Source organism: Rhinolophus sinicus, chromosome 6, assembly GCF_057876585.1.
Source record: "Rhinolophus sinicus isolate RSI-liver-muscle chromosome 6, RSI-T2T, whole genome shotgun sequence".
Lineage (NCBI taxonomy): Eukaryota > Metazoa > Chordata > Mammalia > Chiroptera > Rhinolophidae > Rhinolophus > Rhinolophus sinicus.
The window spans coordinates 48,044,369-48,158,641 of NC_142506.1; the positions used below are offsets into that span (position 1 = coordinate 48,044,369).

Here is a 114,273-nt window from a genome sequence, read left to right on the forward strand (position 1 = left end):
CTTTATATAGAAAACTCTAAAGACTCCACCAAAAAAATATTGGAAACAATAAACAAATTTAGTTGCAGGTTGTAAAATCAATGTACAAAAAATCCTATATATTAACAATGAAATTTCAGAAAAAGTAATGAAAAATACAATTCCTTTTCCAATTGCGACTAAAATAATAAAATATCTAGGAATAAACTTAACAAAGGATGTGAAGGACCTATATGTGACGAGCCAGCCGCCACAAGTCGATCAGTACCTGAATGGGGGAGTGGGAATGAATAAAAGACACTCATACAAATGCTAATGCGGCCGGTCTTCAGTGATGCTGAAGCCCCGAGTTTATTATTCTTCACTAATTTATACAGTTTGAGTACGTGCAACTTATCAAAGAAAGTATGTATTACCTTAGCAACTGTAACTTTTTTTTTCTTTTACATAGAGGATACAAAATAACTAAAACTCCCAAAAGCAATTATCCTTATCAATTGCCGTGAATAGCCATCAGTCTTCTGTGTCCGGGAACTGGCCGCTCCCACCACATTCCTAGCAGCCTGCAAGCACTCTCCAGGTGCAGGCAGAGATAATGCCTTAGGGGGTAGAAACAGGCTCAGAGTTTCCTGTAACCATGGCTCCCCACACCTATATACTGAAAACTACAAGACATTATTTAAAAAAATGGAAAAAGATACAAAAAAAAAAAAATATTCTGTGTCCATGGGTTAGAAGAATCAAAGTAGTTAAAATGGCCATATTACCCAAAGTAATATATAGATTTAATGCAATCCTCATAAAAATCCCAATGGCATTTTTTTTTTTTTAAAGAAGTAGAACAAAAAAATCATCAGATTTGTATGGAATGACAAAATTCCCCGAATAGCCAAAGCAATCCTAAGAACAAAGAACAAGGCTGGAGGTATCCCACTCCCTGACTTCAACTTATACTACAAAGTGACAATAACAAAACAGCATGGCATGACAGAAAAACAGACACAGACCAGTGGAATAGAATTGAAAACCCAGAAATAAACCCACATATATGGGCAGATAATTTTCAACAAAGGAGCCAAAAACATGTAATGGAGAAAAGAAACCCTTTTAAATAAATGATGCTGGAAAAATTGGAAAGCCACATGCAAAAGAGTAAAACTAGACTGCTAGCTTCACCATATACTAAAAGTAAAATGGATCAAAGACCTAAACATAAGACCTGAAATAATCAACTGCATAGAAGAAAGCAGGTACTAAACTTATGGACCTTGGGTTCAAAGAGGATTTTATGAATTTGACTTCAACGGCAAGGGAAGTAAAAGCTGAAATAATTGAATAGAAGTATAATAAAATAAAAAGCTGCACATCAAAAGATACCATCAACAAAACAAAGAGGCAACCAACCAAATGGGAGAAGATATTTGCAAATAACACCTCCATTAAGGGGCTAATATCCGAAATATATAAAGAATTTGTACAACTCAACAACAAAGAAACAAACAATCCAATTAAAAAATGAGCAGAGGACCTGAACAGACACTTCTCCCAAGAAGACATACAATCGGCCAAGAGCTAGATAAGAGTATATAAAAAAATGCTCCACATCAGTAATTATCAGAGAAATGCAAATAAAAACCACAATGAGATAACACTTCACAAGTTAGAATGGCTATCATCAACAAGACAAATAATAACAAGTGTTGGAGAGGCTGTGGAGAAAAAGGAACCCTCATACACTGTTGATGGGAATGTAAACTGTATAGCCACTATGGAAAACAGTACAGAGGTTCCTCAAAAAATTAAGAATAGAATTTCCATGACTCAGCAATCCCTCTTCTGCATATATACCCCCAAAATATGAAAACATTTATCTGTAAAGATATATGTACCCCTATGTTCATTTCAGCTTTATTTGCGGTGGCCAAGACATGGAAACAACCAAAGTGTCCTTCAATAGACAATTGGATAAAGAAGATGTGGTATACATGAAGGAACACTGCTCGGCCATAAGAAAAGATGAAATACTGCCATTTGTGACAACATGGATGGATCTTGAGATTATCACTATGGTTGTTGATCTGGGTGACTCTGTGGGTATAAATCTTGAAATTATGGAAAAATTTGAGAAGAGGAGATAGTGGCAGAGTCAGAGATTTCCTGGGGAAAGCCAGTAGTCACCCTAACAGACCCCAGAGGTAGCAATACCTCGTTCCAGAACTTGCCCTCAGTTAATACCCTCAGGACCCTAACAGGATACAAAACAGCCGACATAACCAATCCCATAGAATAATGTTTAAAGCTGGAATGACAATTTACTACTGGTGTACAATGAAAGTGTTACTGGAACTCTGATGTTTTTCCTTGAGACTGCCGGCATGTGTTCACTGGCCCAAAGAAATGCACAAGCAGGAGTTTGCAGTGTAGAAAGAAAGAAAAAAACAAAACAGTGACTAGTGAATTAATATTGAATTGGCCAATTCAGAGTCAGGAAACTTATGCCTCTAAAATCCCTACCCCCTAATGGCGTGTAGTTTACAGATTACATAGGGCAACACCACAAGACACCGTGGGTTAGGGGCTTGGGGTCATGCTGTGAGCTGATTGGTTGGAGGTGAGGTATGTGTAGTAAATCATTTCTTCATGTCTTGAGGAAAGCTCTGAGGTTTTTTCCAGAGTCCTGTCTAGTCCCATGGGAAAGTAGCAGGGTGTTATTGCACCCCAGGGCTCGGGGCCTGAAACATAACTTAGGTCAAGATGTTATCTTTAGCTTGCCAGAGGTCTGGACCATGTGAGCATTAGGCCCAGGGTACTGTCTGCTGCTGCCTTGCGGGTGGCGGGGGGGCGGTGAGGTGTTGCTGGTTATCCAGGGGAAAGGCTAGGTCTCTAAGGGGCATAGAGAGAGAGGGATTTCTAGAGCTAGGATTTAAAACTAAGTTTAATAAAAGTCATAAGGACCCTTGGTTTCAATAGTTGGATATTTAGGTTCACTAACCAGGGCTTCTTTGTGTGAAGACAAACCCACTGGGATAGAAGCCCCAAACAACTAAGGGGTCGGTATGAAGCCTTGCCTCTATATACAATGGGTTTGTGTAGGATGAGCTTAATAAGAGTGAGGCTGAGGGTGAGGGTGAAGGTAAGGATGGAGGAGTAGGCTAGTAGATTATCAACAAAACCACAGTATTTTATCTTCTACAGAGCTAGAAAAAGGAGGCTTTGTCTTGGTGTTCCCACTCCATCTACATTTGTATTAGTTTCCTAGTGCAACTGTAACAAAGTACCACAAAATAGGTGGCCTAAAACAACAAAAATGTATTGTCTCACAGTTCTAGAAACTAGAAGTTCAAAACCAAGATGGGCAGCCCTCCCTCTGAAACCTACTGGGGAGAATCCTTCCATGTCTCTTCTAACTCTGATGTTTGCTGGCCATCCTAGGCATTCCTTGGTTTGTAGGTGCATCACACCAATCTCTGCCTTCACTGTCACATAGCTGCTTTCTTCTTGTGTGTCTCTCTACTTTTTTTGATAAGGACACCAGTCATATTGGACTAAGGTTCACTCTACTCCACTATCACTTCATCTTAACTAACTGCATCTGCAACAACCTGATTTCCAAGTAAGTTTACATTTTGAAGTACTGGGGTTAGGATTTCAACGTATCTTTTGAGGGGACACAATTCAATCCTTGGAACTTTAAGTTGTGTGAGTTGTGTACTAGGAATTCACTGCTCCTTTAGACATTATATAGTCTTTTAATCTTGTTAATCTGTTTATGACTAAGAAAATACTGGATTTGGTCAGTTTTAGCCAAAAAAGTAAACTTGTGATGACTTGCTCAAAAGAGAGATTGATACACAATTCCTGAAATTCCTGTTAGGATAGGGGATCGTAAATGGCCTAGGTGCCTGCAAGATTATTTTTCAAGAGACAAATCAACAAACTTTGTCACATAGGTGATAATTTAAAAACTAGCACTTAAAATCTAAGATCTTTAATTATTCATGGTCATCCCATTTCTCCCACACTGTTCTTGTTTCATTTTCTCCATTCCCCCCCACCCCCCAAGTATGACAATCTTTGGTAAGAATGCTATACACTTTATTATTACTTTGTAGATTAAAATATTGAGGTACAATAACATACACTAAAATGAGAACGGCATGCAAATGTATGCAATTTTTTTCTAGGTGCATTTGCTTTTCCTCCCATCTACTGTATTCAGCCTTACACAGCTGTCTTTTATTTTCAAAATCTCACAACTGCTGAGAAAAATCTACCCAGGGACTTTTCTCCCAGCTGGAAAGGCCTTACCTGGCACACACTTTTACTTTAAGACCCACCTTATTCTCTGAAGCTTCCCCCACTCCCCTGAATCTTGCAGCTCTCTTGACACACTGCATGTGCATTTATTTTTTTTTTAACCAGCTCAATTGTGAGTCTTAACGAGATCGTGAGTTCCTCTAAGACAGAGGTGGGTGTGACATAGCTTGCCTATCTTTGCATCCCAAAGCCTGACACACAGTGGGCGCTCAATAAAAGTTTACTGTCAGTAAGCGAGCATTAACATGCACATGTGTTCTTCAGTTTCCCAAGCGCATTCAAGGATCTCATTTAATCCCTACTGGAGCCTTATAACGTAGTAATTATTACCACCCCATCACTTCCTGTTTATGGAGAGTGAAGACTAAGAGGGTAAACATCTCGCCCAGTGCCAGGCAATAACGGAACTTGATTAGAGCCTGGTCGTCCGACTCACGTGCCGGCTCTGGACGTCACAACTGTGCTGGTCAGCGCCCATTGCCACCACGGTTCACACCGCCAGCTGCTACGCGGCCGCACATCCGAATTCGGGGCGGAGACACCTGAGCGGGGACCAGCCCCCTCCCCAGCGCGTCTCCCAGAGAGCCCCGGGGCGAGCCTAAGGCGATTGGTTGAGACCGACAGCCAATAGGGCCGCGACGAGCTCGCGCAGACCAATTGCAGGCCGGGGTGGGACTCCGCGCGGAGGCTCGGAGGAGGCAGAAGCTGGCGGCGTGCTCAGGTGTCGGAGCGCCGGCCAGAGAGGCCCTGGCTCGGGCGCGCGCAACGTCGTCCCGCTCTTCGGGTCCTCTCTGCTGCTCCGGGCCCCCGGGGCTCCGTGGCCCGTCTGGCGCTGGCCTGCCCCGCTCTCGGCCGTCCCCTGTGGAGATTTCCCCTCCGCGCCCCGCTCCTGAGGAGGAGGAGCCTCGGCTACGTGTCGCCCGCTCTGCGGGAGCGCACGCCCTCTGGTAACGCTCGGCGCTGGCCTCGGGTGTGGTGCTTGTCTTCCCGCGACACGCCGGGCCGGGTTCCCGCGGGCGGACGGGCGGCCCCTGTGGACTAGCGGAGCAGCTGAGCGGCCACGTGTCTCCCTGCTTCCTTCCCCGCCTGCACCCCCCTCTTCCTACCTGCATTCCCTCCCTCCCCACTGCACCTCTCCCCTCATACACCCCTTCCTTCCCAGGCACACCAGCCGTCAAATCCGCAACGCACCCCCTCTTTTCGTGCGCCAAAACCCTCAATGTCTGAGTAACAACTTTGAGGTTTGATGGAGCCTGTTTCAGCGGGGCTCTAAGAAAGTTTTGACTGACTTAACGTTCTCATTCCATAGTTAATTGAGCACCTACTGTGCCCAAAGAGAGTTCGGGTGCAGAGAGTGTTTATTTTCCGTTTCAGGGTTAGGGCAGTCATTCTGCTAACTCCAGGGTGTGTAGAATCACTGGGGTAAAACAGATTAGCAGATACCCAGTAGGTCGGGATGGGGAGTAGAAATCTCAAGTGATTCTGATTTTGGTGGCTCTGCGATCAACATTGAGAAAAAAACTAGTTTAGTACAAGAATTGAGTATAATTTCAGCTTTACAATGAGCTGTGGATCTCTACGTTCATCCTGGTTACAATCTGTGCAGAAATGACACCCATAAAAAAGTGAGATATGGGGTAGTTCATGTAGAAACAAGAAAATCACTAATAAGGACAGAACAATCGCTGCTGTGACAGGATGTTCCGCTCCAGGAGGAGGGTGAATGTTCAGTTCCTAATAACTCAGAAGGAGATTAAACAGGTGACCCAGTGACCCTATGGATTCTAGGGTTCTCATAAATGGAACTGGTACAATTGTTCTGGAAACTAGTGGTACTGTGAGTGGAAGATGACTTATCACTGTTGCTATCAAATAAGACCTATCCCTCTCATACAGTTATTTGAATATCTCTTAGGACTTCAGGCCGTCCCCTCCCGGTTTAATTTTAAAAAGGAAATATGTAATTTCCCTTTCATAGGAATGTATCAGCAGCAGGATGGCTCAGCTGAATGGGGGAACTGCAAAACCATAGATTCCTGTATTCACTGTGAAAGATGTAAGGGGGCGTCTGCTCTGTTTAGAACCTGACTAATTAGGAGTAAAATGTGCACAGAGTTCTGTATCTAATGAACTGAATACAGAGGAATAGGGTGTTTTGGTTGTTGTTGTTCTTCATGGAAGAGAAACATTTCAAAAAGAATGCTCATCCTGCAGGGGAAAGAATTGTTGAGGTGACTTACTCTTAGGAGGAGGTTCTGGAGGGGACATGGTGATTAGAAGCCAGTGAAAGATAAACGCCGACTGGAAAAGTTTGGGGAATGCCTGAGGCTAAGAACAGTGAATTTAATTTAATTTAAACTGGCAAATCTGGGAGGAAGATCTTTCAGTTTCTCTAAAAGGGAAATCTTACATTATCCCCTAAAAGGTAAATAAGCATGTGGATCATTTAGAAGCAATGGCTTTTTAAGGAACTTAGTTGCAGAGGAATTCTGTATTCAGTCCATGTAATTCTCATTCATGTTTGTTTTATGTATTTTCTATTCACAATTATCTTACTTTCATAGGCAGCCTGTTTCAGGTATTTCTGTGTATTTGTATGTTTCTTTGTACTCTAATCTGTATATATGTGTATTTTTAATTTATGTTAATAGTCTCATGGTAGTTAACCGTTGCTGACTTTTTCAGTCAATATTCCAGCCTTACAGTACGGCAAATACCATGGTCTGTCTGGTTACCACCACGTAGTATTCCACATGACCATCCACCACATTTTACTTTGCCATGTCCCAAGCTTGTCTCCAACTTGTCATTCCTTCAAACATGCTCACGTGTTCTCTGTGGGTCTGTATGAGACTGGGAAGTATACCTAGGAGTGAGATTGCTAGGTTTCCCGCATACTCAATTTTGCTAAGTCCTGCTGGGCTGCTCTCCACAGTGGCTCTGTCTACGCGTATATTCTAACAAGCATACTTGAGGGTTTGGGTTTTCTTTGGCATTATCCAATCTTCTAACTATTACCTATCTGTTGTATGTAAATTGGCGTTGTCTTGTTTTAATTCACATCGCTCTGATAGCTCATGAGTTTGAGCCTCTCTTCCTATACTTGTTGGTTGTTTTCCCCTCCCTTTACTTGCCTATTTTTATGTTTTACCCATTTTCCTGTTTGATTTCTTATTGATTTGTAGGAGTTCCTTGTACATTATACATGTTAGTCCCTTTTAGCTTTAGACATTGCAAAATCTTCCTCTAGTCCATAATTTGTTTATTATTTTTGTCTGTGGTGAGTTTCATTTGACAGAAATTCTTAGTTTTTATGTAATCAAATTCACCTTTTTTTATTTTAACATTATACTTTGGGCCTTTTGAGTCTTAAGAAGTCTTTCCCTAGTCTAAGTAATGAAGATACTCTATATTTTACTTTTTCTTATTTTATGATATGGGTTTGTCATATGTTGTAATATTTGGTGGGCCAAGTAACCTCTTTCTGCTTTTTCAAAGTTAATTTAGCTCTTTATGGACTGTAAGTCTTCCACATAAATTATAAAGTTTGTCAAATTTCTTGTAAAAATCAGGTATTTAGAGTTTTAAAAAACCTTTGATATCTTGCATATACGATGACTCTTAACAAGATCTTAGAAATTATATATATGGAGGGCAGGGTGTTTTATGGTAAAACATCGTCCCATTTTATTATCAGAGTTCCTATAACAAAGGCAGAGCTGATATTTCCCTGTTTTGCATAAACACAAAGTCTTGTCCAAAACCCCATAACTACATACGGGAGCTGGGACTAAACCAAGATTTCTTGATTTTTCTCAACCTGTCATCATTAGCAGTGGTGAGTGAAACCCTATGTATAGGCTATTAGTTCTGACAATGGGTGGGGGAGATTCTCTGAGTTAACAATTTAAATAGAATTTGGAATGAATGATGTTTTCAGTTATCCATATTAAATCTCCCTACTAAGGGAGCATGTGCACAGCATTGAGAGAGAGAGAGAGAGAGAGAGAGAGAGAGAGAGAGAGAGAGAGAGAGAGAGAGAGGCAGCCTGAAGACTTGCTTCCGCAGCCTGTCCTGGCTTGTGTCACTTGGTCATTGCTGCTTGTTTTCCTCATCTCTGAAGCAGGAGTAACTGCATCCTGCTTTCACCTCTGTGGTGCATCACCAGTGATTTTGTGCTGTGTGCAATCTTTTATTATATTAGGCATTGTTTCAGCTTAATGAAAACATTTTTGGGCAGCGTTTTTCTAATGTTGTGGAGCTATGAGCTCGTCTTTTATGAGCTCTCTTTACTCCCTGTTGTGAACCATTATAAATTACTCTAACCTCCCTCTCCACACATCTTTTTCCCCTGTCATTTTTTAAAGTCAGATTTTTCACTTTCTTGAAAACAGGCATGACGAAAACCCTGCCGGATAAGATTGAAGCCATTCTGCGGGAGAGAATCATGGTGCTGGATGGAGGCATGGGGACCATGATCCAGCGGTATAAGCTGAGTGAAGAGGACTTCCGAGGTCAAGAATTTAAAGGTCACGCCAGGCCACTGAAAGGCAACAATGACATTCTAAGCATAACTCAACCCAATGTCGTTTACCAAATCCATAAGGTAAAATGTCCCCAGATGCTTATATTTTCAGTCTGTCGTTCTGCACGCTGTTTCATGTACTGAGGGCAGGACTCTGTTGCATCTAGCTCTGGAGGGTACCGAAGAAAGAGGTTATTTGTTCAGAAAGCAGGTGTTGGACACTAAATAAAAGTCACGTACTGTGTTGAGCATTCAGAGGAAGGAGATGAGCAAGATAGGTTTTCTGCCTTTGAGGTGTTTAAACTCCAGTGAAAATCCACAAAATCCTGGACAAATTAGGGTTTTTACATACACTATGTTACTAAAGTCACCACGACAGCCTGGATGAAATAAAATGAAAGGAAGTTATTATTCATTTTATGGATTTGGAAACTGAGGATCACAGAGATTAAATAGCTTGCCTGATGGGACAGAGGTTTACTGACCTGAAATCCCATGGTCTTTCTTTCTGTTTTCCTGTCTCCAATAAAAATGGCTAGCCAACATAAAGAGATCAGAAGCAAGTAATTGGGTATTGCTAGACTTTTAGAACTTAAAAATAAACAGAACTAAATTGTTTTATAGGTGATGTTAGGAATTTCATAGAATTATGACTAGAAGAGATAATAAGATGATTTGATCTATTTTCCTGGTCTGGATTCAGTTAGGACAAAGCTTATTTACCAGTTAAGTAAGAAAGTTTTATATTCTAGAGGAGGGCATTGTTACAGGTGTTTCAGAGTCTTCTTAAGGAAAAACAATTACCTAAACAAATCACTGAGAGATTAAGTGATTCCTTGAGTGTGGAAGTGATCATTACTGAGTGGTCAAGACTTTGTTCTAGAAAAGATGCAGGATGGTTTTCATTTGAAGAAAAACTAAGAATGTTTTTCCTTTGGTTATAATGGGAATTGTAGGTACTGGAAAATTTGAAATTGGTCTTTGAAGAGGTTTGGTTCTGCAGAATGAGCGGTACCTCGGTTTTTCTGCTAGGCTTGAGAATATGTAGTTAAATCTCATAAAATCCCAGTGTGTTGAGATTGGGAATGTCATCATGGGGATGAATTGCTTGGGGATAGTTACAAAAATCAGTTCTTATAATGCAGTTGGTGAGTCACATGACTACCATATGGCTTTGTCATTTTCATGTGGTATAAGTTCCCGAGGGCAGGAATTTCTGTATGTTTTTCACTCCTGATCGCTACTGCCTAGAACAGTATTTCACACACAGTTAGTACTCAGTAAGTATTTGCTGAAGGAATGAATCCTCGTCCTGTGTATTAGGTGAACATCTAGACAGAACTAGGTTCCCATGAAACAAAAATGACGAAATACAGTAAGGCATGCCTGGCTATCAGAATTTAAGGAACTTGATTCAATTCATAACTGTGTGTGGCCTTGGTCTAAATTCAAATGCTGTGTTTGTTTACAGCACGTGTCTTTTTATAAAATCCTTGCATGTTTTGCATCTAGCCTCTAGTGCAGTGCCATATACTTAGTAACTGGTCAGTAGGTGTTTGGTGGTGATGATGATGAAAAAGACATATTTATTGCTGGGGGACAGGGGTTCTGAAACTGAGCACTCCAGTACTGTCTCGTTGCAGGATTACTTGCTGGCTGGGGCGGACATCATTGAAACAAACACTTTTAGCAGCACTTACATTGCCCAAGCTGACTATGGCCTGGAATACTTGGTAAGAATTCCATTTTCCTCACATCGAAGACGTTTGGGAGCATTTGTCACATCGATAGTTGCAAGTGAAGAGACCACCTGAAGCTAATGCCTGGTTTTCTGTTGCTGGTGCTCAGACAGGGAAATCAGACTGGTTTGAATCTCTTCTGCTTACGACTATAGCAGCCCATTCATTTTCCGTCTGGCTTCTTTTATCAGCAAGTAATAATCAAATAAAAATGACGCGTATTATGCAGTGACTGTTGTTGAAGGCATAATGATTGGCTATGTGCACAGTTTTGTGAGGCCTTTTTAAGTACTGGGTAGCAGATTTGATTTCCCTTTTTTTTAAAATTGTGGCAAAATACATATAACACAAAATTTACCATTTTAACCATTTTTAGGTTTAGTGACATTAAGCATATTCACATTGTTATGCTAACATTACTACCATCTGTGAGGTGGTATTTATCCCCAGAACTCATTGTGTCTTGTGAAACTGAAACTCTGTCCCCATTAAACAGTAATTCCCCATTCCCCTCTCCGCACAGACCCTGGCACCCACCATGCCACTTTCTGTCTCTCTGAATTTGACTATTCTAGAACCTCATATAAGTGTAATCATACAGTGTGTGCCCTTTTGTGACTCGCTTATTTCACTTAACATCCTCAAGGTTTATTTCTGTTGTAGCGTTTATCAGAATTTCCTTATTTTAAAGGCTGAATACTATTCCATTGTATAGATAGACCACATTTTATCCATTCCTCCATCAATGGACACTTGGGTTGCTTGTATCCTTTGGCTATTGTGAACAGTGCTGCTGAGAACATGGGTGTACAGATATCTATCTGTTCGAGTGCCTGCTTTCATTTTCTTTGAGTATGTACCCAGAAGTGGAAATTGCTAGATCATATGGTAATTCCATGTTTAATTTTTTGAGAAACGACTGTTTTCCATGGTGGCTGCACCATTTTATATTCCCTCGAACAGTACAAGGGTTCCAATTTTTCCACATTTTTGCCAATACTCTTCTGTTTTTTGTTGTTGTTGTTGTTGTTTTTTTGATAGTAGCCATCGAATGGGTTTGGGGTGGCAGATTTGGTTTATTTTTAATCAACATGATGCTTCTGTTTTCACATTTTATAAAATGTTAACGATGGATGATGGGAACACATGATAGATGTATTCCTATCTACCGTGGTCCCCATTTCTGTGTGGAATTTTTGTAGCTACTTGCCTCTGCTTTCATGTACGTAGTCCCGAGCGCTCCGACACTGATTTCTCTCCTGATCTCCTGATATTGGGGCTTTATGAGAGCATGTGCCTTTTGGCTCATCAAAGGAAAATGAATTTGTGTTGTAGGGTAGGAGGTGGCAAACTTTTTCTCTAAAGTCCCACATTGTAAATATTTTAGGCTTTCTTGGCTACTATATACAGTCTTGCAATCACTCAGCTCTGTCGTTGTAGCGCAAAAGCAGTCATAGGAACTGTGTAAACAAGGGGCTTGACTGTGTTCCAATAAAAATTTATTTACGAAATAGGCAGCAGGCTAGATTTGCCCTGGGAGCCAGACTTCCATAATCCCTATTTTAGGATATTCTTGTTTCTTAATTATTAGCTATGAGGGTCCGAGGCACAGAGGGTCTCAGAATTAGACGGAATCTTGATCACAAGCTCCTCATCCGGCCTGTGGAAGGGCTTTAGGAGGCCTTCGAATCTCTTTAAATTTTAGGCAGTACCTTGTGTATTTGTGCATACTTGTTTTTGTTTCCTAGTGAGAGCGTTCATTGACCTTTACCAAATTTCAAGAGGTTAATAATCTGCAAAAGTTCGGAACCGTCGATTACAGCCATTGTTTGGTGAAGGAAGTCAGGGACTGCCCAGGCTGGCAGTGACGAGATGGCCCGAGAACCCAGGCCTCCTGTCTCTGAAGCTGTGCTTTTCCCATTACTGTACTTTTTTCTCATTCTCAGAATATTTAATGCATCAGTTTATGTTCTGACATGCCAATGTTCAGAGATTTTTTTTGTCACCTAGCTCATGGTTTTGGGGAAGAACCTAAAAGCAGTTCCGACTTGCGTTTCCTCTGGCCTTCAAGGCTGGGGCAGCCGATAGGCCTTCTTGGCCATGATTTCATTCAGACCTCAAACCACTCTGCATTTCCTTTTGGAATAAAACTAGGCTTTATAACATCATGACTTCCTTATTTAATATGTAGAGGAAAAGAAAGACAAGCTAATGTTTGCAGTTGTTATGTGTTAGGCTTACCGGATGAACAAGTGCTCTGCGGAAGTGGCCAGGAAAGCAGCCGAGGAGATAACTCTCCAGACAGGTAAGGGATGTGTTTCTCCCTTTCTTACAGAGATGCTTCCTTTGACATTTCCAGCAGTAATATGCTGTCCACTTTGTCCTTTCATGACAGTTGGCCTACTAGCACCCTTGCAGACACTGTGTTATGCTTGTTTGTAGGTTGCGTCTCTGTAATTTCAGTCAAGCATTTGGTGTCTCTGAATTGACTGTCCCCATGGGCCTTGGGCCCAGGTTTATTCTGAGTTTACTCTGCTGGGGGTTATATCCTAACTTTGTAGCTAAGACCATGGCTTCCTTGTATATTTACAGCTAAAATCATTTTCTCCCTTTGGAAACATACCATTGGGTTATTAAGGCAACAGCTGACTGTCTTGGCCATTTTGGTTATCATTAAGATGTTTGATCTTACCCCTTTAAAGCTACCCTCATCCCTGTGGCAGACTTACCTTGGGAAGGAGATACTGTCTTTGGGGCATTCTCCACCTTATACCACTAATGTCCTTGAAGGCTGTGTGTAGTCCACAGAGTGTGACATTAGATTTAGCTTTACAGGAACTTGAAAAGTGCTCCCCAAAATACCTAACCTCCTGGCTGGCAGCCATGGAACAGCTGGGTACCAGCTTTGAGGGAGGGAAAGGAATAGAAGCATACATATGGAGCACCTTAAGATTTGGAAATGTGAATTTATTGCCAACAGAAAAGATGTGAAGAAGATTGTTAGGAAGTCAGGCACAGCATACTAATGAAGACAGCACTTTATTAGGAACTCTGTTTCTGAGAGATAATGTTTAAATCCATAGGAATGTGTACACTATTATCCCAACAGAGTTGCAGGTCAGAGAATGTTCAACCAGCTAAAGCAGGGGAAGATAAGGACTTTTTTCTTATTTCTACATTATTGTTCAGCTTTGGAGAAGATACGGAATATTTTGGCCTGTAACCTGTTCACAGGCTTGGTAATCAACTAGTTGGTGGTCTTCTCCAGTTAAATTGTAGTATGTAACCAGGTTACTGAATGGTTGAAATCACCAGAGGTAATGAGCAGTGTAGACTGGGCTCCTGTTAGCATCTGTAAATGAGCAACCTCTCAGGCTCCAAGGCTCTTGCCTGAAGGAAACGTTATTAAAGAATTATTAAAATAATTATTGAAGTAAGATTTGATCTGCTTCGTACTTTCATTTCAGGCTTTATAATGATTAATCCTGATTTAATATTTCCCCCCAGTAAAGGGCCTGCGATATAATACTGGAGGGCATTTCAAGTTGAGTGCTAGTGTGGGGTGCTTTTGCAGAACCTATGTTAACTTCAGGCACTTCAAGAATGAGGAGAGAGAGAATTTGTCCAGTCATAGCTGTGGTGATAGAAAAGGATTACTTAGTGAAAGGCTTTGAAACCAGCTCTGTGGGAATTCAGTTTTTTGGATTGGCTTGGTGATAATTTGTGCACATCCCCTATATTTCATAATTTTCCAGTGGGATCTGGGACAACCCCCATAGTCAAACATGTATTTGCAGTAAAATCTGTGAACCGTCCCAATAAGTGGCATGAAGACTGTAAATAGCCTCTTGTTAGTTTAGGAGAGGTTGAGTTTTGTTGTCATATGAATTAAGGAAAAAATTAGGGCTTTGTGCTTTTTGCATTTCAGAGCTTTGGACAAAGGATTATACACAATATCGTAGGGAAATCTTATACCTTATTTATTCACAATAAAAACATCCAGAGATGTCACACTTGTTTTTATTTCTCAAAGGAATTAAGAGGTTTGTGGCAGGAGCCCTGGGTCCAACTAATAAGACACTCTCTGTGTCCCCGTCTGTGGAAAGACCAGATTACAGGAATATCAGTGAGTATCACATATAATCATTGATCTTGGGCAAATCATTCTGTGTTTTAGTAATCTCTAAATCAAATGGGACCGATACCAGGATCTACCTCAGGGTTATTGTGACTTAATCCACATAAAGGGCTTATAGAAGTCCCTGGAATATAGCAGACTTCTAAATAAAAAGTTAGCTGTTGTTATTGTTCATATATTTTTTTGAGCTTGCTTTCAAACATACATAGTGTTGTGTTAGTGCTTCTTTTTCAGCTGTGGAAATAAAACCAATCAAAATAAAGCTTTAAACCGAGAAGTTGAGAAATTATGAATTCCAGGCCTTGGTCTATTATAGAGTAACCAACTAGACCCCTATTTTATTTATTAGAAAGCAGTCCAAACTATATAAGCATACTATCATTAAAAACATTGTAAACTAGCATATGTAGCAATACTTGCATTGAGATTTTATGAAAAATCTAGAAAGCTAGGTCAATTTCTTAAACATCAGACTATAAAAATCCAACAGGATTGAACTGTCAGAGCTGAATAGTAATGCTACCATGTATGGTGGTGAATTTCGTGTAGCTGACAAGTTCAGGCAAGTGTGGTTTGTGGGTTTGGGTCACAGAACTTTCCACGCAGTAATTCCACACTTCATCACCAGGGTTGCTCGTTCTGTTGCCTTTGGTCTAGACATGGCAATGAGGAGCTAATGCTTCCTTTCTCTCCTTTATAAGATGACGCATACTTACGCAGCAAACACAAATGTGCTGTTCAGGCTTCTCTGCAGAATGTCAGAGCATTTTTTCTCTCCTGGTTGGGAAGTAAAATGGGGAGAGAGATGATCTCTCAGGTGGAAACAGACAATTCAAGACGTTTCTAACAACAATTTTTCCTAGGAGTGTTTGAACACTTTTGTGTGAGACTGAAATTGCCCTCAGGCAGGTTTCCTCTCTGACAGAGTTGGTGTCAGAGGGCAGGAGCCAAATCCACAGGAGTGCAGCCTTTTAGCACAGAGAGGGAGAGGATGTGACTCGTTATGGATCCAAATAGTATGACATATTTCTGCAGTTACTTCTCACACTCATCCCTTAGTGGATTGATTAAAACTGTCCCTAAAAAGAATGATCTGTTTTAAAGATCTTGAAGGTAAGGTGCAGGGCTCAGGACATCCTACAGCTTTCCGCTCGCTCTCATTCTCAGCTCACACATGGGACGTGCAGGCTACATGCGGGTGTTCAGGAGCAACTGTGTTTGCTTTACTGGTTTCACATCTGTCATTGCCGTGTTTCTGTATTTGGTTTCTTACAAAAGGTTGTGTTGTCCTCGAAATGATGCATTAGAAACCAGCGACAGTCAGTGCTCAGGTGTGAGGCCTGAACTCAGCATGTCTTGGTGGTTCAGAGGGTACTAATGACGGCCTCGGTGTGGTTCATTTTTTGCAGCATTTGATGAGCTCGTTGAAGCATACAGAGAGCAGGCCACAGGGCTTCTGGACGGTGGGGTTGATATCTTACTCGTTGAAACTATTTTTGATACCGCCAATGCCAAGGTGAGTTAAGGGAGGAAAATGGGACAGGGCTGGGGTGGGGGTGGGGGTGGCTGTGATGACTCCCCTATAACAGTGAGGCGACAATGGCCATTAGCAAAGTTAAATGAAATTCCTCTATTCCATTTTATTCTTGACTATCTTTAATTGAGGCCAGTAGAATGAGAAACACTTCAAAGGTTATCTTTTTAACTTTACAAAAAAAAATTTTTTTTAATTATGACAGTATATTTTTTCACGTATAGCTACTATATGTGCATACATGCCTAGGTAATAAATACAAACACATGGTTCTAAATTCAAAAGTGACAAGTAGTATCTTTCCAACTCCTGTTCCCCGAGCCAACTACTATTACCGTGTGGGGGTCCTGATAGGAATTCTGTGCAGATAGCAGCATGTGTGTGCGTGCATTTGTATTTCTTACATATGTATTTCTTACATATGTACTCATATGTACATGAGTGTATGGAGTGAAAAGTAAATATCCTTGCGCATGTGTTGTTGCACAGTGTGGCTAGAGGTTAAATTTCTACAAGTGAAATTGCCTGGCCAAAGGGTTTGTGCATTGTTAATATTGATCTTTAGTGTCAAATGACCCTCCTTGGAGATGTACTCATTTAAACCCCAGTCAACAAGCAGTACTGGTTTTATTTACCACATTCTCTTGAACACCATCTATTGTTAAACCTTTTGATCTTTTCCAATCCGATAGGTGAAAAATGCTACCTCTCTGTAGTTTTCATTTATATTTGTCTGACTATAAATGAAATCGAATATCTTTTTTTCAGTTTTACAACCATTGACATTTCCTGTTCTGTGATTTGTGTCATGTGCCTTTTTTCTATTGGAGTTTTGGTCTTTTTAATTTAGTCTTTTCCTAAGGAAATTGGGCCTTTGTCAATGATGAGTAGCAGATATTGTCTGCAGTTTGATGTTTGACTTTTGACTTTATATTTGGTGGTGATGGTCTTATAGTTGTGCTGTTTTTTGTTTGTTATGTTTTTGTTTTTCACTGTTGCAAGAAAATTATAATTTTGTATGGTTTGATTTATGGATTCTGTTTTTGTTTTGTTTTTTTTCTGGCAGGGAGGGAATTATATTTGCAAGTACACTTCCCATTCCAAGATAAGGAGAAAAATGGGTCTCTTTTTACCCTAGTACAGTTTCATCAAACCTTTAATTGTTTAATGTTGTGGAAATAAGACCACAGATTCAGAATTTTTGAAACTTTTTTTTTTTTCAACTGAAATACATGAAGAATGAGGGGAGTGACTACCAGTCAGCAGCTGGATGACTATCCCGCCTTATTTTTAACATACCTAGAAATTGTTTTGTGCATCTCCAGTAAACAAATAATAATTTGAAAAGCAACTCAGGTATGCATTTTGAAATAAGAACAGTAGCAAACATAATAAGGAATTTATCTGAAATGAGACCCAGATAGACATTTGAGGAGTCACAGTATTGTTTAGATTAGAAATAAGGGTGAGGGTATAACAACAGGGGCTTAGGCATTAAGGGTATATTTTGTTAGTTCAGTTTTTAGGTTGTAGAATGTGTGACATAACATTCTTTTGATTATAAAGGGACTGTTTTCCCTCGCTATGCATCTGGAATTCATTTTGTAGTGAGAATAGGATAGAAATCTCCCTGTTTTTTTTTCCCTAAGGTTACCCAGCTTTCCTAACACCATCTATTGAGCGTTCTGTTATTTTCCAATGATGGGAATCATGTGGAATGTCACCCATACATCCTAAATTCAGGAGTGCATCTGGGTCTGATCTGTTCCCGGAACCTGTCTGCTGATGTCACAGCACCGTCCTGTTAGTTACCATAGATGGCATTACAATTACAGTATGTCTGAGTACCTGGTAGACTTTTCATTTAACTCTCCCCCCACCCCACCCCTTTTGTCAAGAACTTTCCTGGCCATCCTTTACATTTTATTTTCTGTAAGATCTTTTGGATCAATTTGTGTAGTTCTAAAAAGAGAAATTCTGATATTTTTTCCATGGAAAGAAAACCCATCACAATGATGGTACACATTCTGATTTCAGAAAATAAATTATGAAAATATGCACATCTTAGAATCAAGGAACATAATGATAAAAAGAAAGAGAAGATGTGTTGCCTAGAATTTAACAAAACATGGACAGTACAAAGTAACATGAGCTCACGCTCTTATTTGCAATGACACACATTCTGTTGATTATACATCTATCATGACATGAGGGTGTGGAAGGCAGAGACATTCTTATTTATCTATTTTTAATTTTGATTGAGAGAAGGAAGAAAGAGTAGCTCTTCAGCTCCTTCTCAGAGGAAATATTAGTTCACAGGTGGACTTTCAGCATTTGTTTTGTTTTAGTGTGTTCACTGTGATACTTGTGACAGGACTGCTGGGTTGTGCATTGTAGGAGAACATGTTTCTTCTCCCTAGAGAACACGATGTGTATCTTCCCCGAAGAGGTCTTAGAAGGTCGAGCATTCTCATCAGCTGTTTAGACTGACCTTGGCCACAGTCTCTCAGAAATAAAGATGTTCTTTTATTTCTCTGACAGGCAGCCTTGTTTGCACTCCAAAACCTTTTTGAAGAGAAATATGCTCCCCGGCCTATCTTTGTAAGTTCTAAAATGTTTATTTTTGTTTTCTACTAACATTGTCATTTTGGCGGTAGGGTGTTTGTTTTCCCTGCATAGTAGAACTATTGATAGTAACTTTTGGAAACCACCGACTTTCACTTCTCTGTTCACCACCCTCCTACCAACCCCTCTACACCAGAAACAGTCTTGCCTCTGGGAATGTGAAGAAAATTAATCTATAAGTGGTCGGTGGAAGGCACAGTGGCCAGAGGGAAGCCAGAGGCATAGGGACTCACTCTCCTTAGGGCCCAGGGCCGGCGGCCTTGCATGACGACTGAGTACCTGGCCCTGAAGACGCCAGACTCCCAGCTTATTAACTCAATAGGCCCCTGCAGAGTCCCACTGTACAAAGAGCTGCTTTGAGTTTGAGTTCCACAGTACTCTTCCCAGTAAAAGAACATTTTGTTTTGTCTTGGGGACTAAACTCTTAATTCGAGTCTACATTGTTGACTGAGTTTACTTTGCTAATTCAGATTTCAGGGACGATTGTCGATAAAAGTGGGCGGACGCTTTCTGGACAGACAGCAGAGGCGTTTGTCATCAGTGTGTCTCACGCAGACCCACTCTGGTGAGTGACCATCCTGTCCTTGACCTCATCCCTTTTGGGGATCTTCTCTGATGACCACTCAATGTAACCTGGAAGGAGGCTGCTTCTGCTTATTTCCACTGCCCCACCTGCATGGGATTGGCTTTCCTGGAAGTACATTCAGACTGTTCCCTAAAGGCGGCGGAAGGCCGCTGCCTGAGGGGGTCAATTTGGGGAACTGGGAGGGAGAGCTGTCATGCCTCTGGGGACAGCCACGTGGTTGCTTTGTTATCTGTAAATATCACCCTTATAGCTTAAGACTGTGTTTGTTGGTTTGGTAACAATGCTTTAAAACTATTACCAGCACTTAACATTTGCAGAGTTTTTTCACTCCTTATTTATGGAGCAACCAGAAGCAGTCTAGCTTGGAATAAGACGGGAATTCTACAGCTCAGATATTTATCTTGTCAATTAACGTGGCTTTTCTATTTTAAAATATCTCTATTTTTTTCTTATCAAAATGGTTGAAATCACTTACTGTGAGTGAAATAGAAGCTCCAAGGGCATGTACTATGTTTCTCCTCTGCCTTCTCCATAAATGTGCTACTTACTCCCTCTGCCTGGAAGCTGTGCCTGCCCCCACCCCCTTATACAGCTGCACTCTGCTGGCTCCTTGTTAGCCTTCAGGACTCATCTCCAGCATCCTCTTCAGGGAACCTGGCCTCGCTCACCATCCCAGGTTGATGCTTCTCTCAGAGCACTCTGTTTACTATTATTGTAGCCTTTGCCATAAAAATAATAGTAATAGACATTTACGGAGTGTTTGCTGTCTGCCAGGCTCGGTTCTAAGTGCTTTATGAGAGTTATTTCTTTTAATTCTGGCAACAACACCTTGGGGTAGGGTAGGTACTGCTGTTCATGCCTTCATTTCAGTGAGAAGGGAACAGAGACTCAGAGGTTGTAACTTGCCTGAGATAAGTAAATAGTGGATTGAGAGACAGGGCATGCTCTTACCACATTTCATCAGCTGTTCCTTTTTTTTTCATATTTTAATGTTTCTAATTTCAGGGCAGGTGTTACAGTTGATTTAATGAGGTAGTGTGATTTCCAAAAAGCTGCTGTAATATAGAATAATGGTTACACTAGTGATTGGGCCTGATAATTAAGAAAATAACTGTATTGAACTGGGTTGTGATTGGCTCCTTAATAGCTTTTGGGCTTTTTAGAGCAATCTTAGTCGTCTGCATTTCTCTAGTGCTTAATAGAGTCCTTGGTACATAGTAGGGATGCAATAAATGTTTAACAAAAACTAAAGGTAGGAAATTGTAGGGATATCTGAAAAACTTTATCTAATTTATTAAAAAACATTTTTTGTCTTCCCTTAAACATTTTGAACATTCCGCCTTTCATTTTCTTTCTCTCTTCCCCACCACATTGCATTTAGGAATCCTAGTAAAAGAAAAAAAGTAAAACAGAAAATAGAAAAGATGTCATAGTTAATTCCTGATTTCCTGAAGGCCTAACCCCCTCCTCCCCCCAAGCCCCTGAGACTGGTTTTAGAGGCTTTCAGGCCCTCCACCCTTACTTCCATTCGAGCAGCTCTGCTTTGAACGGCTTTATTTGAGTCCCCAGTAAGTTTTATCTGCAGAACAGAGAGCCGCTTGGTGTTATAGATAAAGAAGCCAGCTTAATTTCTCAGAGACAAATTCTAAGTCCTAGGTCACCTTGCAAGTGAGTTATGCAGCAAGTACTAAGCCTTGGTTGTTCCTTCTCCCTCCAACGTTTTCCTTTTTCTTCCTCGTAAGTATTGCTTTCAAGTCACGCTTGTTAGCAGTGGTGGTTTGCAGGCGTTTCTGTCTCACATGAACCAAACTGTGAAATTATTTAAGGTGTCACATCCATAGGCAGAGTCCTTTAGCCATAAGATCATGTGACATGGGCGGGGATGTAGTATTCAGTGCTGTGGGGGCCTGGAGTGGATGGCTTTGACTGTAACTGCATGAGGGGCTTTGAATCGGGAGATTTAGTACCTGCCTGGTTTTAGAGATATTCCTTTCTTTATAATAGCTTTTCATATGTGTAAATATTTTGAATAAAAGAGGATGCTTCTAATGTTTCTTTTGTTTTTCCAGCATTGGATTAAATTGTGCTCTGGGTGCAGCTGAAATGAGACCTTTTATTGAAATAATTGGAAAATGTACAACAGCCTATGTCCTCTGTTATCCCAATGCAGGTGTGTGTTTCAAGGGAACCACACATGAGAAACTCTAAATACCTGAGACATGGGTGGACACGGTACCAGATCTTGATTAAAGAGTTTGTTTTGTAGATCTTGGTATACAGTTAACACTCAGTAGGAATTTTCTGAATGGAGAGAATTTGGGTCTAGACCACTGTTTCCCTCTAGACTTGAAGGAACATTTTTGCTCAGCCTGAAAGCATCAGAATTGCATAGAAAAGAATGGCATCTTTTCTATTTGCACAAAACTCGGAGGAAAGAAGCCTCTTCAAATAACTGCCCAGAGCCTTGCTTTTGGTGACAGTGCTTGCCATGGGGACGTGGCCGAAGGGACAAGTGTGGAAAGTGTGATGAGAGGGCTCCCTCTTCTCCGCGCCACTGTGTCCACAGAAGAGGAGATGTAGAACCTTGTGTCTTGTTACCTTTTTCCTTTCTAAAAGTTAGGATTTCTAGTTTACTATGTATAGAAGTGACCGAGAGATCTGTAGACACTTCTCAAACTATCTAATTAAACACTGGTATCCATTCTGGGTTAACCAGGTTTCCCGGTGAATGCTTTTGAGCACTGCTTAGCTACTTAGGGCTAAAAATCATTTTCCAGCATTCTTTCTCCTCATATACATTTTAATGCACAATAAATTTTATTTCCCACCAGGAGCATGATAACTAGAAAGGGATAAGAAATAAAACAGGAAATTGGGTAATTAGATGCTAAAGTCTTACTTGGGAAAATATTTTTGAAAGGAGAGTGGTTGTGTTTTGTTTTTAATTGCATACCAAGTGCTCATTAGTTTGAAGGGTGCAGCGCTCCCCCTACCCCATACCACCCCAAGCAACTAGGTAATGAATGAATTTCGCTTATGGGAAGGGGATGGGTTGGGGATTTGGTCCCCTATAGTTTTCTTTCAAATGGAAAAGAAATGGTGGATATTTATATTCCTCTGTGATTTTTTTTTAATGTGGTGTCTCTCTATTTACTACGTTTTTGCAAGTATTTAATTATAGCATTTAATTATAAATATAAAATTCTCTAACTTTTTAACCTAAAGCCTTTACAAATACCATGTCTGTTTGTTAAAGTAGATTCCAATAATGGTTGAAATATACTTTCTTAGGTCTTCCCAATACCTTCGGTGACTACGATGAAACTCCACACATGATGGCCACGCATTTAAAGGTCAAGAATCCTCTTTCACTTGGTTCTTAACAGATAGAAAAATTAAATTTTAGATTGAGAATATTTAGAAACAAAATTTTTTTCCTAAATAAATTCCAGTGTATATATACCAAATAAAAGCTTAGCTACCCTGATTTAAGATGGTGGAGGCAGAGGGAGGAGATAGGCTGTCAGCATCCTCCTCCCCAGTTGGTATTGGTGGCTGTTGGAAAATTCCCAGTGAGGTCCAACCCAAACTAATTGAAACTTGGCTCTCCTGCAGCCCTTCCAAGTGGTGTCCCCCTGCCCCAAACTCCTTGTTTCTCATTGTCACCGCCCCCATTCTCCTTTGGTATGCACCTCTCATCTTGGAACCCCAGGTCACAAGCCCATACAGCCCACTACCCCTCCTTATGACTAACCCCTGGGTCTCTTTTCCTCATTCCTTGAATTTGTATTTTCTGGCTTGCTGACATCCTCTCCTAAACTATTTCTGACTTAATTCTTATGATTATAATTCCTTACATAGATACTATTTTCAGTGTTCAGACTTCTCAGTTCTTTGACTTCTTCTCAGCTATCTTGTCCTTCAAACTAGCCTATGGTTAAACTCTGGACCCACGCTGTCCAGTATGTAGCCACTACCACGTGGGTTATTGGAGCAATTGAAATGTGGCTGTTGTGACTGAGGAATTGAATGTTTAATTCTTTAGAATTTTAAATTAAACTTTAAAACTTTAGGTATTCTTTGAAAATGTATTATCCAGCTCATATTCTGGAGCTCAGCATATGGGCAAAAATCTTTATTACGCTCAGTTAAGCAAAGAAATATTTCATCGCATTTTAAATGGTATAAAGGATTTCATAGTATCTGAACTGTTCTCTGCTTTTAACCATATACCTAGGGCATTAAAAGCTTTGTATTTAGAGTTAAGTGTGTTTAGCTCTCTTTCTAATGTAGAATTAGTTATTCAGGAAATGTAGGTCTCTCTTCTGAATCAGTAGTGGTGAGTTTAGAATTCAGATGATCTCCGTGAAACTTCTTTTCCTACATGCAGGACTTCGCTGTGAATGGCTTGGTCAACATCGTTGGAGGATGCTGTGGTACGACGCCAGATCATATCAGGTAAGAGCCACTGCTAAGTATTTTACTTAGGTTATGGGATGAATTGTGCCCCCGCCACCCCCACAAATTCATATGTTGAAGTCCTAACCCCCAGTTCCTCCAAATGTGGCTGCATTTGGAGATAAGGTCTTGAAAGAGGTAATTAAGGTCAAATGAAGTCACGTGAGTGGACCCTAATCCAGTCTGACCAGTGCCCTTATATGACTAGTATCCTAAGAAGAGTAGATTAGGACACAGACACATACTGAGGGAGGGACCATGTTGAAGACGCAGGGAGACGACAAGCCAGAGAGAGGCCTCCGAGGAAACCAGCCCTGTTGACACCTCGATCGCAGACTCGTAGCCTCCTTTGAGAAATACGTTTCTGCTGTTTAAATGACTGTACTCAGTCTGTGGTATTGATTATGGCAGCGCTACCAAACTGAGAAACTGAATGTTTATATTATGAAACATTCCTGAAATAAGATGAATCCCCATGTGCCTATCACAGTTTTCATAATTTTCAACATTTGCTATTCCTATTTTACCTAGTCCTCAACTTTTTTCCCCTTAGACTACTGTAAAGCAAATCCCAGATATGATAACATTCTGCCCTAACACACATTTCTTATGGGCAGATACCTGCCTCCCTTAGATTCTCTCCTGAAGGAAAAGACACTAAGGCCACAAGCACCTGAGGCTGGGAGAAGTGTCTCTACCTTTCTGGTTGTCCAGTGAGGGCGTGAGGAAGGGAGCCCAGTGAAGTGCTGTGCGGTCCTTGCACTTGTGTGGCTCCTGAGAGGATGGCACTTCAGTGAAACGGAACAGTTTAGGATGGTTTGTGTTTGTTTTTTCCCCTGCAGTGACTGATGGTCATATTTTGAGCCATTCATCTCACTGTTCTGAGTCTGTTTTCATGTGTATAATATGTTTTGTTTATTGAATTACCTAATATTTCAGTGCTTTTGTTGATTTCTGTGATAGACTCTATTAAGAGTCTTTCTAATTTTTTAACATCTTTAAAATAATCTCTGAAAGCTATCAATAGGTGAAGGTAGGTTGTCTTTGGATCTTTGTTTTTAAGGTTATCTCTTTAAAAAGAGTTGTTTTAAAAAATATGTGTGTATTTATATACATGTAGATATATGTGTCTCTGTCTATCAGTCTAGTGCATGTGTACGTGCATGCGTGTAATGTAGCACACACACCTGTTTGCTGCTTTTACTTTGACATCTGCATACTGATTTGGGGGGCAGTAGAGTGAGCTGTTCATACAGGTCTTGATAAATTTAGTGGAGTAGCCAGATTTTTCCAGGTTGATCAAAGACATAATGCATTCAAACTGATTAGGTTAAAACAAGTATTAATAATTGAAACACTTTTAGGAGTTATTTTGGAGTTTTAGTGATATATTCCTATGTACCCTCCCTACTATGTGCGTGCTATGCTTGGAAAAAACAAACCTGAAGGATTTAATATCCTGGCGTCTCCTCTCCTGTTTGCTACTCCTTCTCAGCGATGAAGGCCTGTTTCTTTTGAACTACTCAGTAAGCAGCAAGGACATAGTTCACGTGTGGACTTGCTGGAGTAAAGGACCTCTGTGGGTTTGGGAAAGGGACGACGAGATGTACAGTTTGCATTCATGCAAATCATCGCTATCTCTAGGTTCACATCTCAGTACAGAAACTGGTAGACTCAGTGATCAGCAGACTGGGCAGGTACGGAAAGCAGTTCAGGGATTCATTTCTGCACAGCTGAGAGAACTAAAAGGCATAATTGTTGCTGCACGTTTGGAACAAGGCATATAATTACGCATAATTATGATAAATAGGCTTAATTTCATTGCTGGAAATTAGTTTAATTTTATTTTATTCTGAATTAATGGGTATAGTGTTTTCTCTTTTAACTCAGGGAAATTGCTGAAGCTGTGAAAAACTGTAAGCCTCGGGTTCCACCTGCCACTGTGTTTGACGGGCATTTGCTACTATCTGGTAAGTCTGCAAGATGTGGCTTGTGTGATTTCAGAAACCGTTTGCAGATTAATTTAGTATGTTTATCCGAAGTGGTGGTGATGTTTGTGCCAAGCACTTGTTTATTACGTCAAAGAAGAGTATATGTTTTTCTCATTGAGAAGCCCTGTATTTTTCTAGGGGTGACGTTAACTTCTGGGAAACATGAGAAGGGAGGTGATTTGCTCAGGGGCCCTTGGTTAGAATTAGAAGTCACATGTTCCCGTCTCTGCTGTGCACTGTTCTGGAAGCATTCTCTTGGCCACAGCCTAACAATTCTCTTTATCAGGTTTGCTACTAGGCTCAATGTTTTATAATGACAGCAGCCTCTTTCTAGAAAATTTTAATTGTTTCTAAAATATTATTGTCATGATCTAACATTTGTCACGTGTTCAGCACTTTACAGAGTTGTGTTAATTTTTCTGTTGTCCTCAGGCAGTTCTGTGAGGTACAGCAACCTCCCTGAGAAAGAATGAGTTTTGATGTTCAAATAGGAACACTGGTAAAATAGTTCATCGTGCCAACTGTTAGAAAATAACTTTAAATTTGAAACTTTAAATTTTATATTTTCCCCACAATACTTTAATGACATTCCTGACAGTATCTTTAAACCAAAAAAATGTATAAACAGATTGTTAGAGAACCTGCAAATCGCACACATGGGGAATTATGTACTCTAATAATTGAGAATTTAACTTTTCTTTAAATTGAGATATTTTTGTTCCTTATGTTCTCCTAAGAGAAGTGAAATGAAATACGAGTGCCAGCAATAGTAATATAGACTTTTCTCATTCACAACATCCTGCATAGAATTAAGCAGTGAGGGAGTGTGAGGCTGGGCTAGCTACACACCTCATCAGGCCGCCCTGTTTTCTTCTTATGTTCCAAAGACAGGATGAGGTTAGAGGAAGAGGAGTTTATGATTTGTGACTGTGGGGGCGGAGCCCCAGAAAGCAGTTTCCAGGCTCGCGGCCTCACATAGACAGGTGCTGGCGCAGGTAGTAAATGGCCAACTGTGATTGCATGGCCATCAGCTGTGGCTAGTTGGCCGTCAGCTGTAACCAGTGAGCCATTGGCCACTAATATAACTGCTGTGGCTACGCTAGCAGAGAAGAGGGAAAAGAGAGAGGAAAGAATGGGGGCTAGCAAGAAGATGGTGGCTGGGCTGGCAAGTGTGGATGGCGGTTTGCGGACAGTGTGGATCCAGCCTCCATTGAGAGTATAGTGCCGCCAGAGAGAATATAGTGGTATGACTCCCCTATCTATGGCTCCTTGTGTGTTCCTTTTTGGCCTCACCATATCCTGCGTTCTTGTATGGGGAGCGGGAGCAGAGACCCCGCATGACAAATGGCGCAGCGAGCAGGGTCTCCTGCATGACAGTGACACATCCCTTACCCCCAAAAGTGGCTTTGTCAGATGGAGTTTTGGTAGGATAGTGTGTTTCATTCTTAGATCTGAAAGCTATTAATTGACTTCAACCATGATTGACAATTAAAATCGTCAACCTTTGCCAAAATTGAAACAAGAAGAGAATCATTAGAAATGATTTTTTAAAAAAATTTATATGTAAGAATGAAAATCTTTTTTTCTGATTTGAATTTCTTCTATCTCTAAATTGCTTTAAAAATCATCTTCAATCAGATTTTTAAAAATGACATCAAATACACTTTTTAAAATTGCTCTTTTATAAATTGCATCCTTGTGAAAAATGTAGCTTTTAAATCAGCTACTTTGTGTTCTCAATAGATCAGAAGTGCTTTGTGGGAAATGCTGTTAGGACTGTGATGCAGGATCTCATTTAAATGCCTGTATCTGAGATTGCCTGCCTTGCAAGCCTCAGGGTCTGACTAGGGATCAGGGATTCCCTGAGGTTCGCATGGAGGGGTGAGGCTGTGAGGGTCATTACCAGTGGGAAGGGAAATCGCAAGCCCAGACTGGGAAGAGATGGTCGGTCATCCTGACCAGTGAACAGATACCCGTCTGTATTCCCTGTTTTCCTCTCCCCCATATCTGTCTCTTCTTCAATCAGTGCTTTGGCAAAGGACTTAAAAGCTATTTTCTTTTATTAACAACAGCAGCAATGATTGCTGGTGCTAATTTTATGTTTATCAATGTATTTAGTCTCATTTTTATAATAACATTGTGATGCAGATACTTTTACTGTCTGAATTTTATAAACTCAGAGGCTGAGAGATAATCACCTGGCTTGCTCACTAAGACAGTTGGGAATGGCTTGCACCTGAGGCTGGCTGACCCCAGAGCCTGCCTGTTACCCATTGGCAGGACTCCCTCTCCTGATACGTGAAATACAACGAGTAGAACAAAATGGTTAAAGGCCTTTTCTATAGTGATGCTTTACACCAAATGTTGTTTTTACCTCAGTGTAACGTATCCACATTTATTATCTGATTTTGCCCCTCCATTGGCCTGGAACGGGGCGGATGTTATTGCCCCTTGGCACATAAGGGAAGACGTGCAGAAAGCCCAAGTGGCTTGCCCAGAGTCAGCTCATGAATGCGGACCTGCCATAGTGACCCGTGTCCCAGGGCTTGGCCTGGCCCCTTCCTGACTCCGTTCGGCCTTGCTGGTTATGGGTTCTTGGACTTTGGATCAAAGAGACGTGGTAAAGCTGGTGGGATTAGCAAGCTTGTTCCATTTGGCTTCAGCTGACGTCTGCGTAGACAGCTGTGGAACAGTCCTTTTGATTGTGACGTCATGGCTTTTGACCTAGACTCTTGGTTAAATAGGGATATGCTGATAATTTTTCCTTGTTTCTCAGAGCTGGTATGATTCAGCTCTTTAGAGAGAAAACCCTGCAATATTTCTCCTTTTGAGAGTTCTGGTTGTAAATGTAGCTGCAACATAATAGTTTAAATATCCCTAGGAGAGAAGGCGGTAGTCCTGTCCCCACATCGGATCTGCTGTCCCTTCAGATGGGCTGTGGCACAAACTTCTTTTCTTTCTCATGGAAACATTTGCATTCCTTCTGTCTCATGTCACCATAAGCATTTTCAGAAATTTTCAAACTGCTTCTCTTTTTAAGGTCTGGAGCCCTTCAGGATTGGACCATACACCAATTTTGTTAACATTGGAGAACGCTGTAACGTAGCGGGATCCCGGAAGTTTGCGAAACTCATTATGGCAGGAAGCTATGAGGTGAGCATCTCAATACGACCCTTGAGGCATCTGCCATGTTTTTGGCTAGACAGCATGGAAATGAAACAGCTCCTTGGATAGCCTTTGATTGTGTTATCTAAGGTGCTGGGAGGTGTGAGAAGAACTATAATGCGTGTTTGTAGCAGGCTGGGCTGGTGGGAGGATGAGGCTTTGAAAAATCGAAACTGCTGTTGTCAATATTTGTCAAAAAGCACTGCATTTGGAGTATGAAGTGGGATGAGATAGGAGGTCCTAGCTATTTCTATTACTTGTGAAATAAGTTTAAAAACTTGAGAACGCTCTTCATTTTGGCTTCTCAACCCTTCTAGGGAAAGGCAAAGCCAAGAAAATTTATCTTCCGTTCCTCACATCAAAGTAATGTTTATCAATGTAATGTGGCCACATCAGAGTAGAGGTGCTTATTCTGTTAGCTGTAGCCTGAACACGCAACACAAAAGAAAGAGGAGGCCCTGCCTTGGGAAGGGTCACGTGACAGGTCAGCCATAGTATTTTTAAGTTTGGTCACTCTATGAATAGGGAAAATTTAATCCAAATAGAACCTACCCTAAACATCTGTCCAGATGCAAATATGAAATTAAAAATGGAGGGATTTGGTTTGGGCTTCAGTGATGATTTATTTTATCATCAAACTTCTCTGAGTTAAAGGTTTTGCAATCTTTAGGAAATAGATCTTCCAGAAACCACTATCAAAGCGGGCTTTGTTTCAATCACCAAGAGCCCATTTATCATCCTGAAGGGACCTGTTGAGTACTTCTCCATGGCCTCCCTCAGAGGCACCCTCTGCAGCACATCGGCAGGGCCCGGTGCCCCAGTGCCTGACGGTTCTTGTCCATCCTCTTCCCGTCATTCCTGCTACTGCTCACTGCCACCACGTGTTTTTGTCATGTGCTCCCCAGTTCAGAAGCTTCCACAGGGGACCTGGTCTGCATTGATGATAAAACCAGACTCCTTAGACCATCATTTAGTCCTCTCCACTTAGGCCCCAAACTGCCTTCCCTTCCTGACCTGTCCTCTGAACATTCCTGGAGGCTTGTTCTTGTGGGTTCCTTTCTGAAATCCTAATGGCCCTTCATAGTTGCATAGTGTTCTTCATTTGGCAGTGTTTCTACTTAGGTTTGGATTCTTATGTCCATTCTGTGGTGTCCCTTTCAGCTCTCAAATTTGATAGATTTGGTACTATCAAAGAGAGCAGAGGGCATTTTAGGAAGAAGCAAACGGCTGGGAGTAACATTTATCATTTAATACGGTCTTTCTCTGCAGTCACTGTGCTAAGTGCTTTGCGTCTTGACTCCTTTAATCTTCACAGACTAAGAGTTCGGTACTGTTATTACCCCATTTTACAGATGTGTGGTGGAGGCCGTTGTTTTACAGTCATGATAGACCCCAAGTCTACCACGCTCAACCCTTAATCACTCTACTATCTGTTTAGAGGACACGGGACATGATGGTAGAAGCAGGAAGGGGTCGGTGGGAGGGAGGCCTCATTTGAGTCTAGTTTCCCATGAACAGTGATGCCTCAAGGATCAGAGAGCGCTGACCTGAAAGCAGTTTCCTGCCCTTTTGTTCAGCGTGAGCATCTTTAACCAAATCACTTCATCTTTCCAATTTGGCACGGTGGGGCCTACAAGCTATTATTCTGTGACTCTCAGAAGTGGAAAGGTCAGGTGTTGACATTTCTCTTTTCCAAGTCATTTGACCTCTGGTCTCACTCACCAGGTTGCTTGCAGTCTCTCTCCAGTCCATCATCCAGGGCCCAGCTGAAGACGCTCCCTCAGGGAGCTTTCTCCATTTCAGTCCACAGAGCCCTTGCCCTTGCTGGCGTCCAGGAGGTCTTGGCATGTGACACACACTGTGTGACGGCACCAGTAGCTTTTTAGGTGTATGCCTGTGTCATTTGTCCTCGACTAAATGTGAGGCCTTCAAGAACAGGGATTGTCACACTTCACTTTATTCTTTACTGTATTTAAAACACTGTTGATCTCGAAACATTTTTGATTTGCTGGGTTTTACTGTGATCCTTTTGCTCTGTGTAACCTTGGGTCATTATGAAGGGTCTTTCCTTGTGGCATATGCTAAAGAGCCTCATGCCTGTTCTGTCACAGTGATTGCTAAACATTTCTACCTGGTTTTCTTGGGGTAAGAAAACATTATCACACTATGAAGTGCACAATCAAGACTTAAACAAAATAAGGTCCGGTGTATCAATCAGTTAGAGAGCATTATTGAACATGTATATTTTTCTGAGCATTGTTCAGAGGAGAGTGGGAGACACAGACCTTTCTAGATTTCCAAACACTTAAAATCTGCTTCGAGGAATAAGCTAGTACTTATGAAATCGTGAGGAAATGGCAATATAGGAAATTATGTGATAATGATTATAATTGTTACAGAGGTTTAGAAGCAGCAGACTGTTGGGGAATAAGCAGTGTTCCCCAAAGTACGTGCTCTGGAACACTGATCCTACAAGACAGTCCTTAAGTGGTCATAGTGGGACATGCTGCGTATTGTATTCTGTTTGTGGAGATTTACAGTGTATAATAGTGTCTTAAAGGATCTGAAAAACCTGCTGACATTTATCTAACTCATATTTCATGTAACTCCTATCAACAGGCTGCAATGAATGCTTTGCATGTTTTGGCAAACACTGAAGAGTTATATACATTTTGGATGGTTTCTCCAAGGACTTTTCTTGGAGATGAGACTTGAGCTGAGTCTTACACAATATAGACAGGAAGGGGATTGTATTCCCAGCAGAGGGGACAACATGATGTGTGACACAGAGGTGGAGACAGACATGGCTGGGTGCAGGGGACCAGAGGGAGAGGAATGGGAAGAACAGTTAGGTAAGAAGATGGGGCCAGGTCACAGAAGGCCTGAACACCAGGCTGAGAAGTAGATTCTTTATGGCAGAGAAACAGAGCCTCAGTGGATTCTGAGTAGTGAAATGATGTGGGAGAGATGTTACTAAGGTTAATCTGTGGTGTCGATGGGTGGAGAACAGGCCCAGAGTTGGGGAGGCCGGCCAGTGAGTCTAATATGATTTGGCAAGCACTGCTGGGACGGCGAGGGAGGGCTTGGTCAGCCTTCTTCGAGTCACCTCATTCTCATGCTGCTTCCTCTCACATTCTTCCCTCAGGAAGCACTGAGTGTGGCCAAAGTACAGGTGGAAATGGGAGCCCAGGTGTTGGATATCAACATGGATGACGGCATGCTAGATGGCCCAAGTGCAATGATCAGATTTTGCAACTTCATTGGTGCCGAGCCTGACATTGCCAAGGTTGTACAAAGTTTTTATTCATCAAGGGATTTTGCATGTCTTGCTCTGTCACTCATTTAACATTGTCATTTGTCCCACTCACCTGTCATCTCCTACACTGGTTTTCTGTTTTCTGACATGGAAAGCCCAGTAGTTTCTGATTGTCAGTTTTCTCACTTAATGTTAGCTTTACGATAAAAACCAGAGTTCAAAGAGAAATATGAGTTCAGCTTGGCTGTTTCCAAGGCTTCTGGAATTGGTCACAAGAATTGTTTATTTCCTCTGATGTCTGGATAGACTAAGAACCCACTTTTTGTGTCTCTGAAGGATATACTTAACACTTCCTACAAAATCATTAGTTCCATTCCTACAGTAGATAAGGGAACTCAGTAAATTCTTCCATATCACAGGAAGAAGAGACCTTTATAGGCTTATCAGAGTAAGACAAAATCACAAAACAAGATTAAATCAAGGTATTATGTCAGCTTTTACATTTATTCTTTAAAAGATGAAAGTTAATTTTTGTGTCAGTCTTTTAAAAAATTTAGTTGATTTCTGAAATTTAACCATCTCACTTCATTTCTCTACCATTGAATTTGTGATAAGGAGTGATTTTTGAAGTTTTTTTTTAAAAAGAAACTTCTTAGTGCTTTAAGAGAATAGGGCTGTCAGTTTTTTATTAGGTTTCAGCAAATGCTTAAGCTCGAAGTCTTGCAGTAAGCAGTGAATTACATTAACCAGTCCTTCCTTTGTGTCTTAAAACTCTTATTAAAAAGTTCTCATCACTCCTCTGGGAAGTAAACATTTTGAGAATTTAAGGGGCAGAGAAGCTAAATGACTTGTTCAAAATTAGAGTCAGATGGGGAGCAGTTGTTTTTCAGCTGAGCAGTGGGAAGAGGGCTATGTTGGGAGTCAGAAGACTTGCTTTATAATCCCAGGCAAGTCAAGTAGCTATTGACCTGTTAACATAAGAACATCCAATCCTGTAGAGAATTTTGATAAGATTTTGAGCCAAACCTACGAAATGCTGGAAAGCAAGATCTCAGATCCTCCGGAAAATGACAGTTTTGCCGTTTCTTTTATGCATTTGGAATTAAGGAAGATTAGCTGAAGGTGGGAGAAAGCAAGGCGGGGACTGGGTTACACGATAGTTAATAAGATAATGTTCTCCCTTGAGTGGTTATTTCAAAGGTGTGCTAATCCGGTTGCACAGAAACAAAGGACAGGGTTTGCTTCAGGCGAAGATAAACATTTGACTGAACTAGTTAACATGCCTGGGGCCAGACTGTCCACCTTGACCTGCCCTGTGAGGAACTTACGATCAGGTCACCCTGTGAGTCTGCTTTCCATCGACTCGTTTCCTTTCTCATCTCTGAAATGGGAATAATCACGCCTGCTTTGTGAATTATAAAGATAAAAATAACCTTGTTAACTGTGAAGGATATGTAATTTAAGACATTATTAATTAATGCTCTGATGGCTACAAGAAGTTTTCTTTCTTAATCTCTCCTGGTTTTGACCTACTACTAAAATTTATTTGAGACCAAATTTTGAACAACTGGAGTAGACCATAAAAGTGTTTGACCAGCACGTTTTCAACAGCAAGGTTGGGACACCAAAGTGTCAGTAGGTGCTTTAAAACATTGACTTGGTGTTGTCATTGTGTTTGACCTTTTTCCTAGCATACCTGTCATTACTAGTATGGCAGGACAGAGCTACATCCGGGGATTCCTGGTTCCGTATGGCCAAAACTGTGTGCCTTAAGGAACTGCTGACTGCCCTGGGCCCCTCTTCCTGAATCTCCCTCCCAACTTCTCCTCTGTCACGGATTGCCTTTGGTCCCTCAGGAATACGCTTTCATGGTAGCCTGTGCTCTAGCATTTCCCACACTTTCTGTCACTACTTGTTTAATCATTTATCTGTATAAGTTCAGGAAAGCCAGGGACCTGCCTCCCCTACCATTGTCTCCGAATCTAGCATGGGGCCTAACATGATCGTCACTTAATTATTATTTTTTTCTTTAAATTTTGAACTTGCATTTATCTAATAAAATAGTCACAAAATATGTAAAACAACATTTAGGAGCTCTACAGGACAGAATTAATCCATCATGATGGATTTTAACAATGTTCTTGATTTGTCTTTATTTCAGAATTTCAACATCATGTTCTTACTTGATGGAAAGATCAGGCAGACAAAAAAATTAGCTATGAAAGAGGCAATTTAACAAGACAGCCAGCGTGGTTAATTTAATGAATATGCACTTGGAATACCAGGAGAGGAGATAGATAGAGGATTAGAAAAAACATTTGGCAAATTAATAGCTAAAGATTTGATGGAGACATAAATTTGCTCATACAAGATGCTCAGGAAGCATCAAACAAAATAAACACACAGAAGCCTGGTTTGTAATCAAACTGTTAAAAACCAAAGACAACAAATAAACCTTGAAAGCAGCAAAAGAAAAATGCATGGGAATAACAGGCAAGGAAATAACAATTCAATTAATAGCTGACTTCTCATTAGAAACCATGGTGACTAGAAGAGAGTAGAACAAAATTTTAAAATGCTAAAAGAAAAAACAAACAAACACTATCAACCTAAAAATCTCTGTTAAGAGAAAGTGTCATAAAAAAAAAAAAAGAGAGGAAGTGTCTTTTAAGTATGAATTCATTAATAATGGGGCTTAGATCAGCTGCCCTGTTCCTTCTTGAAGCCCTTTCCACCACCTTTCCTGGCACAGGCATGAATGCGTGTAGAATATTAAAAATGAACCTGTTCTCATCTGCGCATTCCAAGTTTGTCTTTTATTTTAGTTATGTGCACCTGTTAAATATTACATCTTCATTTACTTTCTAATAGTAACACCCATTTCCTTTTTCCATCAGGAACTTAATTTTTCTAAAGGCAGAACTTAATTTGAATAACTTGGCCAGAGGGCTGCTCCCAAGGGCGAAGCTAAGCCTTAATCCCAGAGTCAGATGAGGGACATGGGGATCCTGTGTGAGGTGCTGGCCACAGAGCATAGGCACTTGAAAGTGTAAACTGAAGGCAGTGAACCGACCAGCTCTTCCATTCTTATATTTAGCTGTGATCTTTGAGTTAGAAACTTCTGGCCCTTCATGCATGGGCTCTCTCGTAAGACTGGAATTACTCCAAGTATTTTGGGCTTTAAGAACAAGTACATGAAAGCCCCATCTATGTCACACTACTATTATTGTTTATTGTTTTCCTAAGGAAGAAATAAGGACTGTTTAGGAGTCCGTGGAAGGGCCTTTGTGGTGACTTGTTGCCTTTCTGTGATTTTTCTGCCCTTGGTGAGCTCAGGTGCCCTTGTGCATTGACTCTTCCAATTTCGCTGTGATTGAAGCCGGGCTCAAGTGCTGCCAGGGGAAATGCATTGTCAACAGCATCAGCCTGAAGGAGGGAGAGGCCGACTTCCTGGAGAAGGCCAGGAGGATCAAGAAGTTCGGAGTTGCTGTGGTCGTCATGGCTTTTGACGAAGAGGGACAGGTAAGTAAGTTCTCTTGGTCGTACTCCAGGCTAGACAGAACCGTGGAAGAGAACTGAGTCCCAAACAGCTGTGTGTGTGTGTGTGTCTACATGCACCATACTCACACACACACACACACACACATATACACATGTACACACACATACTTATATCTGTGAAAATTTAATACAAAGTTCTTTACATCAATTGAGAAAGGAATTATTCAGTAAATGCTATTGGAAAAACTGGCTATGTGTCTGGAAGAAAATAAACTTAGAGCCCCATTTCCCATCGTGTACTAAAGTAAAGTCTATATCAATTAAAGATCTAAATTAAAAAACAGAATTCTAAAGAATGGGAAAATAATTCATCTAAACTTGGGAAGGCAGAAAGAAAATTGATACATCAAAATGTAAAACTTAGTGGTGAAAGACATGGTACTATTTGCAACGTAAGTAATAGCATTGGGTTAATGCAGAGTAACGTGCAGAGTTTCTATAAATCAGAAAGTAAAATGCCCTAGTCAACCCGAAAGAAAATAACTAAGTAATTTATAGAAGAAATACAAATAGCCAGTAAGTGTATGAAAAGATACTACATTTCATAATGATTAAAGAAATGAAAAAAAAACGAAACAATAAGGCGATACTAGTTTCTTTTATCAAATAGAAAAAAATAAGTAAAAGATTGATAAATGGCAACTCTTGTGTCTCCACCGTGGAATCAGGGAAGGGCAACGGGAAGCTTCAAGCACAATGATAGTTCAACTGGTGTGCAGTGATTATTGCGTTGTTTGATACTTCATGTGACTTTTTAAAATATTTTTGTATCTATTCAGTATTTAACACAACTGAAAAAATCCATGCCTTATGTTTAGCCCCTCCTGGGAATCTTATAATAGGCTGAGTATGTAAGGGTATGTGTTCACATTCTTTGTAGCATTGTGGCAGCAAACAATTGACACCACTGTAAACGTCCATTAACAGGGCAATGGTTTATTCTTGCTCCAGGCCACATAAGTACAGTGAGCAGTTGAAAAGAATGAGGTGATGGAATCACATCTATAATGTATTGGAAGTGAAACAAAACAAGTTGTATTTAATAAAAAGAGAATTTATATGGATATACAGAGGGTACCAAAAAAATGTATACACATTTTAAGAAAGGGAAAAACTATTAAAATTGCAATACAATAACTGATGCTAGCATTCCTTTGACTAGCGCCATCTTTTGAGCGAACGTCATACTACATGTTGCTACCATAATTCAATTCAACTTCGAAAAGTAATACATAGATAACATCTCTTAAAATGTGTACATTTTTTTTTTGGCACCCCTGGTATGTGTGTCTATAAGCAGAGGAAAAAATTTGGTAGTTAACTGGAAGGTAGAGATGGTCTCAGATGTGGACATGTTGACTTATTTATGTAATTGACGAGTTGTGGGATTATATGTCCTTTTTCTTTTCTCTGTTTTTTTGTATTTTTAAATAGAAAAAAATTTTTAAACAGAAATGTTACTTTTGTACAAAAGACATTTTAAAAAAAATTAAAAAATTTTTTGATTACAGTTGACATACAATATTGTATTAGTTTCAGGTGTACAACATGGTGATTAGACATTTATATAACTTACAAAGTGATCACCCTGATAAGTCCAGTACCCTGGCACCATACATAATTATTAAAGGTACATTTTCATCTTGAGAAAAATTCAAATTCAGAAGAGTGCAAAAAGAGATAATTTTTGATAGTGAACATGTATTGAACCTCTACTTATACTAAGCAGGCACACTGCACACATGAAATCAGTTTTTCCTCCCAAAATGTAAATGTTTGGTGTGTATATATATATATATATACATATATATATATATATGTATATGTATATGTATATGTATATGTATATATATGTTCTTATTATTTTTGTATTCCATATGAGGAACCAAAGCACAGAGGCATTACCTGACTCACTGTTGTCACACAGGTGACAAGTGCTAGGATTCGAACCTGGGAGATCTGGCATCACTCATCGGGGTCTGTGCTGAATGGCTGGGTAAAGATTCCAGGGAAGGCTGTCAGGGAAGGGTGGGCTGTTTTAGAAAAGTTGTCTCTCGTAAAACCTCTCTGAAGAAGAAATATTTGAAAACCTGAATAAAATGAGAAAGGCTTGTGGCATGTAGGGAAAGTTTCTATCAAATTGAGAATTTGCATAAACGAGATTCCATCTGCCATGCTGTAACCCTTTTGCCCCACTCCACACAGGATATTTACTAACTCTGTGTTAGTAAATATCAATTTACTCCACAGATTATAACTCCATCTTTTATGAATGCCTTATATTCCAGTGTATGCAGGTTTTACTTAGTTTATTATTGGATGAAATTAAAGTTATTCTGATTTTTTAGTAGATGAACGATGGCCTATGAATCTCCTAATTCTAGCAGCTGTTTTCTCCTCGCACAGTGATTTTCACAGTCAGTCTGTAGAAGTAGGATTGCCAGGTCACAGGGAGCAATTAACATTTGACACATATTGTTAAATGGTCCTGAAAGGAAGTGTCTAGCCATTTTCCACTACTAGTTCAGTATGGTGGGATCTTTTGAACTAGTTTTTATTTTTACCAAAGATGTATATGCAGATAGTTAAAGAGACAAAGTTCTGTAAACATTTTAATGAAAAGCAGAAGCCCCCAACCCTTCGGGTCCCCAGAGGCAATCACTTGCAGCTTTATTAGGTGATTCTTGTAGCATTTACCTCCTATCTTGAAGTTCTAGTTTTAGTTACTATTTATTGCTTTCCTACAGTGGTTAAGCATATAGCTTTTCACCAGCCTCTGCCTCCACTCCACACATCTTTCCTTTTATCACTTCCGTCGTCCCCATACGCTAAGCTATTTTGGTGCTCATATTATTAAGCAGTGGAAAAGCGGAGATGTGGTAGCCTGTCATGATTCGTTCGCCTTTTCTGCACTCTATTGTTGCCCATGAAGTTAATACTTAGTTTATTTTTCTTTGTTTCTTCTATATTTCATCTTCAAACTATCCCCTAGTTGTGTTAATGTCCAATATCCAGTGTATCCAAACACATTCAGTAGACTGTCATTTTAATTTCTTGAAGAATCTCTCCACGTCTCCTGACACGACCTGGGAAGGTCGCTCAGTGGGCTGACTGCATAGCTGTCACCCTGTCTCATAATTTCCTCGTTCTTGGTTTAATCTCTCATTTGGTGGAGTGCATCCTCTGGTAGCTTCTTGCAAAAGAAAACATGGCAGTAAATATTTTTGAAACCTTACATGTCTGAAAATGGCTTTATTCTACCTGTCTATTTAATTGACAATTATGGGTATAGACATACTTGAAATTAGTTCTCTGTGTTTTGAAAGCATTAATCTATTGTCTTCTAGCTTCCACTGGTATTGGTAAGAAGTCCATTGCTGTTCCAATCCTTGGTTCTTTTTGGGAAACCTATTTATTTTCCCATTTTCTGGATGCTTCTTGGATCTTCTATTTCCACAGTGTTCTGAAATCTGGTGAAGATGAGGCATCCATTATGTTGTGTGCTCAGTGGGGAAACTTATGGCCACAGTTGTTGGAAGTTTCCATGAATTGTTTTATCTCTTTGTCATGTGTATTATGCAGATATTAGATGTTTTGCTTACTTTTCTTATCTCTTCCCTCCTATTTTCCAATTCTGGTATTTGCTCTGCTCATCTGTTTCCAGATGTATTTTTAAAGTAGAGTCAGTGGGATTTGCCTTCACCTTTGATTGTGCGTTGTGAAAGAAAGAGGACTCAGGGACAATTGCAGGGTTTTCTGCCGGGGCAGTTGAAAGGATGGAAGACAGTGAGAAAAGCAGACTTGGGATGGGTAAGGAGAAGTTTGGGTTTGGACAGACTATGTTTATGGTGGCATGTGGAGTATGCATATGTGTAGATGAGTTGGTTTCATGGGAAAAGTCAGGCTTGAAAATAGGATTCCCTTGCTTGTGGATTATCTGTATGTAGATGGTATTTAAAGCAGGGTGACTGAGCTCAGCAAAGGAGTGGCTGTGGCGAAGAATCTTGGGGCTGTAGTGTCTGGGGCTGGGGAGGAGAGGAGACCCCATCGGAGGCCTTGGGAGGAGCGGGGACCAGAAGGAAGGGCTCGCTTGGTTTCCAAGTGAAGAACAAGCTTCAAGAAGGGCTCGAGGAGCTATTTTACAGAGCTGTGGGTAGAGCAAGTCGATGAGATCAAGAATGTACCACTGGATTTAGAAATGGGCTAGTGTGTGATCTTGCTGTACTGTTTCCAAGGAGATAAAAGCTTAATTGGAGTAGATTCAAGAGAGAATAGGAGAATTGGAGGCAGCAGGTGTAAATGACGTTTTTGAGGAATTTTGCTGTAAAGGGGAACAGCGAAATAGGGTGGAAACCTGAGATGGATATGAGGTTAAGAAAGGGTGTGTGTGTGTGTGTGTGTGTGTGTGTGTGAGAGAGAGAGAGAGAGAGAGAGAGAGAGAGAGAGAGAGAGAGAGAGAGAAGACAATATGATTTTGCAAGCTGATGGGAATGACCTTGTAGAGAGAGGGAGGAGTTGATGCCGGAGAGGAAGGGGGCATTTGTGAGGTCTGTGCCCTTGGGAGTTGGGAGGGCTGGCAATCAGTGTGTGAGTGGAGGGTAGGCAAGGCAGCTTGCTCACCATGCAGGAAAGAAGGAATGTGTAAGAGCATAGATTGCAGGCACCGGCAGGGTGCTGGTGCGAGTCTGATTGCGTGTTTTCTCAGTGAAGTAAGAAGCAAGGTCAGCTCTGAATGAGAGTGGAATGTTGTGTGCTTTGCAGATCTGCGGTGCTTAACCTGAGTAAAGCAGAACTCTCCCACAGGGAGGGGTGCGCACTGCCTGTGCTTTTAAAAAACAAGCACACCCCTGGACTCCAGTCCTTGAGTTTCTGACTCCTGTGGTCTGGAGTGAGACCTGGCTTCTGTAATTTTAAAGCTTTAGAGTTGATTTTTATGTCTAATCTCATTGAAAACCACCAGCAGAGTTTATTTCAGTGAGTCCTTTCAGTAGCCACCTGGGGTAGCTGTCGTCCTGTTTTACTGTGAGCTGAGGTCAAATGTCTAGGCTGAGATAGAGCTTAGTTTGAAGACTGATGCGAGTTTCCATATCCTGGATTATCCCCACACTTTGTCTGTTAACGGTGTTAGTGCCTGATCTTGTTTGAGAATAAGCTTTCCCCATTTAGATTTGAATGTGATCACAAATGAAAAAGTAGGGGAAAAAATTAACTTGCTGGTTATGAAAGAAATGCATATTAGAGCTATAGTAAGATAATGTTTTCTTTCCTAAGTTAGTAAAAGTAAACTTAAAAACGATCGCTGTCTGCTGGTACAGCAGTGGTCAGCAGAAAGCCTCGGTCATCGTCGAGTGTAGTACAAACTGGGACAGTGCTTTTGAAAGACAGCGTAGTATCTGTCAAGAGATAAAAATGTTCATACCTTTTGAGCTAATGATCTCATTTCAGGGAAATTATCCCAATAAAAGGATTCGGCAGCATAAGAATACTATGTATGCAAAGATTTTTCACCAGCTTTACTGAAGATATAACAACCTTAATGCCCAACTGAAAAGAAATTGGTTACTTGTTACATCACTCTGTTGGAGCATTATCCAGATTATTTAAATATTAATTATGAAGATTATGGAGCAGCATGACAGTGCTTAGAAATATAAATTAAAAATATAAAACTAAAAATTATGTAGACACTGTATATGACTATGTAAAAACTACATTTGATAAAAAGTGGAGGAAAATACAGTAAAGAAAAATAATTGTTAGAGTAAGGTAGTGGAATTAAAGATGCCTTTTTAAAAACTGCTTTTTCTCATTAAAAATAATTTTTCTGTATGATTATAGACATATATACTCATTATAGAATTGTGGTATTAAAAATTATAAAGTGCAAAGCAAAAAATGCACGTGCTTGCACGGTTCAGAAATCCAGCTGTACAGATATTTTGGTATAAAGGCATGTCTTCTGTTGATTGAATTCTCTTGATGCTATTGGGGGTAAAAACCAGTTAAGAACTGAGATTTGCTTTGCTTGGATGATAGCACTGGTGATAAGAAGAAAGCAACTCTCTGAAAAGAAAACCACTGTTGCAATCGAACTCACACCTTTCAGTATCTGGCTGCTGTCCTTGGTTTATGTCTGTGATCCGTGTTACAGCCAAAACTGCATGGTCAAGGCCAGATCTGACAGAGGGACTGGTCCTGAGACTTCAACTAGGAATCATTTCTATGTTTTTTGTTGATGTTAGTAGTTTTGATCAACTGTTATTTTTAACTCTAAATAACAAAATACAGAACACCTTTCAAGTGTCTTTCACTAATTGAAATGATGATTTTCATATGACAATTTTTGATAAGGTTTCCCAGGAATACAATTATCACATAATGGCAGAATAGACTATGATTTTTTGTTTGTACATATGTAAACTATATGAATGAATAACCGGTACATTCCTATGCATTCATTATATTCAACACATTTTCCTATGTTAAAATTATTTGAAAATAATTTTCCAATTTATGGAGAAATAAAGCCCCATTGGGATATTGATTAAAATTTAATTAATCATAACCTAGAAAATAATGAAGAATTGGTACCTTGGCATTATTCAGATTTGTCACTCAGGAACATGGTACGTCTTTCCAGTTACTATCAATTAAGTTTTATCATTTTCCTTAAATAGGAACCCTCGAGATCATTCCTAGGTACTTTGTGTTGTTTTATTGTTGTGACTGGTTTATTTTTCCTTTCAAATGTATTTTTCTTTCAGTAGTGGTTTTTTAGATTTTTGTCACGTAACCAGCCTTTTCATTCATTGTAGATAAAGTGATACTGTTTTTCAGTTGAACATGTGGTTTCCAGTAGGGTAAGCACCACAGTTATGAATAGTTCTAGGAAACTGAAGACAGTGGTTCTTAGTTTTCCCTTTATTTTCACCTTGCTCAAGGTAGTTGACCCAAGCCTAGGAGCTGATTCTCAGATTTCCTCCTCTGACGCTCTCTGACAAATATTTCTGCATTTTAGGGGCCTCCTTTGTAGTGGTTGCAGAGAGGTCATTACTCCCTGGCTGAGATTAAATGACTGAGTGTTACTATTCTTGGGCCTTTTCCTCACCAGCTGGATTATATTTTAAATTCTTTGGTGTTAGAAGCAGACTTCTCCAGATTGCCCTCAGAGGTGGGAGTTTATGACAGGCATACGAGGAACGTAAGCTGCTCTTGGTCCCAAGACTCCAACTCTGGGAGTTCAGTGTCTCACGAGTCACAGCACAGTATGCGCTCGGTGTACATACCTCGCTGTCTGTCTGAGGGGACAAATGATAGGAAGTGAAATGGGAGATACAGGCTCTGATTCTGAGGATGGGGGAGGCGGCTGGGCTTTGAGCATCGCTGGAGTCAGTGCTCTCCTCTTGTGTCACTGTTTTGAAGAGCAGTACTAGTGTAATTTATAGTGACGGTTTAAGGCACACATTAACCAGCTGCTGTTAAGGTGAGTGCGGAGGGAGGTGGGCAGTATACGCATATCCTTGAATCTGCGTGGAAGTTCCTGCAGGAAGTCCCAAGAGAGCTCTGGCACTGTTGCCTGGGTGGCAGGTTAAGAGAGGAGGGACATTGCCTTTTTTTTAAATTTTTTATTGGGGAATATTGGGGAACAGTGTGTTTTTCCAGGGCCCATCAGCTTCATGTTAAGTCGTTGTCCTCCAATCTAGTTGTGGAGGGCACAGCTCAGCTCCAAGGCCAGTCTCTGTTTTCAATCGTAGTTGCAGGGGGTGCAGCGCACCATCCCATGTGGGGATGGAAACAGCAACCTTGTTGTTGAGAGCTCGCGCTCTAACCAGCTGAGCCATCCGGCCGCACCACTGGTGGCTCAGCTCCAAGCTCACGCCTTTGTTTCTCACTGACACGTGTGAGACTCGAACTGGCGACATTGGTGTTATGAGCACTGCGCTCTAACCACTGAGCCAACCAGCCGCCCGACATTTGCTTTTAATTTGTCCCTTTGTAGTCTGAGTCCTCATCACGCGTGTATTTTTCAGAGGCCTATTTATTAATATACGTGGTATATTAATAAATATATGTGTATATAAGATTTCATTTTTACAGAAGCCGAGTAGCTGTTGTGCTGGTGAAAACACAAAGGGATTTGAAACCAATTCCTCCTCTGAGATAATTTGAAAAAATGTTTAGCGGCTGCTAGGCATTTGGATTTTTATGAAATCCCCGCATTGGTACTTAAGTGCTTTGGACAAGGGAGATGTGCTTCTGTCTTCACAGATAACATTGTATTTTTCTATTTCAAATTGCAATCTATTGCTGCTTTCTCCAGGCGACAGAAGTAGACACCAAAGTCAGAGTGTGCACCCGGGCCTACCATCTGCTTGTGAACAAACTGGGCTTCAATCCAAATGACATCATCTTTGACCCTAACATCCTCACCATTGGTACTGGGATGGAGGAACACAACTTGTATGCTGTTAATTTCATCCGTGCAACAGAAGTCATTAAGGTAAGTGTGGGCATTTGCTCTCCTCTTCCCAAGACAGCGTTCCACTTTACCACAAGGCTCCCGTAACTAGTTTGAACTAATATATGTGAATGTTGACATTCATGTTCTGAGGTAGTAAATTGGTTTTCTGAAATTTAGGGCCTTTTATTATTTTTCTTTCGTATGTTATTTTAAACTGAAGTATAATACACATTGGCGAATATATAAAAAATACAGAGTATAATAATTAATTATGAAGCATACAATAGCTCTTACTTAGGTCCTGAATAGAACATGGCTAGTGCTTCGTCTTTCCCTTTCTGATTACACCTTCCTCCTGAGTTTTGTTGCTTTTCTTTATAAATTGATCACTTATATATGTACAGACTATCTGAATTATCCATGGGTTCTGAATTTGCGAATTCCATCTACTCGCTAAAATCTATCTGTGACCCCAAATCAACACTCATGGTGCTTTTGCAGTCATTCCCGGACATACCCACGTGCAGAGTAGTGAAAAACTTGAGTGGCCCGATCCACACGTTCTCAGATGAAGTCAAAAAGGGCGTGACACTCTGCTGCTTGTTTCAGCTCTCATTCTGTAAACAAGTGTCCTTTTCATGGTCCGTTTAGTGCCCTACTTCTCAGTTTTTGAGCTTTTTCTCGGTGATGGCTTTCTCTGTTTAAGTGACCCCTGAGCAGACTGCTGAGGTGCTGTCTGCTGCTCCAAGAGCAAGAAGGCTGTGATGTGCCTTAGGAGAAAACACGTGTCACACAAACTTTGTGCCGACACGAGTTGTAATGGCTGTTGGCTGTGCGCTCAGTCTGGTGAATCAACAATATGTATTAAGCAGATGTCTTTAAATGGAAACACATATAAAACAAGGTTATATATTGATCAGTCGATGAAAATTTTGTGACCAGAGGCTCACAGGAACCTAATCCTGTATTTCCTGAGGAACAGTGGTTTTCAGTGTTTCCTGGTTCGGCGTTTGTGGTGACTCTATAGAACATACTTACCACAAATCACAGGAATCGACCGTGTAAACAGTGTAGTCTGCCTGTTTCTGAGCGTCATCGAATCTAAGATTCTTAGGCCTTTCTTCCTTACCTAGCCTCACTTTAAAGATTCATCGGTGTTGTAACTATCTTCTGTTCGTTTTTATTGCTGTATACCATTCCATTGGGTGATTACTCTACGGTTAACTGTTCTGCTTTTGATAGGCATTTGGTTTGCTCCAGTTTGGGACCTTGTGAGCAGGGCTGCTGTGAACACTGTTGTAGGTGTGTTTTGGGCCCACGTGCATGAGTGTCTCTGTAGCATATCCCGGAAGTGGAATTGTTGGGTCGTAGTCATAAGTCATGGGAGCTGTCTCCCTAAGTGCTTGAGCTGGTTTGTACTTTAGCCAACAGTATGTACCATGTTTGCCCGAAAGTAAGACCTCCTCGGACCATCAGCTCTCATGCGTCTTTTGGAGCAAAAATTAATATAAGACCTGGTATTATATTATATTAATTATACCCGGTCTTATATAAGACCTGGCATTTTATATTATATTATATTATACCTGGTCTTATATTAAAATAAGACCGGTTCTTATATTAATTTTGCTCCAAAAGACGCATTAGAGCTGATGGGCCAGCTAGGTCTTATTTTCAGGGAAACGTGGTAAGAGTTCCTGTTGTTCCGTATACATGCTAATGCTTGATAGTCTCACAGGTGTGGTGGGAACCTTGAACTTGATCTGTTTTTTACTTCCCACTCTTATATGTAAAGTTTAAGGTATGTGATTGCTGCTTTTGGAAAACTAGGGGTATCTTTTCACTTTTTAAATTTTTGGCAGAGGACGTTACCTGGAGCCAGAGTAAGTGGTGGTCTTTCCAACTTGTCCTTCTCCTTCCGAGGAATGGAAGCCATTCGAGAAGCAATGCATGGGGTTTTCCTTTACCATGCAATCAAGGTATGGTAGAACACCTGTTCCCTTTGAAACCAGCTTTTACCTGGGGTAGGGGTTTGCAAACCTGCAGTTCCACTCTCGCCTGCTGCCAGTTTTTGTGAATGATCGTCTTACTGGAGAGAAGCCACAGCCACTCATCTGTGGTCTGTGTGCGTTTATGCTGCTGCTGCTCAGCTGAGTAGTTGCGACAGAGACAGTAGCTTAAATATTTTCTCTTTGGCCCTTTACAGAAAAAGTTTGCTGATCCCTGATTTAGACAGTCACTGAAAATGCTCATTGTTCTTTGTATTGCCCTCAGTTTGGTATGGACATGGGGATAGTGAATGCTGGAAGCCTCCCTGTGTATGACGATATCCATAAGGAACTTCTCCAGCTCTGTGAAGATCTCATCTGGAACAAAGACCCGGACGCCACCGAAAAGCTCTTACGCTATGCCCAGGTAGAGAGAAGGTGTTCTGATGGGGGCTTTCCTGTCTTTGAATTCCTCGCTCCTGTGCAGTGACCTCCATTGTAGAATAGAAGCAGAGATGTGATTCATGTCTTTGGATCACTGAAGATTTCTGCAGGGAGTTCCAGAGGAGGCGTTTTAGGGAGCGCCAGGAAGGAGAAACAGGCCACGTTTAGGCTGCTTCAGGATTCTGAATTTATGTTTCCATTTGTTTTAAAATGTAAAATTAATTTTTCTCATACCAAAGTAACACATATTCATTCTAGAAAATTTACAAAATACAGATAAGCAAAAGAAGAAAATAAAAATCACTCATTATCCTACTACCTGAAGTCAACCACTGTTGAGATTTTTTTATAACCTTCTTGTCATGGGTTGCTTTCTTTTTTCCCCCAAATGAATATGTATCTTAGGTGTGTCCACACACATGCACACGCACACGTATTTACAAAAACAGAACTATGTTCTAGATGCCTTTTTGATAACCTGTTTGTTTATCAGTATACTGGGAGCACCTTTCCATTTTATTAGATAATTTACTACCTCACAATTTAAATTGGTTATTTTGGATTTTCTTGTGTGGCTGTGTATTGCCTGGTCCCCACTGTTATATGTTTACATTTGTATATGTTAGGATCTGCTCCATCTGTGGCATCTCTGCATTTTAGAGCTCGAGTTCTGCACACATCTGCTCTACAGACATGAGAATAATGATAGTTAATCCAAATATCAGTTCTTTGTTTCCCGCTTATTATATGTTGGGTTGTCCTAGGTACATTAAATGGGTGCTGCTTCCTCAAATTAAGTTTAAGGAAAGATGAGGTCTTTACCTCAAAAAACTTACTTTTTAATTTATTTCAGAAAGTGATGGTAAAGGAAGACATTTTCCTCATATATCAGGGTAGGAAAGCAGTAAAGTGCTTTTTTGTATATTGCCACATTTGTTATGTTTTCCATATTAAAATCTGAATTTAACTCGGGCAGAATTGGTAACCTGTCCTCTTCCATCGAAGCACACTAAGATGTTCTGGAAGGAGGATAGGACCATTTAGGATTAATTGTGTCCTTGATTTCCCAGCCTGATGGGTGGCCAGGTTTAGATTTCTGAAACTGCAAAGCTAATTGGAGTTCAGCCTCTGCTTGAGTACATGCCCCTCCTCTCAGCTCCCTGACAACATCTCACATTTCTCACATGGATCCAGGACAGAATGTCTCAGGTCTGTCATTGCAGGTATAATCAAATTCTGCTTCTCAGCTCATTACAGAAGAAACAGTCCCCAGGTTTCTTTTCTCATTTCCATGACTGTTTCTGCTCATGTAGACAAAGTGCTTAGCCCTTTAATATTCTCTGAACATCAAGACATGGGTTTGAAACACGATTCAGTTTTGTCGTAGCCCATCTTCCACTTGGTGGGAGACCCTCCATTAATAATTGAGTAAGACAGGGTTCTGCTGTAGGCCAGCAGAGCATCCCAGCTTCCATATTCATGAATTTATACTAGAGCATGCTTAATTAACCCATGAGATGATGTACTATTTCACCTTTTCCTCCATCGTCCCCATGGGACAGTGCTCCCACTTAGGAAAGATGGGGCTCCTTATTTATAAGACTATTCTCATTTAAGATTTTGTTGGCTTTGTATTTTATGTCACTGACTCTTTTCTGTCTGTGTTCACTTTTAGCATTTGTTTACAAGTTTTTGTTTCTGTATATGGTGCTGAGCTGCCAAGAGCTTTTGCTCCTGGGACACAGCATAATCGAGGGAAATCTTAATAGCGATTACAAGAGCTTAACACTCCATTGTATAAGAAATTGCTTCCCTCTTAATGGAACCACAAGGACTGATTGCAAGCCATTGGCCCCTCTGTCAAGAAGGCTAACTGTCTACATTCAAGGTGACTTCTGTTACTATTAATGGAATTAATAACAGAGCAGATACACTTTAATAACTCCCAGGATACCCCGAGTGCAAATGGAACTTGAAAAGCGGGAATATTATGAGGCAAATAGGGGCTGGGGAATTTTGTTTTTTCTTTTGAGAGAATGATTGTCTCCTTTTGTTATTAAATGTTGAGGCCTGCACCCAACTTTCGTCTGATCCATTATTGAAAAGGGTGGAAAGAGGCCTGTCTTCCGTCTTCCTAAACAGTCTAATCCCATTTTGGGGGAATAAGGAGTTTATTGAAAAATAATTCCCCTAATTTGGTACAGACTGACCAGTGGTGATAAATTATCTGGCTGTTTAAGGTCTGACGGTGCCAGCTAATTCACAGGGAGCTTCTTCAGGAAGCAGTATCTTGATAGAGATCAAGACCCCTTTGGGCAGGACTGGCAGGATCTCTGCTCTGAATAGGACAGCTCTTGAATAATGTGGGGTTGAGAGAATATTCTTGATACTTTTCTGGCAAAAATGTCATCTGTTCCTTGACCTGGCCTTGGGCCTTCTCATTGCCACTGGAAGTCTCGTCCTCTGGCTTTCTCTCGAGCAGTTCATTCCCTTGATGTCAGAAACAAAGCACAGGTCATCGTGAGGACCCCGAGAAGCAGGAGCTCTCAGACACACACAGGGAGTAGCCAGGTGGCCACGGTAACTGATGGGTCGGTTTGCCTGCTAGCTTTCTGTCTGATGAGCTGCCAGTGTGTCTGGTCTGACTGCGAAACTGTAGCGGCTCATATGCAGGTCCTGGAGACGGTCCTGTTGAATGACTAGTGGGGAAGCAAGGTGGGCTCCGCATGCCACCCTGTGCTTGTGAAAGAGCTGCTTTGGGTGGTGCCATTTCACCATGAGCGTGGATTTCCTGAAGCACGTTCATCCGCTGAGCGTGTTCATTCACTGCCGCCCCCGCGCGTCAGCAGGGCCCTCAGCGGCCCTCACTGTGTCACTTGCCACTGTTCTTATTCACATTGACCTTCCCTACCCCCTATGTGCCGCACACTGTATTTTTCTGTGAAAACACACCAAGTCCTTTTTGCAAGGGTGTTGGGAACACTCTGCCCTGTTTTTACACATCAGACTCCATCCCACAGGCAGGAACTGCCTGATTGTGTGGCTCATGGAACAAATGGTGTTTATATGTATCCAGTGATGTGACTGTGTGCCTTAGAAGGCCTTTCTTCTCTCTCCCTCTCGCTCTCTCCCTCTCCCTCTCTCTCTCTCTCTCTCTCTCTCTCTCTCTCTCTCTCTCTCTCTCTCTCTCTTTCCAGTGCCACACAGCTCTAGTTTTGTGTTTTTTCCCTTCAGTAGAGGTCAGAGTATATAACATGAATTTTGTAATTTTTTTGGTGATTTTTTCAGTTTTTTTAAATTGAGGTATAATTGACATATTAATTTCAGGTGTACAACGTGTTTTGATATTTGTGTATATTGTGAAATGTGATCACAATACGTCTAGTTAATATCCATCACCAAACATAGTTACACATATGTTTTTCTTATGAGATCTTTTAAGATTTATTCTCTTAGCAACTTTCAAATATGTAATACATATTTCAAATATGCAATAGTTGCCATGTTGTACATTGCATCCCCAAAACTTATTTCTTTTATAACTGGAAGTTTGTACCTTTTGAGGCCCCCCCCCCCATTTCACCCACGTCCCACCCCTACCTCTGGCAGCCAGCAATCTGTTCTCTGTATCTATGAATTCATTTTTTTTTTTAAAGATTCCACATATAAGTGAGATCATACAGTAATTATCTTTTTCTGTCTGACTTATTTCACTTAGTATAATGCCCTTGCGGTCCATGCATGTTATTGCAAATGGCAGAATTTCTTTCTTTATGGCTGAGTAATATTTCATTGTGTACATGTATAACATCTTTATCCATTCATCCATCGATGGACTCTTCCATGTCGTAACTATTGTGAATAATGTTGCAGGAAATTCATTTTTTTTTAAGATTTTTTTTTTTTTTTTAGTTGGGGAAGGAGAACAGCACTTTATTGGGGAACAGTGAGTACTTCCAGGCCTTTTTTTTTTTTCCAAGTCAAGTTGTTGTCCTTTTAATCTTAGTTGTGGAGGGTGCCGTTCAGCTTCAAGTTGTCCTTTCAGTCTTAGTTGTGGAGGGCGCAGCTCAGCTCCAGGTCCAATTGCCTTTGCTAGTTGCAGGGGACACAGCCCACCATCCCTTGTGGGAGTCGAACCGTCAACCTTGTGGTTGAGAGGACGTGCTCCAACCAACGGAGCCATCCAGGAGCTCAGCGGCAGTGCAGCTCAAGGTGCTGTATTCAATCTTAGTTGCAGGGGGTGCAGCCCACCATCCCTTGCGGGAGTTGAACCAGCAACCTTGTGGTTGAGAGGATGCGCTCCAACCAACTAAGCCATCTAGGAGCTCAGTGGCAGCCCAGCTCAAGGTGCCATGTTCAATCTTAGTTGCAGAGGGCCGAGCCCACCATCCCTTGCGGGATTTGAGGAGTTGAACTGGCAGCCTTGTGGTTGAGAGCCCAGTGGCCCATGTGGGAATCGAACCGGCAGCCTTCGGAGTTAGGAACACGGAGCTCCAACCGCCTGAGCCACCGGGTCGGCCCCAGGAAATTCGTTTTAATGACCATCCTTTTTAGGTTTTTTTGGTATGTAAGAGAGGAAGCCCTGTGTTACTATTTCAGGTAGCACTTCAGCCTCAGTGTCTTTATGTTAGCCCTTTTTTCCCTTCCTGTTACCACCAGTGTATTCCAGGCCTTTATCGTGGGCTATTAAAACATTCTCCTTCTCGTGGGATTCTCTTAAAAATACTACTTTGGATGTAATTCTGCCGCTTCAGAACTTTGAATTGTGTTGTCCCCCATCCCTGACCCCACAATTGCCTGGAAGGTTAGATCCAAACTCGTAGCCTGGATTTCTGGCACTCTGTGACTTGGCTTCTATTGTCTTGCACAAACACTGGTCCAGAAAAGTCCGGTTTTGTTCAGCATTAAATTATTTAGCTAGTACTGACTGAACTCTGATTTTGGGCTGTGTTCTTTACTGAACTTAGAAGACCTCACCAGTTTCTGAGACATGCAGAAATGTATGAAGGCCGTTGTCATGCAGTGTGGTAAGTGCTGTGACAGGGGGTAGAGGCACCTGAAAGCTGAACAGGAATTAGCCAGACTGAGGCTTAGTGCTGCAGGGCGACCTGCTGGTCCCTGGCAGGGGACTCACATGTGCATCTAGCGGAGGCCTGGAATTGTGCTACCGTGTTTCCCCGAAAATAAGACCTCGCTGGACCATCAGCTCTAATGTGTCTTTTGGAGCTAAAATTAATATAAGACCCGGTCTTATTTTACTATAATATAAGACTGGGTATAATATAGTATAATATAGTATAATATAATGTAATATAATATATTGGGTCATACATTAATTTTTGCTCTAAAGACGCATGAGAGCTGATGGTCCGACTAGGTGTTATTTTCAGGGAAACGGTAGGCGCTGAATAAATATGTGTCAGGTGAATGACTGTGAAGGTGCAGAGGTGAAGAGATGATGGAGAGTGTAAGGAACTAGAATGTTCAGGGTAGCTGAGCTTGCAGGAACAGCAGAAGAGGAAGCTAGAGGAGAAAGCCAGCCGGCGTCAGTGTGTGGCACAGAGAGGAGTCGCAGTATACCGTGAGAGCAGTAGGGAACTTACATGTCACACGGGGTGGTTTCCCCAGATTTACATGTTGGAAGGTCCTTCTGGCTAATGTGCAGAAGATGCGTGGAGACCAGGGTGATGATGGCTTGCAGAGACCAGTTAGTTGCTTGGACTATGAAAGTAAAAGCGGGGAAAGAGAAATAATAGAGGAGGTGTAGTCATTTGGACTAGGTCATTGAATGTGAGGAGTGAATATACATTCAAGAATGATACTTAGATTTCTGGTTTGGGCAACTGGTCCCGCCAGTGAGATGGAGAAAACAGATGTGGTAGTACTGTAGTTCACCGTGTGCTGCGTGATCATTGCATTTTTGTCCCTTTGCTGAATCTGTCAGCTTCTACGAAGGCTCTCTTCACCCCGGTCTGTGACGATCACTCCTTCCTCAAAATTCTGGGTCTAGTCTGTATCATCTACTCCTTCAGCCCTTGGCACATGCTTTTTCTTGGAGCTGATCTTTCCACCTCCCTTATGATGTGACAGAGTCCTGGGCAGCCTGGGCCGTGTCCTGCATCTCCTAGTGCCCAGCACCAGGATGATGGCTTCCTTCGCTTCCTTACAGCCCCTCTACACATACCTGTGGGTAGTGATGGTCCTTGCTGAGAGCTCTAAAAGCTCATCACGTGTGGGGTAGAGCTCTGACTATCCTGTAAACCTTTTATCCTAAGTTATCTTTTAGGAAAGAAGGAAAGAAATCACGGAGCCTCACTCTGTCTCTCTCCTAAAAGTTGAAATCCTAAAAGATTTCTCCTTCCCTCAAACATTTATTGAGATACTAATTCATGTCGGAGGCTCTACCAGGGGCTGGAAATATAAAAGAAGGATCAGGCATCATTTCTGCTGCCAGGCAGTTCAGTGAGGACCTGTTGGCTCCATGTCTGTGTCCTAATTTCAATTCAGACTCATGGCAAAGGAGGGAAAAAGGTCGTGCAGACCGATGAGTGGAGGAACGGCCCTATTGAGGAACGCCTGGAGTATGCCCTCGTGAAGGTGAGCGTGGGGGATTGCGTGCGTGGGGACTCCAGGGTGGAGGCCTGTCCCCCCGGGTGTGATGGGCTGCAGGGGTGGTGCTGACAGCATCTGGCGAAGGAGATTCCCTAGACTCCCCCCCACCCCAATTTGGCAGTGTCCAGAGACAATTTTTGTTGTCACAACTGGGGGTGGGAGGTGTTCCTGGATCCAGTGGCTAGGGAGGCTGCTAAACATCCAACAGGGCATAGGACAGGCCTGCATGACAAAGAATTATTCAGCCCAAATGTCAGCAGCGCTGTGCTCGAGAAGCACTGCCCTAGATCAGGTTGCTGCCATGTGATCACAAGCAAGTCCTGGCTCTTCTGCTCATGACTGGAATTTTAGGCAAGATAAATAATCTCTTGGCTTCGGTTTCCTCATTTGTGAGTCTGGAGAATTTCAGTTCTTTTTTTTTGGCTCTGGAATTTAACTTTTAACTTCTTGAGATTCACGTATTTCAAGTTGTGGAATTAGTCAGCGACATTCAGGGATCCTTCAACTGGGACCACTGGAGGTTGGGGCTTGACCACCGAAGGCTGGATACATCAGTGGAGGCTCCATGGATTTGAACTTCACCTAAGGGCCCCGCCCATTGTCTTTCCTCCCCAGCCCCTAGCACTGCAGTGAGAAGACATACTGATTTCACAGGAGATACTTATTAATGTGTAATCTGTTAAACCACTAGAATAAAAAGTGTATTTTATTATGAATTTGAACTTCACTTATTAGTACTCTGTCTCTCACTTATAGCTCACTTTGCTGAGTACTTTACACTTTACGTAGGTGTCTCATTTAACCCTCAACATAACCATATGAGGCGGGTACTATGTAAATTGTAATCTAGGAAATTGAGGCTTAATGAATTTCCTGCATTGGTGATAGGAGGTAGGATTTGAACCCAAGCAGTCAGATTCCCAAACCTGCACTCTTAAGCATTTCTGTGGTTCGTTCTTTGTTTGGATTTAAGCCAATGTTTTATGTGATTTTGTTTTCCTAATTTTTTTTTTTTTTTTTTTTTTTTTTTTTGTAGGGCATTGAAAAACATATTATTGAGGATACTGAGGAAGCCAGGTTAAACCAGGAAAAATATCCCCGACCTCTGAATATAATTGAAGGGCCTCTGATGAATGGCATGAAAGTTGTTGGTGACCTTTTTGGAGCTGGAAAAATGTTTCTACCTCAGGTTGGCAAAAGATGGGGGGAAATTTTCACAACTGAAAGAAAAAGTCTGTAGCTTTCAATAAATAGTAAGTTTGGATATATTTCCAGGTTTTAATTTTGATAAGAGCTCAGGGCCATTGAGATCTGGTCATTCTTTCTCTACAAGTATTTAGGAATAATGTCTAGAAAAATCCATCTTTAGGGTGATGTGGAAGTTAGAGGTGATCTGGAAATTCTTAGCTTCTAATCTTCATGTTCTGATCTTCTGTACCACCTCTTACCCCAGTACCTATCCACCTGTCTGCAAATTATATAAAAGAAAACCCAAGGTTAATTTAAAATTAATAGTAACATTTGATTTGACTAACCAGTATCCATCTTTAGGAATGCATAGTTTGGAAAAATCATTACCATTTTAAATAGTGATAGACATTAAATGATATGTTTCGAGTAAGACCAGAACTCTCATTTTGATTTACAGAAGCTTCTCTCCACATCAGTCTCCAATACTTGGTGAGCCATCTGGGTTTGGGGCTGTGAGGCCTACAAAACACTACACAGCCCTGTTCTTATTTTCGTTTTAATTCCTTATCCTGTATTGTTAATTGCCCACTTCCCTTCATAGCATTCATCCTTATTTTAACAGCTTTATTGCTTTATAGTTAACGTACATTAAGCTGCACGTAGTTCAAGGACACAGTTTGAAGAGTGTAACGTGTGTGCACCTTCACCATCTCACACTCACTCGGGACCAGGAAGAGGTCCTTGTTCTGTCTTCCTATCCCCCTCCAGTCTGAGGCGCTTCCTCAGTCTTTGTTCTCCATGATGTTGACTTCTTTCTAATTTTCACTTCTGAGGTAACTTTGGACTTACAGACAAGTTGCAAATGTCAATTATAAAGTGTCTCTCTGTCCCTCACTCAGCTTTTTTCCCTAATGGGAACATTTTTACTTGACCGTAGTACAATTATCAGAACCAGGAAATTAACATTGGTGTAGTACTATTAAACAAAGACCTTATTCAGATTTCACAGTTTTTCCATTACCATTATCTTTTTGTTCCAAGATCCCACATTGTTTTTATCCTGTGTTGTCTAACATTTCCTCTTAGAACCTTGACTTTTGAAGAGTTCAATATAGCTATTTTGTAGACTGCCCTTCAATTTGAGTTTGTCCTGATGTTTTCTCATTTTTGGCAAGAATAACACAGAGTGACGCCGTGTCCTGCTCAGTGGAGCATGTCGGAGGCCCATGGTGTCGCTGAGTTTCATTACTGGTGATATTAACCTGGATCATTTGGTCAATGGCATCTGCTAGGTTTCTCCACTGTAAATTTACTTGTAGGGAGAAACTTTGGCACAGTGCACATGACCTATTTCCCATCATCCTTCCACCCATGAATTTTAGCTACGTTGATGGATTTTGTAAAAGACCCTGTTTTTTGCTGAAGCATAAGCTTTAATTATAAGTAAATTATAATGCTTGGATTTGAGAAGAGAAGGCTGAAAAGAGGCTCATGGTGGAGAAGCTTGGACCTTGGAGAAACGAAGGAGGGCCTTCTAGACGGAAAAGATAATGTGCAGAAGTGCAGAGGACAGGAATTGCAGCATTTGATTTCTAGTCTTGTTTTCCTTCTATACCTCATTCTTTGGCCCTCCCCATAAGGAACTCACTCCTTACTCTTCCCATTGTCAAAAGTGGGCTCAGTGTGGCTGACTTGAGGTCAAAGCATGCATTTGTAATTCATGCTAAATTTTCACAAGTGGCCATTAGCAAACATTTAGGTGGTTTGGTAAAGATGTCTGACTCTGTGTTTTTCCCAGGTTATAAAGTCAGCTCGGGTGATGAAGAAGGCTGTTGGCCACCTAATTCCCTTTATGGAAAAAGAAAGAGAAGAAACTAAACTGCTTACTGGCATCGTGGAAGAAGAGGTAAGTCATTTGTCCAGGCCTCTGGTCGCTGTGAGGAACTGGCCTTGAAAACACTTATTTGGGTAGGGTAGGGACCATGGTGTTTGTCATCGAAGATAAAATAGAGAAATGATCTGACTATATTACCAGGTATCGCAATACCCTAGGATTTGCCTCTGAATGTGGATTTATGAAATTTTTAATATGAACGTAATTTTTCAAACAAAGCCCATGATTTCAAGACAAAACCAGTTTGTTCATTCATTCGTTCGTCTTTGACCATTTACAGAGTTTCTATGTGCCAATTACACTGTAGCTGCAAAGATCTGTCCCTACCCTTGAGGTAATTGAATAATGTTTGGTTTTGGAAAACCTCTTAAGTGAATGTACTCTGTACACTGGTAATGTCCTTGGCATGACGTCTGGACTCAATTTAATTCCTGTTGGCTACACCACACAGCGAGCACTAAGCTTTGACCATGTTTAGTGCTCTGTGAAGCTCAGCCAACTAGGATTCTGAATTCTTAAATTGATCAGAGTTTGAGAACGGCTCAGACATAATATTTATAAATATCCCGCTGGCTTTGCATGCCTTATTTTATTTTTTTTGCTGATAATGCATGGAACAACAGTGTTTATGAAACAAGAATATAATCAAATGCCCTCTGTCCCTCAGACAGTTTTTGGGTTAAGGAGATGGCCTCCAGCTATGGGGCTGTTTGGCATTTGAACCGAAGCTGGTCTTTGAGGTGATGGAACCCATGATCTCGGTTGGAGCTCCCTCAGCTAACGAACCCGGCGGGCCATCTGTGAGCTGCGCGGGCTCATAGCTTCCTACTTGCCAAGCACATGATTTGGGCTCTGGGTCTGCTTTGAGGTTGTCTTCGTGGTATTACATCACTTTCTGTGCCAACACTGGTCTGGCTCTAGAGCACTAGTGATCTGCTCTGAAATGACCACAGCGATGCTTAGCGGCTTGGCTTCTCTCCCCGCAGGACCCTTACCAGGGCACCATTGTGCTGGCCACCGTGAAAGGGGACGTGCATGACATCGGCAAGAACATCGTCGGTGTAGTCCTCGGCTGCAATAATTACAGGTAAGCCGGCCGCTTTCTTCTTAAAAATAAAAGCAGTAACAGGATGATTCATTATCGGTGGGAGCGGTAAGGGATGGCAGGAGATGGTAGAGGCCATTTTTAATTTCTTTTTCCTTATGGTGTTTTTGAGTTTTCTGCGTTAAACACACCTTTTCAAGTGATTTAAGTTAGTAATTGTTTAATCTGTTGTATGTTCAATAAGGACAAAAAAAATAGTAAAAACGATTGAAGCAGGCTCGAAACAACCAAGAGGCTTCCTGAGCCTTGACCTTGGACCAGAGGCTCTAATAAGCAGAACACTGGGCTCCGACTCATGGCCAGTGGCGTGGAGCATATTCCCTTTTTCCTCTCAATAAACTGCCTGCCGTATTTTATTTTTTATTTATTTATTTTTTAATAATTAGTTGGACACTTTCAGATTTTTTTTTTTTTTTTTAAAGATTTTATTGGGGAAGGAGAACAGGACTTTATTGGGGAACAGTGTGTACTTCCAGGACTTTTTTTTTCCAAGTCAAGTTGTTGTCTTTTCAATCTTAGTTCAGCTTCAAGTTGTTGTCCTTTCAGTCTTAGTTGTGGAGGGCACAGCTCAGCTCCAGGTCCAGTTGCTGTTGCTAGTTGCAGGGGGCACAGCCCACCATCCCTTGTGGGAATCGAACCAGCAACCTTGTGGTTGAGAGGACGCGCTCCAACCAACTGAGCCATCTGGGAGCTCAGCGGCAGCTCAGCTCAAGGTGCCGTGTTCAATCTTAGTTGCAGGGGGCGGAGCCCACCATCCCTTGCGGGACTCGAGGAATTGAACTAGCAACCTTGTGGTTGAGAGCCCACTGGCCCACGTGGGAATCGAATCGGCAGCCTTCAGAGTTAGGAGTGTGGAGCTCTAACCACCTGAGCCACCAGGCCGGCCCAAAACTACCGTATTTTAGAGCCAAGGTCTAGACGTTGGCTAAATGGAGTTTTATAAGAAGGCTTTGGCTGTACAATTTTCTCTTTCCTTTGCTTAGAGCAGGACCATATAAGCCTCTTGGTGATGAAGCTACATTTTGGAATGTTGTATACAAGTAAAATCCCTTTCTGACATATCTCATTGTAGTGAATAAATATTCAGCACAAAGTTATTTCCTTGTGAGAGCTGATGACCTTTAGTAAATGTATGTTTTGCTCCAATTTCAGCATATTTTTTATAATCAAATCCTAATGTAACTGATGCCTTCTCTGATCCATGTCCAACCAGCAGTCCCTTTGAGTCATGGACTCTCCCCCGTGTGCTGTTCTCTCTGTGGAGAAGAGAGACAGACGTGCTGCAGGGACAGCTGTGCCCCTCAGAGCTCCTTTCTGCTGTCGGGTAACAATTACCCTTTAAGCCTCCTCTCTACTCTCAACATGTTTATCCATCTCTGCGTTCAAGCTGATTAAAGGCAGCTAAGAACCACTCAGGAAGGCTGGAGAGAGGGCAGCCGGGTCCAGATGGCACCTTTTTCCCTCTGTCTTCACAAGTTTGCCCACCTACTCGCTGTCAAAAGACTTAGCATTCTTTCCTGGTCCTGGAAATGGGGTATGTTGTTCTCAGAATGCATTATTTCTTAAAAAGACATTGAGGTGGTTGTAATGAGAGTTTAACTGTGGAATAAGTATTTGGATAAGGTGTTTGCTTCCTAAAATCTACAAGACATTTGTGTCACCTTTTCAAACCCGATGCTGTTGGTTTCCAGTTGCATTCTTCATCACTATTAGTTAAAATTCAGTTCAGCTAGTAAATGTTTATAGATCATCTGCTACGTACCGTGCATTATACTAGAGACACCAGAATGATTTCGTTGACTTTTCTCTGTTCAAGGAGTTTACTATTTATCAGGCTGATTAGTCAGGTACATACTCAACTATGATAGAGCTGTTGAAATGATAACTTGTGAGTTAACTTCCTAAAGCATTCTTGAGATACCATGGTGACGTGTTTATCATTTCTTATTTAAAAAAATGGCTAAGTAGCTGAGAGAATCAGACTAGGATTGTCTTTAAGAGGCCAGGGAGAGCTGTGGCGTTTCTCCAGGGAGCTACTGGAGCTGGGTGTCAGCAGATGTGGGAGCCTGCTGCTTAAACCAGGCCTTTCCTCCAGCACACCCAGCTCCTTCGTCGGTCTTGTGCGTTGAAGGGCTGCTTATCTTTGCTAGCAAGTCTACCTGGAGAGACATCTTCTGATGAAACTTTAATTATTCCTTTTACAAAAACACAAGGGTGTGTGCAAACTTTTCTATGGTCACACACCCCTTTGGGTCTTGTGTCTGTTGGCATTTTGTGGTGTCAGTTAGCAGACATGTGCCCGGAGACGCACCTTATATAGGAGATGTGTGTCAGCTGAGTGTCCGTGTTCTAGGCTGGGGCTTGGGGGTGTCACCCAGCTGGAGTCTACCCTGCCATCCAGCACCAGGTCCGAGAGCACCTTTTGCGTTCCTGGTCCTTTGTCACTGAGGCAGTAAATCTCATGAAGTGATACGAATCTGTTTTCTTTGAGGAGGAAAAAAGGTAAAGAGGACTGAAAATAATAGTGCTGTCTAGACAGAAAACATATTTTTTATGAGGATGATGCAATAGATTCTTTGATGCTGTTAACCTCTAAAATAAAAGGCCTCGCAAAGGAGAGGCAGTAAGCATTTATGGAGATCAAAAAGAATGGCTATTCGGGAATCACTAACTCAGGCACAAGCCCAAATGATACTCTGATTAGGAGACAGAGGCAAGGGGTATTGATGAAGAGGGGAAAGGGGACAACGACATCAACAGAAGAAAGGCATTTCTATTGCTGCACATAACAGTGATGCTAATTCTAAACAGTGTTTGGAAGTTTTAGTTCAGTAGTAATCAGTTTAGTAGTCATAACATTTGCTTTCTTGCAAACAGTTCTTTGGGACACAGTGTTGCCCTAGGCCTGGTCCAAAGGTTCTTTGCCCTGTTTCAACCTTCCAGAGGTTTGAGGCATAAGACATGCAAGGCTATTTCTTTGGGATGGCAGCTCCGAATCCATTTTAAAGTGGCTCCATGTACATTATTGTTTATAATGAGATATAATTTGCAAATTGGAGAATTTAAATAGATCTAAGGATGTATCCACCACGAGTCTGCTAATACTAACATTTGTTTACCAGTTCACAATTTATATAGTGCTTTTATATACCAGGTTTCCCCCAAAATAAGACCTGGCTGGACAATCAGTTTTAATGCGTCTTTTGGAGCAAAAATTAATATACGACCCAGTCACATAACATAACATAACATAACATAACACAATATAATAAATACCGGGTCGTATATTAATTTTTGCTCCAAAAGACGCATTAAAGCTGATTGTCTAGCTGGGTCTTATTTTCAGGGGAACACAGTAACTGATTTTTTTTGTTTTATTTTGTCTTTTCCTTTCTTTTCTTTCACCCTTCGTTTCTTTTTATGGTTTTGATCCTGTTCTGCCTGCCTCAATTATTGTATTTTCTCATTTTACAGATGAGAAAACCGAGACTTAGAGAAGTTAAGTGATTTCTTCATGGTCACACAGTTATGAGGTGGCATGACATTCAGGGCTTCTGATTGCAAAGTCGAGACTGTGCTATGTCAGCTTCCCTTTCAATATTTATTGCAGTTATAACGTTAAACAACTTTAACGGTAATACCTAATATTGATATTCTAGTTATATGGCTCTTAAATAATTTCAAATATTTAAAAATATTTTTGATCAGATATTTGATTACATGAAAGTAGATTTTAGATATATTCTTTAATAATAATTGTATAAAGATAAACTTGGACTTTTGCCATTTAACTGGTCACGCATATTTTTTAATTGTGTTGCAGTGTTAGCTGAGTGAGGAAAATGACTCAGTCAAAGGCGCACTGGTCTAACCTGTGCTACTCACATCACGTGCTCACTTGATAGTTACTCAGAGGCTTTCAGCTTGTGTATGTGTACGGATATATGTACACACACATATATTATGTATTTTATGTATATAGTTTTCCAGTGTTATTGAGATGCAGTTGACATATAACAGTGCGTAAGTTTAAGGTGTACAAGGTGTTGATTTGACACACTTCTGTGTATCAAATTAGCTGTGGTGTTAGCTGACACCTCCACCCATCACATAGTTACCATTTCTTTTTGTGGTGAGAACATTTAAGATCTGTCTCTCCTAACACTTTCAAGCACATAATACAGTATTGTTAACTCTATTCTCAATGCTGTGTGTTACATCTTCAGACCTTACTCATCTTCTAACTGCAAGTTTTGACCCCTTGACCAACGACAACTTATTTCCCCCACTCCCAGCCCCTGGTAACCACCATTTTTTCCTGAAGAGTAAAAGGGGCTTCATTACAATATTTCCTGAATCGTATGTATTTTTAAATAGTATTGGATGCCATTGCTAAAGCAGTTGGTGCAGCTTACATTGTTATCTGAATTAGCAGCCCAAATTAAATGCTTGTGTTCATAGCTGTGTTTTAAGCAGTTTAGAAAGATGATTATAAAATCAACACATTTCTCATAACACGCATTTTTATTCTCTTGAATCTCTCATGTGGCAAAATATAAGAATGTGGAAGGAAAGACCTGGGGACGTGGGGTATAGCTCCAAGCAAAGGAAGGGGACTAAGGGAAAGCCGAGGGAGATGGAGCCGTGTGTGGGGGAGGCAGGAAGTGGTAGTGGAGGTGAGAGAAAGTGGCAGCAGGGATGGTGGGTGGAGAGGTGGCAGCACAGAAGGCAGGGCTGGGCGTGGCCCGCCAGCCGTCAGAACCTTCCCTTCCGCCAGACTTCCCAGGGCCAGCTGGGTAAGTGCTGGTCTCTGTCTAGACTGCCCTCCTTTCCCGTCATCTAGCTCATACCTACTTACTTTTTCAAAATCCGGCTCTGGTATCACCCTCCTAGGACGCTTCTAATTGTCATCCAGTTTAGATGGCCTCCCACAACACACTAAATGCGTCCATCGTAGCACTTGTCACACTGCTTTCTGGTTCAGAACTTGCCAACAGTTTCTCCACTCAGATGTGCTGAGACAGATCCCCTTCTTCCTCGAGGGTGGGGCCGGGGCAGCGTCAGCCCTACATTGGCTGTCCCTGGCGGTGAGAGCCTCCTTCCAGTAGCCCAGTGCCGTAAATACCTTTTCTGTGCACGGAAGCAGTGATGCACTTGACTGTTCCCGACAAGGCTTCTAAGCAGGCCCGTGAGTTGGAAATCAGTGTTCAGACCTCTTCTCCTCCACTGACCAGTGGCTCTCTCGCTTTGGTTGACTGCTCCCTATGCGAACTCTACGCAGAAGCGCTCCAAGCTCAGCCCTGGCGCCGCTCCTCTGTCTGTCCTCACGGCCCAGGCTCGTGCTTCTCACACTGCAATGTGCCTGCTGATCACCTGGGGATCTAGTCAGAAGGCAGATCTGATTCAATAGTTCTGCACCTGACGTTCTGCGTTTCTCATGAGCCCCCAGGTAATGTCGCTGCTGCTGGTGCAGGTTGCTCAGCTAGGGTCACAAGCCCTTGGACAGGCTTCTATCATCTCATCCAGTCTCATGACCGGAACACTATGTAATAGGCTGACAAGTCCCAAGTTTTATCTCCAGCATGGATGTCCCACCTGAATTGCAGACTTGGATATCCAGCTGACTGCCTGAGAGCTCCATTTGGATAGCGACAGAAATCTCAAACGTAGTATTTGAAAATTGAACTAATTGCCACCAATAAGATGCCCTCTCCGACCTCACTGCCGACAGTTTTTTCCTCCCGATTTCTGCCCAGCCACAAGCTCTCCTGACTCTTCCTCAAAGAAAGCCGGCATACTTAAGATGCTCCTGACAGATATGCTGCTCAGAATGAGAAAAAGAAATGGGAGCTGAAGCATTCTTGCCATCAGACTGACAATTTTAATTTAATTTTAAGACTATGTAATGTTGAAAACAGTCAGCTTTGAAATGTATGCCTTTGTGTCTCAATTTAAAAGCAATATGGTATTTTGCTTAGTTTTATATGTAGCAGTCTATACTTTGTCATAGTTTAACAAAAGATCTAGATACCAGACATTTTTCAATATGCTAAAAAATAAAAAGTGGTACCGTCTCACTTGTGTCATAACCTGCAGTGTCACATAAAAGCCTGTAGTATTTTGTGCTCACACAGCTGACTATGGTTATCGTTAATTTGAAATTGCTTTTTTACTGAGAATTCCATATGTCTAGTTTATTTAAAATTTTTAAGTAACGTGGGAACAATTTAAAAAATCCAACAGTTTAAAAGGGGGGTATAGTGCAAAGCCCCTGGTGTTCAGCACCCACTGTTATCAGCTGGTATTATGTCAGGAAGGAGTTCTTAGGCATTGATTTTATTATTTAAAATTATTTTGCCTATTTAATTTTAAGAATTGATGATATTATGAAATAAGTGAAAATGCGTGCTGTAGTTTTTAAAACATCTTTTAAACAAATACTCATGAGAAAAAAATGTAAAAATGACTCATTCTGGGTACTCTATATCTAGAATTTTCTAGAGCAGGAATTCCTTTTTTCTCTGAGTTCCAGAAAGTGGTCTCCTCTGTGAATTCCTTGGGTATTATTCTACCCTCTCACAGAGCACACTCGGCTTTCTCTGCCGAGGGCCTGCCCTCCCTCTCACGTGTGCCCCCCCACAATCAGCTGTTCCTCTGGATCTCAGCCTGTCTCTCTCAGTGCACTGCCCCCTCATTCAACCTCCCTCACCCTTGACTTAAGTAACCAGATTTCCTTATCGTCATCGTCTCATGTGCAGGAGCTGACTTCTTGATTGCATGGGGCATATATGGTTCAATAAATATTTATGGAGTGAACTTCCCCAGCATTTTTATTGGCCCAAATGGCTAAGAGAATGGGTTTTGATGTCAGATCCTTGTTCAAATCCCAACTCTGCTACTAAGTTGGGGTACTGGACAAGTTGCTTCACTTCTCTGGGCCCAAGCTTTCCTCGGCCTTCTTCATTAAAATGGAGCCCATAGCAGTGCCTCATCACTGAGTTGCCGTGAAGGTGAAATGAGATTGCTTATGCAAAAAGCTTAGCGTAGTGGAAATAAGCCAAGTTCCCGTTGACAGATGAAGGAACGTATAAAGTGTAGTGTGTCCATTATGCTGAGTGAAGTAAGCCAGACACAAAGGACAAATAATGCATGGTCCTACTTATATAAATATCTAGAATAGGCAAATTCACAGAGGCAGAAGGTAGAATAGAGGTTACCAGGGGCTGAGGGAAAGAGAGAAGGGGGAGTTGTTGCTGAATGATTATAGAGTTTGTTTGGGGTGATGGCAGAGTTTTGAAAATAAACAGTGGTGCTGATGGGTGTACAACAGTGAGACTGACTGTAATTAGTGCCACTGAATTGTGCATTTAAAGATAGTTAAAAGGGCAAGTTATATGTTACCATAGCTTTAAAAAGTAAGTGTAATACACCAGAAACTACTGAATTGTGTCCTTTAAATGCTGTGTGAATTATATATCAATAAAGCTGCTTTAAAAAGCTTCACATGGTACCTGGCTTACAGTGAGCACTCAGGGAATGGTGGTTGTAGTTGTGGTTATTGGTATTTAGTGAGTCTTTCGGTGTGATTTCTGTTTACATGAGAGCAGTTTCTGATGGCTAAATAGAAATGTTCATTTCAGCTTTGTCTCCAGTGAGAAATTCAGCTTTCTCATTAATTCTCTCACATCTCATGTCTATACTCCAGGGTTATTGACTTAGGAGTCATGACTCCCTGCGATAAGATCCTGAAAGCTGCTCTTGACCACAAAGCAGGTACGTGCAGCTGTACTGGCCCCCTCTTCCCCACACCCCAGCATCTATCCATCAAGGACTAGTATGCTCCACCCGGTGGGGCTGGTGGGACAGTCAGGCAGTCAGGTGCCAGTTCCTACCTGGGCACTGCTTTCAGTACCACTTATAATGGGGCTTGAAGATGGGAACAGGGTATGGTGAAACTCCTTCATAGCTTTGAGGTGGGGAACGGGGCCAGACTTATAAGAATACGGTGTTGCATTCGGTTTTTTCTGTGTGTAGTTGTTTTTGTGTTTCTTCAGGCACTGACATGTTCAAGTCTGGGAAATCATGAACTAATAATACATTGTATTTGCATGGCTTCCCACAACTTTGGCAAGTACATTATTGCAACTTTAAGTCACAAATGATATTTATTACCAAAAGCAAACAATAAATTGAATCACCCCTCCCCCTAGTCAGAAAAGGTGTTTTAGAAATTGGAAATTCATATTGGGTTTTGGGGTCTTTATTACAAAGTTTTTAAAGTGAATTTTCAATTTTTATACTTTTCCTCCTTGTCTCACATCCTTCTTCTTATGTCCATTTTTTTTTCTTTTTTTTTTTTTTAAATAATAGATATAATTGGCCTGTCAGGACTCATCACTCCTTCCCTGGATGAAATGATATTTGTTGCCAAGGAAATGGAGAGATTAGCGATAAAGATCCCGTTGTTGATTGGAGGGGCAACCACTTCGCGGTAAGTCATGCTCATGAGTCTTGTGCTTCCCCCACGTTCTCTGAAATGCCAGTGTCTGAAGACAGTGATGACACCTGGGCTTTTTCCCTTATGCTTATTAGCACATTGGCTCCTATATAAACACTTGAACTTGGCTGCTCTTCACTTGGCCAAGAGCCAGAATCCCTTGGAGCCTACGACTGTCGGACCCTTTGGGATCCCCACCCTGTGCCTTTCTTAGGATTCCTTTGGCTTGTAATAGTCCTTTTCTTAGTCCCCTCACCACCCATTCAGTTCCTGAGATTAATAATAAACACTCCTCTGGAAATCAAACTAAGTGGAGAAGCTGTGGTTTTGGGCATAAAGACGTGGCTTGAACCTTGGCCCCCACTCTGTCCTGAAGCAGGGGTCCGATTGAATAATTACAGGTTCCTCTGAGGAAACTCTGACCTTGTTGTAGTGGAGACAGAAAGCTGCCCCAGCGAGAATGTATCAAAGCATCACTTTGGGAGGTTGTTTTTGAAAAGAGGAACCTTTGGGTTAAACAGCTTAAAGAGGAGGAAATTTACAGTTGATCACATGATCATTATTCATTTTGTCCAGTTTTTCCTGGGATCATGATCATGATGATATTTGGTGAGAAATATGTGTATTAGACTTTTTGTGACACATTCCTCTGGCACGGTGGATGAAAAAGGGGTGCTGTAATAAATCATAAATCCCTAATTGGGCAGGCCATGGATAGTCATGCCTCAGGCCTATAACTTCTGTAGTGAAAGGTTCTAAGCCACCCTGCCCATTGTTCTCGTGCATTTAGGTTAACACACCTTTGAAATGGCAGAAGTGACACCCCTTGAATGCGTAACCACTCTCAAAAGAGCACATAGTCTTAACTACCCTGTAATCCAATCTCTGCCTTGCTTTCTCCCACCTCCATCTGATCTTCCTTAGTTCCCTCCTTAATTCCAAATGCATAAAAGAAACTGCAAAACTGTCATTCTCCAGGGCATTTGACATCTTGCTTCTTGGCAATTGTCATCAGTGTGGGCTCTTATAAACATTCCCTACAGGTTTGAACATTCTTATGTCGACAGCACATACATTCACTTTGTCAGGGAACGGTGCCCAGGTGGAGCTTGGAACTGGATGATCCCACAAAGCATTCGGTTTATGTTTCTGATGCAGACATACACTAGAGGTCTGCTCAGAGCTATTCCAGAGTTCCTTTCACACTCGAAATAACTATGTTAAGCCACTTGCATTAGTTAGGGTTCTCCAGAGAAGCTAGTATAGTCAACATATGCAGAAACTAGTCAATATATGCATCTATATTCTCTCCCCCCTCTAGGGAGTGTTGATGTGTCTATCAGTCTTGAATCCAAAGGCTTCTGGAGGCAGAAGTCCGTCTTCCTTGGGGACCTCAGTCTTTTCTCGTACAGCCTGTAACTGATCGAGTGAGGCCTACCCACGTGGCAAGGGAAATCGCTTCACTCAGTCTGTTGGTACAGTGTTAGTCCCATCCAAAATACACCTTCACTGAGTCATCTAGATGCTGTTGGACCAAGCACTGGGTCCTGTGACCTAGCCCGATTGACACATAAAATTAACCATCGTCCCATGTATAATCTACCGGGATCATTTTCACGAGTAGTTACAGTGTTACATGTCATTTATCCACTAATTGCTTTGCGTGCTTGAGGAATCAGTAGTGTGGGTATTGTTGCTCACATTAGAAAACACGGTTTGTTTTTCCACGAAGGACTTACCCACTAGGACATGTGGCAGATCCATCTCCAGGGATGTGACCAAGCATTGATAACTGGGGTGCCAGTGAGCATGGCCTTGGGTAACTGATAATTGTGGTGTGAATATTCAATTGGTCATTAGCTCAGTAAAGAGAATGGTAAGAGAATCTATACCTGTTGTCAGACATGAATTACCTCTTAAAATCATGGTAAAATAGAATAAATAAATATTTAAATGAGCAGATGTAATGAAACGCGTTATGAGTTATGTAAATGTGATGCTGGTTTCAAAATAAGATCCATTTTACATGGTAGGACACTACACTCAGAAGTTCAAGATCAGGAAACCACATTGCTACTTGTGCAAGTTGAAACATTTCCAAATAGTCCATTCAATTTTACCAAGTGAGAGCCACTAAGATTAATGAGGTTTTTAAAAAAACATTCAGAAGCAACATGACTAACTGCCCAAGATATATCACTGGTAAAATTAGCCATAAATGACTCTTAACAGTTACAACCTGGTATATCAGGTTGGAATTAATTGGATCAGAAATCACTCACTGTCCCTTCATGCCTTTGCAAATGTCTCTCTCTGTCGTCTGGGGAACCGTGACTGTGTTCCTACCCAGAGGCAGACAGCTGGGTCCCTGGACGCCCCAGGTTTTTTCCAGCTCTCCCATGCTTTGTTTCTCCATGCGCTCTGCCCCTTCTGGGTCTCTTCTCTCATACCTGTTGTAGTTTCGGGAAAATTATTTGGAAAAAAAAAAGCCAGCAGCAGTGCTTCCAAGTAACCACTTCCTTCTCCATCATGGTGCTCGAGCAGCCTGGAAGAACTTCAGTGTAAATTCCTCATTCCAACTCCCTTAGAAACAGTGACAGAGGGTGTCTCAGACCTGGAGTCGTGATTCACCCAGCCCTCTTAACGAGCTCCGTCACTGAGGTATAACAGTCACTCAGAAAAGCTCACCAATCGTAGACGCACTACTTGATGAAGTTTTACCAGAATGACCCCTGGAACCACCCGCAGATCAAGATACAGTATTAACAGCACTTGGAACTTCACTGGGCTCCTTTCCAACGACAAGCAATAACCACTGTTCTGTCTTCTGTCACCATAGGCCAGTGTTACCTACATTTCAGCTTTCTACCAATGGAATCCTGTTGCAGACTTTCTTCTGTGTCCGCTTATTTTGCTCAACGTTATTTCTGAGGTCCAAACACGTTGTTACAATAGTTGTTTTTTCGCTTCCCATTGTGGTACAGTATTCCATTGTGTAATGTGCTATGGCTTATTTATTGTCCATGCTGCTGTTGGTAGACATTTGGGTTTTTCCAGTTTGGGGCTGTTACACCAATGCTGCTATGTGTGTATTTCTGTCCTGAAGCTAACGTGCTGGATCATAAAATACGCATATGATTTTCTGCATTTCGATATTGCCAGGTCATTTTCCCTCCCACCAGCAGTTACGAGAGTTCCAGTTCATTCCACATCATTTTCCATTTTATCTATTGTGTGTATGTAATAATATTTTGATACGGTTTTCATTTGTATTTGTCTGCTGACCGATGGTGTCGAATACCTTTTCATATGTCTAGTGACCATTTGGTTTTTAAGTCTTTTGTTTTAATTGGGTATTCTGCCTTTTTTCTTACTGATTTGTGTGCATTCTTTATTTATATTGGATACAACAAGCTCTTTAACAGAAATATATTTTGCAGATAGATTTCCACCATAGCTTGCACTTTGGAGTGGGGTTTTTGAATCACAAAAGTTCTTAATTTTTGTGACGTCTGATTTATCCATCTCCATTATGGTTGGTGCTTTTTGCATCTGTGTAAGAAAGCCGTCTACTCCTAGGGGAGTCAGCTCTGCTAGAAAGTATTCAGGAGTTTGAATGCCTCAGAAGCCCTCTGAGAGCCTTCTTATTACCTTCTGCAGGCCTGCTGACCGCTCAGCAGTGCTCCAGACCTTTCCTTCACTGACTGTGTTTAAGCAAATGGCAGCTCAGGACTTCTGGGGTGTCATGAGAGCAGACCTCTGAGGGGCGGTAACATCATGGCTTTTCCCAGCCTCAGTGGCCTGCAGCCCCATGAGAGAATTGGAACTGTCTTCCCAAGACTGTTGACATGAGGCTGAAGGCTGACTAACAGATGCGTCCTTGGAGAGGTCCACAGGGTTGTGTAGACTTGGGGTCACTGAGGGGTGGACATATGGCTGGAGTGTCCCTTTATAACCTGTAACTACGAGAAAATGGACTGTTCTCCAGTGTGTCATACAGATGTTTTGGTATCACAAACCAGAATTGACTTTCATGGGAATCTGGTCCTGTCAGCTACAGAACTTCTCAAGGGCACAAGTCTAGCAGTTCGTTAGCTTTCAGCTTTGAACTGGTTTAAAGCCAATAGCTGTAAAATGTCTTTTTCAGTTATTTTTTGTGAATAATGAAGAATTCAAGAGGAAGTCACATTGTTCAAAGCTAGAGGTAGTTTTATTTTTAATTGTTAGGAAGTTAGGTGCTAATGCACATAACTGATATTATTTTCCTCTTTGAAAATAAGAAAAGAAGCTTAGAGTTTAGGTCTGTGTATAGGATTTCATGGAATACATTTTATATGATGATTTTACTCCTGATTGCTTCTTAATTTCCCCATCTTTGTTTTCCCTTTCTCTTACCAAATTTTTCTCATCAAATTTTCAGTTTTGGTCATGCCGCATTTATGCAGAACTCTTTAAATTAATTCTGGGATAGGATATCATCTGAAATAACAAGTTTGGAGTACTTGTTGTTTTTCAGAGTTTTTAAGAAGCTCTTCTGTGGTTAACATTTTCATGCCCATTTGGCAAGTGTAGGCAATGACTACCTAAACCCTTAGTGTTGATGCTTGACTTAACAGAGATTCATTTGCAGTTCAGCCTCAGCTCTAGCCCTGCGCTAGAGGTATATAGGAAGGGGAGGAGTCCGATGTTCTGCATTTTTTCAGACTTCCAGCTGGACAAGACTGCAGAAATGGGGAGCTTAGAAGAAAGTGGAATCAATGTTTTATTATTTTATAAGGAAACCAGAAACACTCTCAGTGGCTGAGCAAGCTCAAATTTCGTGCCTGTGCTCATCTAGCTTTGCCAATTTTTGCATTGGAAAGCAGTACGTTACTTTTTATTTATTTATTTATTTAAATAGTGGAACCCATCAGTTTCTTCTCGGTCCCTTGTCCAGAAATTCGTCAAAGAAAATGGCCAGGAACCTTGGATGCTTAATAAATATGACTTATGTTTATTTTAAATTTTAAAATATACTGGTTTTCTTTAAGAGAAAATGCCATCTAAGTACATCAGGCTTAAAATAGTGCTTCCTGGAAACACTTCGTGCAGAAGATACATTGAAATATATTTGTGTGTTCAAAGAGCTGACGATCTGAAGGAGAGGAGCAAGCAGAGTCTGACTTGTGTTCTGTTTTGAACCTGGAAGCAGCGTCTTCTTTTCCCACTGTTTGCAAATCTTCCCCCTCAGAACACACAGGATAGCTTCCAGCCTTGGTCCCTGAGCACCCAGTGGGCACAGAACAGGCCCTGAGGGGGCAGTGAGTGTGCTCAGGCGCTCCCAGGCCGCGGGCTGCCTGCTGCTCTGCACCCCAGCCGCCCTGTCCAGATGTCACCGGTGCTGTCTGGCTTAGGCCTGAGCCTGCATCTCCTAGCGCCGTTCTTGTGGATTATGGCTTTAGCTACTTCCTGTTCATGTACAGAGGTCCGCTCAGAAAGGCGTCAGAAAGTGTCTTGTCTGTCTCCGTAGGAAGGAATGTGGAGAGCCCTCCCTTGAGAAGCCTATGAAACACACACGTGTATTGCACCTTTAATATTCTCTTGGTGTGTAACAATTACCTCAGTATCCACACTTACTAGAACATGTCAAATGAATCAGAGGACTATGAAGTCGGATTTCGTCTCTCCCTTCCCGCCTTCAGTCCCACCTCTCACCTCCACATACCCAATGCTGACACTTTGATGTGTAGCTCTGTGTTTTTTCTAATATACAGAAACTTATATATAAAATTGTTTGGGGCAAGTTGTGGGTGGTAGTATTTGTTTTTAAAAAATATAGAATTGTGGGGCGGCAGGGTGGCTCCGTTCGTTAGAGCACGAGCTCTCAGCAAGGTCGCCGGTTCATTCAATTCCCACATGGGATGGTTGGCTGCACCCCCTGCAACTAAAGATTGAGAACGGCGACTAGACTTGGAGCTGAGCTGCGCCGTCCACAACTAGATTGAAGGACAATGACTTGGAGCTGATGGGCCCTGGAGAAACACACTGTTCCCCAATATTCCCCAATAAAATTTTAAAAAAATATACAGAATTGTATTAAACATACTGTTCTACTACTTTTTTTTTCCTCACATAATAGCATATTCTGGACATCTTTCCAAATGAAAATACATTTTAGTTCGGGAAGGAATATGAAAGTGTCTGACTTGGGGCAGAGTGCAGCTTACTGCTTTAGGGGAGAAGGAAGGAGGAGAGAAGGCAGAAAGCACTGTACACCGCAGGGCTGCTGTGGCTGCCCCCTTACGTGGAACTGTCCACACGTCCCTCCCGTCTCTAGAGCCCTGGTTTACCTGCGCGGAAGCAGGGCAACGCAGTTTCAGTTTTCACTTTATGTGTTATGTTCTGTAATGAAATAGCAGCTATGGAGCCTCTGCTGTTGCTATAAACATTCAGTCATCAGGGCAATTGCTTTGCACTTCAGTTAATTGGGTAATTTTAAGGATTAAAGGGTCTTTCCTCCTCAGTACTGACAGTTTCATGTTTGGCAATAGGGATTTGGGGCTGCGCCAATGTTAGTCTAGAATGTTTTTGTTGCTTGTTCCTTTCTGTGTTTTGTGTTGCCTTCACTTAGGGCCGAGGTTCCTTGCTACAAGTTCAAGGTGGGGTTGAGCTGGGGAATGGTGGTGTGTCCCAGGGACAGGGCATGGCAGCAGAGACTGATGTCCGTGTCCCCTTCCTATTGTCTGGTCCCCCAGGGGCCCCGGCTGGTATCCCAGCTTGTTGGGAGGAAGAAACAACTTCACCTTTATGCCGGCAAAATGCAGTTGCTGGGCTGTTTGGCTGCCTTCGTTCAGACAGGCTGCTAATGAGCGCAGGGTCGCAGGCTCCTCCCCTTGTGGCAGAGGGCTGAGGACAAAGTGTCTTGTTTGTCACAGACTTCTTTGTAGCCTGGGCCAGCAAATCCATGTCTTTTCCCCATCTTGGGATGGGGAGAAAGTTATTCTTGCTTTACCATGGAAATCTGAAGTTCAGTATGTGGTAGTACCCTGAAATCTTTCTCTGGAAAGCACAGTAGAAACACATTATCTCTAATGGTTCTGAACGAGTTGTGTAGGAGCTGTCAGCACTGATGGATGTGTTTTCTTCTGACCTCTTTTCAGAACCCACACAGCAGTTAAAATAGCTCCAAGGTACAGTGCGCCTGTTGTCCACGTCCTGGACGCATCCAAGAGTGTGGTGGTGGTAAGTGTGGGGCCTCACCTTATTTCAGTATGTTGTACAGAGAGAACAGAGATCATTGAGTCAAGGGGATTACCAAACATCTCCTCATTTTTGTCCAGTTCTACTCAAAAATGTGAAAGAACAGCCCATGGCTTGTGACGGTGTCACTGCCGTTGTGTGTGTTTCTGGAAGGGGGGCGGTGGGTGCCAGGGGCTTTCAAAGCCCACTTACTTCCTGAACGAGCAGCGAGAGTGCTGGTCTGACAGGAGCCACTGGACCAACACACCTGTGACCTTGTCACCAACCCAGAGAGAGAGATCTCAGCCATTTAGAAATACTTACAAACATGAACATACACTTTCTTAACTCCATGCCAGAGCTAAAGGAATGTAGAATTTTTTAAATGACCTGTTTGTAGATGGAAAAACGTTTAACTTGGAATAGGCCAGCTGACTTGACTCAGAGACAGAAAAGCATTCACTTGGTATTCATAACCCAGAATAATAGATTCTTTTTCTTGGTGAACGCAATCCACAACTCACCTCAGTGTGTTTTTCCTGCTTTTCTCTTTCCTCTTGCTCCGAGTTCTCATTGAAAAAGCGCAATTCAGAAACCACTAGTCTAGTCCAAGTGTCACGTTATGCAGATGAGAAAAGTTAGTGAGGGGACTGGTGCTTTGTGAGACCACAGCCTGAACTAGGGGCATCACATTTCCTGCGCCATTTTCCAAAGGAATTCTTTCAGATCTGTGTATTTATTTGCGTGAAAGTTATACAATAATTGCTAAGATTATTAAAAACTTATGGTGTGCCAGGCCCTGTGCTAAGTGCTTTATATGAGTTCTTGATTTAATCCTGATGAGGTAGATACCTTTATTACTCCCGTTTCACAGATTAGGAAACGGGAACGAAGCGGTTAGTAACTCTTGAGGCCATACGTCCATCAGCAGGTCCGAGATCTACTACAGGTGGTCTTATTTTATGCTACATTAAACTTCGTCCTATTAAATATTTACTGATTCTCCTAGATTAAAAAGGATAAAGTTAAGACCGGCTGGAATTATAAAATTGCAGTTTTTTATTTGTCACTGATACTTGCAAAAAAGCTACATTTCTGCAACTCAATTTTAAAATAAGTTTTTGTATCTTATATTTGGATTTTGCTTTGTATTTGCTTATATCAATTCCATAGTTGAGTCTCCAATGGGCCTCAAGGTGTGTAGCCTTTTCCAATGCTGATGGCTGAACATTTCCCACGTGGAGGCCAGGCTGTTGGGCCTGTCAAGTACAGTGGTGACGGCCCTACGTTAGGGAAGGACATTAGCTGGGAAGGAATCAGCCCTCTGGTTCCATTTTGAGGGCAGTGTCTTAAAGAGGTAAAGCGGCGAGAGCCCGGCTGAGGATGGCGTGGGCATCTGTGTTCTTTACCAGCCGAGTGGCTGGCAGGTGTTAGTCTTCTCATGTGCTACAAGGAAATGGCCACAATTTGTAGTTACTCAAACGTAAGTCCAATGATGAGTCATTTGGGTCATTGATAGTGACACTTCAGGAGTTTCTAGGTGTGTCACTCTCTCTGTGGAGTCATATGGTTAGTGTGTAACTCTGCCATTGTGCTGTGTGACAGCGTGTGTGGGCATTGCCAACCAGGCAGGCTCATCTGAGCCGTGGTATTGGGTGGGATCAGTCATGTGGGCACCCACGTGACTGACCTCGGTTGCTCAGTTCTTAACCCCTTCAGAGATCAGCAGATACAGCATGAGGCAGGTCCCCCACACCTCACGTCGTTAGCATAAACCATCTGGGGCGGTCCAAGGCCCCAGGTAGACAGGGACACTCTTATCAGGCAGGATGTTCCAAGGGCCAGTCCTTGCTTTGCAATGTGCAAGATCCGAACACCCCAGGCCCACTGAGTTACCCTGTATGGCACAGCCAGGCAGAAGAGGAAATGACATTAACACAGGGAAGCTTCCTGAAGGACATGTCACCAGAACTGACCAGGGTTGCACATTTTATCTTCTCTTTTGCTCTGTGGTTATTGGACTTTGATCTTGTATTTTCAGTGTTCCCAGCTATTAGATGAGAATCTAAAGGAGGAGTACTTTGAGGAGATCGCGGAAGAGTATGAAGACATTAGACAGGACCACTATGAGTCTCTCAAGGTAAGTGACAAAAACCGGTTGCAGCTTGTTTGGGTACTAAAACAAGCCTATGGTTTTTAATGTAACTTCAACGTTCTGAGGTTTAGAATCATTTTAGAGAAGTCCTATTTTCTAGTTCAAATCAGAGTTCTTCAGTGTCTAAGTTCCCGATAATTTTTGGTTATATTAAAATTAATCTTATTTATTCCTGCAAACATGTATTGGGTAGTACGTGGTAAGTGTTAGACGCTCTGCTAGATACCCAAGTTATGGGAATGAATAAAACGTGAGCTCATACCCGGCAGGGAAACAGGAACTGAAACTGTGCTAAGATGACTCCACAGACCCCTGTTCTTGAGGAAATATGGAAGCAAACGAAGACGTTAGGACAACATGAGCCTCTGTCCCTGACTGCCCAATACCGACTGCAGGCTGGTGTGGTCTCGGGCCCTGTGTAGATGAGCTCCAGGCCCCCGTGAAGAGTAGGCATAATGACTCTGTAGAAGCCATTGGGGGTATTTCTTGCTGGTCTTCTTAACTCTAGGCTTTGTGTGGGGGATGCATGTTGGGTGTGGCTAGGCAGGTAGAATGAGATAAGACGTAGCATGAAGAAAACATGTTTCTGAGACACTGGTTGCTTCCCCTCTCCTTGGGTTTGCCCACAGGTGAGAGTTTCTTAGTTCTGCCTTTGGGTCCTCCAGGCGGCAGACAGCAGGCTGGTTGACCCTGGCCTCGGGTGTTCTAAAAGTACAGGCCGTAGACTTCACGGTTCAGGCTGCAGGTCAGCTTCGTATTTGTGTATCAATAATTGCTGGATATTTATTGAATCTTTACTCTCTACTGTTGTGGTGCTGAGGCAAAGCCATATTGGGTGGAAAAGAAAGAGCTTTTTAGGATGTGAATTTTCATTAATGAAAGAGTTTGTTTTTTTGAAAAACTCACGTACTAGCATTCTTGAGTGTACTTCCATAGTAGCAGCTGAAAACCTAAGAGTCTCAAAATAAATAACATCTTTTTTTTCATAGGAGAGAAGATACTTAACCTTAAGTGAAGCTAGAAAAAACGGTTTCCATATTGACTGGCTGTCCGAGCCTCACCCAGGTCTGTTTGTCGGGTGGAGAAAGGCTTCGAGTGGTAACGGTGGGCTGAAGGGACGTTTGCATTTACTTTGGCTACAGACTCACACTGGCAGCTAGAGACTCTTAATTGTGTCTAATAACAAAAATAAAAGCAAACAGGTACCGTCTCAGGAGAACCAAACACTGTCCTGAGATTAAGCAGGTGCAGCTCCCTGGTCAATCTTAACGGAAGTGCTGTTATCCCCACTTTCCTTTGAAGATAGTGAGCTTGGGGTAATGACTTGGAAAGTTTGTAGGATTCTGTCCTTGATCTGTCTTCTAAACCCACACTCTTTCCTCTGTGCTGTGCTTGAGTGGGCCCCTTTCAGTTTGAAGCCAGTTTTGGAGAACTGCCTGGGTGGCTCTGTCACTGCGTTGGCCAGGGTCCCAGGCTGGCCCAAGTGTCGATGTGGAATGTCTGAAATTGAAAATGCCTCCACATTGAACAGACCTTTAAAACAGCTCAGCAAAACAGGATCTCCTGTTTCGTGCTCACTCTCTCATTCTCTCTCTGGATGCTTCTCTCTTTTAATTTCTTATATTTGGTTTCCTCCCTTTCACATTTCTAGCCACCTTCCTTGCTTTCAGTAGGTGTTCACGAGGGAATAAAATGTGTGAGGTGTTTTGACAGGCTCAGAGAGGCATGAGATACAAATGTAGAAACGAGACAGGTGAGCAGGGGTTATGTTAATTAATTCCACATTTCCAAGGTAACAGCTCATATCAGCTTTCAGTGCTCACGGAATCTGTGTTACACATGCTCAGCAGGCTGAGAGGAGTAAATCAGAAGTGCTGAGTTGAGTGTGGTTTACAGGGAAGAATGAAGATGGAGTTGGAGGCCTGCTTTTAATCCCACCTTGGCTCTGTGTCATCTAGTGACCTTGAGCATCTTACTGCTGGTTTCTGATGTGTAAAAAAGGAGTAGCTTTATGGAAATGTTGTGAGGACAAAATAAGATAGATGTGTAAACCTTTGAAAGCTATAAATCACCCAATGGTCAAAACTATTATTTTCTCTTTACCTTTCACTATGAAATTGCAAAAATATCACAAGGGGAAGTCACATATATACAACACATCTTAGTGGAAGTAGTCCTCTGAAGGTCACGGCTCCAGGCAGCGGTGGACCCTTTTCCAGTGGCCGTTTTACCCCCAGTGCAGAGTCTCTGCAAAGCTCAGGACCTGCTGTCCAGTGGGCGTTGGGACTCTGAGGTACGGCCCTCAGACACTCGGACTGGCAGCTAGAGACTCTTAATTGTCTGATACCAAAAATAAAAGCAAACAGGTACCGTTTCAGGAGAACCAAACACTGTCCTGAGATTGACCCGGAGCAGCTCCCTGACACAACTCTCACTTTCATTTGAAGGACAACCCAGCCTTACAGTAGCTACAGGAAGTCAGTAAAGGGAGACAGAGGGTTCTTCTCTCAAGGTCCTCGGTGCCAAAACCTCAAACAAAATCTTAAGCCCTGGGAGACAAGCTTAGTCAAGAACAACATCCTGCAGTGACTCTGCAGCCAGACCTTTCTCCTGCCTTTCCAGGCAAGAGGAGACTTTATCAGGAGGCTCTCTGTAGTTTCCTTTTTGTTAACAAACAAATCAGCACGCTAGAATGTTGACAAAGAAGGGCTCATCCTGCATAGTAAAAAGATGAGCAGGAATACATGGGAAAGAGTTACTATAAGCATGAAAAGGGAGAGGTTTCCAGCCAAAATTAAGCTGCTCAGACTTTTCCCGTATTTTCACTTCTCACTTTTACTATCTAAAGAGAGAAGAATACTCTTGAGACTTCTGTTCCTCCAGAGCACCTGAGGCTGGAGGGTAGCGTATGCTGTCTGATCACTGTTTACAGATCAGGGAACAGGACAGGAGGGCTAGGAAGTGGCCTTGGAGTGGTCACCTGGGACTCTGGCCCGACCCCATAACAGGCTTGAGGGTAGGGGGCGCTCTGGCTGCTCCTGATGGTTGGGAAGGCCCAGGCCTCCATCTGTCTCTGAAGTCAGCACCGTGATTTCCCTGAGGATGTATTTTAGACTCACGAGGAGGCATAAAGAGCAGTACATTGAACGTTCACAGATACCCACTAGCCGCTTAAGAAATAGCCTACTGCCCACTTTAAAAAACAAACGGTGCGTATGTAGTGGAGGTCCCTGTGTGTCTCCCCCTCACCCCGCCTGTGTGATCCTGAACTTGAAGCCTCGTGGCCATGCATTTCCTTATACTTTGACTACATGCGTATGTAGCAGTAGGTAATTAGATGATTGTTTCATGTCTAAACTTTATGTACGTGTCTTTCTACAGTGGTCTTTATTTTAGCATTGTCCTCCTTTGTACATGTGAAGATTAACCCAAGTCTATTTTCTTGGGTGGGTTGGAGGTGGAAGGGTTGCGGGAAGTTTCCAGGGGTGATGGAGTCGGTCGGCTGCAGGGGAGAATAGTTTTATTTAAGATTCACTGCAGAATGACTCCTTCTCCGCAATCATTTCAAGTTCCCCTCTTTGTAAAACAACTCCTACGGGTGACAGGAGGGAGGCAGAGCGTGGGAGCCGACAGACAGCGGGAGCCAGCCGGCCAGGGGGGCCTGTGACCGGCAGGCAGTGCTGACAGAGGGCTCCTTCCCTGCAGTGAAGCCCACGTTTCTTGGGACCCGGGTCTTTGATGACTACAACCTGCAGAAGCTGGTGAACTACATTGACTGGAAGCCTTTCTTTGACGTGTGGCAGCTCCGGGGCAAGTACCCGAATCGAGGCTTTCCCAAGATATTTAATGACAAGACTGTCGGTTAGTTCCTAAGTCCTTCTTCCCTCTCTGATGTTGGCCACACAGCGCTGGGACTTTGCAGACGAGAATAGGTGGGGAGCTGAGGGTTTCATTATGCAGGAGACAGTGTACGGTTATCACGTAACAGGATATGGTGTGCCTGCTCGGCTCCTTAAGGGTCTGTCTTTATCCAATGCATTTGACCGTTTGTTCTTTAATAAGTGATTATCGACATCATTAACATGCTGGGCTCTGTGCTGGGCACGGGAGGAACAGAACACAGGGTAATCCCTGCCCCCTGGTACCTGGCTGCAGCCGCTTCTGTGGAAGCCTCCCTGGAGGAGGTGGTGTTTGAACTGCTGTTTGAAGATCAAGCGGGAGTTACTGAGGCTGGGACTGGGGATGGGAGGTGGCGTTGAAGCAAAGGACATTCCAGGCAGAGGTGAGAGAGTGAGAGGCACAGACACATGTGCCAGTTTGGGGAGTTGAAGGAGTCCTTTGTGCCTGGAGCATTGGTGGGGGAGGGCATCTGGGACATGAGCTAGAGAAGTGGGTGAGTCCATAAACTGGGAGTCCCACTTCTCACTTCCAACCCTACCCCTCAAACCTCCCCCTAGAGACATGGGATCAAATGCTAAGCCATTCAGAGGATTAAGTCACAGATGAGAACAGGAAGGAGGGGGTGGAGTGTGGGATTAGGGCTGCAAAGAACCTTAGAAACCGCCCCCTGCCTGCTCCCCTGAAGGTCCCTGGCGTGTTTGTGAGGACAGCGACCCAGTAGCTCTCAGGGCAGCTCGCGCCACAGCAGGCAGAAAGGAGATTCTCATTCCAACCATTCCTGAATGATCACAGATGAGCAGTAGAATGGCTGAAGGAAAACTGGACGGCCATGCTGTCGACAAAGGTCTGAAGACCCTGCTGGCCCCTCAGCATGGGAGCGGCAGCTCAGCGTCACATACAGAGTCAGAAAGTGAGAGGCAGGTGTCCTGGGAGCCTGGCCTGCTGTGCATGGGAGATGCTGCGCGAGCCCCTGAGCTGAGGCCACTGCACAGGGGCTGAGCCACGTGGCTCCTCAACCTGCTCCACGTCCCCAGTGGTCCCTGTGGGGTCAGTGGAGTTGTGTGTACATGAGGAGCATCGGTGACAGAAGGATTTGGCTGCTTTGTTTCACTCTGTGTGACAACTCCTTGGGGAGCCACGGGCTCGGCTCTCGGCCTTTCGTTAAATGGGGAAATTGAAGTGGCTCGAACTGGGGAAACAGACTGTGGGAACCACACTGACCCCTTCGCTGCCCCACCCTACGTCATGCGATGACAAACACTGAAAGTATTTGGAGGGGAAGAAAGGGGAGAGGGGTGAAGAGAAAATGACTGAGGAGGGTTGTGGCTTTAAGAGAAGCATCCTGTGCTGGTTATTGGCATCTTTAAGTGAATTCTTAACTGCATTTTCCTAATAGGTGAAGAGGCCAGAAAAGTCTACGATGATGCCCAGAATATGCTGAAAGAACTGATTAGAGACAAGAAGCTGCAGGCCAGGGGTGTGGTTGGGTTCTGGCCAGCGCAGAGTGTCCAGGACGACATTCACCTGTATGCAGAGGGCGCCGAGCCCGCGGCCGCGCAGCCCATAGCCACCTTTCACGGGCTGCGGCAACAGGTACGGAGAGCCAGGTGTACAGCAGGTAGGCTGCTGCTACTTTCTGGTTTGAGCACCAAAAAAAATGGAAATAAGAATTAAACAAGTCTGAGCTTTGTATAAATGACAGCTCTGCCCCACCTCACCCCCAAATGGCTAGTCAGAGGCCTGAGCCCAAGGCCTTTGTGAGGATGGTGGGGAGAAGTTGCCAGCCTCGATTTAGAGAAACAGGAGTGTGTGTTCCTGTGTGGTAGACGGTGGATGAGAAGCATGGCTGCTGCCTTGGTGGTCACATAGGTGCACGTTTCCGTGTTCAAAATTGTATACATGCATATTATTAAATAGGCTGGTGGCTCCCTTTCTCCAGGGGACACAGGTGGGAACAAACCTTTGCTGAATGTGAACCAGGTGCGAGGTGCTTACAGGGCTCTCGATGGACAGTCTTGTTTAATCTCCACACAGTTGTCAGGCAGTTTATGTGTCCATTTGACAGAGGAGAGAGGGAAGGTTGACATGAGATTGTGCAGAGTTCACAGCTTGGAGGGGAGAGTCCAACCTGTCTGCATCCCGATGGCTGTTCTGTCACAGCACCTGCTTCCGTTGGTGTCGTGAGCACAGGCCCCCACCTCTCATATGCCCCCACCTTTCAGAGTGCAAATATAATACTGTTTACCAAAAATAAGACCTAACCAGAAAATAAGCCCTAGCATGAATTTTCAGGAGGACATCCCCTGAACATAAGCGTCTTTTGGAGCAAAAATTAATATAAGACTTGGTCTTATTTTCAGGGCAACACAATATGCATGTCTCTCTAGCTGCTGTAAAAAAGTCGTTGTCCTAAACAAGAAATGGAACCAGAATTCACCAGAGTTATTAACAAAGGGTTGCAGTAAATTATTCTCACAGTGTTTTACAGCCATTTCAGTCATTCAAAAGTAATAGTGTTGCTTTTAATTATAACCACAATATAATTCCTAGTGACTGATATTCTGACCATGACAACATGTGGAGATTCTTACATTTGGGACATTAAACAGCAAACAAGGGCAGCCACACCATTGCTGTCTACACTCATGCTCAGACGCCGCGTATACAAGGCAGAGGTCTCATGCTAAGTTCTAGCCCCTCCTCTCTAGGGAACTGGTGACTTCTCTCCTACAGGTGTAGCTAAGGTCAGAAACCTCTCCTGGCCCAGTTTTTCATCCTTCAAGTTCTGTGTCCTCTGATCGCTTTTCATTTCCAGGCAGTCTGCGAAGGACTGTGTTAGGACATTTAATACAGTGACTTCTTAGTGCACCTGTTACTACTCAGGTAGTTATTTCTGAGGAACTGCTTTCTTCCAGTCACTCAGGAGAATTCTGGCTGAGCAGAGCAGAGCAGAGCAGCTTCTACTCTGGGAGTCTCTGTTCTGAGTGGCTGTGATTGCTGCCCCTTCTGAAGTGCGGTGGGGCTCTGTCACCTGTCTCTCCTTGTGGTGTCTGGAAGCTTTGTATCTCCCTCTGGCTTTGTTAGCACAGAGCAGTCGATGGGCAAACTACAGCTGGAAAGCAGCTGGCCCTGGGCTCCATGACATTTCCTTGTGCCACTGTCACACGCCTTCTTGCCTGCACCATTTTCTGCCCAGTGTTGATTAGGCTGTACTTGTTTCCAGAGCCGGCAGGCAAATAGCTCCTGAGCTCCTGGTTGGCCACTCACTGATTAACTGATTAGTGCTAAGCAGTGCTGGATAGCCATCCAGAGCGTTGGTTGTGGTATCAATCCCCGGTCCTGCCACTCTCTGACCTTGAGCTGGTTGATCAGGAGAGGCTCTCTCTGCCTCAGATTTCTTGTCTGTGAAGTGGGGTTGATGGTATCACTTCCTTCACAAGGTTACTGAGAGGATTCAATTGGCTCATTCATATAAAGCACCAAGAATAGTGCCTGACTTATAGTAAATGCTCAGGAAATATTAGTTATTAGCTATTTACATTATCAGCAAGTATTTGATGGTGAAATATGTATAAGGTCTTATTGGTCAGCTTAGTCTTATTGGTAGGGAAGAGTCAATCATCAGCTGAAAATGGAAAATGGGGGAGGAGAGACACCTGGCCTGGCAGAGAGAATCCACATGTGGATTTGGACCAAAGGAGGAAGCAGGTCCTGCTGACCTTGTTTGGCTTCAGGCCAGCCCAGGGCTCTCCGTAGCTGTCCCCTGACCCCCGCCCCGGCGGGCAGCCACTAGGCCTGTGTTGCTGATCTGGCAGCTTGTCGAAGTGCTTCTGTGGATGCAAAGTAGAGGCGTAGACATTCGGTGGGCCCCTTTTGAACACACCTTCAGGATTTAGTGTTGATCTTGAATTGAAAACACTGGCAGGAATTTTTTTCTATGAATGTCTAGGGTTCTAGCTCCCAGCATTTACTGTGGCATTCAGTAAATGTTTGGTCAGTGTGTCGAATGAGTGAATTAACTGGTTTCTTCACTATGTATGTCATGTCTTGTCACGTCATACATTTTTAAAAATCTCATCTCATTGATTTATTCAACAAATATTTATTGGGCGGCCGGTTAGCTCAGTTGGTTAGAACATGGTGCTCTTAACAACAGGGTTGCCGGTTCGATCCCCGCATGGGCCACTGTGAGCTGCGCCCTCCACAACTAAATTGAAACAACTACTTGGAGCGGATGGGTTCTGGAAAAACACACTTAAAATATATGTATATTTTTATTGACTACTATGCATTGTTCTGTGGCCGAGGCTGTAACTGCACAGGACAGACAGACATCCCTGTTTGAAGCTCGTCTGCTGGAGAGACAAGCTTCTTGTCTGCTGGGTGTGGGGCTGTGTCCATGCTCACGGCGCCTCTGTTCCCCTGGTTTTCAGGCCAAGAAGGATTCTGCCGGTACGGAGCCATACCTCTGCCTCTCGGACTTCGTCGCCCCACTGCACTCGGGCCTGCGGGACCACCTGGGCCTGTTTGCCGTCGCCTGCTTTGGGGTGGAGGAGCTGAGCCGGGCCTACGAGGAGCAACACGACGACTACAGTAGCATCATGGCCAAGGCGCTGGGAGACCGGCTGGCGGAGGTAGAGCAGCGGGGCCCGACGGACAGAGCCGGGGTGGGGACCTGGCAGAGCTAGAGCAGCGGGGCCCCAGGGACAGAGCCTGGGTGGGGACATGTGCTGGTGCCAGAAAGCGAGGCAGCCCTGAGGGTCAGATGAGGCCAGCCTTCTCATCACACGCATGTTTCAACCATGAATATTTGAATTTTTGAATTTTGGGCAAAGAATTTTTCTCCATGAAGAATTTTTCTCCATGTTTCAACCATGAATTTTTGAATTTTCTGAATATGTGCCATATTCAGAAGTCACATTTAGAACCCCGACTTCGTTGTCTTAATTCTCCTGTCTTCCTTTGCTTATTGTGATGTGACGTTTTCCCGAGGAGCCTGAAAAATTAACAGCAGACCTGTTTCCAAACTCCTTGTTTTAATGTTGGCGTCCTCCATAGATTCCTCATCTTTCTCTGCATGGAATGGGGTGACCTGAGCTGTGGGGAAGTCGTCTCCCCCTTTCCTGAGGCTAACAGTGGAGGAACGAGAAACTGGTGGTCCCAGTTTCTCTTCCTGGCCACATGGGAAACATTTACATTAGAAGGCTTGGACTCCTTGGATCATTGAATGTGATACTTCAGAACCCAGGTTGAGGTCAGAATTGAACAGCAGAGCAACTAATGAAATTGCAGATGAGTCGAGAATCCAGCCTGTCCCCTCTTGCCAGATTCTCCTGGCTGTGGTCCAGGCGAAGGCGGTGCCCCGATAGCTTTGATGGAGGGTGGAAGCAGCACTGCTGCCGAGGGTCTGGCCTCTGCTAAGCCAGCCATGTTCTGGGCTCCAGGCCTTTGCAGAGGAGCTCCATGAGCGGGTCCGCAGAGAGCTGTGGGCTTACTGCGGCTGCGAGCAGCTGGACGTCGTCGACCTGCGAAGGCTGCGCTATGGGGGCATCCGCCCGGCCCCCGGCTACCCAAGCCAGCCTGACCACACAGAGAAGCTCACCATGTGGAAACTGGCGGACATCGAGCAGTGCACAGGTATGTGCCGGGAGGAGGCAAGCGTCCCTCGGTCCTTATTCAGTAGGTGTGCTCTTCTCTGTCATGGTGCAGGTGGTTCAAGGGTAAGACTGTGGAAAGGCTCCTAATGAAATCATCCATGTTCCCATCCTTTCTCACCTCTAGCTGCTTATTTTAGTATTTAACCGCCTTTTTATTGAGTAGTCTTACATCACCATTTTTAGATTCATCAGTGTTAATTATTGTCTCTTAACCTGGAACAGAGGGGAATTTAGCTTACTCATCCTGCCCGTTTTCCTATGACAGCTGTGTTACTGTTTAATCTCCCTCGGTGACCTTTGTAACCTTTAGTAACCTCCTGCGTGGTTCTTGCTCCTTCTGTTGCTTGGAGGCAGTATCTCTGGGGGCTAGTCTCACAGCACTCCCGCCCTTCCCATCAGCTCTCCTGTCTCTTACTTTTACACTGTTATTAACACAATTAACACTATTCAGTGGTATTAGTCAAAAGCATGCCATCAGCACTGAGGAGTTACGGAGTCGAGATTTAAGTGAGGAAATGAGGCTGTGCTGATTTCGGGTTTGCAGGAAGAGCACAGATATGAGGAGTCACAAGATGGGGACGGCAGTCCCGTTTCTGCCATGAGCTGGTGATCTTTGACAAAACACCTCACCTCTGTGCTGCCCTGTTTCCCTGGCCATGAAATGAGTGGCTTAGACTCGGCAGACTCGATGTGCCCTCTGAGTTCCAAGCTCCTGATGAAACCATTATCTTTTCTTCCTAAGCACTGCTGCAGGCTCGCTCTTCCTGGAGCCTCACTGCTGGTCACCCTGGTGGCAGTGGCCCCACAGGAGCCCTTGGCGCCTCAGCTCCAGGCTTGGAGCTCCGTGTCTGGGAAGGCCCAGGCTTGGGGGCAAGTTGGGGCCTCTGTAACCCACCTTGGAGGACTGGGCATCCGAGGCCAGAGTCTTCCAGGCCTGAGTGAAAGGGGATTCGTGTCTTGAATTTGTTCATCCCTGTGGCAGGACTTCGCTGGACTAGTCTGGTCACATCTTTCATGCTGTGTCACGTGTCACCTAGAGGCATGAGTTCATGTTTACTCTCTCGTCCAACAAGAGTTACTGGGTGCTTTCCCAGGGCCAGGGCCTGAGCTGGGCGGGACTCAATGAGCTTCTCCCCGTTTGCTTTCTCGAGGCATTAGGTTAACGGAGTCCTTAGCTATGGCACCTGCATCGGCAGTGTCTGGCCTCTACTTCTCCAACTCAAAGGCCAAGTACTTTGCTGTGGGGAAAATTTCCAAGGATCAGGTAAGTGTTTCGTTGGCTTTCCAAGATGCCTGTCTTGTTTTAAGTGGAACTGTGCAAACTGTTTTATTTCACATGTGGATGAGAATAAAACGAGAGGGAAGGGATGAAGAAATTTATCTCAGTTAAGGTTTTCCTTTGATTTTATCGCCCCAATTCTAGCCCTCCTGTTTTTATGCAGAACACACACACACACACACACACACCCCAGCTTCTGAGCATCAGATGTTCACCACATGTTCTTTGCCTGCCCAAAAAATAAGCGACTTAACTCAGGTTGTTATTTAGACAAGACATGGAAGGTACTTAATGTTTTGTGGAAACTTCGGTTCAAAAACTCTTACCATTTTGGTCTAATACACTGCTTTTTTACTCTTTCGCAGGCTGAGGATTATGCCCTGAGGAAGAACATGTCTCTGACCGAGGTGGAGAAATGGCTTGGACCCATTTTGGGATACGATACAGACTAACTGTTTGTTTTTCACCTTTTCTGTGCTTGGTGACCTTCGGGAAAATACAGTCCCGAGTGCCTTAAAAAGAACCACAATGGCACCAGCACACAAGCCCATCTGCAGCTGGGTGGCGCTTGCATTGCTTCAGCTTTTGGCAGACTGGTTGGTGGAACCTTGCAGAGGGCCAGGGTCTTCCTTGGTTCTTGGAAAACAAGCTGCTGTTTGTCAGGGGCCCTTGATGGGCAGCGAGCACAGCGCTGGCCGTGTCCCTATGTCCCTGGTCCCTCGAGTACTGGGACAAGCTGGAGGGAGAGGTCTTTTGCATTTCAAAGCAAGTCAAGTTGCTTTTTTCATTTTTACCTCAGATCTAGGCGACCATTTGTTCTTTTTTTGTTTTCTCTTAGAAAAAAAGCCTGCACCTCAGTTGAATAGAGACTGTAACCCTGTGGCAAAATGACACTAAGAAATGGGGCATTTTAATCCAAGTGGTTGCAATACTCACTTCTGACAGGGAAGAAAGGATAACTCTGCTCTCCTTCTGGAAGACCTCGTTTTCTGAAGGCTCATTCCAGTGGTTGCAGAGGTCCCTTTGGCAGAAGGCACACTCTCACCCCTGGCTTGTCAGGAACACGCAAGCTGTTTGCCTTAGTGTGGTCAGTATAGGTGTTCTCCCAGCACTTTGTCGTAACTTCATATGCCCGAGCCCCACGAGGAAAAAAGGAGGAAGGGGAGAGAGTGTCTCTTCAGGGCAGTGAACATCTTTTAATTGTTTTCTAGAATTGAGCCGGCTCTCTCATGAACTGTAGTGTCCTCTGCAGATTTGGACCGGTGAATAGCTTAATTTCACTCAATGCTTGCTTTTCTGTGCTGCCCCAACCCCAAACTCCTAGAGTTTAGGAATAGCATGTTGACTTGTTCTCCGTTATTTCAGGGGAAATCGTTAAGAACATTTGCTTTGGAGTCAGACACACATGGATTCAAATTGCAGCTTTGCCATCTACTTGCTGTACAACAGAGGCAAATCACTTAAGCTTTCCCACACTATGTTCTCATCTGTAAAATGGGGACAGTGATACTAGTTCCCGTCTCATGGACATAGGTGTGGAGTAAATGAGATGATGCACATAAGGCAGGTAAGACGGGGTCTGGCACACAGTAAGTGCTTAGTAAACTGTAGCTTCTGTAGAGCTCTGTAGGTAGTCCTTTGAGCTCTGCACACAGTAGGTACACGTAGGAAGGGAACGAGGGATTAGTGGAAGTAAAAAGATACTGTGGAGATGCATATAGTAATGATTGCAGTGAGTATGGTAGGTGCCCTTGTGGGTTTAGAACCCCGTTTAACACTGTGACTGGGAAAGAGAAGCCACCCTGTATCACATGCACCTTGTCATAGAAGCTGGCCTTGCCCCCCAAAGCATTTACACCAAGTGTACATTCAGGCACATTGGAGGGGAAAGGGAAGCACACTTAGGAGCTGATGGTCCCGCGTGTCCGTGGTGTAATTGTGTCTGTTTACAGAGTGACACACCATCTCAGGCATTGTGTGCCCTTCAAGTGAAGAGAACTGTGTGTTTTCGGTACATTGAATTTGTGCTAGACTTAGAATGAGACTTGGTTTCCTGAGACACTTAGTTGGAGGACTTATTTTTTGCTCCGGAGCAGGTATGTTCTCTGTTTTGGTACGTTCTTCGGTGAGAAAGAATAACCTTCAGACACAGTCGTGTGCCGAGTAATGACATTTCGGTCAATGACAGGCTGCATATGCAATGGTACCCTCGTGTGATGATACGGCGCTGAAACTCTGTTGCCAGTGGTGGCACAGCCATTGTGACGTCGTAGCTTTGGCTTAGTTGCACTGTTATTTCAATAAATTTAAAATTTTAATTAAAAGAATTTTTTTTAACCTAATGTAATTGTTTTTTAATTTTGTTTAAGTGAACACAGGAAATTTTGAAGAATTCCAGTGGCACACATCTTAGCGTTCAAATGCTTGGTTATTTTTTAAAGAATGCAACTTTTCTCAGAAAAGGTAGCGATTACATCTGAGATATATTTCAATGGCTCCTCTTATATAAAACCTTATGTAAATCCTTCCATCGTCATCTGGTTTCTCCTTATAGTGCTGTGGGCAGGTGCTAACATCTGTCTTACAACTGGAGGGAGCTGAGGTGCAGGAAATCCAAGTGAGAGCTTGCTCCTTAGAGTCAAGGCTGGTTCCTGGTCTGCAGAATCCCAAATCCCTCCACTGTGCTTTCAAATTAATTAATTCTTGAATAAAGATAAGGATGAATATCAATGAGTGGATATACCCCCCATTCCCTCCCCTCAAAAAAACCCCCCACAAATTGGTGAGTTAGATGATAGAAGAAGGAGATGGGACACATCCATATCTAAATTTCTGAGTCCATCTCAGCTTGGTACAGGGATGTTTGGCTACAGTTCTCTTTTATAATTAGAAAAATGGTCAAATAAACTGAAAATAATTTAAAACCCTGATCATGCTTTCCACTGTGCGTTATTCCCCAGCATATCAGGTGAGATGAGAAAGACCCCTGAGAACCCGCTTTTCCATTTGCTACAACTGATGATCACGGGGACAACAGACAAAAGCAGAGCTTTCCCTGGCAGCTGGGGACGGGGAGGCGTGGTACCCATTCTGTCGAGAAGTACTCAAGGAGGGAGATCAAATGCCATAGTTAGTGCCAGAGCCAAAAATTGAGAAATTCTGCCGGGCACACAATGCGAATTTAAACATTTGTTGAATGGGTGAAATCATAGAGGACCGAACAGGAAACCCGCTAGGAAGTGAGATAAATCAGAGGAAGACAAATACTATTGGGTATCACTTCTGTGTGGAATCTAAAAGACTGAACTTACAGAAACAGTAGAATGATGGTTCCCAGGGGCTGGGGGGGGGGAGTGGGGAGATGTTGTTTAAGGGTACAAACTTACAACCAGTAGATATATAAGTTCTGGAGATCTTACAATGCATAGCCCAGCAACGATACAGTATTATAAACTCGAAGTTGCTAAGAGGCTAAATCTTAGCTGTTCTCAACACAAAAAAGAAATGATAAATACGTGACATGTAGTGGTATTAGCTAATGCTACTGTAGTAATCATTTTGCAATACATAAATATATCAAACCAACACCTTATACAATGTTATATGTCAATTATATCAATAAAAAACAAAAACCCTCCCCCCCACCCCCCACCTCCCAAAGAAAAACCAGCTAGGGCTCCCCAGAGCATTTCCAGACATAGTCAGACGTGCTGCGCCTGCCCAGTGCCAGGAGGCCACTGGGCAGAAGCGAATCCCATGCACCCTTCAGTGCCCTTTCCAAACCCTACAGTTCGGGGATCTGACACTCATGATTACGCATCTTGAGCACAGCATGTCCTTGCAGCCCCTCTGAATCATCAAAGCCTCGTTAAAATTCAATATATCTTCATTTGCCTTGAGAATTACTGCATTTGAAGGTTGGCCACCCTAGTATGATACGGGTGATGCCCTTCCTTTCACCAGAAAACAAACTAAGATAAACCCTTCCTTCCCCCATCATGTTGCACAACAGAGCACCTCCTGGTGTTCTCACTACGTAGCAGGGGAGCCAAGCCTGACATGTTTAAACTAAAGAGAGTACTGCAGCGAAGAGGGTTCCTCGGGGTGCATGAGAAGACGCTGAAGAAGCGTGGTGATAAAACGAGGGCGGCGTTGTGACAGGGATGTCAGCACAGCCTGGAAGCTGAAGGGGCTGGTGCACAGCAAGGGTGAGTCATTCAGGCCCATGGCACTGAGGGGGGGAGGAGACGCTAATTCTGGATGATTCCTAGCAGATTAACAGGAGTATCTGATTTAAGAAAGCAGAGCACTCATTGGGTTTTATTAAGTGACAAGTGTGGCTTGGTTTTAGATGTCACCTTTGAATTTTTACTCGAAATGTGTGTAGGGTTGGAGGGGCTGGGGAAATTTCTGGATGGTGGGGAGTGAGGAACTTTACAACGGGTTTGGTAATAGAAGTTGCAAACATTTGTGGGCATATTCTTGTAGGGAGGCAGGGAAGGAAGTAGGAAAGAGTGATGGAGTCATGACTGCCCTGAAAATGGGGAGAGAGTGGGAAGCACTTCACCCAAACGTTTTCTTACCCACACTCGAGGGCTAAAGCCTGCCTTCTGCAGGGAAAAGACGCAATGCGTATTCCAGTAGGATGGGTGTGCTATTGTCACTCACTTCCACAGGAATACAGGCCATTCTTATTACTCCTTTCATGTCAAAGTCTGAAAAACTTCTATTATTTTGTAGATTTGGTTGGTACCTTGCTGTCAGGGCCCTGCTAAGATTTGCAGCAATCGGAAAAATCATTTACATCTACGCATTTAACTTATCTTCCCAGGAGCTCAACTAAGGCTCAGGATATTTGGGAGAAGAAATATTGGATGGGCAAATTATCTCTGCTTTTGCTTTGGCTGAGGGCCCCACGTGGAGAAATGTTTGCTGTAATATGGCATTTGTGCATTCATTCATATTCATGCAGTCCACTCAATTATATGTTCATCAAACACTGCTTGGGCGGCGTCCTGTTCCAGGGCTGGGAAGAGGATGATGGGCCATGTGAGTCAGATTCCCGGGCCTCCTGGAGAGTAGCATTTCCTGCACTTGGTGGCGAACTCCCTCCCTCCAGGTCCTTCGCGCCCTTCAGGTCTGAAACACCCTCTACCTGGAGTTTAAAAGCAGAGAAGCCATGTCCTGGTCTCCTCTGTATTGTTTTGAGGCACATATGAGCACCCACGTTTTGCTGGCCCCTTTCCCAAGTTTTTGCTGCTGCTGCTGTGCCCCTCAGCACCTGCGGTTGTAGACGTCATCAGGCAGGCTCGGTTTCATCTCTTCTTGCTAGCCGGGGTTGAAACGGGTGCTGTGTGCTGCTGTCGGAACACTAGTGCCACGCCCTCGTGACAGAACTCTTTCTGGGCATCAGTCTTTGTGCTCTGCTAGAATCGGGGAAGATGGGCGCTGTGTATGTGTGCAAGCAGCTTTTGGTGTCTTAGGAGGACCGGTCTGTGATTTGCTGTGAGCATAAATGCGGTTCAGCATTGCTCCAGGAATACAGACCCACGAGCAGCTGCCAAGCCTCCTCCCCCTCTCGTCATGGCCTTCAGGGAACAAATTTACCCAGACATCTTCCCCTTCAGATCACCAGGCTGTGCGTCCCAGTGTTTCCTGGGAGGGTTTCCTGATAAACATCTGCCTTCCAGAGAGAAATTAGTCATTTAACAAACGGCTCCAGAGAGGTTTATGGATGCAACTTGCCTGCCCGCCGTGTGTTCTAAATCATGACTCTCTCGTTTGTCCTCCTCTATTTTTCGTTGCTAAAAATTTGCTTTTTGAGCCTTGGTACACCACGGGGTCAGTGATTTCACAGTAACATAAAATTTAAAAAGCCCCACCTCACTTTAAAACATTTTTTGTTGTTGTTCAGTCATTAAAGAATATTTACGATGAGTGAAATCTATAGACGAGCCCTGGTTTAGCACATTGAGCTGGACTGCCCTCAAATGTTTAGGAGTTTGTGGACAAATAGTCTGACCTGAGATGAGCAGTTGTGGAGGGGGACACTGGGGTCAGACCTGTCTGTTCAGGGGACAGGTGTGTGATCAGCTATAGGGTATATTCTGTTTGCTTCATAGATGCCTCCCCCTCAGGCCTCCAGCAATCACTAGCCTGGTGGCTTTGGGCCAGTTACCACCTCTCCAAGCGGCAGTTTCTCCATCTGGAAAATGACCTCACCTCACAGGATGGTGCATGAACTTGAATTTTGTACTGCACAGAAGCACTCGGCACAGTGCCTGGCTCAACAATAAAATCTTCGTGAACTGAAGTCCCTAGGGAAATGTTGAATTTTTTTCAGTTCCTCACCATGCTTCAGAAGATGTTGAATGCAACACCACACTACATATACCTCATTTATGGACAACGTGTGTAAGCCTAATAATGAATGCCAGTGGCCCAGGGAAGTTCAGGGACAGGAGACGTAACTGGTGAGATTCGAAGTTTTCCAGAAGGGGCCGTAATCCCTGCAGGTGAGCCAGAGGGCTGCAAATTAAGACCACACAGCAAATGAAGGGGTGTGCCTTGGGTTTTGTGAAGCATCTCATAACTGGAGCGTGACACTTTGTGTATTAACCTTTCTGTGTGGGAATGTTAGTTTAATTTTGGTTACATTTACTCCTGAATAAAGTCATAAGAGGTCAACTTATTTTGGTTTGGCAATTACAGTCAACAGTCCTATGACAGGACTGACATGTTACAAACGGATTCGTCTGGGCAGCAGGAGAATTATACCGGACATGATGGGTGCTTTCGTGAAATCCATCCCCCAGCTGGAAAAGCACACCCAAAACGTTAAGCTGTATTTGCATTTAAAAAGCCATTGAAAAATAAGTAGTATTTTTCATTGTAAAACTTGTTCATTGCCAAAAGCTTGTGAACTAGAACCCACTTTCAGCTATAAATGTTTCCTTGCATTGCCTTTCCTTCTTTCCTTCTGTCCATCCATCTGTGAAAAGCTGAATAATGGCCCCTAAAGATGTCGGCCTCCTAATCCCCAGAATCTATGAATATTACCTGATTTGGCAAGAGACCTGATTAAATCAATAATCTTGGAATGGGAAGATTCGCAATCACAGGTGCCCTCAGAAGAGGGACGCAGGAGGAGACTGGACGTGGACGAGCAAGGTGAGGCGTGGTGTGTGCCGCTGGCTTTGCAGGTGTAGGAGGGGCCAACGCCCAGGTGTGCAGGCAGCTTCCAGAAGCTACAGAAACCAAGGAAAGAGATTCTCCCCAGAGCTTCTGCAGAGAGTGCAGACCTGCTGACCTTGATTTCAGCCCAGTGCTTCTGATTTCTGACCCCCAGAACTGTAAAAGAATAAAGGTATGTGTTTTTAAGCCACCAATGTAATTTGTTATAGCAGCAGTAGGAGAAACAATGCAACATGAATCTTGGTTTTTATACCTATCAACTTACTTATCATGTCTTTTTATGGGACTTTTATGTTACTATATATATACACACATTGATTTTGCTGTACGGTCCAGCAATCTCACGTCTGGGTACACATCCAAAGGAAATGAAATCATTATCTCAAAGAGATATCTGTACCCCTATGTTTAGTGCAGCATTATTCACAAGAGCCAATGTCTAGAAAACCCAAGTGTACACCCAGTCTTGGGGCAGTCAGGCCTCCCCGTGCCAGGCACAGCGAGAACGAGAGTCTCCCCAGTTCCCCATTCCTCTCCCTCCACTCCCAGCCCCTGGTGGCCACCATTGTACTTTCTATGAATGTGCCTCCTCTAGATATGGCATATCATTGGAATCACGCAGTGTCCCTTTGTGATTGGCTTACTTCACTTATCATAATATCTTCAAGTTCATTCATGTTGTAGCCTGTGTCAGAGTTTTCTGCCTTTTTAAGGCTGAATAATATTCCATCCTTTGCATATATGACATTTTGTTTATCTGTTCATCCGTTGATGGACACTTGGGTTGCTTCCGTCCACCTTTTGGCTGTTGTGAAGAATGCTGCTGTGAACATGGGTGTACATGTAAATCCCTGTTCATGCCCCTGCTTTCATCCTTTTGGGTAATGCCCAGAAGTGGAATTGCTGAAACACAGGAGAATACTATGTTTAATTTTTTGAGGAATTGCCATACCATTTTCCACAATGGCTGCACCATTTTACGTTCCCACCAGGAGTACACAAAGGCTCCAATTTCTTCACATCCTCACCAACATTTGCCATTTTCTGTTTATTTTTATTGTTATAATAGCTCTCCTAATGGCTGTGAAGTGGGTATATCATTGTGGTTTATACAGATATATTTTTATCTTATTTATTTCCACTCAGTTTTATATCAAAGTCTCCAAAGATTTTTTTGAAAGCCTATATATCAATCTAAATATAATACTATAATTTATATAACAAGTCCTCCTGTGGAACATTAGGCAATTTCTCATTTTTCACCATTGCATATTACAAAAGTGTGAGCATAATTGAACACTAACCCTTGTTTCGCATCTCCGAGAATGTCCTAAGAATCAATTACCCAAAGGAGAACTACAATAAAAATGATGGGTGTGTTTAACCAAGTTGCTTTCCAAAAGGATGTTCCGATCAGCGGACTATGAGAGGGCCGAGTAGCACATTCTTTGAACCTCTTTTTTCAGGTGTGGCATTTTCTCTAGAATAGAGATGAGAATACCTGTGAACTTGAAGAACCATAGTAGCGGAATCCACGTGCTTATTTGGAAGGCTCATTTTCAATGTTGCAATGTTGGTTTTAAAGACCGTTAAAGCTAGGTTTTCCTTAGATTCTCAAGAGACAGAATTTCCATATGAAAAAAAAAGGCAGATGGCTAGAAGGAAAAAATAATTTGCAAGCAATTCAGAACACCTGAGCTCTGGTCTGGCTCCACCACTACAAAGCCATGTGACTTTGGCAAATCATTTGAAATCTCTGAGTTTCAGGTGATTCCGTTATGTATGAGTGGGTTCCGTCCTTGAATTTTCTCATGTATCATACAATCATGGATTTTGAGCTCATGTATGGTGGAGTTTTAACTGCTGGAATGCTGTAGGTGTGAGTTAAAGGTGTGTCCCTCTAGAGTCTAGACCTTTCTTCTTTCAGGCATACCAGGGCTATTACCAGCTGTGATGGTTTTTTATGTGACTGTTTCAGTGCAGGCTTTCCCAGACTACAGGAGGTTGGAACTCTCAGAATAGTATAATTCTAAAGACAATCAGACTCACCTCAGGAGACCGGAAAGCTATCTTGTCACATCTCTTTGTTGGTAGGTAGATATTATTCTTAACTCACACTTTGGCTGAAGTTCTCAGCCTTTAATGGCCCTGACTAGATAAGAACTTCTCCATCTTCCTAGCTTGGGTCCAGGGCTTTATTTCCTGTCTTCATGGCTATTAAAATGATAGCTCCTTGGCTGTCAAGTCCAGCAAAATTCATCAGGGCAGTCTGAGCTTCTGCATTTTAGTTTTCTTTATGCTTTGCCTCTAAGATTTCCCTTACTTTCTTGCATGTTTATTTATACACTTGAAAGGATGTTTATTATATTTTGTCCATCGTTTCCAAGTGGGAGGGTTCTCGGTTAATCTAATCTGCCAGAGTTCCAGAAATGAAGGTCAGCCTTCTAAATTCTGTGATTCGATGGATATTGACCACTTTCCTCCCATGTAGTTAATTTAGATATTTATCTTATTTCACCTTCAAGAAGTGAGTGTCCTGAGTCCATGATGTGTTGGAACCGTCCTGACTCAGTTCTCCTGAAAGCATCCTAATAAGAAATTGCACAAGTGAACTGAAAAAGCTGAAAGCTGAGGGCTGTAACTTCGGTACTGTGTGCAGGGGCTGAGCCTAGCACGGACAGGTGCAGTTGTTCCCGCAAACATTTCAGCCTGTGCCACGATACAGACTATGAAGGTTACTTTCATTGCCGTGTTAGGCAGGTATCTCTGCTATATCGTGAAGGGACAAACTCAACCAGCAACATCCTGCGTCAGCAGGTGAGTCGGTGGTGAACTGGGGAGACTCTAGTTCTCACTGTGCCTGGGGAGGCCCGACTGCCCTAGGACTGGGTGTACCCTTGGATTTTCTAGACATCGATTTGGCTGCATGATCCAGCAATCTCATGTCTGGGTACACATCCAAAGGAAATTAAATCATTCTCTCAAAGAGGTATCTGTACCTCTACATTCAGTGCAGCATTATTCACAAGAGCCAAAATATGGAAATAACTTAAGTGTCCATCGACGGATGAACGGATAAAGAAAATGTGGTGTACATATACAATGGAATATTATTCAGCCATAAAAAGAAGGAACTCCTGCCATTTGCAACAACATGGCCTACAAAAAACAAAAAACAGTGGTTTTCAAAGTATATGCACAGAAGAGGAATTTATTGTCAAAAGTAGACAGGGTTCTTGGAGAAGTCTGAACTGTCTGGTGTTTCCACTTTAAGCCTCTTAACTACATTTCTATTTCTGTAGAGCAAGAGCAGATCCCAGAAAAGTAATTTTTCTTCTTTTGTAGAAACTTCTTTATCTGGCAGGAAGTGGTAACTCATCAAACCTGCCTCAGAGGCAGCTTTTCAACTCTCACTCAATATGATCAACATTAAGCCTCCCTCAAGTGAAGGACTGGGAGTGGCAAGTAAAAAGTCCCACGAGGCAATTAGTTACTGATTCTCTGTTCAGTCTGAGGCTGCAAGTTCAAAGGCAGTAGGTTATGGCAGAAGCGTGAACCTGGCCTGCTGCCCATATCTGGCCGAGGTAGCCAGGACTTCAGGCTAAAAAGCACCATCTTTGGTTTTCGCAAGAACATACTTCCCTCATCGTGATCACTCAGAATTTGATCCTAGCTGGACGTCTGCTCTTCCTCACCTTTCATTGGGACTTTCGGATAAAACAGAGAACAATGTACTATAAGACGTACTTTTAGCCTGGCTGTTTGTATGATTAGGACTATTTGGGGGGATGAAGTTTGTGATATTTTTTCAAGAAGAAAGACGGGTATGGTGATAGTATGAAACAGTGTGTAGGAAGGGCTTAATTTACTTTGGAGGTCAAAGTCTTTTCAGAGGCTCGAGAAGCATTGATTAATCTTAAAATAGTAAATGTTCTAATTATGATGTAATCATTTTCCCTCATTCAGTGAGTCCCACAAGCTCTCTCATTAGCTGCATTACCTTAGTGGGTAAGGAGGATTATAGGTGTTGCCCAAGGACTTGTGGAATCGATCAGCTGGCATACGGCTGAGCTACCCTTGAACAGAACCCGGAAGTAAGAGACCTTTCTGGCAGCATCCTTCTCCCAAACCCCACCCCTACAGGTATTCAGTGCCCCGTGGTTTCCTTACTTAACCCCTCTGAAAGTTTTCCCTGACCAGTTACCTTAAGAAGGCTCAAGTAAACAAGCTATGCTTTATTATGGATGGCACTTGTAACTTCTTGTTACAATGATTTATTTAGGTTTCTCTACCTACTAGACTCTAACTTCTGCTCAGTACTTTTTTATTGAATAAGTTAATGTGTGATTGATGAAAGTCATAAATGACTGATACTATTTTGCTTATTTCAAAGTAATTAAAATTTAATACACTGGACTGTAAGCTTCTGTTGGACAAAGAGTAGGTCTTATTTAAGTTGCATCCCAGAGGATGACACAATGGCACAAAACAGTTGCTTAATGAATGATCATAATATGGTGACAGTTTGTTAACATTAAAGGAACACGCTCTAATGAAAGAATTCTGACCTTGGATGAGAGCAGAGGTATATGAGTGTCTCTCCAGTTGCCCTTTGGAGTCACATGTCTCCCCCTGACACCCTCAAAGTGGAAGATACTTATGTGAGTAACTCCCTTTGACTCAGACCCAGCAGAGCCACAGCAAAACACTGCCTGACAGTAGTGAGTTGGCTGTCACTTGACATGTCCAAAGAGAGCCGGGATGTGTCCAATTCGCTGGACCAGCATCCCTCCAGTGAGAGGATTACATTAGCTCCGTGGATCGTGTGCTTATTTGCTCCATCATTCATGGAGTGACAGCAGTGAACTGTCATCATCGCACAAGGGCTCAGCACAACCAAAGAAGCAACAAGAACACTCTGCAGTGCACAGTGTGGAATGCTTGTTGCATCTAGTGGGGATGCTCAAGCACATAAATCAATTCCAGTCTTAATTAGTCAGTGTCTGCTGAACACCTTGCAAATGGAAAGAGCCATATAACAAAAATTCCATAACGAACCTCCAGCTGCAGCCCATCCCCTGAAAGTCCTTTCAGTAGCTTTGTTTGGATGCTCCATCTTTTCTATCTCAGAAACTGTGAACAAACAGATTAAGGTAAACAGTTGGCAAGAAAACATTTCAAAACCTCTCCTCCTGCTAGAGGAGGTAATTTGGCTGAGTGTTGTATATTTGCTTAAGCTGATTGAAAGAGGGAAAAAGAAATACATCTGGCATCATGCAAATCAGCCAGCGAGTGTTGGGAGGGTGTGACCATTTTCCAAAAAACAGTCCGGTTGGTTTAGAAAAAAATATGCTTTCATCTTCCTTCCTAAGTTAAAGGTTCATTTTGGAAATAGAAGGAAACTTCATGACTCACTGTGGTTCCTGTATGATGTTGACATGAGATGGTAGAATAAAGAGAGACATGAATGGGGCATAAGGTGAATCAGAAGTCTTGTGTGTTATGATGGGCAAGGAAAGCCCAGTCCTTCTGACTCTCAGCTTCCTACACTTCATCCAGACGTGGGACGAAGGCTTCTGCAAGCCTGGCTAGGAGAGGACGTTTGAGCCAGAGATGACTTAGAAACAGTGTGCACAGAGAATCACAGCATTAATTCTAATGATTTTTGTTTCATCAGAGAGAAAATTTGCTTAAGGGACTGTGAAGACACCATGGAAGGCAGCCTATGGGGTAGGGTGGGGTTCTGCCACGGAGAGATGGAGAAATGTGTGTGAGTGAAGACAAACACCAATGAAGACAAAGGAACAGTGAAGGAGGACAAGTTTGTGGAGAATGGGGAGAAGGGATGGGTCAGGAGTGGACATAACTCACTGCCCCAGACGTTCGGCGACACTTGGCTTGAGATACCTCCCTGCTCAGGCCCCTTCCTTGCCCATCTCTCACACTCGTGTCCAAACGCTCAGGAAACAGTTGCCTTTCCTGGCAGATATATCCAAACCCAACTCCTTCCGTCCCCCTCTGCCTCCTGGTCCTGTCTTCCTGTGTCGTCGCTGTACTTGTCTCCTCTGGGCCTCTGTTCCCACTCTTACCCCTCTGCCGCTTCTCTGCAGGCCATTCACACAAGCCTTTTAAATGATCTGGTCGCTCCCTGCTCAAAACCCTGAGGACTGTGAGGGAAGGGTCTGTCCCAGGCCTCTCCCCTTGGCTTGTCGATGACCGTCTTCATGTTTACGTGGCGTTCTCCCTGTGTAGCTGTCCGTCGCCAATCTCATGCTGCATTAGGACCCACCCCCAGGACCTCACTGTAACTTGTTTACCTCTGCGAAGATGTTATCTCCAAGTAAGGCCAATTCTGGGGTGCTTGGGTTTAGGACATCAGTGTATGTATGTTGAGGGGAGACACACTTTTAACAGTCACATTCTGCTTCTACCGTAGAAGAACTCGGTTGTAGAGTCATCCCCACCGGCTAGCTGTTCCGGGCATGTGGGTTACCTTCTGAGGGATGAGTGTGGCTCAGACGTCCAGGCTTCACGCATAGTGTGAACACCAGTGGGGAACGGTGTTTAATCCTCTATGAAAGATGTAGCCTGCGTGCAACACTATGGCCTTCGTACTTGATCCTACTTTACACATCAAAAGCTGAATGTCTTCCTTTTTGCACTTTTTCTGGGACATGTTTAATCTTCCCCCAAATACCCCTTCTCCCACTCCGTGACTGCGACCAGGAAAATGGATGCTCTGGACCAGCTAGGAAGAAGGCCATGTCATTATAAAGGTAAAAAAGGCAAGTGTTACTAGTTTTTAAAATTTTGTTCCATCCATTACAATAAATTGACGGGTGAAGTCAGTAGCCTTCGGAAGGAAGGCTCTCCCATTTGCCACGCTGATTTTAATCAAGTATTTGTTGACAACCACACATCTTTATTGACAGTAACATTAATTGAAGAGAGAATCTGGTATTCCAATTGGAGAGAGAGATGAAATCAGAAAAAAATTGCAATTCAGGGAGGCATTGATTCAGGAAGCTAAAGAAGTAAGTTCAGCTTGAGATAAAAATGTTAAAAGCAAATATAGACTAAAGATGAGGTGGTGGGAAATCTTTACCCACTGTTTTCTCCTCTGCCTCCGCCCTCCTCAAATCTTTCTTCTCTCTTTATTTTTCCTTCTGCAGAGCTGTCTTCAGGCCCTAGAACTGAGGATGGAATGATTAATACTTAGATTAACTGCATTTGAGTTAAAGGGCTTCTTTGCATTGATGCACAGAACTAACTAAAATTTGCATCGCTTGTTGTTTCCATTTTTATTTTTAAAATATTATAACACCATCTTGGTCCACATCCTGGATCATCTTCTGACTTTGCCTAACCTTATATCACAGGTATTTCCCATGTGACATCATAATCAATTGTAATGTCTGCATAATGTCACAATGCATGGCTTTCTCTTATTTAACCATTGTTCTGTAAGGCACAGTTCGGTAGTATCTAGGTTTATGGTTTTAACAACAAGAACAATCATTGTACATCTTTGCTTTCTGTTGAGTCGGTTGCTAAGGGCTCACTCCTCGTAGTGGGATTCTGGGGCCAATGATTATAAACACTGCCATGGCCTTTGATATGTACTTATATCACTTATTTAATTTCCAAACACACTGCCACACAAATAAAATTGTATCACATTGCTGGTTTTAAAATGTGGGGCTGGTTTTGGATGAATCCAGACCTCACTTTTGTAAGGAATAAAGTATGGCCATATTGATTCAATCAGCAAATATTCTACTGGTCTGAGTAAGGCTCTATGTACGGAGTTGCAAAGGCTGCCAAGGGGACTAGGACAGAGTTCTAGCCCCAAAGGGGGTCCCAGTCATGGTAGGAGGTTGTAATATAAAACTGTTGGGTTAACTGGTGGTTTGGCCTTTTGTTCCTGAGAAAGTCGAGATCACACAGGCTGGGGAGGCTGCACGGTGAAGGAGCCAGCGGGATGCACAGGGCAGAGGCAGCCAATTTGGGAAGCCAAAGATGCTTCTCATCTTTCATGTAAATTAGTTTACAGGATTTTCTGCTCTTTACCAACTAGTTGAGTTTGGAGTAGAAACAGGAAATAGGTTCTTCCCAAGAGGGAAAGGTCTGGATGGTACTGGGTCTGAGTCCAGGCTCCGGCGGTGACCTTGAGCGAGCCATACATCTTCTCTGAGACTCTGGTTCCTCATCTGTGACAGGGAGGCAGTGGCTCCCTCCAACCCTGTGGTCACATGAAATGCGAATGGGAAAGCATTTGGAATAATCCACTACAGTGTCAGATATTAGTGAGAAAGCAATCTTCCTCCTCTTTTTCCATCTCTTCCTTCTAGTCCAATACATCACCCTTCCCATATGTTCCGTCACCTTACAATTCTTTGGGAATCCAGGCTTTTCTGTCTTGGGAAGAGCCTATTTCCCGTTTCTACTCCAAACTCAAGTTGGTAAAGAGCAGAGGGTCCTGCAAGCTAATTTACATGAAAGAGTGGCATTAGTCTGCTCGGGACACTGTAATAAAACAGGGTTAGCAGCTTAAACAACAGAAATAGATTTTTTTTTAGCTCTCTGGAGGCTGCAAGTCCAAGATCAAGGTGTCGGCAGGGTTGGTTTCCTCTGAGGCCTCTCCTTGCCTCACAGACAGATGGCTGCCCGCCCGCTGCCTCTTCCGTACTGGGCCTTTCTCCGTACGCGAGTATCCCCGGCATCTCCTTGTGTGTCCACATGTCCTCTTGTAAGGACACCAGTCAGACTGGATGAGGGCCCACCCCTGTGACCTGATTTGACCTTAATTACCTTACAGTCCCATTTTCTGAGTACAGTCACATTCTGAGGGTTAGAGCTTTAGCACGCGAATTTTGGGACATACAAGTCAGCGCATAGCAAAGAGTTAATGATAAATGAGCTCCTCCTCCTAATATTCCTGGCATTGGAAAGGGGATGCTAAGGACAGAAAGCAGTAGAGGAAAGCATGACTAAGCGAAGGATGGTGACTTGAGCGTCTCATGACCAGTTGGGTGTGGGGGTAATTTTTGGCTGGGGTGCTTCTTGGCACCCGTCACAGACCAGCACGTGGGCTGCCACCTGCTCAGCCCATGAACACGGCTGGCATTGGGCAGACAGACTGCATTTCATTTTCTTCCTGGATTCCAAAGAAATAAGCCAGTCTCACCTCCCTGCCTCTCAGGAACACATACCAGTATTATTTAAATAGTTTCTCGAATGGCAGCTGTTTCGGCTGTGCCCAGAGAAGTCAGCCGTCAGCCTTGCCAACCATTGAGTGCCACAAGGAGAGGCATTCTGCTGCTCAAGGAGCGAGAACTTCAAAGAGTTGACCAGAGCAGGGCACAGGCAGGAAGCCGGTCCCCGCTCCAGCTGCCGCAAGGTGTAGAGATAAATTACATGCTGTGTTTTTGTGGAGAAGAAAGAGAGAACGGGCATTGTTTTGCTTTCTGTATAAATAACAGGGCTGCTGCCTTGGGTGGTTGAGACTCGGTGTTGGAATATGGAGTATGTTATTGGCAGAAACAGCAGGCTGAGCCCAGCAGGTATCAGCTGCCTCCAGGGGAGGGTGTTGGGAGCTCCACCTGTCCCCTGAAGAGACCAGACTTCTTCAAAAGGTATCCATGACTCAACCCGCCATGCCTGGAGAGGACAGAAACCTTTCATCATCCCGTCGCTCCTGGAAATGGTTTTGTGTGTACGTACACAGATATTTTAACAACTGGAAGCATTTGAATTCAGAAATCTGCTGGAGGTTTTGGAAACAAAATACTTGACAAATGCAAAATAATTGTATCTCCCTCATCAGAGGGATTTCCTTATCCTTTGCTAATCTGAGGAATGCCCTTTCATATCTATACACTCATACATGCAGCCAATTTTGTGCGTTAAACAACAGATGAAATGTTTTGCTGCAACCTCTGCTTGCTCACAGAAAATGAGGCTCAGCACACATCCAGGCCGTCATAATACGGACTGCTTTCCTTTTGGTCTTCACAGCTCTCCAGCTACAATGCAAAGCCTGTTTGTTCACATCTGCAGCACGTCAGCAGCCCACTAGCTGATGGCCCAGAATCCACAAGGAGCTGCAGTCTTTGCCAATGGGATCCACCAGCTGAATTCCCAACCCGCCCAGACCTGGGGAAAGAACTGTGCTGCTGGAATGGTGCACATTCCCAGCAGGCTGGGCTTTCCACAGCCAGAGATGCAGGGGTAGAGTTTCCCCGAGGACATGACTGACTGTTTCTGAGAAACATTCTTTGCTGCGTGAAGTTGCAGCTGTGTGGAACAAAGGAAACCTATAAAAGGTGCATTCTTGGGAATAAAAGAGATCACCACCTTCAGGAAAGAGGAGTAGGAAATAAGAATAGAAACAGGAAAGTTCCTAAGGGGAAAGGAAGATTCCGTTGCCCAAAAGAAAGCAAAGATCTCCTAATGCCTGGATTGAAATAGGAGGTAAATGGTGAGACGGGGACTGAGAAGCAGATTAGAGGGACGTGCGTCTGGATAGGCTGTGCTGTGCTGTGGTAACACATAACCCCCGTGTTTCAGTGGCTTCAAACATGCTCATTGTTCTCGCAGACCAGCCGGAAGCTCTGTCCGGGAACTGGGCTGACGGAAACTCTGGACTCTGAGGCAAGGAGATAAGAACTTACATTTATACTGAGCGCAGGGTCTTACAGCTTCCACACCAAATGGGCACATACGGCTGTCACATGTCATTGCCAAGGCAAGACGCGTGCTCACACCTAACTTCCAGGGGAGGAGGAAATGCAACCTGCCATGCTGAGAAGGAGAAGCAGACATTGGGTGGCTCGCACTGATGACTGTCAGAGCAGGAGGCCGGGGTGGCTGTGTGCTGACCGGCATCACACACATCACAGGAGCTGGTGGGCTTTGGGTAGAGAGATCTGCATAGATCCAAGAGCGGGTGTAGATCTGCAGGGCAGTAATGCTTCCAAGTTCCTGCTTCTAAAACTTCAAGGGCCGTTTAGCCTTGCTCCTGAAGCTGTTGCATTGCCTTAAGAATTCACACACACACACACACACACACACACACACGGCCCTTGTGAAAAGTTCTAACACAGTTGAACTGTTGTCCCAGATGGAAGAAAGAAGGAAAGAAGATGGGGACCACTGCTACTTGAGGAGGTCACTGCGGAGAAATCACTGGCACGTGGTAGCTGCTGGGACGCTAGGAAAATGGCCAGTTGACTGGGTGCTGTCCCACTGTCCTTTCTCCTTCCCTCCGTTGCCTATTGCTCTCACATCCAGGCCTTCCAGGAAGCCCCAGCCGAGTCTTCTGACCCCGAGCATATGACCCCTTTTATGTGTGGAGCTCTGCCTTGGAAGGTGAGAAACGAATATCGAACAATGTGTAATTGAGCATCTGAGCAAAGTGACTCATAGGAAGGACTACTGCCCTTGACCTCTGGAGACAGTGTGCTCACCCAGATGCATTTATTAGCCCTAGATGATGGGTCAGAGCTAATTTTGAGCAGGATTTCTAGTTATTTTTCTTTCCTCAAGGAATCTTCCAGGGACTAGAATGTCTGTTCTTAGCACAAAACCCCACAAGTTTTCTCTGTTCCTCCCTCACCATTTGGAAGTGGCTCAGCACCTCACGCTCGGGAGACAGAGGTTGCTGCTTCTGGGAGAGGCTTTGGTGTGGGAACGCAGGGACTATCCACTCAAAGCATGTCTCCAGGACCACGAGGGCTCACACGTTGTGTTCCGTGCACAGAAACTTGAAGGCAGTGATCCAAAGGTCTTATTTGTAGGTGGAGGACCTTATCCTTGATGCCTGAGGTTTGACCTTAAACCAGGCACCTTGACCTGCCTCAGAACATGCTGGTGTTTGGCAGCGGAAGCCACACCTGGCAGGCCGACTGTCAGAGGAAAGGGGCGCCCTGGCCTGCTTTCCAGAGGCTCCTGCCGACATTCATCACGTGACACTACGCAGGGCTGAGCTACTGCAAGCTGAGGGGCAGAATTTCACCCAATCAGAGCAATTGGTTTGAGTTCAGGAGCAAATAGCTGCAGGATCATGCCACCAAGAGATAGCTCTGGAAAAAAAGAAGGAAAATATCTTTGTTTATATTAGCATTTTTCTCCAATGGCCTTTCCTAATACGGTATCCTTCAGGCCTATCCCACCTGTAGTGAGGATTTTCTGGACTTGTAAATGTGTCTCCTGCAGAAAATGCAACCCATTCCATCTCTGAGGGTATGACATGGCTTGCTGTGTTCCGCTGGGCATTTCTTGCCTCGTCTCTCATGCTGCTAATGTGTCCTCCGTGTGGCCATGTGTGCAACCCACTGTCCTTGCTCGAAGGACTCTTTCTCATCCCAGAGCCGTTGTAGAAGGCATGTCCACTTGTTTTATTGTTTCCTATGACACATTTGATGAGCCAAGCAGCGTCATGACTGTATCATTACAAACTGACCAGGAAGGTGGCTCAATACTGAGCTCTGACGAGGGAATTCAGTGGCAGAAATATTCAAGAACAAACGTCTCTGGGCTCCAGAAATAGTGTTGTATTCCTTCCCCATAGCTCCAACGCAGGCAGCTACAGTCACAGATGGCAGCAGAACATAGGGCTCTCCTGGGAGCATTCTTAAATCTGATTCTGGAATAAATAAATCATTGCACAGGAAGTGCCTGCACACCAAGGTCTTGCATCCACGAGGATGAGGCTTTGTTGATGGGCTGACCTGCTTCATTGGCACGTGACCCATCCATCTGGGTAGAGGTGGGAAGCAGCACCACATGGGAAAGAAGTGGACAATCAGAGAGGTAAAGGGACTTACTCAAGATCATTCTACAAATCAGTGTCAGGTTTTTCTGGAAGAACCTAATTTCCTAGTCCCCAAGCTCAAGACATGAAAGCCTGCAGGTGGCCAGCATGAGGGGGCCAAGGGGCCAAATATCGATTCACTGACTCATTCAACAGTTTTTGTGTGAAAATGCACACCAGGCCTCCAACAGGATAAATACAAACAAGCCCACCCCAAGACACATAGTGGGACTGCAGAGTATAAAGGATAAACAGAAAAATTTAAGAGGCTACCAGGGGAAAAACGCAGGGTTACTGGAAAGAATGGAAGGCTGATAGTTGATGTCTGTGAGTGATGGAAGGTGCCAGAAGTCAATGCTGAGCTGAAATGTCTGCAATCTAGAACTCTATTCACAATTAACTCTCATTCAGGAATGGGGAACGTAACTGAGACGTTTTCAGACACACAGGCGAAGAGTTCACAACCCACAGAACTTTGCTGGAAGAATTGCTCATGAATCTACTTTGACAAGAAGAAAAATAAACCCAGAATTAGGAGGGGAGCATAAAATAATGGTAAATGAGGATATCAGTAAAATATGTGGGTAAAACTAACTGTTGATCACTCATAAGAAGAATAGCTAGTGTTTTGTATCAAAGCAGGAGTGAAGTGAGGGAGGGGAGACAGCATGTCAAGATAATTCTTTGGAGAATTCTTGTGAAGAACACCAGGAGTGGGGTCACAGTCTGGCTGGCTGTGGGTCATTACCACACATTTATGCATTCACATCCCGTTCTTTCAGAGCAATTTGATTCGATCAACATTCAGCACTGCGATGTATATGAGTATGTACGAGCAGAGCCACGTAGGGAAATACCCCTGCTTTTCCTTTTCTATGTAATCTTTGCCTGCAGTTGACCCTTGTTTTGAGAGCTTTTTGTTCATCTGCTTATTTTTCTACGTATTTTTTAGCAATCCATTTTCATAGTCCACAAACAATTGTCTAACTCTCCTCTTAAAATATTTACCCACATCAGTTATTTTGTCAATTTGATCTTGAAAAGTGCCTTCTGTAGAGTTCTTCTAGTTTGGATGGATGGCCCAGCTGTTATCCTGGGACCCCCTTTACCGTCTTCTCGGGACTCCACTGCCTTCCTCCCCTGGGTCTCTTGTGTTCTGTATCCCTTGCTTGGTTTTCTCCATCCTCTGTCTTGAAGCATGCCCTTATCTTTCTATTTCTTTTGCTTGGTTTTCTGCCTTGTTTTGATTGAACATAGTCTCAGGGAGATCTTCCTGAGAAAGGCTGAATGAGAGCTTATAACATCATATTTTAGTTACTGTGGCTTTATAATGTCTTGGCAAGCCTACCCAGCCCACACTTCCTCTTCTTCAGAATTATCATGGCCATTTCTGTCACTCCATTTTTCCATAACCTTTTGCTATTTCATGTATTAGACAACTAATATGTATGGAACACCTCTTCTGCAGGCACTTTTGTAGGCTCTGGATACAGCAAAGAGGAAGACAAACATATTTCCAGCATTAGTGGCGCTGCCATTCAAGTGGAGAAGACAGACAATGAACAAATTAAAAAGTCTAAGACTATAATATATGAAAGACGAAGCAGAATCCAGGGATTCAGAGGGAGGGGGTGGGGTGCTGGTTTTCTTAGGGCAGGCCCTTCTGTGGGGTGGTATTTGAGCAGAGGCTTGGAGGAAGCAATGGGACGAGCCATGTGACATTGTGAGTAAGCGGGTGGCGAGAGCCTACATGGCAAGGACTCTGAGGTTTGAGAAACAGTAAGACGGTGGCACAAATTGAGGGGGTGAGTAAGAGGGATGGAACGAGGAGATGTGGTCAGAAGGGGAGGTGGGCCAGCCCATTCAGGGCCGTGGAGCCCATGGCACGGACTCTGGGTTTTTTCCTAGGGTATGATGTGAACCCAGGGGCAGGGGTGGGGGGTGGGGGAGGGTGCATCTGAGCAGCAAAGGACAGCTTCTAATTTTTTAATTAAAATTTTTATTTCGAGATAGTTTCAGCTTCACAGAGAGTTGTAAGGTTAGTACAGAGAGTTCCTGGACACTCTCTGCGTGGTTTTCAGCCCATTGTTCCTCTCACATGTGGGTAATTAAGAGGCAAGGTATCACTGTGTGATTAGGCCACAGTGTCCCAAGGGCCAGTTTAGTGAAAGAACCCCCACTAAATACAGGTTAGGATCTGCAGGGAGAGCTCCTGGCTCCCGAGGAGGAGGAGGGGGGGAGCAGAGCAGCTCATTGATTTGTGTCATGCCCCATTCTCTCACCCCATTTTAATTTTCCCACATTCATTTTTAGAGCTGTGCTTAGAGAAGGAAAAACATTCCAGTTCAAGTTGCCATTATTTTTTATATCATTTGGTAGGGAAAAAGTGAAATCTCTCTCAGTGGGTATAAAATAAGTAAGTTTTCTGATCTCATAATAGGGTCTACGGAAGAGCTCCAGAGAGGGGGAGGGAGTTAGATTTCAGTGATGATTTTCCACTGTGAAAAAAGCCAATTAGATGGGAGAAATGTGTGTGTGTGATGGGGCAGCCAATTGGTTCAAAGGAATTAAAATGAGAGCTTTTCACCTGAGTTTAATGAGGCTGCTGTGAAGTTTGGCCTCAGGTCCAGGCTAACTTGAAGATTGAAGGAAAATATCTGGTAGAGAATCAGCAGTAGGGTACGTGTGGGTGGTTCTAGATTCAGTGGGGCCCCCACCACTGGGGAGATAAAAAACAGACTCCCAAAGATTGGAGTTGGTCACTGGACAGTAAATAACAAGAAAGTTGGAAATCATAAAAACTAATCTAATTGCAAATTCTGTACGAATGCATTAATACTTAAAGATCACTGGGGAGAAGTGTGGGCAGGGTGGTGATAAATTGGTAAATTAGGAAGGTTTTGCACAGACTTGGCATCATAGCACAAGCAACTAAACTCCTAGAACTGTCTCTAGACTCTGTTGGATTGGAGAATGAATGCTAGTGGCATTTTCTCTGAGAATTGGAACCCAAGTGAGATGGAGATGTCTCCCTGACACATATGCCCACAGTGGCTCCATAGACAAGCCCGCCCTCTGTGGGGAGGCGGGGCTCCTCTTCACTTCCTGAGACGTGGGTTCCTCTGGGCGTGGGTGTGCTACCTTAAGGTCCCAGGGAGGGGACTCCTGTCCCTTCTCCTTTCTTTTCCTCTGGAGTTTCTGGCAGCCATGGAAGCAGGGACAATGACAGCAGGGCGGGACAAGCCTGGTGACTGTAACCTGGTCGTAGCACCTCCAGAAGCTGGTGAGGAATCACTGCATGATTAGGTACAAGAAGAGGCGCTTGGCTTTATGTTTAAAAATTAGATTTGGATTTAGCTCCAAGTCCTACTTATCAGGATTCCATGTAATTCAATTTCAGTCAAGTATTTTTAGGGGAAGTGAGGGGTGGGGGAAGGCTGCCACTTCCTAAGATCATTGGAAGAGTTCTCGGGGGTTAAAGTATATGCTTCCCAGAAAGTTTAAGGGAAGACCGTATTAGTTTCTTGTGGCTGCTGTAACACAGTAACACAAACTTGGCCTCAGACAAAATAAATTCATTCTCTCACAGTTCTTGTAGCCAGAGTCCTAAAGCAAAGTTGTTGGCAGGGCCCCATTTCCTCTGAAGGCTCTGGGGGAGAATCCTTCCTTCTTTCTTGCAGCTTCTGGTGGCTATTGAATTCCTTCACACCCCTTGGCTTGTAGCAGCAACACTCCATCTCTCCCTCTGTCTTCACATTTCCTTCTTAGTGTCTTACCTTCTCTTTTTCTTATAAGGATACCTGTGAAGGCATTTAGGACCCACCAAGATAACCTAGGATTGTCTCCTCACGATCCTTAATCTCTTCTGCAAAGATCCTTTTTCCAGTTATGGTGACATCACAGATTCCAGAGATTTGACATGAATACCTTTTGGGGAGCCGCGTTGGGCCCACCACAAGGACTTCTGGTTTTCAGTCCACCTTTGCACTATTGAGATGCAGCGTTGTCCCGAGTATGTGGTCCTTTTCAAAGCCAGTCACAGACAGACCTCTCTGAAGGAGGCTCCCAAGCCTTCGTGGTTACTATGCTATCATCCCTGCTATTCACGCCACTTGCTCTCCCCTTTTCAGTCTCAAAGAAGATCTTTCTGTGGGGTCTAAAAATCTTCATTGCGTTCAATCCATTTGCAAATCCTGTTGTCGCTACAGATATTCCTGTTCAGAAATATCCCCAATTCAGACTCTTCTCGTCTAGTAATGATGCCTCTAGTAAGTTACTAGTGATGCCTCTAGTAATTTAGGCATCATTTCCCTGGATCACACAACATTCTCCTAATGGTCTGTCTGCTTCCTTTTCACCCCCTCACTTCCCCCCTCATTGTGCACACAGGTAAAGGCAGTCAAAGCGAGCCTTTAAAATGGAAATGCTATCAGTTCAGTCTCTTGCTGGGAGCCCTCCAGTGGTCCTCACCAAGACCTACCTCTGTGGTCTGTTGTCCCCGTGTCCCCTCTACTTGGTCTCCTCCCTGCTTCCTCCTACAACCTCCACTGCTGGCCTCCTTATTTTCCTCAGAAACCCGATGCACCTGTCTCTGCACTTCTCTCTTTCTATCTGGAAACATTTTCCTCCAGGTACCCACCTGGCCCTACCTCTTATGCTTTAGGTACATGTGCTCCAATGTCACCTTATAGGAGAAGCTTTCCCTGCCCATCTGTATGAAACAGGACCTCCAGTCTCTCTATCTCCCTTCTTGGCTCCATTTTCTTTGGGAACATGTCTCTCTTCTGTGCCTAGAATAGCGCCTGGCTCGTGGTGCTTTGCACAGTCTTGTTGATTCAATGAATGAATGAATAATTATTATATATTCACGATTAATGCTATAGCGGGCCCAGCTTCTGCTTGTGTTCGCTTCAGAGAAATACCAGTGTGTAACTATCCTCTACCGTAGACAACAGCGAAATGAAGTGATCACTGGGCCTTTCAGTCCCAGGGACAACTTTTATCTAAATGACCTAGAATTGAGATCAAACTTTATTTTGACCCAAATATAACAAGAACTGCTTCAATTTTCTTGCTCATTTTGCCAGTGACAGCCACGCCCTACTTTGCTAAGATAAATTAGATTTTAGCCCAATACAGCCATGGCTCGCTGGCCTAACTAATGATAAGTAAATGAAGTTTCCATGTTACCTCTTCTAAAATGAGACCTTAGATTTACCCTCATAGTTCTTCATGTACTTCAAACAGACAACTTTTGTGCACCCAATTCTTTAAACAGAGAGCTTTTGCTTTAAGCCTTAAGAAATCCTATTTATATAGTAAAGGCTTTGTCTAAATATCAAACCTGCCCCTTGTCTTTCTCTATTCATTGCCCCATGTGAACTAAGGTCTGTCTCTTTCCTGTTTTCAGGGTATTTTCCTCAACTGTACTTGAAAAGAAGGAATTTGTCGCATGTCCTCCCTGAGTCACTTCCTTAATGGCTATTTCTTATTTATTTATTTATTTAATTACTTTCAGGTATACAAAACAATGTAATAGACATTTATCATTTATATCCCTCACAAAGCAATAACCACCACTCCCCCCACCCCAATCTACTACCCCTCTGACATCGCGTACAGCCCTTAATGGCTATTTCTTATCACCTCGTAGTCTATTCCTTTAGTCCAAGGCAAAAATAAAAAATTAACTGGAGAGATATTTTATGTTCATGGATTAGAAAACTCAACACTGTTAAGATGTCAGTTCTTCCAATTTGATCTGTAGATTCTGAGCAATTCCAATCAAAATCCCAGCACGTTATTTTATGGGTATTGACAAACTGATTCTAACGTTTACGTGAAAAGGCAAAAGACCCAGAATAACCTACATAATCCCAAAAGAGAAGACAAAATGGGAAGGCTGACCCTACCCTACTTCAAGGCTTCCTATAAAACTTCAGTAATTAAGATACTGTGGAACTGGTGAAAGAATAGACAACTGGATCAATAGAACAGAATAGAGAGCCCAGAAATAGACACATAGTCAATTGATCTTTGACAAAGGAGCGAAGGCAACACAATGGAGCAAAGACATTCTTTTCAACAAATGGTGCTGAAACAAGTGCGTATCCATATATATATATATATATATATATATATATATATATATATATATATATATATATATATATATATATATATAAAATAACCTAGACACAGACCATACAGCTTTCCCACAAATTAACTCAGAATACATCTTAGATCAAAATACAAAAAGCAAAACTAAAAATGTTCAAGAAGGAAACATAGGAAAAAATCCAGTGACTTCGTGTTTGGCGATGAGTGTTTAGATACACCAAAAACATGATCCACAGAAGAAAAAAAAAAGGTAAGTTGGACTTTATTAACATTTAAAAGTTCTGCACTATAAAAGACACTGTTAAGGGAAGGAACAGACTGGGAGAAAATATTTGCAAAATGCGTATCTGACAGATGACTCATATCTAAAACACACAAAGAAATCTTAAATCTCTGCAATAAGAAACAAAGACTCCAACTTAAAAATGGGCAAAATATCTGAACAGACACCTCACCAAAGAAGACATACAGATGCAAAGAAGCACATGAAAAGAGGCTCAACATTATTTGTCATTAGGGAATTACAAATTAAAACAATGATGAGATACTACTACACACTTATTAAAATTGTCAAAATCCCAAAACAGGCAATCCCAAATGCTGAAGTTTTTCTTAATGTGTATTTAGAATATATTGTTTCTGAAAATAATTGTATATTCTTTCAAGAGATGAGGAAGAGAGGGAATATTTGCATCACAAAAATAACCAATAAGATTATTCAAGAAGGATAAAGAATTTCTACATATCAATAGGAAAAAGAATCTGATATAGAAAAATTAGCAAAAAAACAAAGCTATATTTCACCTAAGATGAACCACAAATAGCCAATAAATACTCAAAAGATGTTGAGCCTCAGGGAACTACACAGTGTGTGCACAATTAGACAATATTTTATATCCATGCGATTGTAAAAACTAAGCCGTCTAACAAAGCCAGCTGTTAGAGATGAAATGGTCATAGGATCTCTTGCATGTTGCCAGTGGGAAATGAAAGCAGCACAATGACTTTGGAAAATAATTAGGCATTCTCCTGTCCATTTGCACATTTGCAATGCTAGGTAAATACCCAAGGGAATTTTCCGTTCTTGTGCATCAAGACACATACACAAGACTGTTCCTAGAAAGAAAAATGAAAACAACCTAGTGTCTTTGGACGAGAGGACAGATAAATTATTGTGTTTTATCTACACAACAGAAGATCACACCACGGTGAAAATAGATTAACCAGCCACCATGCGACAACGTGGGTGAATCTTAGCTATACAGTGTTCAATAACCAGCAAAGTTAAGTGCTATATGGGTTAGACATGCATATATATGCAATAAAACAAAAGAATAAGAATCATAAACCCCAAATTCAAGGTAATACCTTCTTATAGGAGGCAAGTGGGAAATGGGATAGTGGACGAGCACATAAGTAGGTGTATATCATCGGTCAATTTTTAATTATTGGGTAAGGTTGGGTTGGCAGTGCTTGTTATGTAATAAAATTAAGCAATGGAAGTGAAGGGGGCTATGTGAAGACCAACGGTTTTGTGTCGTGAGACAAGGGTTATACTTGGTATAGTTTCATGCACTTAAGTTGCAAAATTAAACAAAACAAAAAGCTAAGTTGGTAACTTCTATGATGACAAAGAGAAAATGTCCAGCCTAATCATGGGACTAAGAGCTGCATTTGGGAAATGCATCGAGGCATTTGCCCAGACAGAGGGCAGGTGGAGGCCTTTGTCCTCCTGGGAGCCCCTCATCCCGCCCCCCTTAGCTCCCCCCCCCCCCACCGCGGTTCTCCTGCAGCCCCTGCCCCACCCCCTTCTCTGTCCTAGTTTCCCAGTGCCCGTGGTGGGGTGGGCCTCCTGGCCCATTGCCGGTCC

The 114,273-nt window shown here is 43.0% G+C and overlaps 1 protein-coding gene across 4 annotated transcripts; it reads left to right on the plus strand.

The window, feature by feature from the left end:
• The first annotated feature begins 4,967 nt into the window (after positions 1 to 4,967).
• On the plus strand, positions 4,968 to 88,617 carry MTR (5-methyltetrahydrofolate-homocysteine methyltransferase). 4 transcript variants are annotated; one of them, XM_074316754.2, is made up of 33 exons: positions 4,968 to 5,243; positions 8,691 to 8,902; positions 10,465 to 10,554; positions 12,796 to 12,865; positions 14,594 to 14,686; positions 16,108 to 16,214; positions 18,774 to 18,833; positions 19,328 to 19,422; positions 21,513 to 21,613; positions 22,735 to 22,796; positions 23,834 to 23,901; positions 25,792 to 25,871; positions 28,933 to 29,045; positions 32,203 to 32,343; positions 35,650 to 35,835; positions 44,195 to 44,374; positions 46,198 to 46,314; positions 46,610 to 46,750; positions 53,275 to 53,364; positions 54,416 to 54,568; positions 56,369 to 56,476; positions 57,451 to 57,551; positions 65,275 to 65,342; positions 65,940 to 66,060; positions 73,206 to 73,287; positions 75,326 to 75,424; positions 76,429 to 76,504; positions 79,145 to 79,300; positions 80,736 to 80,932; positions 83,773 to 83,973; positions 84,784 to 84,976; positions 86,148 to 86,260; positions 86,641 to 88,617. In XM_074316754.2, the coding sequence occupies exons 2-33, from the start codon at positions 8,693 to 8,695 to the stop codon at positions 86,725 to 86,727; spliced, it is 3,759 nt and encodes a 1,252-aa protein (XP_074172855.2). In that variant the 5' UTR covers positions 4,968 to 5,243; positions 8,691 to 8,692; the 3' UTR covers positions 86,728 to 88,617. The 4 variants fall into 4 exon arrangements, 3 of the variants coding, with proteins under 3 accessions (XP_074172855.2, XP_074172853.2, XP_074172854.2); XR_012490813.2 differs by having other exon boundaries at positions 4,998 to 5,243; positions 86,155 to 86,260; positions 86,641 to 86,659; XM_074316752.2 differs by having other exon boundaries at positions 4,998 to 5,243; positions 79,145 to 79,249; positions 86,641 to 86,869.
• Positions 88,618 to 114,273: the final 25,656 nt, after the last annotated feature.

Bases quoted from the DNA above. Each gene is read 5' to 3' on its own strand.
- MTR (XM_074316754.2), top strand. From the start codon at position 8,693: ATGACGAAAACCCTGCCGGATAAGATTGAAGCCATTCTGCGGGAGAGA. The intron at 8,903-10,464 runs GTAAAATGTCCC...GTCTCGTTGCAG, and splicing joins TCGTTTACCAAATCCATAAG to GATTACTTGCTGGCTGGGGC. The intron at 10,555-12,795 runs GTAAGAATTCCA...GTTATGTGTTAG, and splicing joins ACTATGGCCTGGAATACTTG to GCTTACCGGATGAACAAGTG.